The 118,643-nt window shown below is 40.5% G+C and overlaps 1 protein-coding gene across 4 annotated transcripts; it reads left to right on the top strand.

Annotated features, from left to right (window-relative positions):
• The first annotated feature begins 7,426 nt into the window (after positions 1–7,426).
• LOC105475205 (phosphoinositide-3-kinase regulatory subunit 1) lies at positions 7,427–93,733 on the top strand. Of its 4 annotated transcripts, XM_011730287.3 has the most exons (16): positions 7,427–7,615; positions 17,798–18,517; positions 65,395–65,487; positions 65,935–66,009; positions 71,862–71,993; positions 72,803–73,004; positions 73,201–73,280; positions 84,573–84,675; positions 85,379–85,477; positions 85,581–85,761; positions 85,987–86,112; positions 86,810–86,952; positions 87,188–87,364; positions 87,460–87,528; positions 88,208–88,378; positions 89,485–93,733. In XM_011730287.3, exons 2-16 carry the CDS (start codon positions 18,184–18,186, stop codon positions 89,672–89,674), a joined length of 2,175 nt encoding a protein of 724 aa, XP_011728589.2. In that variant the 5' UTR covers positions 7,427–7,615; positions 17,798–18,183; the 3' UTR covers positions 89,675–93,733. The 4 variants fall into 4 exon arrangements, with proteins under 4 accessions (XP_011728589.2, XP_011728591.1, XP_011728593.1 ...); XM_011730289.3 differs by lacking the exons at positions 7,427–7,615; positions 17,798–18,517 and adding an exon at positions 30,396–31,034; XM_011730291.3 differs by lacking the exons at positions 7,427–7,615; positions 17,798–18,517; positions 65,395–65,487; ... (2 more) ...; positions 72,803–73,004; positions 73,201–73,280 and adding an exon at positions 80,915–81,047.
• Positions 93,734–118,643: the final 24,910 nt, after the last annotated feature.

Below are 118,643 nucleotides of genomic sequence, written 5' to 3'. Positions count from 1 at the left end.
TTTTTATTGAGGTAAAATATATAAGATAAAATTTGCCATTTTAACCATTTTAAGTGTACAATGTAGTGATGTTAATTACATTCACAACGCTGTTCAAATATCACCACTATCTATTCCAAAATTGTTCATCATCTCAAACAGAAACTGTATCCATTAGGCAATAAGTTCCCATTCCCACCCATCCAATCCCATACTCTCTATTTTCTGTCTCTATGAATTCATCTATTCTAGATATTTCACATAGAAGAATCATACAATATCTGTCCTTTTATGACTGGTTTATTTCATTTAGCACAATATTTTCAAAGTGTATCCATGTTGTAGCATGTGAAACAACTTTCTTCCTTTTTATGACTGAATAATATTCCTTTGTATGTATATACCACACTTTATTTATCCATTCATGTTAATAAACACTTGGGTTGTTTCCAGCTTTTGTCTATTGTTGAATACTGCTGCTGTGAACATTGGCTTACAAGTATCTATTTGAGTCCCCTCTCATTATGATTTTAATTTGCATTTCCCTAATGACTAAAGATGTTGAGCTTCCATTCATGAACTTGGTTGCCATTCATATATCTTTTTTTTCTGTTTTCAGAGACAGGGTCTCAGTCTACGGCCTACATTGTAGTGCGGTGGCTGAATCCTAGCTCACTGCAGTCTTGAACTCCTGGGCTGAAGCAATCCTCCCACCTCAGCCTCCCAAGTAGCTAGGACTACAGGTGCATACTACCACACTCAGCTAATTCTTAAAATTTTTTCTTATTTTTTTGAGACACAGGATCTTGCTATATTGCCTAGACTGGTGTTGAACTCCTGGCCTTAAGCAATTATCCAGACTCTGCCTCCCAAAGCTCTAGGATTATAGGCTTGAGACACTGTTTTTGTTTGATTATTTGTTTTGTTTTGGTCCCCTGGCACTGGAGTGCAGTGGCAAGATCTCAGCTCCTCTGCCTCCTTCAAGTGGTCCTCTTACCTCAGGCTTCTAAGTAGTGGGGACCACAGCCACATGCCACCACTCCCAGCTAATTGTTGTACTTTTTGTAGACACAGGGTTTTGCCACGTTGGCCAGGCTGGTCCTAAACTCCCAGGCTCAAGCAATCTGCCCACCTTATGTTCCCAAAGTGCTGGGATTATAGACATGAGCCACCATACCCAGCGCCATATATCTTCTTTCGTAAAGTGTTGTTCAAGTATTTTGCCCATTTAAAAAAACTGAAGTATTTTTTTTTAAATTAAGCTGTAAGAGTTCCTAATGTATTATAAATACAAGTTCTTTGTTGCATATGTATTTTGAAAATGTTTTCTCCTGCCAGGCATGGTAGCTCAAGCCTGTAATCCCAGCACTTTGGGAGGCTGAAGCAGGCAGATCATGAGGTCAAGAGTTTGATACCAGCCTGGCCAACATGGTGAAACCTTGTCTCTACTAAAAATACAAAAATTAGCCAGGCATGGTGGTGCATGCCTGTAGTCCCAGCTACTTGGGAGGCTGAGGCAGGAAGAATGCTTGAACTTGGCAGGCAGAGGTTGCAGTGAGCTGAAATCGTGCTACTGCATTCCAGCCTGGGTGACAGAGAAAGACTCTGTCTCAAAAAAAGAAAATATTTTATCCTAAGATAGGGCTTTTCATTGTCATTGTCTTTTGAAGATCAAAATTTTCAATTTTAATGAAAGGCCAACAATTCACTGATTTTGTTTTTTTCTTAAGTTCAAGTTTTTTTGGTCCTGATATTTAAGAAATCTTTTCCAAACCTTTTTTTTTTTTTTTTAAAGTTTTTTGAAGTATTGTGTTAGCTCTTAAATTTAGGTCTATGATCCATTTTAAGTTAATTTTTTATATGGTAGGATATAAGGTTCATTTTGCCTTGCATATGGTTCTCCAGTTGTTTCATGCTCACAGATGTTTTAGCACCACTTGCAGATTGCCATAATGGGTGGTCCTGTTGATCTGTTTCCAGATCTGGCTCTGACTTACCAGACCCTCAGAAGGATAATCTAGACAGCATTTGCATTCTATTGTTTCCACTGCCACAAATGTAAGAAACTGGTGTCAAGTTTCCGTTCACCCTTCAGACCTTTCTCCCTCACTGAGTGCCCATGATGTACCAGGAAGTCTGTTAGCTGCTGGAGTCATACAAAAATAAAAATTTGCCCTTGCTTTCAAGAAAATAGCACAGAAATCTGCTCAACTCAACTGGGATAATTGTATTTTAATTTTTTTTAAGGCGAATTTTTTTTTGCAGGTGATTTTGGGATCAGATATTGAGCAAAATTGAACTGAAACTATAACTCAGGTGGCTCATTTACTTCCATTCTATACTGATTGACTATTTTCAGAGTCTTATTCCTCAAGTATGAGGACTGAAGAACTAAAAGAGACAAGAATCCCTAGAGCATGCATTGTTATCAGAGACCTTTGAGTATAGGTGATTATTATCTGACTTGCTCTCTGGGATACATTAAAGTTTCCTCTCCTTCTAATGCTTCAACATGAATAACAGCTTGTAAAAGCTCAGAAACAACAGAATGGGAATTATAGTACTGTTGGCCTTCTGAATTCTTACTCTGGTAGTATATTAGTCCATTTTAATGCCGCTAATAAAGATGTATCCAACACTGGGTGATTTATAAAGGAAAAGAGTTTTAATGGTCTCAGAATTCCACATGGTTGGGGAGGCCTCACAATCACGGCAGAAGGTGAAAGGCACATGGTGGCAGGTAAAGGGAGAATAAGAGCCAAGTGAAAGGGGAAACCCCTTATAAAACCATCAAATCTTGTGAGACTTATTCACTGCCATGAGGACAATATGGGGGAAACCACCACTATGATGCAATTATTTCCCACCAGGTCCCTCCCACAACACGTGGGAATTATGGGAGCTATAATTCAAGATGAGATTTGGGTGGGGACACAGACAAACCATATCATTTCACCCCTGGCCCTTCCCAAATCTTATGTCCTCACATTTCAAAACCAACAGCGCCTTCCCAACAGTCCCCCAAAGTCTTAACTCTTTTCAGTATTAGCTGAAAAGTCCACAGTCCAAAGACTAATCTGAGAGAAGGCAAGTCTCTTCTGCCTATAAGCCTGTAAAATTGCAAGTAAGTGAGTTACTTCCTAGATTACAATGGAAGTACAGGCATTGGATAAATACACCCATACCAAATGGGAGAAATTGGTCAAAGCAAAGAAGCTAAAGGCCCCATGCAAGGCTGAAATTCACCAGGGCAGTCAAATCTTAAAGCTCCAAAATGATCTCCTTTGACTCCATGTCTCACATACAGGTCACACTGATACAAGAGGTGGGCTTCCATGGTCTTGGGTAGCTCCACCCTTGTGGCTTTGCAGGGTACAGCCTCCCTCCCAGCTGATTTCACAGGCTGGCATTGAGTGTCTGTGGCTTTTCCAGGGGCACGGTGCAAGCTGTCAGTGGATCTACATTCTGGGGTCTGGAGGACAGTGGTCCTCTTCTCCCAGCTCCACTAGGTGGTGCCCCAGTAGGAACTCTGTGTGAGGGCTCTAACCCCACATTTCCCTTCTGCACTGCCTTAGCAGAGGTTCTTCATCATGGCTCCACCTCTGCAGCAAACTTCTGCCTTGACATCCAGGTATTTCCATACATCCTCTGAAACCTGGGCAGAGATTTCCAAACCTCAGTTCTTGACTTCTGTGCACCCACAGTCCCAACCATGTGGAAGTTGCTATGGCTTGGAGCTTGCACCCTCTGAAGCCACAGCCCAAGCTGATTTAGGTGCAGATTTTAAGCTAAGTAATGCAAAGATTCATTCCACTTTCCCACCCACAACACATCAGTTAGCAGGCAGGAGAAAGAGAAAATAAAAATATTGCACAGAAGACCATAGTGTTTTGCCCCAGGGTTGCAAGCATTGATATCTCACCCATTACCAGTTCCCAGTCATTGAATGCCTACAGTGTTTGGTTCTGTTACAGAACAGAACATTTAAAATACTTGACTCTTTAGATTATCAGGCTGACATTCCAACAAGCCAGTACTCTTCTTGAGTGACCTTTTTTTTTTTTTTGGCCACTTTATTTTATGATGTGCAGCATCATAACATCACACTAACCTAACCCACATTTCAAAAAATCACACGAATGTGGCCTAACCCATATTTCAAAAAATGTTGAATTCATTACCAGCATTCAATAATTGGAAAATTGCCCATAAAAATCTGGATTTCCAGCTTCTCTAGGAAAATTGGAAAATCTGGGTTCACATTCCTGTGTGTTAACAATTAGCTAAACTCTAGTTCAGCTGCTCTCTTTAAGACCAGCCATTTGTACTCTACTGTACCCAGAGGGCTTTCCTAATGGCGCCTTTCTTAAATGGCTCCTCCAAGGCAGTGGTTCCTAAAACCTGGCTTCACATTGGAATAATGTGAGCTCTAAAAGTTACTAATACCTGCATTTCACCCCGGAGATTTTGATATAATCCATCTGGGGTACAGACCAGGTATTGAGATTTTTATAGGCTCCTCAGGTATTTGCAATGTGTAGAGAAAATTGAGAACCCCTGTCTAAGATAGAGCTTCTCTAAGTTTAACTTGCACAGGAATCACCTGAAAATCTTGTTAAAATGCAGATTGTGATTAAGTATGCCTGGGATAGGGCCTGGGATTCTGTCATTCGAACAAGCTCTTACATGGTTCCAAAACTGCTGGTCTATGGGCCTCACTTGAGAAGGGTCTAAGCCATTTGTAATTCATGTTGGTTTTGAACCCTAAGATACATTCTTAGGTTTCAAGTCTAATGAAAGCTAATTCTAGCACTCACAATATTGATGTAGCTGGAATGATGATGCCAAATGAGAGTATCCTACCATACTTTGGGGAGAATTCTTTCTCAGCCTGTGGCCACTCAAAGCCTTTCTTGACATTTGGGGGTCCTTGACTTCCTACGGCTGACTTCCAAAAGACCTTCACCCTTATGCCTTGTGACACCCCTGTATCACCCCTTTTGTTGCAAGTTGTACATCTGCTATTTCCAGTTCCTTGCTGGTGTCACTACCTGCCAGCCAACAGTTTGGCCATTACTGATTGAACCGTGGTGTTTGGGTACTTATGTGAGTATTTTATTGCAGAGGTTTTCAATCAGTGTTTCCAGAAGCCCTAGAGTAATAGTTCTGAAACCATAGCATGCATCAGATCACTTGGAAAGCTTATTAAAACACAGATTGCTAGGTTCCACCCTCAGCATTCCTGATTCAGTAAGGACAATTTGAATTTCCAACAAATTTTCAGGAGATGCAGATGTTTCTAGTCCAAGGACCTAGAGGTTCTAGACAGAAGGAAGGGAGGTGGTGCAATGGGCCTCTTGGCCTTGTTACATGACTTGTTACCTTCTAGCAGTTGTATTTGGGGATTCTAGACTAGATATTTTTAAATAAAAAGATTATTTTTAAAAAAGCTTGAATATTGCTGTTTTGTTGCCTTTGCTTCTGTTTCATAGAAATCGATTGAAGGTGAAAATAAAAATGCTAATACTAGTGATATGGGGGGAATATCATCAGTTTAAAACAAATGAAATACTGAATTTATTCAGTATATGAAAAGAGAGCCTTATTTTCTTCCCTTGGGACACTCTTCATACTTATATGTTCAAATATGATGAAAAAACGTAAAGGAAATACAACGTACGCTGGAAATAAATTACTAAAGACTGTGTCTAAATGAGGAGGTGCATTTGGGAATTTTATTGATTTTAGGTTTGCGGGTGAACAGAACCCCACTGTAATAGTGCATAAGGCTCTTTCCAGCTATCTCCAAAAAAAGGAGATAACTAGCAAGGTTTTCACTGTTAGAGTTTGTTCAGAGTGGAACCTAAAGGAAATACTGTGAAGGTCACAGCAGTTTCATCTCAGCTTATTGGATTGGATCAAAGTAATTCTACTGCAAGGCAAGTTACATCATTTCATTTACAGACAGAGAATGCATGAGGTCCTTCATTTCACACAGTAGGTGTGAAGGAGGTACCTTGGTAAATTTCCTATTTGCTTTTAGATAAAGTGTATTCTTAAACCTGATGTGGGTAGCTGCCTGTTTTCGTGTCGCCTCTTCAAGAGACAACTTGGAATAATAGAAACACCAGTGTCTGAATAGCCTAAAGTGGAGCTTACTTTTCTGTTAGGCGAGTCACCTTTAAAAATGATATTTTTTTAAGGATAAGCGATGAATTTTAGGACGTTCTTCCCTCTACTTCCAACGCCCACAGGAATAAACCACCAAATTCAACGTTTTACAGAGGCCAAGTGCTTAGGTTTTGTTTGTTTTTAAAAGAGTTTTCTTGCAAGGAAACTGGGAGGGAACTATAAAAGGGCTTTAGGCACGCAGGGTGGGCAGGTGCAGGGCTTTAAGTTGCAGAAAGGAGAATCTGGAAAGAGCTTTTAGGAAGCAGATTCTCACATGTTTTAATATGAAAGAGTGGCACACACGGGGTGCTGGCATTCCATCTTATCATCAGTGGAAGGTTTGAACCAACATCAATTTTTTCTGGAGCAATTTAGGTAATTATTACTTGAAGAATCTGCATTTCAAAACTAACACCTTTAAGAGACAATGTAATTCACCCGAGCTTCCCTCCGAACCCCTCCTGCCCGCCGCCACCGGCCCCGCGAACGCCGAGGGGCCCGTGGTCTGCCTGAGTGACCTCCATTTGCTCTGTCATCTCAGGACTGGAAGGCATCAGCGTACACCCTCAGAAAACTCTCTTCCCTTCTCGTGGGTCCGCCTGGCTCCCGGAGGTGGCGGTGCCAGACTGCCGGAGTCAGCCAGCGGCAGGCTGCGGGCGCCCGTCCCTCCGGTTCACCCTTTCACCCCTCCTTCACCCCCGGAGCGCCAAGCGGGTGGCGCGGGTTTTCCGCCCACTGGGGAGGCTGTGCTGGCGAGGCCAGGAATTGCAAGGCCTCCCCGCTTTGGCGAGCTCCGGAATCCGAGTTCTCCCCACCCCAGCCACTCTGCTGGGGCGCTAGGGGCTCGAAAAAGCCTGGGGTTGGCTGCAAGACACTCGGATTAGAGACACAGCCAGCCTCCCGGGAGGTCTGAACTTCTCTTCGACCTCCCCGAACCCCTCCGCCTCTGCGCTGGGAGACGCCCAGCAGCCGGGCCGGCCCGGGACGCGCAGAGCCAGAGCACTCCGCAGCAGAGGCAGCGCGCAGCACGGCCGCCCGGGGCATCCCCGCGGCTGGGGGCGGAAGGCGAGGGCGGTGGCAGGAAAGGTCCGCCAGGCCGGAGCTCGCTCCCCCACCGCCGGCCGCCGGCTCGGAGGCCGGAGCTGTGCGGGCGGAAAGGGGCGGAGCCGCGGACTCTGGTTGGTGTGGGCTCGGGGGCGGGGCGCGCGGGGCCGGGCCGGAGGCGGGGCCAGCGCCGGGCGCTGGAGCTGCGGGCACACGGAGAGGAGTCGCGAGCAGCTGGAGCGGAGTTGGAGGAAGCAGTGGCCGCGGCGAGGGCGGCAGGCTAGCGGTCGGAGACGGCGAGCACAGATCGGGCACGGCCGGCGGGTCGCAGCCGGGCTGGAGGCGCGTCGGAACCGAGCGGGCAGGAGGCCGCCGCTGCAGCGCGGGCCCCGCAGAGGAAGGAAGCCGGCAGGCGGGGGAGGTAGGCAGCGGTGGCCCCGGGTGTGTGTGCTCGGGCGGGGGAGGCGGTGAATGTGTGCGCGGCTGCCGCGGCTCTCTTCCTGTCACTGGCAGCCGCTTCTCCTTCTGCAGAGCCCCGCCGCGGGGAAGCTGGCCGGCCACTGGCCCTCCCCGCCTCCGGCATCTCCTGGCCACCGGACAGCGCTCCCCCCTCGCGCTGCCGGCGTCCTGCGAGATCCCGGCCATCCTGGCTCCCGTTTCCCCTGTCCTCCTGTGAGCTGGTCCTGCACGCCGCCGGTCGCATTTGCCCCCGGAGTTGCCGGCGAGCTCGGGCTTCCCCCCACCCTCCATCATCGCACACTTCCGAGGGTCCCTGCTGTCGCCTTGCTGCAGTTTTCCGCGGCCCCTCACCGGAGGAGAGCGCCCTGGCCGCTGCCTTCGTGTTGCGGGAAGGAACGCTCCCTTCGCCCGTGGTCCTCCAGCTGCAGCCAGGGTCGCTGCCCCGGCCCTTCCCGGGGCGGGAGAGGCGGCGGTGGTCCGCAGAGCTAGTCCCCTAACCCCCGCCTTCCGAAGTTTGCCGCCCTCCTCTTCCGGGGTGGGGGAAGTGCGCCTCGGGGCGGTTGGTCGCTGGGGCCCTAACTCGGCGTCTAGTGCCAGCCAAGCTTGGGCAGGTTGTTGGAGGCATATTTAGTGGGGTCTTGGAACAGCCCGGAAATCCAGCTTTTTGGAACGTGGGGCGAGACGGGAGGGACCTGCCCAGCAATATGGAGCCGGCTGGGGAAAGCCAGGGAGCGTGGAACCCGGAGCTAAAATATCGTGGGCAATTCTCTGGAAACCACAGCTCTTACACTAGTGAACTCTAACCACAGCTCTAACCTAAGCTCAGAAACTGCCCCCCAGATCACAAGACAAAGAGAACAGAAAACCTCTGGCCAGGCACTCCTGTACAGAAATACACTTTGGGAACCAGAATTGGAGCCTGAACTGCAAGGGTATACGCAGAATGGCTGTTACATGTTGAATGCAGAATGTATGTCAACTGGATTTGGGGGAATTCTTCTGTTTCCCGGGGCGCTATTAATACCGGAAAGGTCTCACTTCCACCGTTAATCCCTTGAGCTGCAGCGCTGTTGGTGTCTGCTCTTTATTTGGGGGCTTCATGATTTTAGGTTTTTTTTCTGTTCTTTTCCTCTTTGTCAGCCAGTGCAAAGTACCAGTGGATAAAGCAGTTCCGGGTTTTGAATGCAACATAAGATTGTCATTTTGGTGTGATGAGGCTCAAGATTTAGTAATCAGGCGGGATATTCACAGAGCTTATTGGTCAAGGCTTGATGTGGAGTTATATTTTAATACTTCATTAGTTCTGTTACGTTTTGGCAATCTTAAAGATGGTTAGATATTAGGTAGGAAGGGTTGGAATAGGCAGATAGGTTCATTTCTTAAGCAGGCTATTAGAGTATTAGATCGTCACAGTTTGAATTACTAGGAATTTGGTGACTTCTGCACAGAAGGCCACAAGTATCTTTTAACATTGAAAAGGAAGAAAAAGCAACTCACTAGCTATAACTTTTTGACAGATTACACTGTTCTTGAAAAACAGTTTAGAAGCAAGCAGATAATAGTTTTCTTAGGTGCAAAAGTTGAGTAAACTTTGGGAAGCAAATGTTTCTGACCAGTATAAAGAAAATAAGAGTAATGTGGTGTGTGTGTGTGTGCGTGCATGCGTGCGTGCATGCGTGCGTGCGCGCGCGCGCACGGCTAAAGTTTGGGAAGAAATGTTGGTTCAGAGTAAAGGTTTAAGTTGGAAAGGCCAGAGGATGAGGCTCCCTGCCTTGCACAACTGCTGGGTAATGTCACTGCTTGCCTCTTCAGCTTTTATATGCAGGTCATACTGCTTTTTCCAGAGAAGTGTATATAGATTTTTATGATTGGAAGAAAGTTTAATGTATCTGATACTGGCTTGCAAAGTGTAATGTGCATTTACTTTTAACTTTCATCTTGACTTGGGACCTGTTCTTAGTTGCATAACAGAACTCTGCAGTGTACACACTACTATCTGATGTTTTATCTGCTTTTTTTAATCTGCTTTTTAAAAATGAGTCTTTTCATATCCATGATGCTGTATAGTCAGTGTAAAAAGCATTTTATTTCCCACTTATTAAATGTTTTTTCTTTAGCAATTTTTTGAGTTTAAATGTACTAAGCGCAGGAAATCCTCACAGAATAAAGTTAGTTTTGGGAAACAGAAGTGGAACAATAAGTCATGGGAATACATATTTTGATTATTGACAGTGATGATGGTGATATGCGTTTATCTTCTGGTAATGTCAGTTTCACCTAAAATGATTTTTGAAGGACTTTGAATTGTAAATGCAAACCTACTCAAACTAACCAAAATTTTGTACCGTTAAAAGTGTTGGCCATTTCGTTACATTTTTCCATGAATGTCATGTAATTTTTAGGTTGATATGTTGATTGAAATTTCCTTTTTTCTCTTAGGTCATTCAGGGGAGTATTGTAAAAAGGCATCCAGTCTGAAAGATTATTCACATGATCATTAAAATAGGAACAATTCTAGTTCAGCTTTTATTGTGTGTGCATTTTGTGATTTGCAAAATGCTTGTTTTATTGAATAAAGAGATGGTGAATGAGCAGGCTGAAAAAAAATTGATTTTTATGCTCAAGTAGAATATAGCCAGTTGAGATAATGTTTGTGTTGGGTTTTAGAATTCTGTCACGTCAAGGCATACACAATGCACATGATATTGTATGTTTCATATGGGCTCCTCCAGCTCTCCCTCTTGAAGGGCACAGGATTTGCAAGTGAAGGTAAGAGAATGAAGCATTTTAATGAAGCCCTGGAAGCCTAGAAAGTTAGTTATCAGTGGAAGGAATTATCAAGTTAGTTTTTACTTTAGAAAGCAGAATATAAATTATATCACAGCTTTTTATCAAAAACCTAGGTTGTAATTAATTTTCAAAGTATTCATGTCATTTACTGCATTTTCCCATGCCTCCTTTACATACACCCTAATGTGATTACTTGCCATGATTCTACCAATACTTGTATGGAGTTACTTGCCTAAAAGACTAGCAATTAATGACCATTTCATGTACATTAAGCCACATGAGCTGAAAAAATAGACTATATAATTACTTATAAACTTGTCTGTTTGGCATTTATTTATTTAGGTGTTAGGTGTTTGTTTATTTGAAAGACTGGAGTGATTGTAGTATAGCATTACTAGAAAAAAAAGTCTACTGTAGAAACATCTTTGGAGATTTTATTCTGCTCACATTGTTTTCCTTAAAGTAAATCAAATACATATCCACAGGCACCTGTAGTCAAAATAGTTGTCAGGTTAATGATCATCCAACAGAGTACTGAAGTCACAGGAGTCTGGCCAAAGTGTGAGGAGACTCCACCAGTGGGTGCAGTGAGCTAATAAAGCCAAGGCATCTGGGCCAGCCATTCCTTGCCTGTTGTCTTCCTCTCTGGATGTCCCAGTGTCCCAGCCTGGGGTTCTGCCCCAGGATCAAGGGCTGTACCATGAGCTACTTATCTCTACATCCTGGGGATGCGCACACATGGACACATCCCTTGGCCTCTCCCAGGCCTCCTTTGTCCTGACCTCTGCGGAGCCGTCCTCTATCCCAGGTAAGGAGAGAACTACATGGGCAAAGTCCACACTTAGCCTTTATCTATTTACTCCAAAAGGGGTTTAAGACAGCAGGGAGTTTTATTTTAGTTACATTCAGGATTCATTTAGAACTGTTTGCGAGTTAAGAGGCAATGCAGAAGAAAATTCCTCACAAATGTTTGTTCCTCTGTTAAATCTGAATTGTATAAATAACAGTAGGTGACATTCAATACTAATAGAAGTAACAGTAATATCATAGTTGCAGTTTACTAGCTATGTAACTTTAGGCAAAGTATTTAACTTTTATCTGCTTGTTTTCTCATCTGTAAAATGGGGATAATAGTTGTACTTAGAGTGGTTGTAATGATTAAATGAGTTGATATATGTACAACTCTGAGAACTTCGTGCCTGGCACATAGTAAGTACTATGTTGGCATTAATTATCCTAAGCTCCTATTATCAAGTATGGAGCTAAGTGTCATTTTGTTAATCCTCATAGTGACTCTGTGAGGTGTAGGTTTGCTTGATAAAACTGTGCCACAGAGAGGTTTAAGTAACTTTCCTGAGGTTACATATTTAGGTACTGATTGGGGCAGCTGCTTGAATCTGAAGCTCAGTGTTCATACTAACCTTGCCAAGAAGTTTACAGAATAGCATCTTTTTTTTTCAAAAAAAGAAAGACTTAAAATCATCCCCTTCAGTCTTCTCATTCCTGCCCCCTCAGGTCCTCTCCATTGTGAGGATGCAGAGAACCGGAATGGTCAGCCTCATGGCCTTTTCTGGGTGATAGGTTCTGTCCCTCAGGTCCCAGAAGCTATGTCACCCTTTCTCCCAGCCTCCGCGTAATGGCTACTGCGTTCCAAAGCGTTGCCATCACCTGGGCCAGGGTCATTCCTCTGTGTCTCCTGCAGTGCCTTCCCATCATGTTGGCTGCTTTCTGAAGAGCCCTGTCTCCTTGTTGTGTTACCTGGGCTTGTGCTACCTGTTCTCCTCTCCCTCGCCCCATAAACACAACACCAAAAGGGCTTGTAGGTGAGAATTACAGCCTATACACCCTATTTACCCACACCACACACCCAGCCCTGAGCATGGCAGCATGCAACACATTCTGTTTAGTTGGTTGGTTTGGAAATGAATTTGATGTCTATTATTTGGGGTTAATCTAAGCCCATTATTTTCATTTTATTTTAATTGATATAAAATCCACATACCATAAAATTCACCCAAGTTCATCATTTCAAATTGAAGGCAATTTATTATGTTTACTAGGTGCTATGGGTTGAATGTGTCCTCCAAAACTTACATGTTGGAAATGTAATCCCTAATGCAATGGTGTTGGGAGGTGGGGCCTAATAGGAGGCTGTGCTCTCATGAATGGATTAATGTCATTATGGCAAGAGTAGCTTAGTTATCTTGGGAATGGGCTTGTTATAAACTCGAGTTTGGCCCCATCTTGCTGTCTTGCCCTTGCAAGAGGAGGGAGGACGAAGGCCTTCACCAGATGCCAGTGCCGTGCTCTTGGACTTTCCAGCCTCCAGAACCAAATATACTTCTGTTGTTTATAAATTATCCAGTCTCAGGAATTCCATTATAACAACACAAAATGGACTAGGATATTTTAATTTTGTTCAGCTTGATTTTCATGATTTCTGGGACACCATGATTTGGAAGGTAAAACATTTTTAAATAATGATTTTTTAAAAGACTGTATGCATTTAGGTGAGGAACTTGACCTAGACTCTGAGCTAGCACACTGAAGTTAGAAAGACGGAATGTAGAGAGATATGGGCTGTGGGCCCAGAAATCCTTCCATACTCTCCTGCCTTGGTTGAAGACCCATTTTGCTCTGCCATCCAATGCCAAACTTTTAATTTCATTGGGAGATAGAATCACATGACTTGGATATATTCTTGATCAATTTAATGTGATTTAGAAATATCCTGTATTCCTGCCTCTCCATCACGTTTTCCAGATTCTTGCCATTTCTAAAGGGGGAATGGAGTAACTCAACAAAGTCAGAGAGGGTTTTTTGTTTGGCTCTTTGCCAAAATGCCTATAGGTTAGAGGGTTACACACAAAATCTACTTTACAGCAGTTGTACTTTAAGTAGCTTTGGATTGCTACTTGTCAAACATCAGAAACAATTTCATTTTGGGGAATAGAAAGAGAATTGCTCTCTATCTTGGCAGGGACAGAAAATATGCTTCTGATTAATGGGATTGCAGGCAGTCATTAGAAGGATTGAAAGACTGGAGAAAAATTCCTTAAAATTTTGAACTGTTGCATATGATATTGTATAAGAGTAAGTTAGTTTACTTGTTCGTAGGATTCCTTTATACCCTTTGTTACAATAACTTATGCATGCACTAGCTTGGAGCCTATATCAAAAAACTGCCTTGGTTATTTGAAAATATTACATTGTAGATAATGTTATCTACATATAAAAAACCTTTGCTATGTGAATAATCATGTCACAACTGGGTGAAAATCGTTCAGTGGACAGGTATATGTAGCGAAAGAGAATGGAGGCATACTAGAGTGAATCTGAGGAAAAATCCTGTTGATCTGGATAGTTTAGGCTCCAGGTCCATCTCGGTGCAGGGGGTTGGTTACACAGGTATTGCCAAATACCTCAAGCTGCTGGGTGCAGTACTGTGAAGAATTTGAGGATGAGAGAAAAGAGGACTTCCCAGTCCTCTAAATGTAACAGTCCTTGTGGCAGTGCCATATCCCCCCAGGTAGGAGCTGAGTTGTTGGAAATTTTTCAGTGGAGGGGCCTGGGATAGTGGCAGGAGGCAGAGGTGCTAAGAAGGATACAGGTGGCAGAAGCTAAACTCATAGAGCAGAAATAGGCAGGATTCCAGAAGTGGGCAGCCTTCCAGAAGTGGTGTGCCCAGTATTCTTTTATTCACTAGTTTATGGACTTCTTTGGCAGGGACACATTTTAATGAAGTCTCTTTGGAAGAAAATTTGCATGGCTGAGATGCTGGGTTTTGGAGTTGATGGAACTGCTGCCGAGTTAAAATAGCTTTTTTGTGTGTGCAGGTAGTGTGAAAGAGCCACATACACTATCAGTAAAGCCGCTGTCTGAGAGAGTTGAAGAGGCACACAGACAGTTAAGGTTAATCGGAGTGATCAGCCTGTGTAGGCCAGGAATCTGCATCATTGACACCAAAGCAAGTTGAGTTCAGGCAGTAGATGCTAGAGGTGTTAAAAATGGGACTTACAGAGTCAGACTGCCTGGATCTGAATTCTAGTTCCTCTTCACAATTGCTGAGTATTATCATGACAGAGATACTCTCTGTCCTATGTTAAGTGAGACTACTGATAGTACCTGTTTTTATATAGTTATCTACACACACACACATATATGACTATATATAGTCAGCATCATCATATCATCTAATACTAATTGGAGCTATATGTGTACAAACTCAATCATCATCGTCATCACCCAATGCTTAACTGGAGCTTTATGTGTATTAACCCATTCAATCCTCAAGAATGACAGACATCAAAATGGACATGGCAGTCAGGAGAAAGTGTACAGTGTGCAAAAGAGTAGGGGTGGCTGCCTTCTCTATCTAGCTAAGGGCTCTCTACACCTTATCACCTTGTGGTCCTGTCCCCACCCCAATGACTTGTCTGCTCTCTTTTTTTTTTTTTTTTTTTTTTTTTTTTTAAAAACAACATTGCCCTCAGACCACTTAATTGACACTGACTAATGGCTGGCCTTGAATTAATGTCTGCATCAATGGGTGGATGCCCTGTTTGTATCCGTCTTCCTGGCCTTGCTTTGGGATCTCAGAAGACAGAAATGGTGTGTTCTATTTACAATCCTAGAGTCATAGAAGATTTGTGGTTCTTTTTATCAGATGAGGACCCAGAGTTCTGCACAGGGTTCTTCTTACACACAAAGTAAGGTTCTTCTTACAGGTGGCAAGGGAGGGAGAGTTTGTAGAGACCTTTAGTTCTCTGTCACTTCTGACAGGGATTGCCTCTCTAGTGTCTAGCCTCTAAAAAGTCATCATGTTCCTTAGGTTTCTATTTCCCTTTGCACAAATTTAGCCTCAGGCAGAGTCAAGCACAGCTTTTAGGTTTGTAAAACCTTGACAAGACCTGGAGCCTTTTTTTAATACAGAGCCCCCTGGCAAGGCACAGCTTCAGAGGTAAGCTGTGGGCAGGGGCTTGCTTGATGGTTCCTGGGGGATTGAAGATGGCGGAGAGTTTGTTCATTATACTTCCCATTCTATTAGGAATCCCACCAAACTGGCCCACTGGGTGGCTGGAATAAAGGAAGTGCTAGGAAGCAGCTGGCATAAAGATCTACCCAGCCTACTGGTTGAGGATTTTTTTTTTTTCCCCTAAAAGACATACATTGCCAGGAAAAGCTAACAAAAATTTCAAGGCAGATTTGGAGGAATTAAATTATTCTTAGGCATATTGCCTGGTTTCTAAGCATTTAGGGATATGTAAATGTTCGTGTTCTTTAGAGGTCCGTGTCTCTTTTGTACAGAGTACATTAGTACTAAAAATGAGATTTGCTAGTTCTACATTTTCATGTGAATTTATGCAGTGAATATTCAATTTGATTCTGGATCTTTCAAAAGGAAAGGCTTTCTTTAAACAAATAATATGGCTTATTTTTCTGATATGCTCTACTGGTTTCTTTAATTCTTTTCTCCGACAACTGAAATGCAGAGTAGAGTACTGTCCCCAATTAATATTCTTGTTCCACAAAGACTTCCAGTGTTTGTTTTTGCTTCTTTTAATATGTAACTCTCCTAAGTGTGTTATTGTATTACAGCTAAGAGGCTTTAACCATGTAAAGTTGAATACTTTACACTTCTGAATGCCAACATAACAATTAATCTGTGATTAGATTTTGCTTCTTAAGATGCCTCCACTGACGAGTGCCTATAATATTAAACTTCTAAAGTGTTCCACTCTTTAAAACTTATAAAAGCTCTCTTTGATATAGCCCACTGAAATTGTGTGGCTATTGTTTTTATTGCTTTATTGTGCAGCCAGCTTAACTGAAACCTTTGGGTGACTTTTACTCTTTATAATAAAGATAACATTGAGAAATGCCTGGAGTACAAAGTGTATATGTGTACATGCCGTTCTCAGCCATCTACTCTGACTTAGTAACTCTCTAATTCCCTTGCCTCCACTATGTTTAAGAACAAAAAAGAAAAACACTTCCATTTCCCATTTCCTCCATCAAGCTCTCTTTATAGAGTGATCTGCAGCAGCCGTTGCTACTTCCTCTCTGATATTTTTGAACTCCTTAAGACGTTCTTACTGTCCTCACTACTGGACTGGAATCTGTGTGATGATTCCATCATGGGCGAAGCCCCAAATTATTTCGCCTTGACTCAGTCTCTCCTGTCTGGATGCCTTTGTAGGATTTAGTCTTAGGGATCACATTTTCCTACGTGAACTCTTCTTCCTTGTTTTTGGGACGTTGTCTGTAAACCCTGACTTTCCCTCCTCAGTTACATACATTGAACTTCACTATTTGGCCCTTGGATCATTTTTTTTCTTTTTAACTTTTAATTTGTCCTTGTGAGCGCTTCCATTCCATTGAGTTCAGCCTTGCCTAATTGTGGCTGATTGCCAAGTCCCTAGTGTGTTTCCTCTTCTGAATCACAGACCAGGGTTTTATCAGCCGCTAGCACACTTGCACAGGGGCGCCCAGAATCACCGTCAGCACATCAGGTCACCTGGCTTCTCTTTGCCTGATAGTGCTACAAACTCTCATTCACGCGGGATCAGGCGTCCTTTGCTCCTCTCGTTCTCGCCCCACATTTAAGCATTTGCCACATCCCACATGTTCTTTCTCTGCAGTGTTTATTTCACTCCTCCCCTTTCCACACCTGCTGCCACCTCGGTTTGTGTCCTCACTGCCTCTTGGCCAGACCTCTGCAACATACCTTTCTCACACATTGTGGTTAGACTGATATTCCTCAAGTGCACCTCTGATCCTATTGCTCACTTTTCACCAAGCCCTTTCAGTGTTCCACATGGTGGACTGAATCACTCACAAACTCAGCATGGGCGTGCATGATGTCCTACAGCCCCTACCTAAATCTCTAACCCCAATCCCACTGCTCCCTCTTTGGCTTCAGACTGCCTGTTCTAGCTCTTCTCAGAATATGACATTTTCTTAGTCACTTCTGTAACTAGCATCTCACCACACATTCCGTTCTGTCTTCAGATTCCTGCAGTTAGTGTGCTTTCTCCCTCGTTTGAACCCTGTAGTGTTTAGTTTCTGCCTCTCTTATGACATGTACTAGTGTTGTGGCTCTTTGTGTACTAGTCTTATCGCTGAGACATTGCCTCATGCCGACACTCCTCCCCTCTGCCCCCGCCCAGTGTTCTTAGAAGGCAGCGACTGCCTTACTAATCTTTGTTGTGTATATTGTGTCAAGCAATAGCACACTGGCCTGTGTCTGTCTGCCAAATCGATTAAGTACTTGTTGAATGGAAGTAGAAATTCCAAGTAATACAGATGGCAAAGTGTGGTGTTCATTCTTAAGTCTCGTTTTTTTCATTCCTAGGTGAAGCTCGTGTGTGGAGTGCCACGGTACAATCAGACGACAGATGGACAGTGTGACAAAAGTGTCAGAAAGGATTGGGCCTCGCTGTGAGAGTCAGCCTGGATTCAAAGTGTTGACAAGTTGCTGAAAAGGAAGCCAGTGGGAGGACTGTGGCACGCAGAGGAAGTGGAGCCCTGTCTTCGGTCACACCATTGATGGAGGACAGATGGACAGCCGTATGGCCAGTCACCTCTCCTCTTAAACCTTTGGAGAGTGGTCCTTTGTCCTCTGCTGGACACATAATAGGAATTCTAACACACTGTCTGAATTCACTTTTCATAAAAACGTAAAATCAGACTGCTCTGTACAGCCAGGCTCAACTGTTGTATGGTAGCAGATTTGCAAACATGAGTGCTGAGGGGTACCAGTACAGAGCGCTGTATGATTATAAAAAAGAAAGAGAAGAAGATATTGACTTGCACTTGGGTGACATATTGACTGTGAATAAAGGGTCCTTAGTAGCTCTTGGATTCAGTGATGGACAGGAAGCCAGGCCTGAAGAAATTGGCTGGTTAAATGGCTATAATGAAACCACAGGGGAAAGGGGGGACTTTCCGGGAACTTATGTAGAATATATTGGAAGGAAAAAAATCTCGCCTCCCACGCCAAAGCCCCGGCCGCCTCGGCCTCTTCCTGTTGCACCAGGTTCTTCGAAAACTGAAGCAGATGTTGAACAACAAGGTCAGTATTGATAAGTGGTTGCTTAATGACTCCCTTTCTTTTTCTTTTTAAGGAAAAGTCTTAAGTTTGGGTTGAGTTGTTATGTTCTGGGCAGAAGTTATCTTGGCAACTGCACCTGAATTGATGTGTGGTGCAAAAAAGCTTGGTCAGTCATTACACAACTAGAAATTTGTGTTTTTGACACCCAAAGGAAATTCTCATTAGAGCATTTCAGAATTCAGATTTTCAGATTAAGAGTGTAGTCCCAGCTACTCCGGAGGCTGAGGCAGGAGAATGGCGTAAACCCGGGAGGCGGAGTTTGCAGTGAGCTGAGATCCGGCCACTGCACTCCAGCCTGGGCTACAGAGCAAGACTCCGTCTCAAAAAAAAAAAAAAAAAAAAAAAAGAGTGGTCAAGGGGTATAATGCAAATATTCCAAAATCCAGAACAACATGAAATCTACAACACTTCTGGTTCAAGGCATTTCAGATAAGGAATACTCAACCTGTGTATATCTAATAATAATTTTGGGAAAGTGGAGGGTAAGTCTAATGTAAGTATGTTTAACATGATTTGTATGGAAAAATAGAGAGAGTAATAGAATGACCACAGAACTCAGCTGAGAAGAAACCATTGTTTTTGTAACCCGGTATCTACCTCTTGGTTTCCTCTCCAGGATCGCTGTGGGCAAAGCTGAAACCCAATCCTATAGTTAGTATAAAAGTAAAGGGATTTCACTTCCTTTGTGGGTAGTGTCATTTGTAGCATTAATGCCTATAGTCTGGTTCACCTTCATGAGGGGAAAAAACACTCACTGAATACTTTTCTTAAATGGAAACCACCTTCATTCAAAAACCACTTATTGCTTATTGGAGATGGTCCATACTTGCGCTTCGGGCACAACTGTGTCTTTAAGGTTTATCTTCTGTTTGGTTTCACACAGAGACAAGCCTTATGCTCAGCTTTAGTGTTATCAGCTTTGTCAAATACCGGTTTCCTCACTAGTAAATCACATGCATTTTTCTTTTTTCTCTTGTAGTCTTTTTTCTTAGGATCTAAGAAGGGAATGGGAAGGAATGTTTAAGATGGGTGGGCCTAACTGCAGTAGTTATATATTGAGGAGACCTGACTGGCATCACAGGATATTTCTGGAAGAGATTCTGGTACCATTAATAAGGTGTTATGCCTTCTTTAATGTTGCCTTTTTCTAACACAAGTGAATAAGACAATGAGAACCGAGAAACAGAATGCAAGGGTAAGAGCTGCCTTTCAGTACTGAGTAATAATAGATTGGGAATATTGTGTTAAAGTCAAGGAATTTATTAATGATACCTGAAGGGAAGCCCTTTTCTTTCCCACACCCAGCCCAGAAGGGATACTTATTTCATAAATCTTACACTTTATAATGTTCAAATAATATCTTTTATTATATTGTTCAAAAGCCAAAGTTAATTTTGCTTTGCAGATGAATCAAAAAACCATGACTCTCCACACATACATAAGTGATTTTGTCAACCATTGCAGCACTTAGCAGATTGAAGATACATATGTATAATCGTTTTTCTCCACCAAGTTATATATTTTTCACCTTTTATTTTTTTAAGTTAAAAACATGTTCTTCAGTAGGCTAATTCAAAAGAAAAAGTGATTTAATTTTTCCCAGAATACAGAGCTTTACAGAATCATAAAAATATCTCAGTTGAATTAGAGAAGATTATTTACAAGGTGGAATAAGGGCACCTTGTCAAGAATAGTTACAAAACAATTTTGTAAAAGCAGTCTTTCAGCAAAATTGCATTTGATAATTGCTATCAGGTGTAAGTTTCTTTGGATATGGTGTACAGAAAAGCAAGTCTTTCCTTATAGAAAAAATCATTTTCTCTTTTTATATCCTAAACTATTTTATAATGCTTCCTTTCTCATGTAATGTGATGACAATTGAGATTTTTAGGAGCTTTTCCATTTTTCTTTAATACATGGAAAGGTGGAGTGAAATGAAAATTTTTAGCAGAATTCAAGAAAGAGACCCATGATAATGGCATAAAAGTATTAGAGCCTGAATATAAATGAGAAATTAGGAATAACTGAAAGGTTGAAAAGAGAGTGGGCGGGGGGGCCATGTGGGGAGTATAATACTAAACATTCAATTTTCTAGAAATGTTGGTCTTGTATTCTCATTTAAATATTCCTACGAAGTGCGAATTCAATAGCTCCTATGAGTTGCATGTTGAATTGATATGGAAAGTAGTTATAAGGATAAATGGTATATGTTGGAACGTATGAGACTGGTTTCTTTTGCCTCCGTTTGTATTTCTTTGAAAAGCTTTTGCAGTGACAAATTGTATGAAGGCAAGAAATGATAGTTCTGTTCTGTTCTTACTGTAATTGAATTCTTTAGTTCTTTTTTTTTTTTTCCTTTTAACACCCTCCACCTCCACCTGACTTAGCCAGTTTTTCATGTTATGCTGTGTTTATTGCTTTTAGAAGGTTATTCCTCACCAATCCCCCGCCCCAGGTCTAGGATTTGTTTTGTGGACTTGGCACACCTCATTAATGGGCAGCAGGGTAGATAGACGGTGTGAGGACAGCCTGCATGCCAATCGTGTGTCTGTGTCCTGCTGAGCCTTGCTATCCTCTCTGTTTTTGAAAGGAAGTTGTCATTAGACTCTGGCCAAAAGTACATTCTGTGAGAGATTCCTCCCTGTACGATAGAGTCTTACTTTTCTACTTTGCTTGTATGTTCTTGGAAATAAAGCTGTGACGTTTTACTTTTTGAGAGAAAGAGTCAGAAACCCTTAGGAAATCTTATATACGGCGCTGTACTTTCTTCCAATACATTTTGCATGCAGTTTTTTAGGAAGCCCTGGCATATAGATTGAATGAATTGTTCTAATTGGATAATCTTGGATGTTTTGGGACTTAAATACATTTAGTAAGCATGGCCCAAGTCCTTATTTTGCGCTAGAAAGCAAAGATAAAAGATGAAATTAAGACTCAAGAGCCAGCGTGCCCTGAGATGCTCTCTCATGTCTCTCTTCCACCTTAGAGCTGTGCTTTGTCCCCTCTGCTTGGACAGCTCTTCCCCTAGACATCTGAGACTGACCCACTCTCACTTCTCTGCTCAAATCTTTCTTCTCATGGAGTCTGACTCTACTCACGATATTCCATGCTGGGACCTACCTCTCTGCTTTTGCAAATCATTGATTATTTAACCCATGATATCATTTACCTATTATGTTTATTGTTCATTGGCTGTTCCCTCTGTTAGATTTTTAAGCTCCATAAGGGGAGGGATCTTTGTGGTCATCCATTATCCTAAGTATCTAGGACAGTGTGGTAGGTTCCCAGTATGCTGGTAAACATGGGCTGCTGCAGCTCATCATCTAACTATTTCACTTTCTGCATTGCTTTTGAAATTGACCACGTGCTCTGAATGTCATGTGCAATCATACAAAGCTTAATGGCCCATCTTGTTTTAGAAAATAACAGCTTATTTGTTATCCACATCCTCCACATCTGAGGCATTCTGCCTTGGCCTTCACCATTGCCTGCTATGTCTCCAGAACTCTTCATTTTCTTCCCAGGGCCTGGGACAGGTAATTCTGCTGGTGGGAAAGTGGGTTAAGCTGATAGTGCCTTCAGTCACTTAAGTCAAGTGGGTAGAGGGTCTGTCATGGCCAGCGAGTATCCTCAGGGCAAATTCTGTGCCCTTTCTCCCATCCTTTTATCTCCTTCCCTTTGCATGGGGGCTAAAATTGCCAATATGATGATGACATTTCATTTTTCTAGAAACCAGTAGAGCCCTATGTTACGTTCTTTGGAGAGAACCTCTTCCATGTTTTGTTTGGATAAAGAGTGTGCTGGGTGTACAAGGTGGGTGTTACATGCTCTTGGGTGAGGCAGCTATTGAAAGGCAATCTTCTGGCTTAGGCTGCTCAGATCCTGGCATCCCGTCGCGCTACACACAACCCCATTCAGCCAGGGTCCTATATTTTCTCTTGTACACAAGGAAATGAGTTGATGGAAAGTGGGGATCTAGGGATATGGGAATAAAAATATATTCCTCTGTCATATGTAAGCCATACCAGTGAGGCTATTTCTCAGGACAGTGGTTTTAACTCATACTTTGAGATCCTTTAATTAAAATCATGCTAATGCAGAATATTTAGACGAGTGAGTCTGTGCCCATGTTAGTTTGTGGAGTGTACTGAAACCTGCTAGCATAAGAGATTACTTACTGCATCTCCACCTCCATCCTGACCTACACAACCCTCCCTGGCTCCTCCTGCAGACTCTGACAGTGGATTTCAGCTGGTTTCAAACGTAAGACATAAAGCGTGCATTTGGCATGGCTTATGTTAAATTTTGATCGAAATCGCTTCTAAACAGAAAAAAAAGGCCGCCATTGGCGTTGGTTTTCATGGTTTCCCGAGGCATGTTATTGTTACATTTTTCACATTCAGCATTCAAGTGTCCCTTCATGGTTGTTGTTCCCTGTCCAGAAAGCAGGGCTGCAATAAATCACAGACGTTGATACACTGTACAGAGGTCACAGAAAATAGTGACCTGATCCAAAATTACACACCTCTGCTGAGCCCGTTGGTCATAACCTACTGCTGTCTCCTTGAGGCAAATAGTGCTTGTGCAAGTTATTTGCTTTGCTTTACAAATTCCTGCCTTTATGAATTCTGTTTTCTTTCAGAATATACTTTCTCATAACATTCTTCACCTTCCTTCCTCCTTAAATAAGCCTTTGCTGTGAACTTGGAGGTTTGTCTTGTTAACCCCGAGTGATGGGGAAAATCACCCAATTTATGGTGCTGACTGCTCGTTCTGCATCTATCAACCACTTTGTTTTTGCAAGAAAGTTGTGTCAGTTACAGGATCTTAGAAGATAAGGGCCTTTGAGCTCTGTCTCTAACTTCTGACCAACCAGAAAAGTTCATCAGGACATTATGGAGATTTCTACCCAGGCATAAAAATTTAAGTGTTGGCCCTCTGTGTTTCAATAGGAAATGAAATATATTTCTAAAAGACGTAATGAATATAATTGATTAAAGAGTGTGTCTGGAAAAAACAAATGTGCTAATTATTTTGAATAAAATCAAATTAGCCTAACCACTTATCTTAGGGTCAGAGAATATGTCATTTGCATATTAAATTACGTATTGCAACACGGTTCACCCTCTCATGAGCGTTTATTTATATTCTCATTACATTTTTGATTTTTTAAAAACATGTTTTCTGTTAATTTTAGTTATTTTGTTTCCCTAAAAATGTATGAGTGAAAGGAAAGTAGCTCTAATTAACAATTTGTGTATCCATGGTTTTTTTGAAAATGAAATTGACAAAAAGAGGATTCTCACCTTTATTGCTTTTTAGCAGGAGGGTTCTGATCCTGAGCTGGCCTGACCACTTCAGGAATTCACAGGCACACTCTGAGGGGCCCGAGAGTAGGGAGGCTCTCTCGCCCAGAGAGGAGAGGAAGGCATTTCTCCCTCCTTCCCCCAGTCTGTTATTTGAAGGGAATTACTAGAACTTCTCTCCTAGAGCTGTGGTGACAGTTAAGTCCAAGCTTGCAGAATAAGACATTATTTGAGGGGAAGCTTTCTGCCAGGTGTCCGTTTCTGCCTCCGTCCTTTAAAATGTTTGTTCAGATGCTTTTGTTAAGGCTTCTAACTCTATATACTTCTTTCTTCCTGTGTTCTTTTTTCAAAAACGGGAAAAGGGTCCAGTGTCCTTATATGTACATCCTAAGTGAAGCCCTCACACACCTCTGATTCAAATAGGAGTTATTTAACTAGAGGGAGCATATTTTGTTTTGTGGCAACTAAGTTAATGTTGATATTCGAATACAATTTTCTTTGTTATAAATATGGAACTCTCTATTTAACTTGTCAATAGATCTTTGATAAATTTGATGTCAGTCTTCTCTGGTTTCTAGATGAATGCATCTTTGTCTGCAAGAAGAGATGTTCTGATTAGTAAGAATTTCTTCTCTGAGTTAGAAAAAAAAATTAGAAATTCTGAAATTCAACAACAAATGGTGACTTACATCTGCTAAGTAGCACCCAAAAAGGGGAGAATTTTTCACCTATGGCAAATAAGAGTGCCAAATATGACATTATTTGCATATCTGTGTTTTGATTAGTAAAAACCAAACAGATGTTAGTACAGCTGGCTCTTGCCTATATGTGTATCTTTGTTGCTAACAAATTTCCATGGGGAAGGATGTAACATTGGTCTGAAGGCTCAGATAGGAGAAAATAACGTGGTGTGATAGCTTGAAATGAGAAGCATAATTGCATGATGGATTATATCTGAATGTTTTGAGGTCTTGAGTTTATACCATTCAATATCAAAGCAGTCCTTAGGCTTTCAATAGAGGAGGACACGTGGAGGGGGATGAAGCGAACTAGAAATGGGCTTTATTTCAATTACTTGGGTGTAGTGTACCTAAAATGTCAAGCTGTTTAACAAAATATCAGACTACTTTATAAATGTGTTATTCCTTCTTACCAATTTATGTAAAGGACCACGATATTTTATTTTTACTATGAAAATTCCATGCAGTATACAGTGAGTAGAATTATTGTAGTAGAAACATTGTTAAAATATAACTTTGAATTAAAAACAAAACATGGTATACATTGTTATATAATGGATAACGTAGTGTATACATTGTTAAAATATATCCTTGTAGTTAAAAACAACACAAATTAGCTGCAAATCTTTGTTTAATTAAATTATGTATGCAGAACTTTCTCCCAAAGACTTTATACCACCTAAAGCATGGCTGTGATTTTCAGGAATACCCTCTCTGGACTGTTTCTTGCATGGAGGTGTTGGCAATGTATTTGTATTCATCTATCTCTCTATTCTCAGTTGGTAGATTATGTAATGCCTATAGATTATTCTGTCCTGTCACAGTTTGATTGATATTGAAGTTATAACTGTGAATTTATTATAGTGTATTGCAGGAGCCGTAATTTGATGATCAAATCTGATATCCAAGAGAGTAAAGAATATAGACATAAGTGAAATATAAATCTGTGACATATTATTTGAATCAGAAATTCCACATTGCTTTGCTTTCTATAAATTCCTTAACCTTCTAGTTCCAGTGTTCTCTAATTATAAGATGAAAAGCTAAATGCTGTCTCTTTCGAGTTTTGGCAGAGTTTTTGTTTCAATCCTTCTCTTCCTAATCAGAAGAATTGTCGGAGAAATAAGACCCAGAAAAATTGATTCTCACTAGTAGTGTTTCCCCAATAATGCAACCCAGAAGCCCTGTATATGAGAATAAGGGAATGCAGTGAGAGGATTTATGCAGAGAAGCAGCCTATGATGGTTGGAAAGATATACTTACATGACCTCATTGCACGATCTGATTGGAGACTGATCCATGGATTGTATGGGATTATTGCTTATGAAAGTGCCTACCTGGTATCAAGTTTTTGCAAATGCACGTGGTGTATGGTTTTAAGATATGTTTCACCAGTGTGAATATTTAGGTTCTACCTCTGTTGGTGGGCAGTTAGCAATTGCTGGTATCTAAACTGGTTTGAAACTTACTGCCTCCTTTGAACGGCATCTGTGCAGTAGAGCTAAACTCGTTGACATGATCTGTGCTCAGAGTTCCTACAGATTTGTTTCATACATATTTGTTAAATTTTGCAAGGTAAGTAGAGAATGATGGTTATAACATTTTGTTTATTCAGACCCCTCTAAATCTACCTAAGAGGTAACACATTAGCATAGACATTAGACAAGGCTGCATTGTGAAGTCAGAGTGACTGTCTGGGGTTGTCATTGTCATCTTCCAAGCTTTCTCCTAAAGAAGAAAATTGACATAATGCTGTTAGACTCGGCACATGAGACCAGTGCCACAGCAAGCACTGGTTCCAGCCTGCTACTGGTTTTTTGGTAAAATGCAGTTTTCAGAATTACTCAAGGGCATTAATAAGATTAATTTTTATGATATTAGAAATAGTATGTTAACTTTTTAGCTATTGTTAAACACTGATGGTTTTATTTTTATTCTATTTAAAAGAATAATTTTTGAGGCCAGTTGCAGTGGCTCACACCTGTAACCCCAGCATTTTGGGAGGCCAAGGTGGGCGGATCACTTGAGGTCAGGAGATCAAAACCAGCTTGGCCAATATGGTGAAACCCCATCTCTACTAAAAATACAAAAATTAGCTGGGTGTGATGGTGCATGCCTGTAATCCCAGCTACTAGGGAGGCTGAGGCAGGAGAATCACTTGAATCTGGGAGGCGGAGGTTGCAGTGAGCCGAGGTTGTGCCACTACACTTCAGCCTGGGTGACAGAGTGAGACTATCTCTAAATAAATACATAAATAAATAATAAAAATAATTTTCAATGCTTAAGAATTTTTTTATCAGTAAACAGTGCATTTGAAATTTTTTTTTTTTTGCATTCTTGTGTCCCAACTATAGAAATATAGCTGAATATTTGTGGCATCATTAATGCATAATTTCAAAGCATTTTACACATTGTTAACTTAAATCTTACCATGTTCTTTCAGGTAGCAAAAAGTAAGTTTGTTTATTATTTATTCAGAAGTATTTGAAGAAGTTAGAACAAAATGATTTTATTGCTAAATAATAAGGAATATCTGTGGAGTACCAAGGAATGAGATATAATGAATTTGGTTAGAGTATATCAAAGTGCATATTATAGTTTTGGTCTCACACTTCCCTGTGGGTCTGTTTAACTGTTGAAAATGTCTTCTTCAAAATGAACCTTAAACATTTGCAAATTTAGTCTTTGCTAATTATTCTGCCAGGCTTTTTTTTTTTTTTTTTTTTTTGAGAGTCTTGCTCTGTCGCACAGGCTGGAGTGCAGTGGCTCAGTCTCAGCTGACTGCAACCTCTGCCTCCTGGGTTCAAGCAGTTCACCAGCCTCAGCCTCCTGAGTAGCTGGGACTACAGGCGCCCGCCACCACACCTGGCTAATTTTTGTATTTTTAGTAGAGACAGAGTTTCACCATATTGGTCAGGCTGGTCTCGAACTCCTAACCTCGGGAGATCCACCCGCCTCGGCCTCCCAGAGTGCTGGGATTAGCAGTGCAAGCCACCACGCTGGCCCTGCCAGACATTTTATAGATTTCATCTGACCCTCACAACCACCCTGCAAAGATGGCATATTATGACCATTTTTGAGATTTAAAAACTGAAGGTCATGTGATTGTGTAAATATTTCAAAAGAAAAGGGACTTCTTAGTGATGGTGCATTCACAAGATTCAAGAACATTTTGGGCAAGTCAGGCAGTCGTGGGGATTGCCTTAAGCAGTCCCTTGTGAAGTTATCGGTAATTGAATTCTGCTTTTTGGGTGGTCTTCAATTATGCCTGCTCTATCTGTTAAGTTTCACTAGCTATTACATTCATACAACTCCAGAAATTTACCTCCAATTTATATGTGACTTACAACATTTTCTTATGTCTGGTAAGTATTTGAAAGGATTGAATTACAAAGAGACGGATAAGGCCATGAAGCTAAGACAAAGTTTTGGGTATATGCATGTAAATGCAATTTTTCTCAGGAAGAAATACACCATGATCAGATAACTCAAAAGTTTTATAACCTTGATAAATAGATTTACCTTCATTTCTGTTGTTTTTGAAGAAGTTAAATGTCTGCTTTAAATGTTTCCCTGCACTTCAGGTTTTCTTATTTCAGACTCATTATATCATTTTGATTAAAATGGAGCACAGATTGGAGTTATACTTGCTTAAAAGCCAAAAACTTGAGGGTATCCAGCATAAGAATTGTGTGTTTTGGCTTGTGGATAGCAGCTGCTTGAAATCCATAAAAACAAGAAACTTGAAGTTGACTCAGATAAATCTGAAGTCTTGTACCTGAATTATGTCAAGGTTAGCAGTAAAAGCCATTTTAAAAGACTGAGTACAAATTGCCAAATTCCTTTGAATGCCAAACCGTATTTCTCAGGAAAGTCGGCCACTGCCAAATTTATAACATTTGTGTTTCTGTTACTTGAATTCCAAGGGCAGAGGGGTGGATGAGGGGGTAAGTGAAAGGCACAGGTGAATTTTATTTTCAGGTGTCTAATAGGACAGTGTGACATTGCCCAGAGATCGTCTCTCAAAGGTAGTGAGTGCCAGCAGAACTTCCTGAATGCATTTATTTTTGCTTATTTACTTATTTTCTCATTGAATTAAAAAAACCTTTAAAAAATGTTCTCTGAGTTAAAAAGGCCTCTGGCTGGTAGTCCTGAGACAGCTTCTTGAGAGTCTCCAAGAGAGCCTCTTCTCACTACAGTCCCGAAGAAGACAGGAAGAAAAAAAAATTATTCTGAATACATAAAACTAGAATTAGTGGGGAGAAATGCATACTGTAAACTCAACAGAACCAGGGTTAAAAAATATAGGATAAGTTTTGACTACCTAAAAATAGCAGGGCAGACCCATCTCCTCCCTAATTCTGTCCATAATTCAGAAAGGGCACAGGGAACTATCCTCAGGAATGCTCTTACCCCCTCTTCCTTGTCCTCTCCGACAAAGCCTTTCTAATCAGTAGGAGGTTACAACTCAGAAAATAACCAGAGAGAGCTGGAATGGTAAGTTAGGGGCTATTACTGTTGTATCCTGAGAATCCTGATCCGTGAAAATAAAGTGCTGAAGGTGGGGTAGAGTTAGAAAGACCTGTGTTCATGGAGGGTTTTGAGTATTACAGGCTCTCCATCCCTCAGAGCATCAGAAAGCCAGGCGGCGAACGCAGGAGATTTTTCTCTCAGGCTAATCAAACTCATGTTGAAATGAAAACCACTTTGGAATTGGCCTGTTCATCTCAACCTGCCAACTAACTGTAGGCCTGATACCAGCACCCAAGTGGATCCCTTGGCTCACAGCAGTCACCAGGCATGGGTAGATCTTTCCTTATTTAGTGATAAACAGGAAAAACCTAACCAAGCCTACTGAAGCATGTCCATCTAGAAAAGAAAAAGGGAGATCGTATTGGAGATTTGGAAGAACAGTAGACCTCCAGAACTGATTTATTACAATTTACTTCTGTTATAATATTTCAGCTTATTATTATGATTTATTTCTGTCCCTCATGAAAGGGACAGAAAGTAGTCAGACGGTTATGAGCTGAAAAGACAGTAGGATGGGATGAAATCAGAGTGAAACAATAAAAAAAAGACTAAGTTAAAAATGTAATAGCATATTAAAATTCATGTTTTGAGGGGGTAATGAGCTGAAAATAAAGTCTGTGTTGTGAAGGAGAAACAAGATAAGGCTCTTTCAGAATGCAAAGGATAAAAACATAAAAGGGAGAAGATATATGGAGAGAATATCTAACAGGAGAGAATTACAAGTGTTGATAAACGGGAAACCACATCAAGTGAAATAGAACAACATCATTGTAATAAGTTTTCACGCATGCGTGCAGATTTGAAAGTGTTCCCCATATTTTTCATGTGAAATCAATGAAAAATATGTTTGGGCATTTCTTTTTAAGAATAATGTTAAAGTACCTTGCCAAAATATCTGGCAAGATATTTGCTACCAGGGAACAAAGATGTTTTTCTTCTCCTGTCTGGCAATAAATGCCAAAAAAATAGTGCATTGATTTCAGTCGAGTTTTGAGGAGAAAAGATGGTGACTTAAGAACTTACTGAGCTTCCTCCTTGTATTTTATGTGGAAAGGCAATTGAGAGGCATTCGCTGATCAGCGGGAGCTCAGGAAAGATACACTGAACCTCTTGTTCACGTGGGAGGACCTAAAGGTTGCCTTTTTATTGTTAAGCTTTATAATTTAAAAAGGTATAAATTTAAAAGTAATTCATTTTGGTTACCTTAAAAAGTAATTATCAAAATAAAACTATAAAGTATATATCTTCTAAACACGTAGAAATATATATTCCAAAAGACAGGCAACAAAGAATAAAAATATTACAGGGAAAATGTTTACTGTATATGAATAAGAAATACAGACTTAAACATATGTATGTTCGTATATACACATATATACACATAAAATTGGCCATATACATGTATTTATGTGTTCAACACACACATTATTTTTCAGGTACTGCACTAACCTTTTATTCCATTGACTTGTTACTTTTCCTAAGAACTCTATGACACTGGCCTTATTATACCTGTTTTAAAGATAAACAAGTGTACTTAGATGATGGCCCAAGGTCACACAGCTAGTGGAGGAGCTGAGATTTGACCCCAAACAGTCCGACTGTTGACCCAATGCTCTTAAGCAACTGTGCAATACAGCGAAAGGGCCGGCGGGGGTTAATGTTCACACTGCTTCATGCTGCTGACTTCTGACCAGCCACAGGGCACCCTGGAGCCAAAGGCAGATGACTCCCTGGCTTGCCAGTGACGTATGATGCGGTCTGATATGACAAAGTGAGTTAAGCAAGCAGATTTTTCCTCTCGGGAAACACACCCAAGAACAACTAAAAAGAATAAAGCAGATGTGTGAGTTACTGTCCTTACAGCAAAAGAACCTCATCAGAACCACAGGCTGGAAAGAGGTGATTACTTTTAAAGGGCAGTTCATTCCTTCTGCATGTTGGAACCTGTGGCTCTTAACTGGCTAAAATTTTAACCTTCAGTTGGCCCTCACTTGGCTTGTACTTCTTAATGTTGTAGATAACATTACAGATTTATATAATATTCAACTTTTATATATATTATGTATAAATGTTTATGTATAAATATGTATTTGTATTTGTATATGATATATAGTAAGTGTTATATTTAAACCATCATATAGAAAAGCCATTATTGGGTACACTGTACAAATCTGCCTTTATAATTGAGCGTGCTGTTTCACTAAAAGCAGCTTTAGAGAAAGGACTGAAAGCTAGCTCTAACTTGCTACTTCACTAGCCTTCATTGTTTGGATTGGCGTTACATGCACAGTTATATTGTAACTGTCACTTGTGGTCTAATCTTCCCCTTAGGGGAAACTTGAGAAACCTGGTCAGCTTTAACATTTAGAGGAAGTTTAAACATATTGGACCATAACATTCACAGTTGTTTAACCGAAACTCCAGTTCTTGTCAGACCACATCTCTGCAGCCCTTCTGTGATTGGAATCATCTAACTTTGGCCCTCACTAAGGAAAAATTTGACAAGATGCAAAAAAATGTTTACTCTTGTTTTCTTTGCCAGGAACCTGAGTCTGCGCAGCAGACTCTGAGACCTCTTTGCCTACCCCAAATAAGTGAATTGTCAGATTCAACTAAGTGAATTGCCACTGTAACTGTTTTTTATTCCCATAACTGCTTTCGGTGAATTCCAACCTAGTTGTTACATCCCTTTAATATTTTGGGTAATTATGTTCTTTAAGAATGAAAATATTTTTTCCTTCCTTCCTTTCTTCTTTCCTTCCTCGTTTTGTTATAGTCTAGCTGTGAGACCAGTTGCCCTTCATATATTCTAGAAGAGAATGATGGGGTGAGTTTCACAGTGATCTTTTTCCAAAATGCAAAACCACTGTCACTCCACCTCCCAGGCAACCCCACTCATTCTATTTTCTAGAACACATTTAAAATATAGTTGAGGGTTTTGCTTAGATGATGACGAGTCCCTTGATTCAGTGGACTCCTAAGGGACCATCTTTCACCAGCACTAAATGCTGTTTAGTTCACATATTGAAATGTTTTAAATTATAACTTAGCAATTGTAAGTAGTAATCTTCAGATTATATTGTCTCACATTTAATGTATAATTTCCTAAGAGAAGGAAATGGTCCTGGTGGGGGTTAATAGTTATAGTAACTATTAATAATACTGATGACTACTAGTTAATAGTAATTAAAGCCTCCTAAAATGAGAGGGAAAAAAATCTTTTGTTTATAAGGGTTAAAAAGAAGAGTTGATACTTAATATTTTTAGTAAAATCCCAGTGCATGTTTGATTAATTTTGTTACTTTATTCCGGGCATATAGTTGAATAATTACCTGAATTTTTGATTTGCTGAAAAGGTGGTAGTTGCAATTTTTTTTTTTTTTTACATTACTGTTTTTAGTTCATTACATCTAGATGCTACATTTTCCTTTTCTTAAATATAAGCAAGATAAAATGTTTTACCTCTGAGATGAAAAATTTGAAATTTCTTCAATGTGACTCCTTACTAACACAATTGCAAGCACGCATTGAACGTTTGCTTTGTGCCAGGCACCGCGTGCTGTGTGCTCTACCTACCTAATCTCACTTAGTCCACTTAGTCCTATTTGCAGGTTGAGGCTTAGAAAGAAAAAGAAACTTGCCCAGAGTCCAACACTAGTAGCTGGTAAAGAGCGGGTCTTTGCATTAGCCTTTCTCACTTCAGGGTGGGTTCTTCCCAGCACCACACTGTACCACGCTCAAGACGAGTTGCAGGAGGAAAGGAACCTCTGGCAGTATTAACTAAATCTTAGCAAGTAGTTGCCTGTAAATTGTAGACTTTTAAATACAATCTCACATTTCTATGATCTTTATCCAGATACCAGTTACCTTCAAACTAATTTAAGAATCTTATAGATATTAAAAATGCTTGATTGGCCAATCTCATTTCTGTGAAAATCAGGTACTAGAAGCATGTATCAAATCAGAGACTTATTTGTGACAATTTGCACACACATTTGCACAAAATGCATCAACTTCTTTCAAAGTTTACTTGAAATAAAAAGGGAAGAATATGAAGTATCATAGGTTAAAGCAATGTCCTCATTCCATTTAGGCAAAAGTATTGTGATATTTGAATATTGTTAGTTTGAGAATATGGAATTGTACTCCTTATAGCAATTCCAACCTAGAAAAAGATTTATGTTTTAATTGATGGGTTAGGCAAAAAATTAATCTTGGCATAGAGGAAAGAAACAGCTCTGACTTAGAGGACTTGAGGCTAGAACATGGATCAAGTGTCTGAAGTTTTTCATGTGGCCTCAAGTTGAATCTTGCTCAGAGAATACACAGTGGTCAAACTTCACATCATAGTCATGATGTATGAAGCCAAAAGAAAAGTCCTAGTTTAGTTGCTGGGTGGTTCCATTAAATCATGAACGTAGGTTTAATGATTTTATTGGAAGCATGACTTCCAGTGAGGCAAGGCAGCCGGCCCCAGAAGAGAGGTCTTCCATGGGTAGATAGGAACTCAAATGCTTTCCCAGACTGGACCCAGGAGACCATGTCAGGGACTTTGATACGGCTTGCCACCAGGACAGATCATTCTACCCATCTAAGGAGTTAGGGTATCCCCAGGAGCTGTGATGGGAGCTGGAAATTCACACCTGTGAAATGGGAGGTATGCTGGGTTGAACAGAATAGCCCAAGGCCTGTCCATGAGCTGAGCCATGGCCAAGGATTTCTTAATTCTAGAGGCCTCCTTCTTGAGCTTGCCTTCTTTTGAACTTGGCCCTCAGTGTCTGGGTAAGTTGGAGCGTGACTATCCAGGGAAAGCCCCTGGTTTGTATTTAGTCAAGTTGGCCAGAGAAAACTGGATCTAAGCGGGAATAAAATTTGCTGACCCCCATCTCAGAGGTTAACATTTTCATTTGTGTTTTGCATGACTCATTTTAAATTACAGTGCTCTACAAGTATAGAAAGAAGCCTTCCTCTTCCCACCCTCCCCCAGACACCACATAATGGAAAAAGCAAGAATTTTCTGCATAAGCAAGTCCTTAAAAAAAAAAAAACACACACACACACACAAAGGTCAGCCTCTGATGGGACTTCTTTCCTGCCAGAAATCCCACTGGTCCACTGTCGCAATTTTTACAAAAGGCCACGATGAAAGAGTAAAGCCCATTTTGAGCCCTTTGCTTCTGTATTATGTGAAACATAACTTGTATTTCTGTTCTTGGTATCAGAAGAATTGTTAGTTTTTGAACATGTAAAATCTACGAGGCTCTCTGACTGTTGAAGTATAATTTTGATTAAGAAAAGATTTGTTCCACCGCTTTGATTAGACACATAAAACTTTGAAAAGTTTTGATGTTCTGTTTCCTGTTTTAAAAAAGTATGTCCTCTCCTGTGAACTCTAACTAGATGAGAGGATTTTCCTCAGAGAAAATTCAGCCCTGGGAAGAACCATCCATGGAGGTCATAACCTAGAAAATTCTTCAAGGGAAGTTGCAATGAATTAAAAGAGGTTGGAGTTAGAAAGTTCTGTTCTACCAAATTTGTGCTAATAGTCGCACCTTTCTTTCCCAGAGTGGTCACTGGAGAAAATGTGTAAACCAACTGCAAACAAGTATATCTGTTGTAGCTTTTCTTTTCCTTTAGTGACAGTTCAATTAGTTAACCAAAAGAAGCTACTGTACCATCAAGACTAGCTCCCAGCCCAGGGCTTCAGCATAAAGCAGCTGCTCAATTAATTTTGGTGGATCAGGGGCAGAAACAAGTTACCTTTGGGATGCAGATTCTGAAGAGTCTGCCATGAAACGATTAAATGAATGAGAGTGATGAGGGGCTACTTAATTGGAACTATGTAAAATGGCTCCTTAAGCTTCATGGACAATTGAGTAACTTCAGTTTCTTCTCCACTCTTGTTTACTTCCTGCTCTTCTAGAATCAAGTGTTAGGTATTCTGGTCTTTTACAGTGAGAAGATTAAACAGCCGTAGTTTAAAGCATTAATCTGGAGTGTTCTGTGGCCGCATTAATTATATTTTCTACTAAGATTAAATTGCAGATGGATATAAGCAGCAATATACGTTCATCCAGGGCAAACCAAAATTCTGTAACCCGCCATCCTTGGTGACTTTTTATTTGTATATAAAGACCTTTTTAAATTGAAATAGTTTAACTTGATTTTTTCCCCCAGTTAGGTAGAAGAAAAATGAATTGGATGCAGAAAACAGTTGTATGGAGTGTATTTTCATAGGTACAGGGCTTGAGTGACAGAACATTCTTTTTCTTTTTTCCCCGGTGGGATTTAGCAAAAAGCATGTGTTGAAAGTCTCTTGACAAAATGGGTCATAATTAAAGACTTTGGGATTTATTTATGGGTATTTTAATTAGAAACATTAAGGTCACTCAGTGGTCCTTGTGAAAACTTTTCTCTCACTGCCTATTTTATATCAAGTAATAAAATTTTTGTGAGTATGAAGATGAGTTTTAGGGCTGTTCATTTCTCCGGGACCCCCATCTGCTTCAGAGAGCTTTTCTCTTTCTTTCGCCTATTAAACTTATGCTCCGAACCTCAAAAAAAAAAAAAAAAAAAAAAGAGTTTTAGCTGTAACCACATTGTAATTCGTGCTGAATATATGAATGCTGCTGTTCACTGAATAGTTAACTGGTCATATCCCTTGTTAATTTGAAGTTTTCTTCCTTTGTTTTGGAATAATAGTTATAAGGCAACAAGTATTTTAGAAAAAATGCACTTGTTTGAACTTGTCAGATGTAATGTGACTCTGTGGGACTAGACGTTAAGAAACTATATGTTTAACTGAACATCATCTATGATATTCCATCTCATAACATGTTCCATGAGTTTCATGGACAATTTCTAAGAAAGTAGCATGCAGTTTTATCAACCTCTCTGCATCCCTTGGCACAAGGAATAATTTTTCTGTCATCAAGGGGGCAAAACAGAGGGGTAAAGGGACTCATACAGTTAGTTGCCACATTAAGTCAGGCATCCAAGTCACTCTGCTTTGGGTTGATTCTCTGAGACTCAGCTGCTGACTTCAAAGGGAAGAAATAGATTTCAACATTGGAAAAGAATACAGTGTGGAATATATGATGGGTCTTATTAGCTGTCTCTTATTTTCTAATCCAAAGAGCCTCCTAGTTGGAGGAAAAGCTTGAACTACATACGTATATCAGCAAATCTTCATTATATTTTATAATTCTTTATTGCATTATACGTGAATATATTTAGCAGTGGTTATACATCTTGGAAAGTTTAAGAATTTAGACAAATATACTTTTTTTAAAACGAAGCTGGTTGAGTTTTGAATATGCTGTTTTGGTCCTTATGAGCGTGTGGGAGATACATAGGAGAAAGAGTTTGTTACTGATGTTATAGAATCACCAATGCAGCATTGCACTTTTGTTCTTTTCCATTCATTGTTCTTGCTTACGTGGAGCACTTGCAAACAGGCTGGACATCTCAGAGTTCTGAACAATGCCCTTGGCTAACCGTTAGTCCTAATTGCTGTGACTAATGTGCTGTGTGACCTAAAGACGGTAGCATACTTAACCTTGGTTTTCTCATCTGTAAAATAGAATTGATGACCTCTACCAAGCCAAGGATTTCAGTGAGGCCCTCAAAAATAAAAACAAAAATACATTTGGGACAAACATGAAAAAAATTACTTTTTAGACTGAAGCGATGCGTTTAAACCTGAAGAAAATGAAAGGAATTGAAATTGTTTAGCCACAGAAAATAAAGACCAAGGACCAATTTAAACAGTCGAAGATTATATGAAGTAGTGTTTTATGGAGAGTAGTGATGAACTCTTCTTCACCTTCTTTGAAGCTGTCCAAAGAAGAAATAAAGTTAAATTATTGCAGAATTACATAAGTTAGTGAGCATGAACTGACCAGTTCTTTCGAAGACACCTAATTGAGTATTCTTTTCAGTTGCAATGAAGGTGACAGTGAATTTGCTGAACACCTGTGTACATGTTTCCCCGAAGAGACCACTGGAATAAAGTTTTGTTTTGAGACAGAGTTTCCATTGCATTTATAAGTCTTGTCCCTTGAAGGATGTTTTCTGGTAAACACCTTTTTCTTTTTCCATTATATATCTTCATTACCTGTACAAGTTGGTTGTGAACCATTCCAGAGTCTTTAGTGTGCTGTATGGGTGTATTCTATACTTTATGCCTTATTTGGAAGTCATAATAATGTCAAAACCATGCCTAGCCATCCCCTCCCCTGCAAAGTCTCTTTTGCTTTGTCCACTTGGTGTGTGTATATATATATATATAGAGAGAGAGAGACAGAGTTTTACTCCTCGCCCAGGCCGGAGTGCAGTGGCGCGATCTTGGCTCACTGCAACTTCTGCCTCCTGGGCTCAGGCGATTCTCCTGCCTCAGGTCCCCAAGTAGCTGAGATTAAAGGTGCCCGCCACCATGCCCAGCTAATTTAGAGAAAGGGTTTCACCACGTTGGCCCTCCTGGTCTGGAACGCCTGACCTCAAATGATCCATCTGCTTCGGCCTCCCAAAGTGCTGGGATTACAGGCGTGAGCTACCGCGCCTGGCCATGTATGTCTTTTTAAAAAGAGTTCCGGGACTTCTTTTTCCTTTATAAATCCAGAATTGCATTAGCTTAATAAATAACAAGTATCTTGGTTATATGCTTACTAACTGTCAAATAGCTCATTAGTAAGAGAAAAAATGCTAAGCCTTAAGAGGGGAGAGGAAAGGCAGTCTTTCTGAAACTGAAGCCTTTGCCTAAATCCTTAGCAATAAAGATTGCCACCTATTGGTAAAAAGAAGAACTGAAACTCAAAGGTGTTTGCCGTTCTGACAGGTAGTTTTAGTGTGATCGAAATAGAATTCTTTCAGTGGTGCTCTTGAATAAGGGACTTGGAAATCTGGGATTTGATAAGGAACTTTTCCCTCTGTTTTGAATTTGTCATGGCTCATCTCTTAACCTTGTCATAATAGTTTTTTGAGTAGAGGAGGTATGCTGCTCTCATGGTCTGTCTCAAAATTATATTTTTGAGATAGAATTCCATTTTAATGGATAAGTGGATTTTAATTGGACACATTTTAGAGGCTTGATGATTGATTTTGAAAACATTTCTCCTTTTTCTTTCTTTCTGTCTTTCTGCCTTTCTTTCGACCACAGCTCACTGCAGTCTGAACCTCCTGGGCTCAGTTGATCCTCCCGCCTCCGCCTCTTGAGTAGCTGGAACTATAGGCGTGCACCACCATGCCTGGCTGATTTTTCTGTAGAGATGGGGTTTCACCATGTTGCCCAGGCTGGTCTCAAGTGATCTGTCCGCCTCAGCTTCCTAAAGTGCTAAGATTATGTGTGTGAGCCACTACATATGGCCTTATTTTTTCTTGAGACAGGGTCTTGCTCTGTCACCCAGGCTGGAGTATAGTGGCATGAACATGGCTCACTGTAGCCTTGACATCCTGGGGTCAAGTGATCCTCCTACCTCAGCCTCTGGTGTAGCTGGGACTATAGGCTGAAAACATTTTTCTAACTCTGTTGTTTGTTTGGGCTTTCCTTCATTCCAGCCTCTGAAATCCATTATTTCCTGCCCAACTGAAACGGGACAGGCCAGTGGTGACATTGGCCTTTGGTCCCAGGACCTGTTTTTCCAGATCATGGGCACCATGCAAAGACGACTGCCCTAAATGGCATCATTTCCCCAGAGTCATTGAATGTCCTTAAGGTGCATTTGATAAAACAAAATTCTCAAGGATTTCCATACTGGGAAAATGTTCTTTTTTTTTTCTTTCTTTTTTTTTTTTTTTTTTTTTGACAGGGTCTGGCTCTGTTGCCCAGGCTGGAGTGCAGTGGCAGGATCTCAATACACTATGACCTCTGCCTCCTGGGTTCAAGCAATTCTCCTTCCTCAGCTGGGACCACTGGCATGTGCCACTAAGCCTGGCTAATTTTTGAATTTTTAGTAGAGATGGGGTTTGCCATGTTGGCCAGATTGCTCTTGAACTCTTGACCTCAAGAGTGACCCGCCTGCCTTGGCCTCCAGAGCGCTGGGATTACAGGCATGAGCCACCACACATGGCCAAAAATGTTCTTTTTAATGGTGTTTTCCCCACTATTTGGATGGATATATAAATTCAGTTACTAAGATGACTTAGATTTAAATATAAAACACCAGCGTAGCAGATTTTGATTCTTAAATCCACCTCCCCTCATTGTCCCCTGTATCTAAACACCCTTCAATTCTTGAGAAAATTACGATTTCCAAAGATTAGTATTCTATTTGTGATAGTGTGTGTTGGTACACACCCTAACAAATTTATGAATAAAGCCAATACCCTTTTGTATAGTGCCCTTATTTTTTCTTTACGTCTGTTCATATTTGGAATCTAAGCTTTTTTATATGAGGCACTACCCAAATAATCATTTGATACCCTTTGTTGGCATTACATGTTTGGTCAATTATTTTGGCAACAATTATTTATCCGCCACTGGGAACTAAGCACTGTAACAGCTAAAGAAAGAGGTCATACGAGGGAAATTGGAAGACCCATATGTTATTTGTTTCAGTTTTTATGTAGTATACCTATATATGTGTGCAAAAAAATGTAAACTGTTACAAAGCAACATATTGATGAATTTAAATGAGTAGAGCATAATAAAAGCAAAAACTGAACAGAAGAGTGGTTGGAGTGAGGCCATAATAAACCAAGAGATATTTTCTGAAGGAAATGAACATGTGTGTATTTTCCAGCATACTGCTATGGATGTCAGCATTAGGCTCATACATAGTATTGCAGCATGATTCCAAAAGGTGAGATAGAGGGGAAATAAGATAGCTTCATAAATATTACCAAGGAATTTAAGACATGAGCATTTTATGTAGGGAGGTTGAAATGCATTGTTATAATCAGGCTGTGTAATTTCCTTCTGTCAAGACCTGCCCATTTACCAGTAATGATACCTTCTTTCTCTTCTATTTTTGTCTCTTCCTTTAGGAAAAGGAATATATGCTTACTCATTATTTAAAATTCAGAGTCATTTTCCTGTTGCAGTTGGTTTTGTTCCTAGAACCACCAAAGAAGAGTAGAATTAGGTGCATGTGAAACTTTTATTTCTGCTTTTTCTACTCAATCAACTTTTATCTCTTTTTAATTTTTACTCTCTCAACCATCAGTTCTGTATCATGGTATCTCTCCTTGGTCTTTGTGTATTGTATTTCCATAAAACCCAAGGTACGGGGTTGTTAAAATACTGCTTGGATATATTATCTACCCTGGCACTAAGTGGTCCTGTCACAAAATCCAGTTAAACACTCACTGAAGTATTTAAATTGTTTCATTTTTAAATAACATCATATTGGGCATTGGACTTCTTAACTAAACTATTTCTTTCCTTAAATGACATTGGTTAATTCAACAAGCCATTGTAGGAATTCTGTTAACCCAGTAGCTTCTACTACTATGCTACTATGGTAATGACTTAGCTTCCCATAAAGCTGCATTTTAATAGGTGTTTATAGTCACCAATTACCAAGTATTTCAATGACCAGGTACTCTTTGAAAGGAGACTGCTTGTGGTGGGGTGGGGGGCGTTAACACAGATACTTTCTCAGTCAAGTAGCTATTGAATTTTTTCATGTAGAAGACAGTTCATAGACTATTTGGTGGGCAAATGAATAACTGGATGAATACCCATCTGGGAACCCCTAAAGAACTGAAGATAATTCCCTGGCCACCACTGTTCACAGTCATCTATTATGTGCTTACTCTATGCCAAGTGTTGGGCTGGATTCTGGGGTCACCAAAGGGAAGAGAAAATCTTCACTGCCTTGAGGGTAGCTAAAAACTTAATGGAGGGAAGCTGAGAGCATGAGTGAGTGTGCCACCCAGCTGGGAGAGCAGCACAACTTGGGAACAGCTGGGAGACACCCAGCAGTGTGTGTCTTCCTTCGCCCTTAGCACTTGCTCCTCTCCAGTTCACTATGTTTCTCTTCTCTCTGGGATCTAAGGAGCTTAGGCTTCACTGCCTGCTCCTCAGATTGTTGGAGCAGAAGCAGGGAGTGGGTGCCTGCCACAGGACATGGGGTCCTAGAGACAGGCCCCAGCATGGGAAGTCAGTGGAAACCCATGCATTGCTCTCAGGCATTGCCACACCTCTTCTGCCACCTGCCTCCCAGCCCTTTGCTTTTCCCTAGCTCTGTCAGCTCCTTGCCTCTGACATCAATGATGAAAGTCAGGGGTGGGGGGATTAGATTATTTCCATTGGCCTTGATAGACTTAGACATATAATAGAAGCTATAATAAGTGAGTTAGGTTTCCATGTTTGTTTGCTGAAGTTTATATCACCTTTTATGTCACCAAAACTTGCCCATTTGCAGTCATCGCCATTATAGTCATGCAAAATCACTTGAGTGAAACAGACTTCAGGGGTCTAATCTGGGGACCTAATCACCGTTTATAATGTTTTTTTGGGGAAAATGTGTTCTGGATTTTGCACAGCCAACTTACAAATGAGCTTTGGGAACACACTCCATATGTAAGTTGGAGACTTCCTATTATTAGCATTCAGCCCTATGAGGAGAGCCCTTGCTTTGTTAGCAGGCCTGTGTGTCCTCAGCCCTAAGTTCCTAAAACCACCGCTACTTGAGGAGCTTGAATTGGTGCTCTTGGAGTTCTTTAGATTAGTTATAAGACTTCAGAACCTGCTTACCATCAGTACTGAGCTCAAGGAGACCTAATTCATATCCTTAAGAAGATTCTTTTAAATCAAGAGAGTGTGTGTGTTTTCCTTTTGTGAACATAGGAAAGTTACTCTGGTGCTCGGTGCCTGTTTTGTGACTCCCCAAGGGAGAAGGGAAGGGAGGACAATGATTGATTTCCAGACAGGATAAAAACAAGTCAGCACACAATGGGTTACTGCCACCGCTTTCTGATAAGGATCCTGCTTCAACTATCTGAAGAGATTCTTCAAGGTGGAGGATACAGTGGTTACATTACTCTCACCCTTGTTATTATGGAAGGTAAAATTCCTGGATCCTAGATTTAATTTTAAAATAGTAATTTAATAATGTCTGGTGGAAACCTCTTAAAAAAACACTTGGCAACGCATCTCTGGTAGCCCTGTGCTTGAGATGACTTTTTTTTTTTTTTTGAGACGGAGTCTCGCTCTGTCGCCCAGGCTGGAGTGCAGTGGCGCGATCTCGGCTCACTGCAAGCTCCGCCTCCCGGGTTCACGCCATTCTCCTGCCTCAGCCTCCCGAGTAGCTGGGACTACAGGCGCCCACAACCGCGCCCGGCTAATTTTTTGTATTTTTAGTAGAGACGGGGTTTCACCGTGGTCTCGATCTCCTGACCTTGTGATCCGCCCGTCTCGGCCTCCCAAAGTGCTGGGATTACAGGCGTGAGCCACCGCGCCCGGCCCTGAGATGACTTTTAGGCTGTCAGTTCAGAAGGTGGAAGATATAAACTGTGTTGATGAGTTGGTTTTTCAGCGTACCCTGTTAGGTTCCTTCTTTAAAAAGATAATAATTTTTATAATGAGTATGTCTTTGTGAGCCCTCACAGCCCTTGAAGTTTTTACTTGTTTGGCAGAACTAAGGGCACTGGACGTTTGCAAGCCGCTCACTAACACAGGAAGGGCATAAAAGGGTGCTCAAGTCAGTCTGTAGGTGGTGGGGGCAGGGTGGAAAGAGGGCATTCCTGTAGACCTGGATGAATCAGCCACTGATTTCTGATGGTAACCCCAGCTGCAAAAAAGTAGGAAGCATTTTTTATGGACAGAACTGCAACTCCTTTCTTTCAGGTTTTTCAGCCTTTTCACACTTTTCCATTCTTCAGACTTTGGAAGTTTTTAAACAAAATATTTGTATTTCCTCAAAGGAAAGCACACAGTGGACTGCATTGTGAGAGGGAAAGGAGCAAACTCTGTCTCATCTGAGGAGGGGCTCAGATCAGGAGTTGTGTAGGACCCTCGCCTGATTGGGGGTGGTGGAGCCTTGGCTGTGTGCAGGAGTGACTGTTCTTGGAGATGTTCTGGTTGGATCATGAGTTTGGGCTTGGTTGGAAAGCACTGCCTCAAGTTCATCAGCAGGAATGAGGCAGAATTCACTACTTGCTGTCTTAAGACCTTTCTGTCTGCCAAGTGTTTGAGCAATCCCTCACATCTCCCCCTTGAACTAAAGAGCAACGACTGGTCAAGAGCCCAGCAGGGATGAAAAAGGTTGGCCCCTTGCATCCTTCATCTGCTGTTTAGACTAAGGGCCACATTCTAGACCACTCTCAGTCACGCTGTCCTGAACCCGAGGATCAGCAGAATTACAGGCCCAATTTCAGGCAGACGTGAGCTTGCATCTGATGACAGGCAAGTACCTACATGTGTCTTTCATTATTCCATAGCCTTAGGAGATGCTGTTTAAGTTGGCAGATATACTTATTGAAAGCAAAGCTTGTTGCTGGTGAGATTACTGAATTTACAAAAAAAAAAAAAAAAAAAAAGGGATCAGATGCCAAGGGAGAGGGAGGGAAGTGTGTAGCTTTTAAAAGTGTGGTGAAGCCATCAAGTTAACAAGAAAAAGTAGAATAAAATATGGTTTCAATTTGTTGTACTGGGCTCAAGATGATAATATTGCAATAGTAAACTGGAGGGATGTGTGCATGCAAATGTGAGCACATGTGTGCTTGCTTTCTGAATTCAAAATCCTAGAAGTTATTAGAAGTTCTAATTTTAGTTCCCAATTTAATGTACTCTGATAGTAAATTAGTAATTTTCAAAGGATTTACTGATAATCAGAACAAAGGTTTGCAATTTCTAGGACAGATCCCCAATTTGGGGGGCGGGAAGGAGCACTTTGTATTTCCCTGAAACCTTGAGTTATTGGGGCCGAACATGTAGGACAGATACTGAATGACCAATCCTAATGCTTTTAGCAACTTTGCTAAGTAAAACCCCGCTGCCATCCAGTGGCAATTGGCTATACGGCATGGTAGCTGTAAAATATGCCCTTTTCTGCCTTTTCTCCCTCAGATTCCACCTTTCTCAGATGCTCCCAGTTTTGTTTTTTTTCCCAGATGGCACCTGACACAGTACTTGACAGGAAAAATCAAGTTTATGTCTGGCTTAAGTAATTCAGGGCAAATGTGCATTTATTTACCTTGTCTTTTCTAGCAATACTAATTTTTATCTGCATTGCATTTTTATTTTCTCCCCTGATTTGTCATAAAACACATACTTTTTCCTTGAATATTTTTGTTACCTTAGCTAAAGAATTAATGCTTGGTGGTATTTCTGCTCATCATAGTTTTACTTTAGAGTAGATTTCGCTTGTATCTTTGTATTTATGCTTTGAGCTGTGGTTTACCAATTTCCTAGCATGTTTCATGACACTTATCCTACATTTCAGACAAGGATTTATGTGTCCCATAGGATTCAAGCTGGACTTGGAGAAAGAGCCAGCTAGCAAATGGAATTATTCTGACTTGTGAAAGGTTCCAGCCTTTTTAAACTAGGCTCTGAGAAATAAAAAAACAAATATTCTTGGGAAGAAACTGGGTTTGTGAGTACTTGGCTAGAAATTTTAGGAAAGGAAAGAACATTTCCTCTGGCCTCAGGAGCACATTCAATGTGAAATATTGCTGCCTTTAAAAGAGCCAAACTTAAATTTCTATTTGGGTCATTTATTTGACTTGAAAATAAAGGGATCTATCTATATATATATATTTTAAGGTTCAGAACCCTATTTTAAATAAAATGACATTCTAGTAAGTCAGGCACAGGCAAGATGCCACCAACATGAGCTATTAATTAAAAACAGCCGGAACTTCTGGAGGTGTTTGCAAGTATCTACCATGAGCTTGGGGACTGGCGAAATCTGGTACAAGTTAGTTCCGGCTGCACACATTTGCCTTATTACAGTTCTTTATAATAAATTAAATGCATGCTTCATACATCCTTTGGTGTAGTCATATTCTCTCAGCACTTGACTAAGCAGGTGGAAAGTTTATTTAGTCAGAGGATGACTGAAAACAATGAACCATAAATGCATCTATATCCACTCCAAGAAAGAGCTAATAAATGTCATGTTTTTTATTTTCCCATGGACCCCATTTTTTTTTTTTTTTTTTTTTTTTATGACCTTTCCACCTTTCCAGAATCTGGAGTGATTTTTAAATGTTTGCCCTTTGGTCATAAATGCAGCAAGTAAATGTGAGTCTGCACACTCGAATGTTATATAAATCAGTTGACCAGTCAGTGTTGGAGCAAACTTCTCAGGATTGCTCTGTGAACTCCCTGTTCTCTGGCACAGTCGCCAAATACAAAGATAAACCAGGAGAGACTTATTCCCAAGAAAAGAATTATTCTGCATCCTTAACTTACATATCAACTGTTGAGATGTTTCATTTTTTTGTATGGTCAAGCCCCTTCTCTTGTTCTCTCTCTTCATCAATTAGTATGGAAATTGGAAGTTTACTGAAAAGAGTTTCGAATCGTGGGATTTTAGATTTAAAAAGATCAGAGGGATCATCTACTACAAACTTGCCAAAAAATACAAAATGAAACCCCCCAAAGAATGAATGATCCATTGCTGGGACACTGGAATCTCTCTATAAAGGAGAAATCTTATTAAGGTATTTTCATCTTAGGCCTCTAACCCCAAGGGTATCTTTATAAAGACTTTATTTTAGTGAAGCCTTCAATAAAAAGTGACCTCATGTCAAGAATTCTAAAGAGAGGGTTACGGAATATTGGTTTGATATTTAAGTCATTGTTATCTTGGAGCTGGCCTGAATGGACTGATAAGTGGCCCGTCACCAGTTGTAACTTACTTTTACAATTTTAATGTGATTTAAGGGAAGACACTCTTGGAAATGCTTAGTTATGGTTCATACCCATAATCGTGTTTCTTTTAGGTCTTAAAATTTTATGTAATACAGGGGAGTAGATTGCATCAGTGCAGTCTTTTTCTTTTCTTTCTTCTTCTTTTTTTTTTTTTTTTTTATGATGCAAACAAAGCAGTATCTTAAATTAAATCAAGGTTTCTTAAGGTTCCAGATTCTCATTCCTAAATTTTCCACTGAGTAACCTCCAAATTCTTCTCCTGCCTTTGTCCCTAGTTGACACAAGTCAGGCCACAATTTTTTTTTCCTGCAAATGGACGAGCTGCTGCTCAGAGGCTGCACTTACTGGTGAGAGATCCTTCAAGGGAAATGAATCTAGAATAGCCTGGAACATTTGTCGTTGGGTTGCTCCAGAGCTTTATTAGAGCCTCTGAGATTTCTAAGTAGGTGATGAAATTTAACAGCATCTGATTTTCTGAAATGACCAAAGGAGAATTGTTTCAGTCCCTGATTTGCAAAGTACTCACTTTTTGGTCCTCTCAGAATTTTTGTCAGATAAGATTTTTCCATGCCATGAATGTAAGAAATAACCTACTCTTACTGACAAAGGGAAGTTAGTGTTGTAAAGGAATAAGTGGTGATTCGGGGCTCTTGGGAGTCTTTGGAGGTATTCATGCTCGATTAAGCTGTATCCCAATACCATCATTATCTGGGTCAGCCTCCGATTCAGCCTCATCCTGTGCTTCAGCAGTGGGGTAAAACAAATGTCACTTGTTAGCTGCTTCTTCATGACCTTTATAGACTTTGCATTAACTTGAAGCCCTGCCCCCAAAAATAGTGCTTGGGGGGAAATGAGTTAGTGATTTTATGAAGATAATGGGAGTTGAGGAAAACACTTAAGTTTGCTTTTCTGAGCTCTAGCTTCATATTACTTCTCAGCCTATTTCATTGTCTCCACTGCTTTTTCTAACTTGGAAGGAAATCAGATGGCGAAAGTGAAACATACTGGCTGTCAGTGTGAAAAAGCTGCTCCCTATAGCACTGGAATTCTCTTGTCATTAATAGCTCTTGTAATCAACAGATTCTAATGTACAGAGTCATAAATGCTCTTGTTGTCATTTGGAAAATTACAAACTCCCAAAAAGTGGTGATTATTTGGGGCTTTGGGTCTGCAAGACAGTTCACATTAAAATGCTGATAATATCTTCAAAAACCACAGAGCCATGGGCCTTGCAGGCTTGGTAACTGACTGCCTTTGTGGTGTGGTTTTATTCTTTCTACTGAAGCACCTGGTTGAAAGGAGTGGGATGCTGAATTCATAGGGGCGTGTTCACAAAAATCTTTAACACCAAGTATCTGTTTATTCAAGATAGTGCATAGTTCAAAGCAACCCTGATTCCTTAAACTAGATGTTTGTATGTTCTTTAATGAAAACAGCCTGAACATGGTTATTAATCTGGGTCTTTCTCCATTCTGACCACCCCACTCTGCTTTTCTCTTTGAGTATCAAAGAAAAGTATAAAAACATTTTGTAATTATTTATTTATTTATTTATTTTGAGATGGAGTCTAGGTCTGTCGCCCAGGCTGGAGTGCAGTGGCCGGATCTCAGCTCACTGCAAGCTCCGCCTCCCGGGTTCACGCCATTCTCCTGCCCTAGCCTCCCGAGTAGTTGGGACTACAGGCGCACGCCACCTCGCCCGCCTAGATTTTTTTTGTATTTTTAGTAGAGACGGGGTTTCACCATGTTAGCCAGGATGGTCTCGATCTCCTGACCTTGTGATCCACCCGTCTCGGCCTCCCAAAGTGCTGGGATTACAGGCTTGAGCCACCGCGCCCGGCCTCTTTTTGTATTTTTAGTAGAGACAGGGTTTCACCGTGTTAGCCAGTATGGTCGCGATCTCCTGACCTCATGATCCACCCACCTTGGCCTCCCAAAGTGCTAGGATTACAGGCGTGAGCTACCGCACCCAGCAACATTTTGTAATTTTTTAAAGTGCCACATAAATTCAAGGTATTATTGCTATACTTCTTTTCTGTTACCTTACGAAGTTGATTTTTGTTGAAGCACCAACAGTATGCATGCATGGATATTCAGAATGACCATCTAGTCTCAGCTGTGCAAAATCCACTATTCATGCTGGGCACAGCGGCTCATGCCTGTAATCCCAGCACTTTGGGAGGCTGAGGCGGGCAGATCACTTGAGCTCAGGAGTTTGAGACCAGCCTGGACAACATGGTGAAATTCCGTCTCTACAAAAATTAGCTGGGTATGGTGGCATGTGCCTGTAGTCTCAGCTACTTGGGAGGTTGAGGTGGGAGGATCACTTGAGCACAGGAAGTCGAGGCTACGGTGAGCCATGATCTCACCACTGCACTCCAGCCTGCGTGACAGATCAAGACCCTGTCTCAAAAAAATAAAAACAACAGCAAAAACAACAAAATCCACTATTGAGGGGAGCATTTTAATGATCTTAATTAGACCTATTCCAGTGATTTATTCACAGCAAAGTACTAAAGAGCTATGTTTTCAAGAAAGATTGTGCCTGAAATTCTACAATTAGAATTTGGCTTGAGGCCCTGTTAAAATCAGCAACATCTCTGTAATATAACACATCAAGCTTCATTGGTCATTTTTCCATTTCATTTTTGGTTTTTCATTTCCGTGTGATTGAGTTTAATAGACTCTTCTCTAAGAGGCTAGCTTTTGAGTGGCGCAAGACTAGAGAAGACCATAAGGCACTATGCAGTCTCATGGATTGGGAGGCGTGATTAGCAAGAGTGTGAGATAATGGAGAACGAAAAAGAATGCCAAGCTGGGTTAAAAAAAAAAAAAAAGTTTGGGAAAGAAAAAACAGGTGCTCAAGACAAGCCTCCTATTTTTCAGTTTGGCCTAGCCCTAGCCCTATTGAAGAAGGTTAGTACATTCACCTGGCCAGTTGTAGCTAACTTGGTTACCTGGCAAGTGGCAGGGACACAGTACATTAGTACTTGTCCTATGGTACAGGGCATGCTTCTCAGGGTGTGGCCACTCCAGGGAGAGGGAAGACGTGCTTTATGGGGCCTACTCAGCCATCACTGTGATATGCGCCACCAGGATCCCAGGACGTTTCGTGGTCCAGTCTGAGGTGGGAGCACCACAGAAGCAAGAGCTGCCCGGCCCAGCCAAGCCCAGATTACCCTAAAATCTTACCGCTTTTTTCCCTTCAGCATTTTAAATTATAGGAGCAAGTAAAAGTATACATAACACAAGGCAATCTGAACATGTGGCTGATAGCTGCTCCATCCAGAGGAAGAGCCATGAAGTTCCCCCTCCCCACACATTTCACCCCGTCTTGTCTACCAGAAATCCTGTGGAAATGCAGACATAGCCATGGAGGAGTAACCCATGAACAAAGGGCTGGTAATTATAATTTAATGTTGTTCTTTTTACCCCTTTGGCTGGCTGGCTGTGCAAAGACAGGCCCCGCAGGGAAGTAATGTATTTGTGACAGCCAATTGGGGTGGGGAGAGATGGGCTGTACTACACTTTGAATTTATTATGTTCTGCTAATACTTTTACTCCTATGCTGGAAAGTTATGTTTTCCTTCCTTTGTTAGACAATTTTTGCAGAGCAGTTTAACATTTTCAAACATTCACTATATATAGCACTTTTAAAATCCAGGAACTGTCATTTCCAAAGAAGACTCCGTGTCTATAATATTAATTTCCTGTCCTCGCCTCATGGCCTTTTTCAGACATCCACTGTAGATAGCCTCTGTTCCCCAGGAACTACCATTTCCAAAGGAAACTCCCTCGCCTATAATTCCCTGTTCTCTTCTTGTTGCCTCTCCTGAATAATAATTTTTGATTCAGTACCTTTTAGCTATTTATAATGTTATCATATAATCTGAGTTTGGGAACTGCTTGCCACTTCCAGTTTCTGACACCCAAAACACATTTGCTGCTTAGGGAAAACAGTAGCATCCTGAATTTTTAGAAGACATAGTTTTCTCTTGGGGATCCAAACTGGAAGCAGATATTTGAGCTGTGAAGCCCATTTTTTCTTAGAAGAGTCAATTAGGAGCTGGGTTGAAACTTCACAGTCTATGCACTTAGAGTCAGGTTTTAGGACTAGAGCAAGCACTGTGGGCACCTGTTGTAAGAAAACATCTGACAGCGCGAGGTGCTAAATTGCTTCAAAATCCTCCACAGCTCGCTGGGATGCTACCTTTTTAGCAGGAGTTTGAAGCCCAGGATGCACTTAACATTGTAACCAACACAGTTGAAAAATAGGTTCTGGCCGGGCGCGGTGGCTCAAGCCTGTAATCCCAGCACTTTGGGAGGCCGAGACGGGCGGATCACGAGGTCAGGAGATCGAGACCATCCTGGCTAACACGGTGAAACCCCGTCTCTACTAAAAAATACAAAAAAGTAGCCGGGTGAGGTGGCGGGCGCCTGTAGTCCCAGCTACTCGGGAGGCTGAGGCAGGAGAATGGCGTAAACCTGGGAGGCGGAGCTTGCAGTGAGCTGAGATCCGGCCACTGCACCCCAGCCTGGGCGGCAGAGCAAGACTCCGTCTCAAAAAAAAAAAAAAAAAAAAAAAAAAAAGAAAAATAGGTTCTATGTTCTATAGGGATGGATTCATTAAACTGCATGTTCTGGAAAAAGGATGTATTAGAGACTGTGAATTTGAGGCTCCTGTGTTATATACATCTCTGAGCCATCTTAGGAAGAAAAGCAGCTCCTTAAGGTGCCTGCCTCTGCCTCTAATACTAGGTACATATTTCGACCTCTGCCCTCTTTAAGTTTTCATTTGTCTTGTCGCCAGTGTCGGACATGTTAATGACCACTAACTTTATAAATGAAATTATTGCAGCTCATAATGTCAAGATGTGAACCTAAGCAAGCCTTCGATTTTCTGACTTAATAGCTGAACCATACCAGTCTTTCCCTGATCGTGGAACCTTCTGTCTTCTGCAGTCAGCAGACTGTCTCTAATGAGAGGTGCACAGATACTTTTGATGCTTATTTTAAGGGAAGCCAGTGGCAGATGGAGAGCCATCAGATGAAACTGTTATTAATCACGCCATTTCTGAAGATGTTCTGACTCCACACCCTGCATTGTGACAAACGCCAGGATGCCAAGTTCCTAGTATTCCAGCAGGTTCTTAGTATATAACAAACACTATCAGTGCCCCCAGCTCCCCTGTCAACTTTGACTAAATGCCTTCCAATAGAGTTAAGCTGTTTTTATCTAATACATGCTAACAGTAAAACGACACAGAACCCGGTTTTTTTTTTTTTTTTTTTTTTGAGATGGAGTCTTGCTCTGTGGCCCAGGCTCACTGCAAGCTCCGCCTCCCGGGTTTACATCATTCTCCTGCCTCAGCCTCCCGAGTAGCTGGGACTACGGGTGCCCGCCACCTTGCCTGGCTAGTTTTTTTTTTTTGTATTTTTTAGTAGAGACGGGGTTTCACCGTGTTAGCCAGGATGGTCTTGATCTCCTGACCTCGTGATCCGCCCGTCTCAGCCTCCCAAAGTGCTGGGATTACAGGCTTGAGCCACCGCGCCTGGCCGACACAGAACTCTTATTTGACCCTCTTAGCATCTAAGGAATATGGTACTTTTTTTCTTTATACTTATCTTTGAATTCAAAGCTAACACATTCTTCAAGTAACCAAGTTCACACTAAAGAAAAATTGAAGGCCATACTCTAGAGCCATGCTGCTCAGTGTGGGAGCCACCAGCCACATGTCAAAGCCACACTGAGCCACTGAAAGTTGGTTGCTATAAATTGAGATGTGCTGTGAGTGGAAAACAAGAGAGAAATGAAGACTAACATATCTGCTTAATAATTTTTATATTGATTGTATGTTGAAATGATTATATTTTGGATATATGGGGCTAAATAAGAGATTAAATTTCACCTGTTGTTTTTGCTTGTGATGTGGCTACTAGAAAATGTAAAATTACATGTGTGGCTTACAGTGAGACCCTACTATTTACAGAGCACTGAAAGTCATTCTTCCCCTTAATTCCTTATCTAAACTCGACTCATTGGCTATTTTGTGTTTCTGCACCTTTTCTTCCAAAATGAAGTTGCTAGAAGGCATGACTATGGAAACACTTTATCTCCTACTGTGATTTTTCAAGAGTGAGGAAATTTGGTTGTCACCATGAGGGGGAGGGGTTCTGTTCTCATTTGGTAAACATAGACCAGATACGCTAAACATCCCATAGAATATCTTAGAAAAAGAAAATTACAGTAAGTAGAGTAATGGATCAAAGAGTGGCTATTCTTGAACTCTCTGCTTTCCAGGTCTTTTTGGCTAGAGAACTCTTTTTCTAACTTTGTTGCCTGGCTTTTGGCTTAACGTCCAAAGTAGTGCACTGAGCTGCCCCCCAAAAGGGGTACAGTTTGTAAGGAAACCATATGCCCTGTGGGACCTCATGGGATGACATTGAGTACATAAGGATCTCTTGGAAGGGAGCTGCCTTTATGTCCTCTAAACCAGGTCATCTCTTATCAGTTAAATCCTGGTGCTGACTAGTACAGCTGTGTGAGCCTGGACAAATCACTTCTGAGCCTGTTTTTCTTCTCTGTGCAATGAAAATGATGATAGAACCTTTCTTATAATGTTGTGAAAGATTATATTTTCTGAGATAATTTTAGTAAAGCAACTTAGCATAGAGCCTGATACATACTAAGTATGTTGTGTATGTTGGCCATGATTATTATTGGCTTCTTGGTAATGAGAGCCTCAGATACTAAGGGCAGTTTTTAGTGTATTATTTCTGACCTTGTGTAATCAGAAATACCACATTTTTGAGAATGTATTCTTTTCCAAAGAGTTAAATGACTCTCAGAGGGGAATGAACAAACCCACAGAGGTTTTGGAAATGGAGCTGTTTCCTCTAAGTTTCATGACTTCTAATTAAGCCCCTTTATCTGTTTTATCCCTGACATTTGTACTCACTGTGTAGATCATGAGCTAATTTTGCATGGACTCTCCCCTCCCATCATCTCTTAGAGCTCAGCAGTGCTGTGCATGCATTGGTTAAAAATCTCAAACTGTCCAACTGAATTGCATTTATTAGCAATTTAATGCTGAAACTCAAAGAGGGAGAAGAGGAGAAAAAAAATAATCAAAGATGAAGTGGAAAGAGAAGGGCCCTTGGATACAGCCAGACAGGGGTTGTAATATCTGCTCTGCCAAACACTAGTTAAGTGATCTTGGTGTAGTCACCAAACCTCTGAGTCTCTTTCCCACATACAAAATGAGGTTGATGTATTTCACAAGGCAGTTATCATGACTCAAGGAAATAACCTAAATGACTAGGGCAGTGACAGTTCACCTCTCTCTCTTCATGTTGCTCTCAGTTTCATGATCTCCTCCTCCCCGCAACCCCATGATTTATAGAAGCCAAGTTACATTCTCTGATTTATAGCTGCTGTAACTTTGGAATACATTTAAGAACATGGAATTGGTTGTCTTTTGTTAGATCCACATACAGAAGTCACAGAAACGTTTTCATCATTTTGAATTTTACTGTTCATTCTGGCAAAGTGAAAATTTATACCAAAACACTATTTTAAACCACCTATCCTCTGGGTTAGAAATTATAAGTTAGTGTAGCCCAGTGAAGTATAATTAAATGTTGCCATTCTCCCATTTATTTAACTTCCTTCCCTCCATATTTGAAGTAATTTTCGCTTGGTGCCAACTCCAGTCATTCTCCAGATGCCTGTGATCTCTTCCAGATTTTCAACACATAGTGGCTAAAGGTAATATAGAATTATTTTTTAAGTAATTTGCGATTAAATGTAAATTTAGTAATTTTATGTTGGGACATGTGATCTCCTTGACATTTTCTCTAAAACACAGAATTTAAGAACTATAAATGATTTTAGAACATCTAGTTAAACCTCTACCACTTCACTGTTATGACAGTGAGTCCCGGAGATATTAAATGTTTTGCCCAAAGTTACCAACATGTTGTTGGCAGAAAAATCTGGAACATATGGCCTCATCCATTGTCTGATTTTTTTCTACTAGCACAGTGCCTTTTCAATTGCTTTTTATATGATATAGTGACAATCATAAATAGGTAGGGGATTTAATCAATACTCTTTAAAAAGTCACAGAAAGAAAGCAATTGTATTGAAAACCCCTTTCTAGTTTTTCCAGTAGGTTACATTAAATGGCCCCAAAAAGTAATTTATGGGCTAAAATGAATGTCTTCAGAAGGCTAACATAAAAGATGACCAACAAGGGGAAACCTGAAACAGCCTTTTAGATAATTTGCTTAACTTCTAGCCCTTTTAAAAAAATTACTCAAGCTCCTATTAGAGCCAACAAAGAACATCTGTTGTTTTATTTATAGCCACAATTTCTAAGAAGCATATTCTATAGCAGATGAAAAAGTAGTTGACAGCTTATAATTCATAAAGTTACTGAGGCCTAATCTAATAGAACAAAATGTACAAACTCCCTCCTGTGGTTCAGGCCCTATCACTTCCCTTTCAGCTGAAGACAGAAATGGCGCAACAGAGAAGTGGAGCATAGGTTGTTATGGTTGTTAAGGAAGAGGCGACTCTGAGATGATAATGCAGAAAGGAATACCCCGCAGTGATAAATGATTGCTTTCACCTCTGGGCCGTCCACCAGCCTGAGTCACTGCTACTTTTTCATTAACAACGTTGTACGGATTTTCATTATAGGAGGCCGACATTTTGCTGTGTTCAATCTACAGATTGTTAACATTGTATTTCCATCAGGAATCTAAAGTGTTAATTAAAATGACCGATTGAATAGTTCCCTCTCTGAGTGAAGCTTTTAGTTGACCCCTTTCACCAGTTAGCTCTAGTCTATATTGACATAACTTTCTCCCTGCTGACTCTTGAGCAATTATTAGAATTCACTCACTACTCAAATATCACCTCTCTGTATCTGTTGGCTTATTTCTGAGAATCTTTCTGAGAACATGACCAGGCTTCTTTCTATAATCGATATATATATATATATATTCTATATTTTGGTTCTACTATATCTACAGGGTCTTCTGTATATCAGTTTGGTATGTTTTTTCTTAAGTGCATTGGTTTGGCACTAGTAACTGTAGTACTATTTATTACCCTGAGCTTTTTTGAGAATGTAGTGATAGGGTCCAACATCTGCCCAAATTGACCCATTTCAAGTTATAATTCTAAAACCGTAACCAGAAGAAGCCCAATAATTTCTTTAGCAGGTGAATAGCCTCTTGTTCATTTCACTGCTGATCACGGTCTGTTTTTGTCTGAGGTAGTGAAAGTATATTGCTTCATTTTATTAAACTCTGATTCCTTACACAATTAAGGATTGTGTTTACTTTTATCTCAAAATTGTTACTTTTTAATATATATAGTCTTATATCAGTGATCTTTTCAAACTTCTAAAATGAAGTCTGAATAAATATTATCTTATGCATTTCTTCTGCACCAGCTGATAGGGAATTTTCTGTACAATGTTTCCAGGCCTCTTGCCTTTCTTGCCTTTATTTTTCTTTGCAATTCCACATGCAGGTCATTGCTTTCCCTTTCTTTCCCTTTTTGATCATGGGTGCTTCAACTCCCTTCATATATTTGTTAAGCGTATTTTACTAAGATTTCATTTTGGGGTGCTTGCAAATATATATTACAAAATATGTATTTTAAAAAAGTTATTTGCGGGGCCCTCTGTCCACCTGATGATTAACTAGAAGAGTCTTTTGTACCTTGCTAAAAGTGATAAGTTAGCCAGCTATATTTAGCTGTATAAAACCCATTACATCCTTGGGGAAGAATGTGCTTTGTTTAGCTTTATGAGAAAATATTTAATAAATGCTGTCTTGAAAATATTTAGCCTGGCTGAGTGGGCTGGCAAGGCTTCAATACTGATAAAGAGAGGTGATGGTGAGAAGCTGGCCTTCCAGTCCAAGCTCAAGTTGAAAAACGCACCTCTTGTCACTAAGGGTTGCAACTGTCGCCAAGTGCTTGTCCATCAGTGTCATGTAAAGATTTTTTAACCTCACATATGGCATCACGCAGCGTGTCTGCCTAAAAAGGCAACCTAGATTCACAGAGAGGTTACAATTGGCTTTGAAGTCCCATCTGTTCTTTAAAATCCTAGCTTTATTTCTTACTACTGGTATGACTTCAGGCAACTTGTTTAACTTTTCTTAATCTCAGTTTTCTCACCTGTAAAATGGGGACAATGATAATTCCTTTGAGCGTTGTACAGATTCAATGAGATAAAACGCTGAGCAGAGTTTCTTACACTAAGTGTTCACTACATGGGAATTATCATCAGTAGTAGTAATTTGTCATCAGCCTAACATTTTCTGTCTCTCCCTAACTCCTCCCACCCCACAGGAAATACAAAGAACAAAGTCCTCTTGAATGTGGTGAGGTGGGAAAGGCTCTGGCATGGGCATCAGGAGGCCTCGGTCCTCGGCTGGAACTTCCTGTGGGACCTTGGGCAAGTTGTGGCTTACATAATCCCTCCCCTCTCATCAGTACACAATGCACAGGGCAGCAGAGCTCCCGGCTGCTAGTCTCTCTTTTGATACCTAATTCATTGTGATATCAGACCGAATTTGATATGATAGCTAGACCCTCCAGTCCATAAGCATCAACGGGGGTCTGGTGTAAGATCAGCCTGTAAAATTCAGGCATGTAGGCAACAAGTTATCAGTAAGAAGGTCAATCATTGGGATTCTGTCTCCCACAGTGGTCTGGATTTCCTCTTTGTGGCAGGTGGGGTCAGCCTCAATCCTTGCTACTCAGAGTGTGGTTGTGGTGCGAGGACTGACAGTGTGGGCATCACCTGGGAGCCTGCTGGAAATGCAGAATCCCAGACCCCACCCCGACCTGAATCAGGCTGTTAATATGTACATTAAAGTTGGGAAACCACTGCCTCAAACCACTGCTCTTGGTAATATTCTGACACATAGAGGGTATTTACTAAACACTTACAGAATTTGTGTTTGACATTGACATTTTCTAAACAGGGTTCCATTCCTTTCTTTGGGTGTAGTGTACTGATGTGTTAGGTCAGGGTTACCATAACAAAACACCACAGACTGGTGTTTATGTCTGTACCACCATAGACATTTAGAAATCTATTTCTCACAGGGTGCCAGTGTGGTTGGGCTCTGGTGAGGGCCCTCTCCCTAGCCTCCAGGCTGCTGCCTTTTCACTGTGATCTCACATGGGAAGGGTGGGAAGAAAGGTCTCTGGTGCTGCTGCTTATAAAGGCACTAATCCCATCGTGAGAGCACTTGTCCTCAGGACTTCCTCTAAACTCAGCTGCCTCCCAAAGTCCCTGTCTCCAAATACTATCACATTGAGGGTCAGGGCATTAACATGAATCTGGGGGAAAGGGACACAATTCAGTCTGTAGCGGCTGACTTCACATCTGACTTTAAAATGCATCTTTTTTTTTTTTTTTTTTTCTGAGACAGAGTCTCGATCTGTCGCCCAGGCTGGAGTGCAGTGGCCCGATCTCAGCTCACTGCAAGCTCCGCCTCCCGGGTTTACACCATTCTCCTGCCTCAGCCTCCCGAGTAGCTGGGACTACAGGCGCCCGCCACCCCGCCCGGCTAATTTTTTGTATTTTTTAGTAGAGACGGGGTTTCACCGTGTTAGCCAGGATGGTCTCGATCTCCTGACCTTGTGATCCACCCGTCTCGGCCTCCCAAAGTGCTGGGATTACAGGCTTGAGCCACCGCGCCCGGCCCAAAATGCATCTTTAAAAAAAAAAAGATCTGCTGGCAGATAAACATGTAAATAAAGCCAATATGATAAAATGTTAATCGTAGAATCTAGGTGAAAGATAATGTGGGCGTTCACTAACCAATTCTTTCAACTTTTCAGGATATTTAAAAATGTCAGAGAAAAAAACCCCTACTCTCTGTAGTTATTTGAAAGGAATCTGGTGCTTGCTTTTTTCTCCTCGTTTCCATCCAGGCTTTCTTAAGAGTGCTTGTTCGGTCTGGCTGGACAAACTTGCCTTTTTGGCAGTTCCTCTCTCTCTCCCCATTCACTTTCTCCTTGGTCAGCCAGTGGCCTGCTTCTGCACTGTCAGTGAGGTCCCAGCCTGTATCCAAAGCTTCTTTCTGGTCTCTAGTCTGCCAGTAGCATCTTTCTGTCCAGTTCCTCTCCATCCCCTGCCCTGTCCTAATACTAATCAGGGGATCTTTCAGTTGCTTGTGACATCGCAGCTTCTCAAGTTACATTTTAAGACTGCTTTATTATTTTTAAGCATTTCTAACATGACATTGTATAAGTTTGACTCTGAAATTTATCATCACATGTAAGTAGGAGAGAAGTGTCTCCACAAGTTTGCCCTCAGCCAGAGATAGTGTGGTTCGTCTGGAATGCCCCTGCCTTTCTCTGGTTATTAATAGGGGCTCCTATTGCTTTTCCATTTACAGTGTTAATTATCTGCATTTCAAAGTAGTTCATAACGAGAGAGAATATATTAACTTGTTATTTGGGGAGGAAGTACAAAAACTGCTATTATCAAGATCATTTAACTTGAACATAATCAGAAAGTATTAAGGTTATTCCCTTGTGGGGTTGACCATCAGATATCTGTGTGTTTCGTAATACCCTTATTGCAGATACCTTTTAAAGAAGGGAGGCTTGCGGGAAGTGTTGGGAAACTTACTATAAGCTTCTTTCCTTGACTGGCACTTGTATACTCTGGCGCAGGGAAGACAAGCCCAAACTAAATACATAGGCACTACTTAAGAACTTTGCGACATTGGCCAAATAGTTTCCTTGCCTTTAAATTGGGGATAATAGAGACTATATACCTTTGAACTGCTATGAAAAATAAATGAAAATATTTTTGTAAAATACTTACTGTGGGAATGTGGCTCCTAGTTGATGTTCAGTACTAATCATTCATTCAGCAAACAGCCTACCGCCCATTGCATGGTATGGCCTATGACTTGTCTTTTTTCTTTTTGGGGGCTTCTGGGTCACACATCGTATGAAATGTTTCTTAGCACACCGAAAGACCAACTTTCCTTATAAATCATTGGCTTCAAAAATCCTGTGGACTCAAGTATAAATTATTTTTCTGGTGAGGAGAGGAGGAAGCCCCTTCTTCCCCATTTATATCCTGCCTAGCATTTTAATTTGCTACACACTGTAAATTGTAATCTTAGAATCAAACTCCAATTTAGGTGATAAGGATCACAATTAATTAGGCTAGCCTGTCAAAGATTAAATGTAATCTTGCATTTCAGTTACCTCTTAACTCTGAGGCTTTAGCTAAGGCCGTCAGAAACAAAGCTGTTAGGTCTGCTTATGTTTAATAAGATCTTTGCCTGCTGTTTGTTTTCTATACCAGTCTGTTGTCTAGAAATAAAACGAATGGACAGAGGATCTCAAATCCCTTTCATTTGTTTTTAGCTGTGCGGCAAGAGAGATAAATGGGAGAAGATAAACTTAACGATATTAAAGACTAATTAGGGTATCTGAGGAGATTTGCAAACTTCTAGTTTAAATCTGTTGGCAACTCTTTTAATTCCCTCCTGCTAGTTATCTCTGAAAATAATATAGTTATGGCTGAAGATTTATTTCCACATCTACTCTTTGTACTCTCATTTTCAGTTGCCCATACTTTTTTTCTCCTCCTTCCTCCAAAAAAGAAAAAAAAGTTCTTGTTTCCACCATGCTCAATATTAATTTAGTACACAGTCGTTCCAACTTCATTTTTTCTTCACATTCAGTGTTCAGTGTTCAGTATTCTGAATGTGAAGAAGTCTAGTGACTCAAATATATTAGTATTGTGGTCCTTTTGGGGAAAAGTGTGATAAATTGAAAATATTTTGGTTTTGACTTCTGAGGATTTTGAGTATTATGTATATATACAAAGGCAAAATGCAAGTGTTTACCAAATATGCTTCCAGCTTACTTCCTTAGAACAGTATTGAGAAGAGTCTAAGTATGATAATTTCTGGTCTTAAAACCTGCAGTCGCAATCAGTGGATTTCCATAATCTAAACAATAATAAAGATTACATGACTAATTCTAACAATAATAACTACCTATTAGTTTGTGCTTTCTACATACTGGGCATGAGGCTTGTCATGTTTTTATATATATATTATTCATTTAATCCTTATTATTGCACATAAGTATTCCCATTTTACAGATGAATAAATGGGATTCAAGTTAATTAACTCACCCAAGATTGCTGAATTCAGTACGTGGCGAAGCAAGGATTAAAACCTAAGCCTCTTTGGCTTTAAAGCTCTGCTTCTAATCACTTTTTTACTACTGATTAAACAGATGTGTCCCAAAATTAAGGAACTCGTCGCTGGATTTTTTGCTTTGTTTTTGCTTAAAGAGCACAGGCCATCATTTGCTGTAGTGTCACCCATAAAGCTTAATAAGTTTAAAGTTCAGGATGTTAATCATTACAAGCATAAAGTATGAATATGCTTAAAAGGTTTATTTAAGAAAAGAATTGGGATTAGATTTGCCCACCAGAATATACATTTTTCACTTGAAGTCCTGAGAGAGATTCAGACAGAAATAGCTTTGACTCAGTAGCAGTTAGCAGACAGACAAACATCTTGATATAATATTGATCCACACTTTGCATATACACTTTCTTTTCTTTGTATTACATTTTTAGAGGTAAGTGGCAGTTTTTCACACACTTCCAACCTGCTTCCATCAGTAATGAAATATTTGGCTTGGGCAGCCTCTGGAGTCCCAGTGTTTCAGCTTAAACTTTCCACTCGGCCCTGCCAGGCACTAACTTGAAAATATCTTTTTTTATGGAGAATGCCTCCCGAAGGTGCAGCTGTGTGCTGGTTTCATTTTGCACTTCATAACGGTGTTGGCACCACTTAATGCAAAGAATGCCACTGTCTCCCACACACCGCTGGTGCCCAAGGACTGTCGAGGCCTGTCCATGTCAGTGGTTTGGGAAGGGCTGAAGTTTGGAGAGAAGGCTCTTTTTCTATTCCATGTGATTGGCTGTCACCAGGGCAAAGGGGGAAAACCAGAACTAGTGGAAAATGCAGCATCGGATGTGTCATCAAATATTCTTCCTGCAACCTGGAACACCTAGTTCATTGGTGTTCTGGTCAACATTGAAGGCTGAATCCTCCTTTCTTTTGAAATAATGCATGTCTTGGATTCACTACTTTTAAACATTTCTGCTGATATTTATCCTTTTCTTTCTAAGCAATACTGATTTCTCAATGAAAAATGATTCAGCTAGTGAAAAACTGGGATTGGGTTGTAGTAAAGGAATCAACAAATTTGCCCTGATTCTGAAGAGCGGAGTTGGTTCTCCAGACGTTTACACTGTGCTACAGCAAGCTTCACAACCAAAACCCATTACTTATTCAGGTATAAAAATCAAAAACTGAACTGTAGTGAGAATTTATATGTAAACTGTTGGAGGATGGTGCTCTGTTAATCTGTGTTTGTTCCATACAACCCCTCCCATATAATTGATAATATTTGCATCTTTTTGTTCTTAGTCCTATTATTTTTTGGTTCATCAAACTTTGTAACGTGGTGCTTTATCGTGGACTTTTCAAAGAACAACTTGCCAAATTTGGTGATTCCTAGCAATTGTCATTTCCTGTTGGAATTTCTTAAAATTGAATCTAATGGAAAAGTGATTCTTGACCTTGTGTATTTAGTAAAATTAAAGGCATAGTTGATTTTAGGATTGTCATAAAAATTAATATTTTGTTTTAAAATGCTTTTTAGACTTTCAATGGTAATTGATCCTATTGTTGGAAGTAGATGATATAAACTTTAAAGCTTTTTGGATAGAACTTTCACATTCCCCAAGTCTAAATATTTTAAAGAGGAAATGGATTGACTCACAGACATTTTGTCCTAAGGAATAGAAAATCTTTGAATTGCTATTTTAAAAAAACATCCTTGTAAAATTTACTATTTTCAAACTCCAGTTGCAAAATCCTGACCAGCTATGATGATTCATACATTTGAGCGATAAAGCTTTTTTCAATATTAAAAATTCAGTGGGGAGTCACTCAATACGTTACAAAAAGAGTACTTATACTTCCTAGTACCTATGTGTATTTTTTTTTTTCTTTTTAAAGCAGTCTGGTGTGCATTTTGAGAAAAGTTCCAGTGTTTCTCACAGACACCTGACTTGGTGTAGCACGGTGCTTTTCAGAAACTTCATCCAACACCTGAATGAGTAATGCATAAAACATACGATGTTTTGTAGCGCAGGATACTGCAGGTAAATTAACACTTTTTGCCAAAAGAACATTGAAAAGACAAAGGAAAGCAAGGAGGTTTTGCTTTTTAAAAAATTTTTTTCAAGCTTAATGAAGACAGAGAGAGCTGGAAACCCTTCTGTATGAGCATTTGCCAGCCCAGCAATATAACAACTTTTGGGTGCATATTTCAATCACAATTAGATGAAATCTTTAATTATCATTTAATTTAACTTTCATATTTGCCTGCAGAAATGATTGTGTTGATAAGACTGGATTGAGACAAACCTTTATTAAGTAATTCTATTTTCAGAGCCAACATTAAAGTTTTTTTTAATTAAAAAAAAAGCCTGTGTAATTTATGAGAAAAGGGGAAGAGGAATTGGCATGTTGGCTGCATGAGAGTTGCATGGATATGTATTTACTATTTGATCTTTAGCTTTTTGAGATCTGGGGTGTGCTAAGTCTTGTTAGTTTGAGAGGCCTAAGGAATGACACAATGATGGATCTTAATAACACTTTTCTACATCATTTCTCTACCTGTATATTTCCTTTCTATTATATGTGCTGATAGGATGATATTTCATTGTGTTCAGTGTAGAAGGTGTTTGTGAGAGAGGATACTTTTGTGAGTTGATATTAAGGCAAAGGGAAGTGGTTTATAATTTATCAGAGGAAATGAAATGGTGTGCCCTTTCATTTTATAATACTTCTTTTAAAATTTTATAATGATTTTAATTAGACTATGAAATCTTTAAGACATTTGTATTTTAAGTGCTTTTCAGATATATTTACGTTTTAACATACAGAGATTTGAGAGGTGTCATTGCTGAACTTTTTCATAGGATCACCCACATGAATTTTCTTATCAAAAGAGTATGTCCTAATGCTTATTTCTAACCCCAAACAGATTACTAGCCCATTCCTGGATGTTCTGATCCTGAAGATTTAGGATGGTACCTGGGAATCAGTATTTCTAGCACGTTCTCCAGGTGGTGCTTAGCTCTGGCAGGTGTGGGAGACGCTGGAGAATGGTGAAGTTCCCACCCAGCCTTCTGCAGAGTGACTGGAAAGTTAATGGCTGGTCGTTCGTGCTTTTATGAAACCTAAGATGTGTTACAGTGATGTTGCAGTAGGACAGAGTCACTCAAGAAATCGAATGGTAAACATTGCAGGGCTTTGAGTTCAAATATTGATTAGCTGTATGTTAAGATGCCTTGTCTTCAGGGATCGCTTTAGAGTGGGGTCTCTAACACAAAGCTGACTCGGGAATCTTTCATCTGCCATTGACAAAATTTGCCCTTGTGCAGGCAGATAAGACTATACTCTCTAATACCGTGGGCACTAGCTACATATGGTTGTTTCCATTTACATCAGTTAAAATAAAAAATTCAGTTCTTCAGTTGGAATGGCTGCATTTTACTCAATAGCCACCATGGCTAGGCATTGCTTTTTTGGAGGGCACAGCTGTAGAACATTTCCATCATCACAGAAAGCTCTAATAGACAGTGCTGCTATAGGATTTTCCTTCATAATGTAGCTCTTTTCTTTTTATCCTGGGTAGTTGCAATGCTAAATAGAATTAGGTGGAAAGATCATGTGACAGTCTATGTACTGCACATTGCGTACTGCAGTCTGAGTGTTTTTGCAAAACGACTTAATCATACTTCATTCTCTGAGATCAAAATTTAGTAACACTACTTTGGTAGCATGAATGTGTTCTATGTTGACTTTTAGTACTTGAAATACAGGCTTAATGAAAAATTTGTTGGTCAGGTGCAGTGGCCCACACCTGTAATCCCAACTTTTTGAGAGATTGAGGTGGGCAGATTGCTTGAGTCCAGGAGTTCGAGACCAGCCTGGGTAATATGACAAAACACCATCTCTACTAAAAATATACAAAGAATTAGCTGCGAGTGGTGCTGTACACTGTAGTCGCAGCTACTCTGGAGGCTGGGGTGGGAGGATCACATGAGCCCAGGAAGTTGAGGCTGCAGCGAGCCATGATCATGCCACTACACTCTAGCCTGGGTGACAGAGCGAGACCCTGTCTCAAAAAAAAAAAAAAAAAAGAAAAGAAATTTGTTTACCATAGTATATGGTTTATAATAAAGAGCTATACTGGTAAAATCTCACAGAAACAAAACTGCAAATATTTAGTCTTTCTCAGATTATATAAATTGTTCCTAGAAAAGACTGCAAGTGATGAGGCTAATAAACAGGTTGTACATATATTTTCATAATGACTTTAATTTACCTTTATTTTGCAGTTTCACAAATTTAAGATGAATATATTTAGCTCCCTCTTCTGGCATAATTTGAGAATTTTTTTGCTTACAATGGTTTTATTTTTTTGGACTGAGAATAAGGTTATCAATGTAATGTTGAAGAATGTTATTTATGAGTGTCATCCAGTTAGATTTTTTGGTATCATTACAAATGGTTAAAACGCACGGAAAAAGTTTATGAAAACACCACATTTTAAAAACTACTAACTGACCAAAAAATATATAAACAAAGGCTTTGACAAAGTTACACAGAAATTTAATTTGATATCAAGTGGGCAGTATTCATTCATATTGGCTTCTGGATCTGAGACTCAGCCCATACTTGGCATTTGTGAGGCTTGGGGGCAAGAATGCAAAAAAGGGGCCCAAGTAACCTGTGCCTAAATCAATAAAATCTGTCCAATAAAATTTTATTATCTGTTCAATAAAATCTGTCCCGTCCTTTCTGGGCAGTTATTTCTTCCTAATAACCAGGAGGAGAGATTTGAATTCAGGTTCTTGGGCTCCTGAGAGTTCTGCCCTAGAGTGTGGTAATGCGGAGAGCTGGATCCTGGTTCATCCCTGGCTTCTCCCTGCACATCCAAACTCCCATCCATCCTGCCACTCCCCTCAACTTTGGGGCCCAGGGGTGTACCTAGACAGGGGGGTTTGCCCTGGGGAGGGTGGACCTGGGGGAAAGGCCATAAGAGGCCATTCAGCAGGAAATTCTGGGGCATTACTCTGAGCAGACTCTAGGTGAGAAGCAGTGGGCATATCACTTTGGCCTGGACAGTGCAAAAGCCCAGAGCAGGGGTTCTTCTTGCTCGGGCCTGGGTTTGTTAAGATCAGATGTAATTAAATTATTTTGTAGGTCCTTCATTGTGGTCTAATGCATTCAACTATCCAAATTAAATACAATGGTGGGATTTTGTTGTTTGCAGCTTTGACTCTCCCGGATCTTGCAGAGCAGTTTGCCCCTCCTGACGTTGCCCCACCTCTTCTTATCAAGCTCGTGGAAGCCATTGAAAAGAAAGGTAACCAGACTGCCAGAGGGCATCAGTTCACCCTTATTTCATGGCTGTTATTATTTGTCTCTTGTGCATTCATTAAGTAAATTTCCTGCTACCAGCTATGTCCAGATACTCTGCTGGACACTCAAACTGTTTAGGGCTAAGTACTGGGGAAAATGTCTTGGTCTATAATTTCTAACTCTAGATTAACATGTAGTTTCCATATGGAAACTATTAAATTCTTCATAATTTAATAAATATGATTAACTATCTTCTTAGAGGCCAGATGGTTTTGCCAAAATTATCGACATGCCAGATAAGATTAATAGTAGGAGTTGACTTCCAAGAATATTTGGTACGCATCTAGAACAGATACTGGATGGAAACTGGAATGTCTCTGGCAGCGGGCTCACAGGTTCTCCAGAGAGCTGTGTTTTGCATACATAGTCTGTGGTCTGTTTTGTGTCCTAGGTCTGGAATGTTCAACTCTATACAGAACACAGAGCTCTGGCAACCTGGCGGAATTACGACAGCTTCTTGATTGTGGTAAGTGTCACAGAGCTAGAAATACAAATGGGAAAGACAGGTCTTGGCTTTCTGTTTCAGGTAAAGCACACACAAAAAATGGAATTTAATCTATGCAATGTTCTAAATGTAAAGGGAACTCAAATCATGCACAGCTCCCCCTGCCCTGTTACGGTAACAGTGCAGACCTTTGACATTTTTCTCCTGAGTTGGGCTGCAAGTGTGTGCATGCCTCCCTTCAGGCATGTTGGCCATCATCATAGCCAGCAGGCCGTGGGTCCTGCGGAGGAGAGAAACCACCTCTTGATGTTTCTCTCGCTCTGTATATCTACCATCTTTCCTTGATCCTGAATTTGGCTACATCTATTTCATCTGAAGCAGTTAAAAAATATTTTTAAGCCTATGTCACTTAAGAAATGTCTCTTCTGACACCCTTTTTCTTTTATTACCTTTCCCTTCCATTTTCCTTTTCCCTTTCCCTTTCTTTCTGGCTTGCCTTCTTTCTTGCTTTTTCTTGTGTTGAGTACATTAAGTAACATCATGAGATTGTTATGTTCAGTGGTGTGCTGATAAACCAACTCTCTAGGAAGAAAAAGGCCCTGGTTGGTAGCGTCTGCCCATTTTTGTGGCATGAATATTCCCACCGAGGCTTATTTCAAGCTAACCAACATGTCACTGGATGTGGAATTGGGAAGAATTGAGGACAGTTTGGTTAAATGACACTAATTAATTTAGCCAAGAGGACTTTAGTACCCCACACACCCACTTCCTCCTTTGGCATAGAGAAAAAACTACACATCAATTTACTTGCCAGCATTCCAGCAAGTCATCTTCTTATATTGACTTCTTTTTTTTTTTTTTTTTTTTTTGAGTCGGAGTCTCGCTCTGTCACCCAGGCTGGAGTGCAGTGGCCGGATCTCAGCTCACTGCAAGCTCCGCCTCCCGGGTTCACGCCATTCTCCTGCCTCAGCCTCCCGAGTAGCTGGGACTACAGGCGCCTGCCACCTCGCCCGGCTAAGTTTTTGTATTTTTAGTAGAGACGGGGTTTCACTGTGTTACCCAGGATGGTCTCGATCTCCTGACCTCGTGATCCGCCCGTCTCGGCCTCCCAAAGTGCTGGGATTACAGGCTTGAGCCACCGCACCCGGCCCTTATATTGACTTCTAAAATCTCTCAAGATCCTTCATTCCCTCATAACACTATAAAAGAATTATATACTGCCTCACATCATTTTAACTGAACTTAGGTGTTTAAACCAAAAAGAGTGAAACCCAGTTTTGCACTCCTTCAGAGGTATAATTGTACAAAGAATGCCCACATGATAGTAAATGAGAATTTGAAGCGTGAGGCAGTTTCAAAATGAGGCAGCTTCTGAGACTTTCTAGAAAAGAGGTCTTTTTGGAGAAAAGGAGGAGACTAGACCTTTATCAGTATCAGTAAATTCTTACACTTGAAATGTTCTGACCAAATGTTTTAAAAAAATGTTTTAAAAAAATATTTAACTTCATTTTTTCTTTGTACATGGAAATCAGTTGCATGCGAATAGGGCATATCCTCTTTGCTGCTCTGCCTCCTGCACGTCCCACAGAGCAGATCATTAGAAGTTAACATGCAGAACACTCAAGGTGAAAAGGCTTGTTTTTTGGTATTCTGACAGCTTTATCAGAGTATTAAGGAAACGCTGAATTTTGTCCTTAGCCAATTGAAATAAAGACACATGTTTGGGTCAGAAAATTGGTCAAATTATGAACATGTTTAGTCACAGGAAAAGTTTAGACATCAGAGCCTGATGAAGTGGAAGTTATTTGAGAAATAGTGGTTAGGTTTGTAATGTGATCAACACAGAATGATGCAGTTTAGTTGTTAAAAAAAAAAAAAAAAAAAAAAAAAACTCTTCACACCACTCGCAAGATAGAGTCAACAACCAAGACTCACGTCAATGGTACATTTTGACCGACAGCTTTCCTTCCCCAGTGAGATCAAAACACATAGAAAAGTGGTTTCATTTGGAGTCTGTGCTAAAAAAGTGAATTTTGTGCCCCCCCACCAAATATAAATAAATATTGTCCAAACTTGGGAGTGGATCTGCCAGGTCTGTTTCCAACTCAAAGATTTTTCAATACATAAAAATATTGTATAATATCCTGGAGGAGGCTCCAAAATAGTCACTTACACCTAAAAAAAAAATTATGGCTTTTAACTAACCTTATGAATTACCAGTGTTTGAAAAGGACAGACATGGCAGACAATAGCCCACTTTTATTAGCACCTGCTAAGCTATTTCATCCACACACTAACCTTGTGATGTACATCCTAGTAACTTTAACTCACCAGAAAAGAAAGCTGACCCTCAGGTAAATAATTTCTTTCACATTTTTCAGTGGCTGAGTGGCTAATTTTTCTGACTCCAAAAGTCCTTGATTTTTTTCTCTTTTAAAATTTTGCCCTAAAATAAATTGTTTCTTTGTCTCATGCAAGTTTTAATGATTTCAGATCTTCACCTGACAGTTTTTGGTTTCTTTTAACTTGACTCGGGCTTTCTTAGCCTTGGTACTATTGACATTTTACGCTGGATAATTCTTTGCTGGAAGAGTGGCAGCCTGTCCCGTGCATTGTGGGATGCTTAGCCACATCCCTAACCTCTACCCACGAGGTGCCAGCAGCATTCTCCCCCAGTTGTGACAATCAGAAATGTCTCCAGACATCTAGGGAGAGACCTGAAGAAGAGGGGACTCCATTCCAGGGGGAGGGAGGGAGGAGTGAAGGATTGGAGAGTTTACGGGGTACCTGTCGTGAGTAGACTCAGTGAAAAGTGACGTAGGAGAGAATGCAAACTCCTCCAATCAAGACCTAAAGATTATGTAGCTCTTCAAAAGTCATCACATGACAGGTGTGAATAGCTAGTGGGAGAGCACGTTAGGCCAGTTTCAGTGCAGAAAAGGGTTCTTAGAGAGCAGAAGTCAGAGAAATAAAACAGACTTTGTCACTAACTCTAGTAGAATTTGACATAAGGTAACATTACCCAAAGACCTGCATAAGATAATTTTATTCATACACTATAGAAGTTCTTTTGATATACCTCGTGTTAGAGAAGGGCTTTGACAAATTAACTTCACTCTAAGAGCCTTCTAGTTCAGTCCACAAACATTTAACACATTGTATGTGCTAGACACTGAGGGATGCGAGAAGAGCAGGTGACAGCCACAGTCCTTGCCCTTGACATACCTTGGTCTAGTAGGGGGAAACATAATCCCATATGATGATTATACTCTTTGGGAAGTGTCTTGATAGAGGGATGGCTCATTAGCACTGCAAAAGCACAGAGGGAGACCCTGCCTGAGGGAGGGATGTGTGTATATTTATTATCTTAACATTTATATTGCATCACCAAATGTTTTATCACATATTTTAGGATAAGCAAATTCAGTAATACTAATTTTCCGGGCAAAGAGACATTAGATGAAACGCACAGGGGCAAAGTGTACGGGAGACCAGAAGCACAGCCAAGAGTGGTGACCATAGAGAATTCCTATAGCGACACACACACACGATTTTATTTGACGGTATTTAATTATGCTCACAATTGCATTACCTTCAACATAGATCCTTTAGGCAAAGACCTGCAATGGTATTGCCCCTCCCACATTTGTTAGACATGTGATAGGTCTCTGGTTAGTTGCTTGTAGGACATTTAAGTGATTTAACACTTTGTCTCTCACCTTTTAAATTTAGTAATTCTTTTCCTCAAGTTGACCTGTCCATATCCTATTCCAGTCTGACTTTTCTTAGAGCTCTGTGGTTGGGTGACTCACTTTTGGAACATCGGCCTACTTAGTGGGGCAGGTTTGGTTTATGATAACGATATGTCCAAGGAATTTTTGTAGTCTTAGGCTCAACCTCGAATGATTTGTACTATCATACTTCATTGAAGGGTATCTAGGATACTACCTTCTCCCACTCACTTATACTCAAACACTTTGCAGTAAACTTTCATACTTCCTCATTCTCTCCTAGGCCACAGCCCAATGCAGTCAATCACTGAGTTATATGAGGTCTTGATAATATCTTGCACATTTCTAACTGCATTAGAATTCAGACCCCCATCACCTTGATTCAGAGAACTAAAACTGGTAGTTTTACTTCTAGCAGCACTCCTTTCCAATTTATTCTTAACACTGTCATTAGTAAAGCTGTTACAAATGTAGTATCTTGCCCATCAGCCCATCTTTTCTCCACTGAGTACACAAGTCCCCAGATCACTTTCCTCAAATTACCCTTCACATTGCTAGTGTACATCCTTCAGCAGCAGCCAAAGACCTCTTCTTTTCTGGAGGCCCATGGTCAGCCCTGCCCCCAGATCTTTGTTTCTAGCATCCCTTTTTTCTGCTGGGCATTGTGTCTTTTTCCAACCCAAGTGCTCAGAGTGCCATGCATAGTGAGTGCCTGGTGAGTGGTTTTGATTAGTATCACCCCCGTTATTGGATCGCTTGCCCTGTTTCCCAGCTGAGGCATTTACTGGACAGGTATGCTCATTTTATTTTCTGAAATAGTCTGATGTCCACAGGTTAGATTAGTAATACTCAGCCAGAATTAGGGAGAAATATTCTAAAAATGTTGAAATTATTTTCATGGATATTGTTGAGCTTGGTTGCTAAAAGTCTGTAGTATCTTACTGTTGAATCCGCCACTCTGTTGGTGACATTTACATGAATTCTGAAATGTATCAACTCAAGTCTTAGGAAATCTGGGAATATGCATTTTTCAAATTTTCCAGTTGAGGTTTTAGGAAACATTTACTATATGACTAACCATTCCTAGTTAGAACCCTTCTCAGTCAGGGCAGAACCACCCTCAGAGGGTGTTAGAAAATGTTTGGATTCTATATTCGTTTGCTCAGGCAGTTATAACAAGTTACCACTGACTGCTTGGCTTAAAACGCAGAAACTTGGCCGGGCACAGTGGCTCACGCCTGTAATCCCTGCACTTTGGGAGGCTGAGGTGGGTGGATCATAAGGTCAGGAGTTTGAGACCAGCCTGACCAACATGGTAAAACCCCTCTCTAGTAAAAATACAAAAATTAGCCAGGCGTGGTGGTATGCACTTGTAATCCCAGCTACTTAGGAGGCTGAGGCAGGGGAAATCTCTTGAACCTGGGAGGTGGAGGTTGCAGTGAGCTGAGATCACACCAGAGACGCACTTCGGCCTGGGCGACAGAACGAGACTCCGTCTCAAAAAGCAGAAACTTACTTCTTGTGGTTCTGGAGGCTGGAAGTCTGAGATGAAGGCATGTTTGGTTTCTCCTGAGGCTTCTGTCCTTGACTTGCAGGTGGTTGCCTGCTCACGGTGTCCACAGCGTTTTTTCCTCTGTGCCTGTGCATCCCTAGTGTGTCTCTCTCTGTCCTCATTTCCCCTCCTAGAAGGATATCAATTAGATTGGATTGGAGTCCACTCTAATGGCCTCATTTTAACTTAAATGCAGTCACTTTCAGAGGCATTAGGGGTTTGGGCTTAGAGGGGTGGGATAGAGGATGGGGTAGGTAACCACTGAAGATGCAGCCCAATTCGGCCCATAACAAAAGTATTATTTTTTGTTGCCCCAAAGTCCAGAGGTCTGCTACTAGCATCATGGGCAGGGGGTCAGGCATCCCAAATGCTTGCAATTTGTCGGACAGACCTCCACAGGAAAAACTGTTCTACCCCAAATGCCAGGATCAACCCCTACAAGAAGTACAGCTAATGAATACTTTGTGTCTTATATTTATCCTCATATTGCTTCCTTTTTTTTGTCACATGAGTCAGATGTTCAGAAAATTAGCCCAACTGATGTATTCTTTAAAATAAATGTCTGAAATATTTCTTAAAATGTTTCCTAGATACAGCCTCTGTGGACTTGGAAATGATCGATGTGCACATTTTGGCCGATGCTTTCAAACGCTATCTCCTGGACTTACCAAATCCTGTCATTCCAGCAGCCGTTTACAGTGAAATGATTTCTTTAGCTCAAGGTTTGTTTTTTCTCTTCTGAGGACCTCATTGGACTTACATGGAGATGTAGATATGCTTGTATATGTGTTGCATATATAGAGATAGTGGTTAGAAAATAGTGGTAGTAGCCACCTGTTCCTCCTCCAACAATACCATCTCAAATTTCCTCCTCTACCCAGGCATCCAAGAGAAGACCTAGATTCTCATTTGCTTGGGAAGCCCGTCTGCATGTCAGAATCAGAAATGGCTCATTGTTAACCTACTGGTCTTAACAAAGTTTGTATGTCAATGAAGGACACGGTCTTCCAAGTACTGGTGTCAGATTCAAGGAACCGGGACTAGGATCCAGTGATGGGGGATGTTCTTGTCACCTTCCCTGAGTGGCCATAACAGAATGTGTTGAGGGAAGAGGGCTCTCAGTTTTAGGAGCTAAGGTTCAGTTAAGTGCTCTGGGGACAGGAAACTGTGGTTCTTAACCTTCAAAGTTAAAACCTGTGATACTTATCTGATGCTCCTCTGAGTTAGCCAATCACACATGAAGCTGCTCAATGCTGGGTAAGTTGCTGCCAGCACACCCTAAACAGCTTGTGGTTTTTTTTTTTTACACACTGAGCTTCTTGCTTTTCCATTTGACCTGAGATTTCTTCTTTCTCATAATGCATTTTTTTAATGAGAAGTACAAATGTACTGTGTGCTTCTCCCAACAACTTTTTAAATGACTCCTATAGCTTGAAGAAAGAACAGAGCTTTTCTAGGTGTTTATTCACCGATACCTGGAAATAGTCTCTTACTCATTTCCCTTTTCTTTTTTTTTTTTTTAAACTTGTAGAAGTACAAAGCTCCGAAGAATATATTCAGCTACTGAAGAAGCTTATTAGGTCGCCTAGCATACCTCATCAGTATTGGCTTACGCTTCAGTATTTGTTAAAACATTTCTTCAAGCTCTCTCAAACGTCCAGCAAAAATCTGTTGAATGCAAGAGTACTCTCTGAAATTTTCAGCCCTATGCTTTTCAGATTCTCAGCAGCCAGGTAAGTGAAAAGAGACAAACATGTATTTTGGAGTGATGAGGGTGGTCCTAAGTGGATTGGTCAAGACAATGTATTCTAAATATACTACTCCAGAGATGCATGCCCAAATGCTATCACACACGTTCACTTGAGTGTATATAATGAAAATGAGTTTGCTTTTAGGGAAAAGGTTTCTAATAAACTCTCTTTCTTACAGCTCTGATAATACTGAAAACCTCATAAAAGTTATAGAAATTTTAATCTCAACTGAATGGAATGAACGACAGCCTGCACCAGGTAATGCTTTTTGAACATTTAACATTCTCTCATTGTTCCTTTTTTTAGAGCCTTAAAAAATGGTGACTGTAAACCTCCTTTGAAGTAATACAGCTTCTTATGGAATTACGATTGGTAGTAATATGTTACCTTGTGATTTAAAGAAAAAAAATAGCTGAGTGATAGTGTATATGTTAATTATTATCTGAGTTTCAACATTTGCGGATTTTAAATTAAACTTGGTTTTAGGTGAGAGTTTGGAGAGTTCCCTGTACCCTTCAACATTTATGCTTCAGGTTGTTGAAGAAATTTATGGAGTTCATTTTAGTTGTTGACATTTTTGTTTTTCTTTCTAATACTTATAAAGTAGGGGATTTATAATTGCTATATAATTTAAAGTATTTTAGAATGTGTGTTTTGGAAGTGGGTATGCTGAGAAATGCCTGTCAAAATAAACATTTTCAATAATGCGAGCAGTATGAAACCAGAGTGTTCACTGCAGCAAGTTTGAGCAAGCCAGACACTTCTTTGAAAGCAGGCTGCTGTTCAGTTAGCCATTTAACAAAGCAGGAAATGTAGACCATGTTAGCAATGCATTTAATTTAAACTGATGTATTTTTCTTCTTCTGTGGAAAGTCTAAACAACCTCATTTTGCTATATACCAGTTAAAAGTTAGCTAATCGACAGTGGTGATTTAGAATAGTGATTAGGGTCCTATACGTGAAGTTTCAGGACCAGTAAAAGGTGTTGCTTGTAGTCTTAATTTATTCCTGGAACTTAAATGAAACTCCATGAATATATTTATTATAGGTAATACATGCAGATTACCACATTTATCTCGGTATGAACAGGCATGGGGACTCAGTTTCATCATCATGCAATGGAGAGTTAAGTTGTGCTTTTTCTTAATTGGGTATTGCACAGCCAGGCTTGGTTACTTGCATCTGGATGGGGCAGCCTAAGAGAGGCCAGGGCCTAGACTCAAAAGCCACCTGCAAGGGGGTAGGATAGAGGATGGGGTAGGTAAACACTGAAGATGTGGGTACTGGGAAAGGTTTATGTGGACAGGCCCAAAATGGTACCTGTGGTACCAGAGGTGAGAGGCATCAGGTATAGTAGATAAGGCAAGCATGGGATGTTCCAAATCACAGCAAGCAGAATGTTTAACAGGGGTGCCCAGAATTCTAGGTAAACTATGTCAAAGAAGACTGTCAACAGGTAGGGCCTAGGACTTCAGTCCGGGGGTGGCCGAAAGGCTTCATCTCGTGTGAGTACACAGGTCACTGTGAATGGATTTGACAGCTCTGTGCTGATGTTCGGAGGCTGCCTTTGGACTTAGTGGAAAAGAATGGGCATAGGGATGTGGCATGTGGCACTTAAGTTGAGGCTTATGTTAGAGACTAGGGAGAGCTGGACCCTGCTTTCAGTGAAGGGCTAGTGGGGGTAGTCCTGATCTTTTCAGTGGCCACCCCTCTAGAGAGAAGAGACACATGGAAGCCAACGCCAGACAGGGTTTGACAGATACCCACAAATGAATTTATCACATGAAATTTTGGAAAATTTCTACTACACAAGGTATAGTAGAATCAGTGGTAGAGTTTGATTAGCCTGACTTGTGTCAACTGGTTAAATGTCTTTGTTAGTTGCATCCTAATTCCACCAAAGTAAAAATGGGTATCCGCACTATTTTCATAATGCCACCCAGAAAGCTGTTTGATGTGTCAAAGGACCCTATGTTTCTCTACTGAGCAATTGGTGCGCCTGTTTCAAAGGAGGATTAGTTCCATCAGCTCTGCTAAAGAATGACAAAGCCTTGAACATTTGCTGGATCATCCCAGTATTTATGTGGCCTCTTTAAAAAATTAAATCCAAGTAGGTTTTAAATTCTAGTTTGAGCCGTTTTCCCAGGAACTTTGTGTGATTTGTATAGGACCTTTGGAATTAAATGGCTGTTGTAGTATCTTCTCATATGTGCATACATTGTACGGCCCACTCCAGGAACAAAACATCCCCATCCAGAACATCTTTGTATTCAGGAATGGCTCCAGTGCAAATGACTAGTATGGCAACCTGGGTTGAAGAAATGATTCTTAGGCCTGGTTTAAAAAATGCAATAATTTCTTGGAGTCCTTCAGCATTGCCACAGCATGTGCTAGTACCAGACAGAACTTTGAAAGCATAGCACCTTACATCTCCAGTGAATGGCCATTTACAGTAACATTGTTGTGAACACAAATGAGTACCTGAATGATATTTAAGGGAGACAAAAGCAAGACTCTGTTATAGGGCAGATAGACAGCATTTCTAATTATTACCAGATAGACTTGAAATGACAAAGCTTATGATGTTTGAGGCAAAGTATCAGTTCAAATAAGACCAATTAGCACATAGTATCTAATTAAATGGTAGGTGGGAGTGCACAAACTCTAAGTACAAAAAGAACTTCAGAGATGCAGCTGGTGACTATCTAGGGTAATGGAGTAGACAGAAAAGGCTCATAGAAGAAATAGGGCTTGAAATGTGTCTTGAAGAATAGGTACAATTTGAATAGGCAAAGGAGAAATAGCATTTTGATGCATGGAGTTTAAAGACTTATTCAAAATAAATTACACAGTACAAAATAATGGCTTGGTATTTTACCAAAGCAGTACATATTTTAAGTGATAGTATCACAAAAGAAGCATCATTTTAGAGTTGAAAGCATTGTCCAGCTTTACCAATTTAGACATGAGGAAACCAAGACCCACAGAGAGAGAGATTTGCTGTGTGCTACCCAGCCAGTGGGGGCCCAAACCGGGTCTGCCCAGGAGCCGCCGCCTCCACTCCAGCCCGTTCTATCTGCCATGCCCTGCTGCCTGGGTTTTTGGAATCTTCATGAGCAATGAGGCTGCTTTTAGTGTCCAATCAAAAACTCCTCTGAAGTTTCCGGCATGTAATAAACTAAAAATATGTGAAATTAGCCCCCATGGGTCACACATAGTAAACAATGTCAGGGCAGTGTTAATACTTTTCAGGATAAGGCTCCAAATCACTCCATGAGCCATGCGGTGGAAAAAACAGTGGGCTTCTGACTCAAATAGATCTGGATTGGAATCTCAACTCTTTCCAGTAACTCAGCTTTTCCAAATTGTTTTCCAGACTGTGGAACTGGGTTAATGCCTCTCTCCTGGGGTTGGTATGAGATTTAATGAACTGATCATTTCTCTACTATCTATCGCATCAACTCTAGCTTTTGAGGCCTTATGGGAGCTGTCCTCATTCAGCAGGTCTGATTCCTTCAGTCCACCTATTCCTCATTAATTGTGTGAATTCTGTCAGGCCTTTTTCCTTACACCATGTTCCCAGCCAGCAGAGCTACGGCCTCTAGGAGCCTGTAGGGGCAAAAAGAGACACTCTGGGAAGTTGCCTCCCTGATGTGGGTATGTTGCTTGGAGGGAGGAAGGTGCCTTTGTATGAAGCCCTTCTCTGTATGTGGCTTGGTGAATGGAGCAGCCTAGATTTCATCACCACTCCTCCATCTTGCCTAGGTGCCTTTGCACAGTGCACAAAATATGCAACTATACGTAGCTGCCCCAAGCAGTGCCATCTACTTTATCTCCACTCAAGTAGGTCCTTCCCCTGTTTTATATGCAAGTTAAGTCGACCCATTCAGTATGTTTATGCCTTTAAGCTTTCTGTCATCTTATATTTAACTGTCTATAGTTTTTCCTATTAATCTACATAATTACATTTCTAAAGGGCAGGGATAAAGGCTTTTTCTCCTTTTGAGCTCTTCCTAGCAGATAACTAGATACAGCATAATAATTATCCAAATTTATTCTTTGATAAACTTCCAACTTTCAAAGAATAGTCACACATCAACACATCCAATGCATCCAGCAATCCTGTGAAATAAGGATTCTCCTCATTTACGGAGGGAAGCTAAGATTTGGAAAAGGTAGGGCACAGAGTAAGGTCTCTGAACTTTGTTGATAATTTGCTGTTCTATTTTGTTACTAAAAAGTCTTAAAAATATTTAAAGCCAAACGACAAGTTTTCTTGAATCATTGTGTTCTCTTTACCCAATTAATACTTAGGTAGGTAAAGTAGATTTCTGTAGGCAAACCAAGGTAAAAATAAGTCTATTTAACACAGGGTGCCTTTGAATGAAACCCATTATAACTGTATTTACATATTTCAGATTTCATGGATATATTCAGAAATATTAATGTAGTATAATTGAAGTCTAATATTGCACCCTCAAGCCCAGAGTAGAAAATAAATGACTCTTTCTCCCCCTTGCCCTTCTACACCTGTCAAAGTTAATTTTTAACCACTGGCACATTGCAAAACATTCATCCTAAAGAGCCTGATTCATAAATCTTGTTTTAAATGCTCTGGGCTTGGTTCTCAACCCAGACTAAAGGCAAGCACTAAGGTAGAGGGAAATGACATTCAAAGAGTTTTACTTTTCTCTGATTTAATTTTTATTGGGTTTAAAATGTGGTCTGACATTAGAGGGTTGCTTCAAAGGGGAGAAATGCAACTTTGAAAAATTACATGTTTTTAGATGTGTAGAACTAAACAGGAAAGCCACACTAAGGTTTTGTCAAACAATAGTTTTATTTGTGCCCTGAAAGAGAGACACAGGTATTTTGGTATGTATGTGTTTAGGAGGGGTATATAGTCAGTTTTACTTTTGTTTTCACAGTGCAGACTTCTCTTTATCTCAAGGGACAGGATCTGAGGGAGAATTGCAGAGGAGGAGTTCTTTATTCTGCTAAGCAGGGGGGATGCCTTTTCAGAAATCTGGTAGAATGTGTCAGATTTTATACATATGTAAACCTGGGCTTATTTAGATACTTAAATGGATGTTTTCCTTAGCACAACATCAATTAAGACCAGTGGATATGGAGCAAATAATTTGAATTACCCTAAAAGGCCCTCTGTTCTACACTGTCTTAAAGTTATGAAGGGAGGTATTCATTTTACCCTTAGATGGAAGATTTTGGTTAATTTTTGTTGTCTATTCTTTTTTTCATGGTCTTTGTTCATACATGATGTCCCACAAAAAGAAGCATTCTAGGTTGAAAGCTGCTTGTGCAACATTTGCCACTTGATGGTGATTTGCACGTATGAAATATAGTATTCAGTTTGTAACTTTTGAACAGTTTAAGGATCAAGAGACATTTTCCTGACTATATCTGCTGAGATGTGAAATAATGGCCTCTGAAATGAGTTTTCTGAAACTTGGGGGAGAGGGAAAATGATCCATATTGTTTTAAAGTATCCAGAAGGTAAAGTTAGTTTTCCAGTGTGTCTAGGCCTTTGAGGTCCCAGAGAAATGCTGACATTAAAATACAAGTTTTCCTCAAAGACTGTCAGCTTTCGTGAAAAGTGTACTTTTTACTGATTATTTGTTAGTGAGTCATATAGATCAAGTGACAGTAATACAACTAGGTGCATTAGTTTGTGTCAAATTTGGACATACAAAATATACAGAAAGTTGATGGTTTTCTCCCAAAGTAGGAGTTACCGATTCATTTCTACCAGCAGAGGGCTCCCTTTTTTAAGCTAATAAAGAACATGTGTCTTGCAGATCACTTTTTAAACACTAAAATTCAACGGGAAAAAGATTCAGCTCACACTTTCGTAATATAATAGGACTTCTCTGGTAGATGATTGTACATATTGTGAGAACTTGTTTAAGGCAAAGTTTTTCCAACCTATTTCAAGACTTACTTTCTATGCGTTGAGAGAGTACTGCTTTCCAGTGGCTCATTTTCTTCTGAAACAGAAAATATACTGTTGGACTTAACAGAGCATTTTAATCTTAGAAGGTTTTGACATGAAACATCATGTGAATCCAGACAGGTATGCTTAGGAGACTGATGTTTCCAATGTTTCTAGCTTTAGAAAGGCTATTTTTAAAAGTAGGGCAAGATTATGCAGCTCAGGATGCAAGGGTATTCTCTGAACTAACCATATGTCCCTGTGATCAGATGGCAGATTCACTTATAGACTGTTATTTCCATTGGGAAAGTTTTTCAATATTTTATCAGTTGCACGAAAGGAAAGTTTGTAAAATCACTTTCATCGTGAGTTTAACAGCACTTGCCAGATATTTCAAGTAACCTTGAAGCTGGTTCCTACTGTTGGCCTGTGTGGACTTTATGTGACCACTGGATCACTTTCCCTTGCAGAGTATGAGGGTATTATTGAAAGAACCTATGTCTTCAAAGGGAATGAAATGTTTTGAAGCAAGCTAAAAATAGAAAACAGAAAGTTTTGTTGGGGGTGTGAAATTTTTTGCATGTGGCTTAAAAGATTAACTTCAGTTTTGTCCATTATTTTATTTTCTCTAGCAAAGAAAGAGAAGTGAGGAGCAGGAACAGTGGGTAGAAAAGGGCATTTGAAACCATCAGAAGATGGGGTTCTAGTCTTAGGGCTATAATCTTCTGCAAACCACTTCACCTCCCTGGGTCAGATTTTGTTTTCCCCCCCTATGGCATGAAGGAATTGATTGATCTCTAAATTACTTTCTGGTGTAAAGTTTGGTGATTTCCCTGGATAACCTTAAAGCTATCTATGCTGATGCAACTGAAAATTTTCTTAGATCAAATTTTAATTATTTAAATAGTAGTCAATAATCCCAAGTCTTGTCTATTGCCCACTTTCTCAAATAAAGGGCAAACATCCACTAGAAAGGTATGTCCTTCTCTGCTCTTCTATCCTTTACCCCATTAGCTGGCACATAAACCTAATGCAGAGACACCTTTTAATTAGCAGGTCATATGGCCATTTAAATGCGAGTTGCAATCGACCTCATAAAAATAGCCGCAGTGTTTTTTTTTTTTTTTTCTGAATCGTCACATGATCATGGAGTATAGTATGCATGTGGTGTGGGGTTTAATATTCGTCCGAGGATGCCCTCCTACTACTTACTATTGAACACTTTTGTAATCTGCTCCCTGCCCGAGCTGCTCACAAGGGCTTTCCTGTTACACCTGCGGGGCTGTCTGTGCTGGTGTGTGGGAGGAGGTGCAAGAGGTAGACACGAGCGAGGCACTGTGTTCTGGGTTGTTCCAAGAGGTTCAGGCCTTTACAAGTGAGGCTTTGATTCTATTTTTTGCTGAACTAGCTCAGCCACTTCCTGTGTTTGGCGGTGCATAGTGCCTCGCTTCACTGTCGGCTACTTGAGCCTCGCAAGCCAGCCAGCGCGCTCAGCAGCCAGTGAGACTATTTTAGGTCCTCTCACAATGGCCTTCTCATTTCCTAGGCGAAAATGATCAAGTTGGTCTTGCATTGGCCACTTGTCAGCCGATGACAACTTTGACTTGGGCTCCCCTCCCCCTCCCGAAATCCCTAGCTCAGCAAATATTTGAACCTGCCCAAGTTAATCATGAAGCTGCGATCTTTATCTAAGGGAGACGTGCGAGCGCCTGGGCTCCTTTCCTCCCCAGTACAGTAGCGAAATCCAGTTGGCTTCTCAATGAGGAGCCGGCGGTGAGCGGCGGTGGCCCGGACGCCCGGACGTACTGCCGGGCGGGGCGTGGGGCGGAGGGACGAGCCGAGCCGAGCCGAGCGGAGCTGTTCCACTGTGCGTGCCCGGAGGGTCCTGGCGGCGCCCCCGCTCCTGCGCGCACTCTCGGCGCCGGGCACGAGCACTGCCCGCCGGGAACAGGCTGGGGGGAGGTGCGGGGGCTTGGCCCACTTGGTGGAAGAACAGCTTTGGGGATTTTTTTTTTTTTTTCATTGTCGGATACAGGCATTTCAAAGGGAAACCGTTGAAATGCATAACCTGCAAAGTAAGTTGCCTTGAATTTGTGCACTTCTCTGTTCCTTCCCTGTGGTTTATCTAAGCGGTGCCTCTCTGTAGTTTGTCTTGGAGTACGTGTGTGTGCGTGCGCCCCTGTAAGCGCTGCCTGGGGAGGACAGATGGGAGATTAGGGGAGACACTCCCCCTGTCCTCGAGGGGGACAGTGGCTGGGAAAGATAGGGTTTAGGTTGGAAGTTCAGGAAGAAGGTACTAATTACAACGTGTTTGGCTGGAAGTTGGTGCCAGGCCAGGGCTTGGAGAGACCATGTAAAATCACCTGTCTCCCTGCCTTCTCCCTGGGTTAGTTTGCCACAGCAGATCCAACAGCCAGACTGGTTTGCACCGACGGTTCCCAAATGCACGGACTGGCACTCTGGGCTGTTACACCGGCCACAGCTGCTCGGAGAACTTGTCTCCTTGCTTTGGGGGAGGGTCGACATTTTAATTAAACTAAAAAAGAATGTTTCTCTGAATCTTATCTGAGGGCACAACGCCACTTTTACCATTTTTATTTGAATTTGAGTTCAGGTTTATCTAAACTTAGGCAAATAGAAAAGTGGGAGAGGGTGGGAAGGAACAAGGTGAGCCTGCTTTTCCCAATAATGGGAAAATGAATTAAACTAGACGGGGGACGTCAGAGAACAGAATGCCTTGCCTTTGGTCTGCTTTTTCATATATTTTATGATCCCAAATTTTACAGAAAGTCTCAAGGGTTTCTGTGTTTTTTAAATGGTCACACAAATATGTGACATACGTGTGTACATAGATCACAGAGCCCACTATAGTTTTTTAAATGAGCCACATTTACGTGGGGGAAGAGCCCCCCCCCCCGCCATCGTAATATTGTGAATGTAAAGAGATTGGTTCACAATGAGAATGTACAGTGGGCTCCTATAAGGGTGACAGGATTATATGCAGAATGACTTTGAAGAACTAAAATTGATTTATTTATATTAAGTAGTGCTAAGAAAGAATAATTGTCCTGGAGTGAAGCATTTGAGATAGAGGGGAAAAAGAAAAAAAAAAAAGTGATTACATCATCTTCCCGTTCAAGCAGTATTAGTAGTGAAGATGGGTTCATCAGTGAAACATTTTGCAAAGATAAATATACCTCTACTCTGCATTCTGATCTATAGCCTCTTTCTTTTTGGAAGAAGCATTTTCTTTGCCCAGTTTTTTTAGGCAGTCACATTAAAATTCTCAATAATGTTGACAATTACGTTTAATATTTCTGCTAATAGGCATCTGCATTCCTATTCAGAATTTTCATTGTTCGTCTATAAAGTCTAGTTTTAACTTTGGAATGTTTGGTAGAGGAGGACATTTTATCTGTACATTTTCTTTTAACTGTCCTTTCTAGTATGGTACATTTGTGACAGTGTTTAAATTCTGGGTTTTCAGTGAATTACGGAGGACTGAAATTAAATACCAGGAGTAGTCCGTTCTGCTTCTCTTATACATGAGAGATATCTAAGGACTATAAAATATAGCTTCAGTATACCCTTTTAATGCCTTTGTAAGATTTTTAAACCAAGGAATGACTGGGCTATCTATAAACCCAGATGCACTAAGTGGGGAGAAAAGCTCGGAGCTGCAGCATATAAGCTTTTGTCAACCTGCCAACAGCAGAGCGTACCATGCTGCAAGGAGTAATAAACAAGGAATTAGAAAACTCGCTGCTGGAGGAGAACAGTCAAATTAAACACCTTTTTGAAAGGATGAGCGTGTATATACTGCAATTCTATTAAATGTAGCTTCTCAGTGAGGTTGGCATTATATTAAGGCTGGTATAGAAGAGAACTGATGAAGCAGGAGTGGTCTGGTGACATTTTTCTGACTTGATTGGCTGGGGCGTGTGATGTAATAGGTTTCAGTGCAGCCCCTTATAGGTTTTAAAATGAATTCCAAGACACCATTACAAAGAAAGCCGGACTCTTTTCTTATAACTGAGCTCAGCCAAGGAAACTCTTGCACAAATGTACAATACTGTTTGGAATATGGAAGACCTGGATTTAGAATATGCCAAGACAGATATAAATTGTGGCACAGACTTGATGTTTTATATAGAAATGGACCCACCAGGTAATACTGCGGTATTAGAATTAGTTAATTTCGTGGCTTTTTAATTTGTTGAAAGCTACTGTAAAAAAGATCCTTTTTAGATTTCTGTTTTTATTAATTTGTTTCATTGATAAAAATTAGTTTGCTCATGGCTTAAAAATTAAACAGATTGTTTGACTGTCTGGAAGCAAGCAGCTCAGGCTGTGTGTGGTAAATGCTTATTCTTACTTGAATGGATATGAATTGAACTCCAGTTTTTCACTGGTGTCTTTTGTTAATCGAGATCCTTCCCTGGGTGAGTTATGTTGTGGGATATTGTCCCTGTAATTAAAATGATGCATCCTTTGTGCTGCTTTACTCTGTTGCCAGTGGATGAGAACAGTGTGGCACTTTGCAGTGATAACAGTACTTTAGAAAGCATGTAAAATGTTGCAGTGATTACAACTCAGTTCTAGATGTTGAGACTTTGCTTGTCCTCTCTTGTATTAAGGTATTATAATGAAAAAGGAAGTTGACGTTCCATTATTGTTAGTCTGTAAAATATTCTTGGTAGATAACTGAAATCATTTTTTGCATAAGTTAAAATAGTAACAGTGCTTTAAAAACTTATGACAGAATTTACCTAAAAATCCTAGATTTATTTTGTTTCCTAAGTTGTTTTGTTCCAGTGTTAGCTCCCCTGCCCCCATTTCAGATATTCAGGAATATTGCAGTCTTTTATTTGTCACCAATTGGTATATATGAATACTGATTTGACATTGAGGAAGGGGGATATGGTTTTTAATCATACCTGGCATATAGAGCACAATTTATCCAACAGAATATTAACATAAATACTAAAGAGATTTAGGGCACAGATGAGAGTTTCTTAAAGTGGCTTTTTGCAGAACAGTGCCTGAAATACTAAGATTAGAGAAGCCCAATTCCTCCTCTTAAAACATACTGCTGTGGAAAACGTACTGCTGTAGATGAGCCTTTTTATTACTGCAACAGCGTTTGTGGAGGACAGAGACCAAATTTGTCTTTCATAATTAAATAAGAGGAGGAAATTAAAGCCAACTCATGTTATTTCTGCTACTCATATGTTCATAGTTTCTTACTTTAGATGGATTTGACCAGGCATGAAACTTTAATATAACTAGAATCTAGAAGTGTAGAATGTCATGACTCTGGATTTACTTTGAAATTTATTCACATGGCCAGCCCAATTTATTTGTCAGTTTCTAAGGCTCTCTCTCTTTTCTCCTTTTCAGTTTCATTTCTTTTTGAGCCATGCTCTGAAATTGTTTTTTTTTAAGAAAATTATCTTCCATATTGCATGGAATTGTGAACTAATGCTGTATATTTCAGTTACTCTAATTTTTTGATTTTTTAAAAGTCAAAGTACTTATCTAAAGAAATTTAGTGCTAATGTAGTTGGGATTGCGAACAACTTTTTCTTTTTCATCTGCAGCACTGCCTCCTAAACCACCAAAACCCACTACTGTAGCCAACAACGGTATGAATAACAATATGTCCTTACAAGATGCTGAATGGTACTGGGGAGATATCTCGAGGTAAGGCTACAGAAACTTCGTTTTCACTAGATACAGAGAGTTTTAGATTAAGAGAAAGAAAAGCACCAGCTTGCTAAGTTCCATTTTTAGGATATCATCCAACATAAGCATGAAGCATAGTTGGTTCTCTTCCAAAGACGACCAGAAAAAGTCACTGAGCGCTGGAGAACTGTGGGTGCTGGATGCCACAGGAAATTAAATACCTGGGAAGTTTCATTATTGACAAGAGTGTGAAGGCACTCTATCTGTTAAGCACAACTCTAAGAATTCTTGTCTTAAACACAGTAAGAAAACAATGCCATTTTATGTTAGCTTTGGGAAGGGGGAGTAAGGTTGGAGAAACCTTTTTGAGATCATGAGTTTCTGTGCTCATTTGTCAGAGAGATTGTAATGTTTACTTGAAACAATAAAAACTTAGTACCACAGATACACCAGTAGTGAAAGTGATATGCACCTGTTTGTGATGAGACTGCAATTGCTGACATTTCTATTTAAACAAATTATTAGTAAGCTTTTATTAGTAAGCTCTGAAAATGCAATTCATTTAAATCTATGTGGGCAGGAGGAATATGGGCACTCACTGTACTTTTCACTTGATTTTGCTGTGAACCTAAAACTGCTCTAAAAAATAGTCTATTTGAAAAAATATAAATCTGTGGTCACTGAACCTTAAGATGAGCATGGTTTTGTGTTTTCATTTCAGGGAAGAAGTGAATGAAAAACTTCGAGATACAGCAGATGGGACCTTTTTGGTACGAGATGCGTCTACTAAAATGCATGGTGATTATACTCTTACACTAAGGTAAGCTGAGGAATATAGCTGAAATTAGGGTTTTGGGCTGATATTAAAACATATTTCTTTATTTGAAAATGTTAATACCTTTATTTTTGTATTGTTTTTACAGGAAAGGGGGAAATAACAAATTAATCAAAATATTTCATCGAGATGGGAAATATGGCTTCTCTGACCCATTAACCTTCAATTCTGTGGTTGAATTAATAAACCACTACCGGAATGAATCTCTAGCTCAGTATAATCCCAAGCTGGATGTGAAATTACTTTATCCAGTATCCAAATACCAACAGGTAATAAAAACTGAATGAATTATCCAGTTACGATGTTTAGACAAGATACTTCTAATACTTAGAAAACATTTGAAACAGATGAATTACATGTAATCAAGTCTAAAAAACTTTACATTTGTAATTACATAATTGCAATTTTAAAGATGTTTCCATGTCAGCTATTTTGTTAAACAGTTGTTATTTGATTAAATACCTCATCCATTGAATTTATATTAATCTTTCTAGGATCAAGTTGTCAAAGAAGATAATATTGAAGCTGTAGGGAAAAAATTACATGAATATAACACTCAGTTTCAAGAAAAAAGTAGAGAATATGATAGATTATATGAAGAATATACCCGTACATCCCAGGTGAGTTTTCTATGAAAATCAGATTAAAAGTTTAGAACTCTTAGTTTTTGAAGACTAACATGGAAAAAAGAATTTAAAGGGTTTTTATGAATGAAGTGGGGGTGAGATCATTTATTTGTGAATCATTGTTGATTATTCTAGCATATCTCTAAACCTTTAAACCAAAAATTTTAAGTATCAGAATAATAAATTAAGTTCACGTGATACCTGAAGCAGTCACTGAGTTTCAAGTTGATTTAATTCCTGATAGAAGGATCCTGTTTAGATTGGAAGTTAGTAATAACTGGAAGTTTCACAGACGTGTCTAATCCCTGAAACGGAGATTTAGGCATTAATATATATCCTGCAACCAAAAGGAAGGGCTACATTTACTGCTGTGTTTTTCTAGACCCTTACTCTTCACTGGTCACTCATGTATCTGGGAATGCCAGAGGGAAGAGAAAACAACAGAGATGGTATAGAAACTACAATAGCTTTTAGGAAGATAAAAACTATGGGAAATTGCCAAGCAATCATTTTTCATAGATTGAGAAAATTCTCCAGAGGAAATATTTGTTTCTGGGATACTATTTTAATGGATTTTATGAATTCGAGTCCCACTCTGCTAATAGTACAGATCAAATGTCCTGGTAGTGTCTTGCAGTAAGAAATTGTTCTATGAAAGGTATGACATTATCTTTTTAAAATTATGTTGCAGGAAATCCAAATGAAAAGGACAGCTATTGAAGCATTTAATGAAACCATAAAAATATTTGAAGAACAGTGCCAGACCCAGGAGCGCTACAGCAAAGAATACATAGAAAAGTTTAAACGTGAGGGCAATGAGAAAGAAATACAAAGGTTGGTGAACAAAGGTTGTTTCCCTTGTTCTTGTGCTAGAGATAACCAAAATCCTCTAAAACCGTTTAAAAGTGATCTCGCTTTCTGTGCTTTGAATGATTTAAAAATGACAGGAAGAGAAGCCACGCTTTACCTGAGGAAAACTGCTGGGAAACCATAGTGAAACTTTTCATAAACTTTGGGGACTGTTCATGATGTACCCAGATAATGACAAATGCATTTCTTTTGCCTGCAGGATTATGCATAATTATGATAAGTTGAAGTCTCGAATCAGTGAAATTATTGACAGTAGAAGAAGATTGGAAGAAGACTTGAAGAAGCAGGCAGCTGAGTATCGAGAAATTGACAAACGTATGAACAGCATTAAACCAGACCTTATCCAGCTGAGAAAGACGAGAGACCAATACTTGATGTAAGTATTTGAAATGGAATCCTATACATGAATAACTGGTGATTGCTACAATTCAGGATGAGTTAATGCGTTCTTTTTTCAAAACTGTTTTTCAGGTGGTTGACTCAAAAAGGTGTTCGGCAAAAGAAGTTGAACGAGTGGTTGGGCAATGAAAACACTGAAGAGTAAGTAGTTACTAAAGATGGTGACAGCAGAAGATTTTTCTCATTTTAGGAAAATGCATGCTTGCTTTGTTTTTAGAACAAGTGAGGAATTTTACTGAGTTTGGAACATCTTGTAGGAGAAAATGTATAAACTCAGTGCCATTATCCAGAATTTTAAAAAAAGAAAGCTTAGCTAAGGAGGACTAGGATTTATTTTTACTCATAATGCTGTGAAACAACTCTGTGTCCATAATGATGTCCCCGAACATCTGAAAAATCCCAAAATATTTTTGGAACAGCCAGAGAGAAAATAATTATGCTTAATATATTTTAAAGCTTAAGTATATACTTTGTTTGAATTATTCAAAAACTGGCAATCTTCCTAGTCAATTTCCTGATCTAAACTGGATAAACAAGATTGTTTTAATACCTTCCAGTCTGCCCAGGTACCTCAGTGTGGTTGCCTGAAAACAGAAATAGTACAATTGATTGCTAACTCTTTGTCCTGGGAGGTTGCACTGGAGGCTGAATACCAGGAGAGGAAAACTCAGGTCAGGCAGAGGCAGGCATGTGATGGCCAGTCTGACTGGCTTGGTAGGGGCCAAGAGGGAAGTGAGGGGGGTATGCCTAGGGAAGACAGCAAGGCAGGCTGATGGCTCCGGCACTCTTCATTTAGAAACTTTCTGTCCTGCCTGCCTAGCCAATATTCGCTGGTGGAAGATGATGAAGATTTACCCCATCATGATGAGAAGACGTGGAATGTTGGAAGCAGCAACCGAAACAAAGCTGAAAACCTGTTGCGAGGGAAGCGAGATGGCACTTTTCTTGTCCGGGAGAGCAGTAAACAGGGCTGCTACGCCTGCTCTGTAGTGTATGTATCTCCAGCAAACTATTTACAACATCTCATGAAGAGATGTTTCATTCATTCATTCACTGAGTTTTGAAATAGTCTTGAATAAGCTTATAGTGCAGTAATGTAGAAGAGAAACCAAAGCAGACGTAATACCATTTTAAAGTCTAGCCAGAAGCATATGTTAATACAATCTAATAGAAACATACATATATGTTAATACAGTCTAATAGATACCTACTGTTTAGCTGGAAGACTAGGGTTTGGATTCCCATTCAGTGCTAGTTAATCACGAGACGTCGCTAAACCTTTTTTTCTCGTCTTTAAAATGGAAGCAGCAATGCCTGCCCTTTTTGCCTCTCAAGGCTACTATAGTTAGAATCTGAGGTAATTTATGTGAGAACATCACCCATAGGAAAAACACTCATCAGGAACAGGTCAAAAAAGAGAAAGGATTCTGATCATTATCCTTGAGACAGGTATACCCACATGGGATCACTGACATCACCATTTCAGAGAAATTCATGTCCTCTAGTAGGGAATGGTTCTAAAAGTTTGTTATACTCCATGATCACCTTTCATTTAATGAGGGAAATATTCCTACAGCAAAGAAGGGTCCTTTTGTCCTTACCTTGTCTAAGGGCACATGCAGAGATGGAGAGTTGTGCAGACACCTCAAGGACAGCCAGAAAGAAGGAATCCTATGAATAATCGTCCTGGGAGTAATAGTAACACCGCTAGTCATGGAGCACTACTGATAGTTGTCCTCATCATGGTTGGAAGCTACCATTTGTTGCATGCTTACCGCATGTCAGGCATTTTATCAAGCATATTGCATGCATGATCTCCTTTCATTCCTCAAAGTAACTGTATTACATACATTTTACTATTGTCTTCCCTTTAAACCATTTTAAAGATGAAAATAAAGTAGGTCAGTGAAGCTGGGTTACCTACCCAAGGCACTCAGCCAAGTGTCTACCATGTGACAGGGCCAAGAGTCTACTGTAACCTAGGACCCTTTCCCCAAGTTGAGACTGCACAATGATGCTTTTTATTAAACATGCTCTGTAGAGTTGTGACTTGGCTTGGGCAAGCTCAAAAGACAGTTTTTCTTCTCTCCTCTCTAGGGTGGACGGCGAAGTAAAGCATTGTGTCATAAACAAAACAGCGACTGGCTATGGCTTTGCCGAGCCCTATAACTTGTACAGCTCTCTGAAAGAACTGGTGCTACATTACCAACACACCTCCCTCGTGCAGCACAACGACTCCCTCAATGTCACACTAGCCTACCCAGTATATGCACAGCAGAGGCGATGAAGCGCTTACTCTCTGATCCTTCTCCTGAAGTTCAGCCACCCTGAGGCCTCTGGAAAGCAAAGGGCTCCTCTCCAGTCTGATCTGTGAATTGAGCTGCAGAAACGAAGCCATCTGTCTTCTGATGGGACTAGAGCTTTCTTTCACAAAAAAAGAAGTAGGGGAAGATATGCAGCCTAGGGCTGTATGATGACCACACGTTTCTAAGCTGGAGTGCTTATCCTTTCTTTCTTTTTCTTTTTTTCTTTGGTTTAATTTAAAGCCACAACCACATACAACACAAAGAGAAAAAGAAATGCAAAAATCTCTGCGTGCAGGGACAAAGAGGCCTTTAACCATGGTGCTTGTTAATGCTTTCTGAAGCTTTACCAGCTGAAAGTTGGGACTGTGGAGAGCGGAGGAGAGAGAGGCAGAAGAACCCTGGCCTGAGAAGGTTCGGTCCAGCCTGGTTTAGCCTGGATGTTGCTGTGCACGGTGGACCCAGACACATCGCACTGTGGATTATTTCATTTTCTAACAAATGAACGATATGTAGCAGAAAGGCACTTCCACTCACAAGGGACGCTTTGGGAGAATGTCAGTTCATATATGTTCAGAAGAAATTCTGTCATAGAAAGTGCCAGAAAGTGTTTAAACTTGTCAAAAAAACAAAAACCCAGCAACAGAAAAATGGAGTTTGGAAAACAGGACTTAAAATGACTTTCAGTATATAAAATATGTACATAATATTGGATGACTAACTATCAAATAGATGGATTTGTATCAATACCAAATAGCTTCTGTTTTGTTTTGCTGAAGGCTAAATTCACAGCGCTATGCAATTCTTAATTTTCATTAAGTTGTTATTTCAGTTTTAAATGTACCTTCAGAATAAGCTTCCCCACCCCAGTTTTTGTTGCTTGAAAATATTGTTGTCCCGGATTTTTGTTAATATTCATTTTTGTTATCCTTTTTTAAAAGAAATGTACAGGATGCCAGTAAAAAAAATGGCTTCAGAATTAAAACTATGAAATATTTTACAGTTTTTCTTGTACAGAGTACTTGGCTGTTAGCCCAAGGATAAAAAGTTCGTAACAGATTTTTTTTGGACTGTTTTGTTGGGCAGTGCCTGATAAGCTTCAAAGCTGCTTTATTCAATAAAAAAAAGAAAAAGATATATGAATATGACAAAGTATTGCTGAGTCCAACAATGTTGTTTTAAGACTCTTAAAATACGGTACCTGGCAATGTTTATTTCATAAAGAATTGTGAACTTCTTGAATCTAGGGAGGGGGGAATGTAGTGAAGGGATGTATCAGGTCGGGTGGTGGGAGGGGGAGGCAAGGTTATATGCACTTTGTCTTTCTCATGATTTACAGAGAAGTGAATAACTGCAAAGTGAAGTTGCTTCTACTTCAGTCTTTTCTCACTTTGATTTGCTAGTTATCAATTAATGACAATTACAAACCTACTGTAACTAACACAGTGTGACTGGTCAGGTATTTCAATTCTTAGGAAGGAAGTGCCAAGTTTGTTTTTGGGTTCCTAGAACAGTGCTCACCTTTGTTTAGAACACTGGTTTAAAGGGATGATCTCTGTCACATTGGACTATCCATCACGACCAGCAAATACTCACTCATTTTAGGAAAAAAAAAAGCATGATCTGAAAAAATACTTTTGGTGGGATGTTGATTACTCCTAGCTTTCCATTTGGTTTAGAACATAAAGCAAATGGACACAATCGTACTGTCTCTGCTCTGGATTGTGGAGCTCGCTAAGGTCATGGCCATTGCAGGAATCCAAGTGGCAGTCCTTCTCATTCATCCTAATCATTGTATGTGCTTCACTACGGGGGAAAAGGAAGCATAGTTAGCATAATGTTTCCCATTTAGGGCAGGAGTGAGAGATCTCTCTCCCTGATTTAGATCTGCAAAAGCTGGTATGTTCAGTAGGAACTGTACATGTGTTAGGAGGAATAAAGACTAATTAGCAACCATAATATGGTCACTACCCTAATAGACTTAAATGACATCTTGCAATTTCAAATTTCCCTTTCTCCATATTAGATTTACCCACAGCTCTATTTCTGTTTAAGTACTAGGGTGAGGGTTTTCTGTTCCTTTGTTTTTTAATGTTGTTCCTTTTGAAAGAATCAGTCTTGCAGCTGAGTGAATCATCTGTAGAATGTATTTTTCCTCTTTACATAAAGCTACTCATACTTAAGCAAAAGTCAGTCTTACAGCAAGACTGTTAGCCCTCAAACTTGACTTCACTGATCTGACCATCTCCCTCTCATTGCCAGACAACTGATGATTTCCCTGGTTTAGTCTGTGTCTCTGCTTTAAAGTTATTGTGATATCCTTCTAGATCACACACAAGTCTAACAGTTAATTGGTTAATAGTTTTTAAACTAGGTTTGTGGGTTTTCTTTGGTAGCACATGTATGCTATGATGTACAAATTTTTATTTCTAAAATATAAGATCTGAGATTGAATATTTTTATTAAAAGCTACAGTTTTGTGAATTTTGGCTTCAACAGTCTTTGCAAGATGACATGGTATTTAGGCAGTTGCCTTATTTTTGCATCTCACAAACATAAGTGCAGTAGATCTTTTCACTGAACAGCAAAGTAGGATTCATCATTCCATATGACTGAGTTACACCAGACCTATTCTGCCCGATGCCTTTTGGATTGCGGTGTAGCTTGCTCACTGCATTTGTCTTTTTAGATATTTTGCTAGTCGGGCACTTTGAGTTTCATCAGACAGTCCTCCTAACAATAGTCTGAACGGCTGAGTATGACTAGATACAGCAGAGGCACTCCTGATATGTGATTTTATCCATGCATCAGTTTTTCCCACCCAGTGTAGCATCCTAAAGATAAAGCCAGAAGCTAAGCTGCAGTGAGGCTGTGATAGGGCATAGAAGTGGGAGCACTGGGACCTCACGTTACACACACGAGATCATAACCACATGAAAAAGCAAAAAGCATGTGTTTGCAACATCTGATAACTTCACGGCCTTTTGATATATGTATATATGTATATGTGCATGGACTGTGTTTCCGGTACACCTTTCAGCCAAAACAGATCCACAGTAGTTGAGTTCAAGTACATAACAAGCAAACGTCTAGTACAATTCTTATATATGTGTATGGGATTTTTCCCATTGAGGTTGCTTTGTTTTGTCTTACAAAGGTGAAAATTGTTTGCAAGTGAAGTGAGAAGTTCATATTTCTTTGGCTTTTTTTGTGTTTTTAAAAGTTACTCCTTTTAGGGAGCTGGTCAGATGACTTGCTTAGCTTGGAAATCCTTGTTTTCAGTGTGTCGAGTCAAAATGTGTTTATGTGAGCTGTCACTGTGGGGAACCAATTGCTTTGTCATGTAGCTGGTTATGAACTAGTAACATGTTTGGGAAGTCCTACTGATGTTCCTTTGGAAGAAAAATTCTGCTGGTTTTAACAACTGTGCTTTTGCTATGCATGGTATCCAAGTTAGTTGAATCGCAGACCCTGAGATCTGTTTGAGTTTAGGGTCATTTTTAGAAAGGGGCAGTTTAAAGCACAATGTCTCACATGGGACAAAGTTCCAAAATGCCAAATTCTTATTTTTTAAAAAACTAGTTCTAGAAAATACTGGTGGGGAAGAAATAGAATTGAGTCAATTGGAAAGACTATCCAACTTAACATGAAACTTGTCACCATGAGATAGCATTAACTGCCCAGGATGCTGCTAATATATATATATATATATAAATATATATATATATATTTAAAAAAAAAAGCAAAACAAAAAAAAACTCATTTATACCTGTGTATTTTTTAAAGCTACAATCAGTTCAATGTTTTTACAAATCTGTTTATATGACATTGTTAAAATAAAGTTGGTCTTTTGACGAGAGGGAGGATGTCACGGTCAGTTGTAATTTTGCCTTCACAAGGCAACTGGGGTGGGGGGTGGGGGTAGTGTGCCTCCTTGACATTTCGTTCAAGTTATAGATTCAGTGGAGCTATGTCCTGTTTTAAGTTGCTTTAATGCATTGTATTAGATCTTCAAACAGAATAAAGGTTGTTTTGAAACTTAAGTTTTGGGTTGAAATTTCACTTACCACCTAAGAAATCTTTCTAAAACAGCTGTCTTTTGGCTTATAAATATTGCTGCTATTTCTGTTTCTCCCACCCACCCGCTTTGATCGTTATCACAGTATCTCATTTTTGTAAAGTTGCGAAGGACATTGAGTGTTCACATGTAAGTAATACTGAGCTGTTAATATATTTCACCATTTTTTTTTTTTTTTCTGAGACAGAGTCTTGCTCTGTCACCCAGGCTGGAGTGCAGTGGTGTGATCTTGGCTCACTGCAAGCTCCGCCTCCTGGGTTCACACCATTCTCCTGCCTCAGCCTCCTGAGTAGCTGGGACTACATGCGCCCGCCACCATGCCCCGCTAATTGTATTTTTAGCAGAGACGGGGTTTCACCTAGCCGGGATGGTCTCGATCTCCTGACCTCGTGATCCGCTCCACCTCAGCCTCCCAAAGTACTGGGATTACAGGCATGAGCCACTGCGCTCGGCCAATTTCACCATCTTAAATGAGGAAATACCTCTAGGTGATGTCCTTTCAAGGCATGTTCTTGCTATAGGAAAACTAGAATGTCCATCATCCCTCAATTCTTCTCGCCTCCTCTGCATTCATCCCCAAACCTTGAGAATCATCCTTAAGAACCAAGTGTCTAGTTTTGTCTCTGTTGTATAGTCTGCATATTTTGAACACTCACAGTGCAGGGATGACATGGGGCTGCAGACAGCAGCTAAGCTATACCGCAAATGCAGATTTTACTTTGTATCACCTAGTCAAGATGCACAAGTCTTACTGTAGATAACTTTCCCATTTGTTTTTATTGCTAAGTGGACGTAAGGCAATACCACTTTGCATGTATATGGTGTTTACTTTACATGTAGGCACATGTGAAGGTGAGGGTCTAGACCTGAAGACATAGTCCAGTAGTAGAGGGGAGAGGGACATACAAATAATTACTCTCAGGGCAACAACGATAAATATTTTTTGAGTATGGCAGTAGCTCCAAGACTGATTTTCTGCTTTCCCCCTGCTCTGTTTGGTATCACAGAGAACTATATTCCCTGGATCTCTTGCCCTCCAACTTCTAGGTGTCTCTTCCCTGACTCTAGCTCCTGCCAGATAGACCCTCACTTTCAGGTCTGAGCAAACCCCCTCTGCTCTAGCTCTCAGGAGAAGGCTCTGGAAACATTACCTCCTCCCATTTTTACTCTAGCCCAAGAAGTGGTTGCAGCTTTATGCTGTTGCTAAATGTCTGGTTTCCCTCACCACCCCTATTTGGTTTCCAAGCCCTTCCCTCACCCAAGTAATTATCATCATTCAATTCTTCCAGTAAAAGCTAGGGTAATTCCCACCCCCACCCCCCACTGGTCTCTGACATATCAAGTGATCATCATCTATTAAACTCTTTGTCTTCCTCTTTCCACAATTATGTGGGTAAGATGATTATATTCCCATTTTTTAGATGAGAAAACAGGCATAGATGTGAAACGACTTGCTCAAGATCATGCAGCATCTGAGAGCAGAGTTGAATGCATAGACTTCTCAAGCCAGAGCTCTTTACCCCTATGCTGTAATGTAATAGCCTTTCAATGGAAAATGCACAAGAGAATGCAAAAAAAAAAAAAAAAAAAAAAAAAAACTCACTGGTAACATTTTGCTGGGGAGGTAACCATGTGGCTTTCAATTAGTAGACAGTGCACAGGTGGCCAATGATGAATGGCAGGAAATAGCCTGGGCTTGCTTTAAACCAGTGGTTCCCAAAGTTTGGTTCCCAGATTAACAGCATTCACATCAGCTTCACTTGGAAACCTATTAGAAGTACAAATTCACAGGCCCTACCCCTGACCTACTAACTGACACTGGAGCCTAGCAATCTGTTTCAACAAGCTGAGTGATTTTAATGTATACTAAAGTTTGAAGATCACGACTTTAGATCACCTGCTTACTGAAATAGTACTTCTAGTATGTTAACTAAAAACCATTGCCATTAATGAGTGATATGTTACTTTATAATTTATGTTCATAGTATAGGCCATAGAAAAAAGAAAATAGATTGATTTGCAGTTTAGGAGACCCAGCCTGGTCTTTTTATCTGTCTTTAACCAGCTGTGGGAAGCGGGCCAATTCAAGGCACCTTCCAGGCCTCCAACTCCTTATCTGTGAGATAAAGGTTTGGGCCTCTGGGACTCCTTCTAGAGCATATGCTGTGATTAAATGAGCTGAATGAAGCTTCTCAGTCCCCCAGTTGTCCATTTACAATCTGACCACCAATTTTAACCCACAACTGGTGGTCTTTTATGTTGCCAGTGACTATGGCCAAGTGAAAGCATGCCTAGAATTGGGGTATACTTTTCTTGCTGACATCTTAAACGTGACACTTGAGGTGAATCTAAATTGGCAGCCAAGTTCTTGACAGTGTGGAGTGGAGTGTATTTGGAAATGACACTCTGCCCATCTACCTAAAGCATGAAGTGCTAAGAGAATGTGGCCTACCAAACCCTCTGGGGCATGGTGGGAGGCAGGGAAGTAGAGTCTGTTAAGACCTGATACAGTGTCAGTCAATTTAAGACACCTTTGTTTCCCTGAACTTGTCCCTTAAGAAGTCTATTTAAAAATAAAAATCAATTGCAATATCTTAAATAGATAGAATTGATTACTCACTATCCAAACTTCAGATTATCTTCTCAAAAGATAGCACTTTGTAACCTCCAGTTTGGTATTGCTGTCATAAATCAACTCAACAGAAAACCGCTGAGATGCTTTGGGGGAGGGAGGGTGTGGAGGATAAGTGAGTAATCACCAACATGCTAATCTGCATTTTGCTTTCCAGAAGGAAATGAGAAATTCCCTTCTCTCTGTAGCACTCAATCATAACAGTCTGAAGCATAACCTCAGGCTTAACTTGTTAAATAAAATATTCTAAATCTATACCTGTCTTGACAGGTGTAAAGGTTTGGCCTACAATATGAGAACAGGACAGTCAACCTCTAACTACCACCACTAATCACATTAGGAAGAAAGTTACAAGGGAAGTCTATTCATCAACACGACTGCTCATTAGAATTATAGTTTTGACTGTGAAATATACCATACGTTGTAAGACTAACTCACTGGAACCAATTTATTTATGGAGCTCTCATTTCAGAGCTCAGTGATTTATAGTCCAAGCCCTCAGAAACCAGAAAATATAGATAACTTCATCACAATGGAGACAATGTGCTAGTCACTTTGTGCCATATTTACTGTCCTCTAAAAGAGGCCCAGTGCCATCTTCAAACCTATTTAAAATAGTTTTGTTGACAGTGGTGATGATCTGTTTCTTTGGACGTGCGAGGATAAGACATCCGATGAGATGTCTAATGTACTGATTCATTCAAAGCTTTATTGAGCACCTACTATTTGCTTGACACTGTATTTCCCTCTGAAGATCCAGTGACAAGACAGGTGAAATCAAAGATTACAGTCTGCTGGTGAAAGCAAACTCAAACAACTGCCCTCTATCATAAGAGATACAGAGAGGAATGAACATTAAGTCTCAAGTAGGCCTGCATGAGGAACTAGGCCAAGCTTCAGAGAGGAGTTGACATTTCAAATGTTTCCTACTCTAGTAAAACAGGCCCATGTACTCCTGGTGGTTGCTCCTCCCACCAGCCTTCATGGAAGCTGTTTCTATTGAGCCTAGACCATTGCACTTCTTTAATATAATCACTTTTCAGGTGACATGTTTGGTTTTTCAATACTGTCAAAGGCATCATCTCCATTATAAGTTCTCTAGAGTTGAATGTTCCTATCTAAAGTTCCCATGCTGCAGGTGGTTCAGACTGCTGACATCACACACCTCAGCTTCAGGCAAGCCACTTTTCTCCCTGTCCAGGGGCAGATGCCAGGGCCTCAGTTGGCTCTTTACCTTGGCACATTAGATGTGATCTGCATGCAACTGTACTTTTTCCTTTTATTTTAGATGAGAAATTCTCAACCCTAGTTGAACATTAGGATCACCTGGGTAGGCATTTAATAGAAAACCTAACTTTTGGAGTCTCTAGGAGTGAGCATTAAATAAGATGTACGGAATGCACCTGCAACATGGCTGGCATTTAATCAATGGAAAGCAATACGTATGGTTGTTAGTAAGTCATAAGTCTTGCCTATCAAGATTACATTCCCCAAAACTATCACTTTTGATTTCCTGTCATTTGTAGGATAGGGCTGGCTGATCACATGGTAAACCACCCAAAATGTATAACTTTTAAGATATTTTATATAAGATATTTATGTTTATTCATATCTGTACCTACTTCCAGGAAGTATTTACCTTTTATTGGCTCTTAGGTACACGGCATTGATTTACTCATCATCCAATGGATTAAAAATCACCGATTTATATGTGATTGGCTGTTCTATTATTCTGAAATATTGTATAACATTAAATACATTAAATGTATTTACAACATTAAATACATTAAATGGATTTACAACATTAAATACATTAAATGTATTTATAACATTAAATACATTAAATGTATTTATAACATTAAATACATTGTATACATTAATATATATTGTATAACATTAAACACAAGTATGACAAAAAAGTAAAGCCACGAAATAGACACAAAACAAGTAGGGAAGGAAGAAAGGAAGGGAGATGTTATTGAAAATAAAAACTAATTGTCTCTAAGGAAAATTTAATAATTGAAGGAAAACAAAGCTTCCTATTAGCCAGGCAAAAAAAAGGGGCACACAATGCTTTCATAGTTCCAGTGCTCTGGGAGGAGGAACTTGTCAGTTCAGTGTGAACTGAATGATCCTCTTGCCCTGGACACTTGAGAGGAATCTGTCAAAGAGATCTCTGCAAGCGGTAGCGCCTCTTACACAATGTTTGATTAGAAATGGTTCTTCAGATATATTCTCCATATAGTGCTTTCTTATTCAGTCTGTGGCAGAAGCAGAATATTGTCCTAGAAAGGAGGTTCTGTGACATTGGCTCTAGAACTCTGCTCGAGGTGCATCTTTCCTGTTTCCTAGTACTGTTTGGGCTGCGCCCACTTCAACATGCCTGAGAAAGCTGCCCTGCAAGTTCTACAGAAAGAAAGGCCAACAAAATCAGGGCCGCTGTTTATTTGCTAGACTATTCCAGGCCAGCAGCTCAGTGGTGAATCTCTCTTCGGGAAGTCCTTGTGACATCTCAGGCAGTGCCAAATCTCAGAGCTGTGGGGGACTGGCCACTCCACTCTCTTATCCAGACATCAGCTTCATCTGGTCTGGAGCCCAGCTTCATGTGGCACTATGTTTCATTCATCATTTTCCCCACAGAATATCCTAGTTTCAAGTTCATTTTACTACTTTAAAAATTTTGTCTCTCAAAGATACATTCCAATGATACATTTTAATGACACCCCGTGAAACTGGAAGTTCAAGTTTTCTGGCTTTTTCCCAAGGAGAAAGGTTGTCATCAATATATGGAACTTGAGGAATTTCTGCAAAAGTCGGTAATCACAGTAGAATGAAGGAAGTTTTAACTAGCCTATAACATAAAAGGGAAAGTGTCTCTGGTAAGTGGCTGTAAATCCTTAGCAGAACTGCACAGTATATTCTCCCACATCTCCCTAATTTAGAGAAATTGAGGCTAGGGCTTAGGGTGAACCAGCAAGGGTGCACCGGAAAATGTTCAATCATTAGCTCTTCCGCATGTCACTGAACACAGTTGGGAGGAGGTGCACAGTAGCACACCAATATATAGTATTGCCACCATCCAGAAGCAATCGATGAAAAGTAATCTCAGGAGTATTGATAACAAAGTGAAACAATTAGGAAGTGGTGAGTTTTTAGTATTTGATTGTAAGTTTATGATTTAATTTTTAATGATGCCTGTAATTATAATTTATGTGATATTAAGCTTACATCATTTAATGTTTAATAACAGCTGTGTATCACAACCAGCTCACAAAATGCCCGAAAAATGTAGCCATTGGCTCTCAGGGTTTGGTTTGAGTTGGCCCCAGCACACCCTGGCAGTTGGTAGGGGCAAAATCTTAAGTTTAAGGATGCTTTGGGAGATGCATTAGATGCCAACGTCCACCAGTTGGCTGTGGACCTCACATCCAGCTTCTGCTTGGAAAGATGTTTGCTAAGAAAAGCAGAAGCAGCTCCATATCAGGTTCCTAACAAAATCAGTTAGGAGGAACAGACTATGTCCTAGCATTGCGGTCTATCACAATAAACATACAAAAAAATTTAGTGCAAGTTCTCCCTTATTCCCTTCACAGAAAAATGTTTCCTATCTAGTCTGGAAAAATCAAACCTTTTAGAGTTTAAATATTTTTAAATTAAAAACTTCAAATTATTAAAAACATACATATAATTCCTCACCCCTCTCCAATATCTGGGGTTAAAGGATTTGAACAAAGACTCATATAATCTCAGGCAAAATTCATATGGATTCTCATTACTCAGTCACACAGTAACCTCCTTCCTGCTGCAGAAGCTTTACAGCCAATCACAAGGCATATGAAATGTTTCAGTAATTAAAATGAAGGGTTGGAGCAAATGTCTCCCATACAAAACAAATTGGCTCTAGGAAAAGGGGGAAAAATCAAATCAATGTCTCTGAAACTTGAGAAACTTGTACTTATTAATAGGAAAAAGTTTTGAGCTCAGTTCTAATTGCTATCACATGAAACACTATTAGCACATTTAAAAATGGAGGGTTATCAGTAAAAGACAAATTGGATGCTACAGAGACAAATTAGTAAAATAGAATTTACAATTCAAGATATCCTCTCAGAATACAGACACAAGAGAAAAGAGATGACCATGATAAGTAAAGAGACAACCTAGAGAATAGATTGAAAAGATCTAATACATGCACAGTAGGAATTCAGGAGACAACAGAGCAGGTCGAGAAGTACTAATCAAAGAACTGATAGAAGAAAATTTTCTTGAGCTAAATAAGGATTCAGCCTACACATATCAAGGACCCACTGAGTAGCATAAAATAATAAGACCCAAATTGCTTGGTAACTTTTCTTAGGGTTCAAGGAAAAAATTTATAAGTAACCAAACAAAAACAGGCTACTATTACAAAAAAAATTTTTAAGCCAAGTGCAGTGTGGCACATGCCTATAGTCCCAACTACTTGGGAGGCTGAGGTGAGTGGATCACTTGAGCCCAGGATTTCAAGTCTAGCCTGGGCAACAGAGCAAGACCCCATTTCTTAAATTTAAAACTTTTAAAAAGGGTTAATAATGACTTTCATTCATAGCACTTAATGACAGAAAAAGGATTGTGACAACAGCTATATAAGCCAAATAATTGTTTATGTTTGGAGGCAACAAAAATTTAAGACATAACGCTAAAGAGCGACCACTTTTACCTTTTCAGAGAAAAAAAAACCTAAAAATCTTCCAGCCAAATGAAAAGCAAACAAAAAGAACACAAGTAGAAGGAAGTTGTCTTCTAAAAATGGTAGAGAACAATGATAGCAGTAACGGAACCAATATCCAAATAATAGTTAACATATTTATGAAAAATAATGAAAGTATTGAATGAGAATATATGTAAAGATAAATTAAGATTTAAAAAACTAAGATGGATGTAAAAGTTCACATTATTCTAATAATCCTGAGAGCTGGGAGAGAGATTAGGCAAGTGTGTCAATATCAAGGAGCAATGATGCTGATTGGTACATTCCTTTTAATACTGAAATTAATCTAAATGACTTATTGAATAAATAATGGTATAGTATAAGTCAGAAGGATACCATCAGCAATTAAAAAGTTATACATTCATATCCTGTTTATTGGCATGTAAATAAATCTATGTTTATGTATTCAAAATATGTTTTTAAACAATGAAAAAGTATTCCATTTTATTCAACATATGTGTATACATTTATATCTTATAGAGTATGTTTATGACAATTCTGGAAGTCTATTGGGTTTAGTTAATACAATTACATGGTTGATTTTTTTGAATGTATGTTTTTCCTCAGCAAGCATGGAACACTCACAGAATTTGAAAAGTTAAAAGCAAATGTCTAAGAAAGCACAGGAGTGGCAAACTTTAATTGGGAGTGTCAGAAAGTCTTTGATGAGATACCGTAAATAAGTGAGGGAAAAGATTTTGAAAGGCAACCGGACTGCAGCAGGAAGAAAGGTGTGGAGGGGTAGGAATGTGTGTGTATGTGCGCATGTGTGTGTGTGTGTGCTCGCGTGTGCGCATGCACAATTATAGCCTCAGATCCAATCACATACCTGAAGAACCAGTAACTGAGTTACTGTGAGGGAATTTATGAGATCAAGAGCACATTCAGATGGTACCTTCCAGGTTTCTTCCTGACACTATCTTTGTCCTACCTCAACCTTCCCTTCTAGCCCCCATCCTTTGCGGATGGTAGAGACAGCACATAACAAAATGGTCTTACCAGAAAAGAGTTTCCTGCCCTTGAGTTTTCCACAGTGTGCCTTGAAGTCCAAACTTCTTTAGAACTTGCCAAAGTCCAAGCCAGTTTACTCCATACAATGGCAACCCTGAACCCTTCACTGAATCTAAAGGTCATTGTTTAAAGTTTTCATCTTCTTGCCTTACATAATTCTTGTATCTTCTGCTGGGGGTGGGGGGATGGGGGAGATCATAGTGATTTTTAGCTCAAAAATCTGCTGAAAGGGCTTAAAAATAACAAAATACTGTAAGTTATTTACGCACTCCAGGCAAACTTGTTTCGAGGAATCTTTCTTAAGGATCCTCCTTAACAGGTAATGCAGCTTTGAGAGATGACATTCCCATCTGATAGATGTAACGATTGGATTCTAGAGTTAAGCAGGCATCTCTATGGTGCCATGTAAAGATGGATATAATATCTGATCACTATAATGATGATAGTAGTAATTACCACTCAGGCTAGTAAATGCTTACTATACACTAAGCACTTTGCATATGTTACCTTGTTTAATTTTTATTGCCCTCAACTGAAAGATGAGGAAGCTGAAGCTTAAGTAGGTTATGCAGCAGGCTCAAAGTTATGTAGCTGGTCTGTGGCAGAGCTGGGACTCAAACATAGGTCTATCTAGTCCAAGAGCCCTCGATGTGACACATCATGTTGTGCTGCCCCTAATTATACAAAATGGCCCAGCCATGTGTCACATCTTAGGGATCAGGGACCTGTGACAACCTTGTCTTTAGAGATATGGATTCAGTGATAAATTCTTGGTATGTCCACTCTGGAATGCTATTCTTCATCCCATCTGCTACATTTCCATCTATTCAAGCACTCCCCATTGACCCCAATTCCACCAATCAAGCCCTTCCACACCTCTCCAGCTCTTGCTGAATTGACCTCACTGATCTTTCAGTGCATTTACTCTCTAACAGTCTCATTTGGCCTTAGTCTTCAACAGGAATAATCAGTAAATACGAGAAAAGCCACCTAAAAATGGCTTAAATGACTACTACTAAAAGTCTGGAGGTAGACAGTTGCTGGAATTGGTTTGGTAGTACAACAAGGCCATCCAAGACTGTGGTTCCTTTTATGTTTTGCTCTGTGTCGGGGATTTTCAGCCAAATGTTAATTGTTTCATGAGCACAAGGTGACTGCCCCACTTCAGCCATCACATTTATATTCAGGCAGGAGGGAAAAGGAGCAGTGCCAGTGAGCTCTCCTTTCACACCTTTCCCTTTTATAAGGAAAAGGAAACTTTCTGAACTGCTTCCAGGTGACTGTACACCTCATTGACCAGGACTGGGTTATGTAGTCACCTCTAGCTTCCAGTGAGGCCAGGAAAGCAAATAGCTCACTTCTTCTGCGTCTATACTGGGAAGTGGGCGGGGAGAAGGTACTGAATGCCTCTGGGCCAGACTGTCAATAGTATCTGCCATTGTTGTATTTTTCAGCTTTTTCTTTAACACTTTATTACCCCTAATAGACTCTTCATTGTGCCTCTCTGCTTCTCACCATTACCTCAGAGTTCTGGGGCACATTGTTGGTATTGTATAAATATCTGCAAAATTTAATTAAGTACAAAATACACATCCTAGAAATATAAGGAGCATTCTTTTGATGCTTTATTTGATAAAGTTTTGACTGAGACACAACCTTTGAGTTGTGAAAATACATTGAGAAAACCTGTGAGAGATTGCATCATGACTTCATTGTATTTTCCCACTGAGGAAAAAAAAATACAATGAATGGTGCCAAAAGGAGGTTGCTGGGCCCAACACCTTTTGTTTTGGCCACCTTTTCTATCCATTTCTGTGATGGCTGACCCCTTACAGAGGCTGAGCAGGAAAAGGCACAGGAAATTAGGCTTACATTTGCTTTTCATTGGCAAGACTGATTACAGGTCTGCTGGGGTGGAAATTTTAAACTATTGACTTTATTTCTGTCTTGTAACAAGCACAGTGAGGGTTGGCCATGAAGCTGCTGCCTTAGTGCACCTGAAGCTTTTCTGAGCTTCTTTGCTAAATCTTAACTCATTGTTTACAGCATTTCCTTGCCTCCTCACACCTATTACCCGTGCTCATCCTGCTCTTCCAAATGGCCTTTGGAAAGATGCATTTTGACATCCTATATTCAGAGAACAGAATGAGATACTGGGCTGCGAAACAGACTGAATGTTAGCCAAAGTATTTTCCTAAGATAGTACTTCCAACTTACAGCAACATTCTCAGAACAATAAATCTAATGACACCTGCAGTAGCAGCTTATCAAATGGCCTCTAAGATGGCTCCTGATATTCTGATTTCTGGTATTCATGTTCCTGTGTACTGTAAAGGGCCAACTTACATGGCCAAGGGAAGGCCTGCTGAGGGAAGCCTGCTATAAAGTCATGAGAACACCAAAACAGCTCTATGGAGAGGTCCACATGGTAAAGGACTGAGACCTTTTGCCAAAAGCTAGCATCTACCTGCCACCACAAGAGTGTACCATCTTATAAGTGGGCCTTCCAGCCACAGTCAAGCCTTCAGATGACGGCCCTGGAAATCATCTTGACTGCAATCTCATGAGAGTTCTCAAACTAAAGCTCTCAGCTAAACTGTCCTCAAATTTCTGACCTAATGAACCTGTGTGAGATAACATATTTGTTATTTTAAGCCACTAATATGCTTACCATCTCAGTATTCATTATGTCAGTTGATCCTCATCACTGCCTAATATGAAGTAGAAAGAATCAGTATAACAATCTACACTCCACTGATGAGAGCACACTGGCTGATTTCTAATTGGAACATTTTCTACTATGGCCCTCTGCTATACCAGTGAGGTATAAGGAAAATGACAGAGTCCTCATTTAATTCCCTGCCCCAGAGCAATGGATCACTAGCTTAATAGAATGAGTTTTATTCAAGTTGACACCAGCTTGGATCTCTAGGCCCTTACTGGGATCAAAGATATAGTCTTCCTCTGATCATCTTTTTCTCCAAAGAAGGATTTGAAGTAACGAGGGGAAGACAACTACTGTAGATGCTTGGTCTCAGGCCATGGTTACATTTGTGGTATGTCACTCTCCCATGGTTCAAGACCTTCCCAGGTATTTGGAGTGAAGTTTTGGATAGAAAAGAAACTCCCATACTTTCCATAACTCCTCTTCCTATCTTTTCCCCATCATAGCTTTTTTTGAATACCACCTTCCACTTCTAGAAGATCTCTGGTTTCAGGAGATTAAAAATATTATGTGGCCACTAAATTATGTTCACACTTCAAACTCTCTTAGAGGGAAGCTCTCCAGGCTTTAAATGTTAACCATGTTTTCTCAGCACAGACCACATCAAGGAAAGGACCATAGACATAAGAGCTTTAAGCAACCCCTTTCTTCAGGACAATAAAACAGGAATTAAGTTGGGCATATAGGTGATAGCAAACTATTCTGGCCACTTTTCTGCAGTTGAGATCTGCCATTGTGGTAGGGAATGTCCAGCCAAATCCTCCTGGCCAATACCAAGTCAAATCCCCCACTGGCCCACTTTTCCAACAGGCAGGCTTCGTTTCATATTCACACACAGGAGTGGAGCAAATACCTAGGGTCAAATGGGGCTTCAACTTTTCTAATGCACATTGCCTTTGGATAATTACAAGCTGTCACAGTTGGAAAAGTTCTTAGCAGTATAGCTCAACCATTGCATTTTACAGATTAAGAAACCCAGGACTAAAGAGTAAAAAGAAGCACCTAGGGTTGATGACAGAGCAGGACTATAGCTTCCACACATCACATGGCCTCACCTGTAGCCTACTCACCTTGCTAACACACAACTCAGAACACTTCCTCTTCTGCCATCCCTCTGCCTAAAGCTCAGTTTGAAGATTGACTGCATCAGGGGTTTGGAGTAACCTGCCCTTGGTCTCTCCTTAATGGAAATCAGTGTATGGCAGATGCATCTGACCAATAACTTAACGTAAGCCTACCTCAAGAATGACCCTATAGTCAAGAAGAATGTGCCCTTGGAGTTCTAAGCCTAAGGAATCTAGGAGTGGCCAACCCAGGGATTCGTTTCTTGTCTAGGAAGAACATCTGAACCTCCGGCCCATCCCATGGAATGCAGGTCATACAGGGGATTGAGGCTCTTTGTTTCAGGTCCAGTGAAGGTTATCAGGTGGAGTTTGCTAGGGTGAGGGTGCTAAGTGAAAAGCTATATAAACCGCATGCTTTTTACAAAGGGTAGTGGTTCTCCTGTCCAGCCCACTGCTGCTGCACCACCCTGTACATCAGTCCCCCCAACTTATATCTTGTTCACTGGCTCCAGGTCTCTTTTTCAGCCTCTTGAACATGATGCCATCCCTATTGAAGTCAATAAAGGTCTGGCACGAAGATCAGCTACAGTATTCTGGAGTAACACATACTAAACATTTTTACGTAACCCCTCCATGACTCAGTTTCTTCATCTATAAAATGGGTACAATAGTGTGTTGAGGTATTAGAAGGATTAAATGAGAAAAAAATATGTGAAGAGCCTGACGCCAGAAAACTCCCAGTAAATGTTAGCCATCGATAAGAATAGTCACAAAGAACTTCCTAGAGAGTAGCAAATATTTACCATGAGGGAAGGTGGTCTTTTAAGAGGGCATTAGTCTTTCAGGGGGAACAGCAGTTCTCAAACTTTGGCCAAGCATCAGAATCACCCAGATGGCTTGCTATAGACTGATGAGTCCCACCCTCAGAGTTGAAGGTTTGGTAGATCTCAGAGTCCAAGAATCTGACTTTCTAATAAGTTCCCAGGAAACTACACGTTGAGAACCTCTGGTGTAGAACATTAGGAAACAGGAGAGAGGTGTTTTTTGTTTTGAGACAAAATTTCACTCTTTTTGCCCAGGCTCAAATACAATGGCGCGATCTCAGTTCACTGCAACCTCCGCCTCCTGGGATCAAGCGATTCTCCTCAGTCTCCCGAGTAGCTGGGATTACAGGCACCTGCCAATTTTTGTATTTTTAGTAGAGACAGGGTTTCACCGTGTTGGCCAGGCTGGTCTTGAACCCCTGACCTCAAGTGATCCGCCCACCTTGGCCTCCCAAAGTGCTGGTTATAGGTGTAAGCCACTGTGCCCAGCCCATGAGACAATTTTGAAGACATATCAGTATCAGTTCTTTCAGAGCAAACCATACCATACTGCCTTACAAGGGCTTCTGTCACTCAAAAATGAAGCCCTCATCAAAAGTTGAGCTGGCCATGTGATATTACCAGATGGCTGGATCAGGCCAAGGTGAGAAGAGCCAAAGCCATTTTTAGGAGAGGATAGGAGGAAACAGCCAACAAGTGGGAGAAGGTGGGTGGACAGAATGAGCAAGATGAAAAAAGGAAAAGGAGAACTAGACCAACGTGTTACATTGAATTCTCCTGCACAGCTGGTAAAAAGGCTTTACCTTCCCAAGTCTCCAGAGAAAGCAGCCCTAGGTCAGCTCTTTGATAACAAGGTAGACATGAAGGAAACAGATTGCAGCGTCAGTGAGCTCTTTGGGCTACCCACCTATCACCAGCACTCCCTTCAAAGCAGGCACAGGGCTGGGGCAGGCCCTTAGGCCTTGGATTTCCCCATCGCTGTCTTTCAGCCTTAGCTCTTCCACAGGCCTGCTGGACTGCCTCCAGGTACGGCTGTGGGCACCTGCCTAGAAGAAAGGATGCGGGAACCTCCATTATTCCCCTGTCCCCAACTGCAAGCCCCACCCCAGGCTTGCCCACCTCGACTTACCTCAGTAGCATTTTCTCCCAGGAGGATAGCTGAAGCAAGCCGGCCTGAACCCATGACTTTTTGTTGAAAAGCCCCAGGGGCATTTGTGGGTAGTGACCACGTCTTAGCACCAACTGGCTAAGTAACTGTGGCAGGCAAGCTAGCCTCAGATGCCACATCCATAACGTGACGTGAATAAAACCCTCCCCTGCTGTTATCCCAGGGAGGGAGTATGAAGCAGTGAATGGTTCAAAGAAATTGCCTCAGGATAACAGGTGTGAGTTAAATGCCAACCATGAGTGATTCATCCTGGACTCTCCAAGAGAAGTGAAAGAGAGGGAGAGGGGAAGAGAAAAAAACAAGAGAAGGAGAAAGAAATAAATTTTTAAAAATCTAACTCCACCTATACGTGAACATCATTCCCACTCACTCCAGCCTCAAAAATAAGTCTTTGGCTTGCTGTGTGGCAGACACACCTGACAGGAATCACTTAAGCATACCCCGAGAATGACCCTGCACAGCAGACACATCTGAATGTGTGTTTGGAATCCCAAGCTAAGGAATACAGGAGTGGCCAACTCAAAAAGTCATTCCTTATCTTTGAGGAACATCTGAACCATCTTGTCCCATGGCACGTGGGCCTCACAGAGGATTGGGGCCCCGTGTTTTGGGTTAAATGAAGACGGTCAGGTGAAAGTTGTTAAGGGAGGGTGCTAAGTGAAAATGAAATATAAACGGAATGCGGCCGGGCGCGGTGGCTCAAGCCTGTAATCCCAGCACTTTGGGAGGCCGAGACGGGCGGATCACGAGGTCAGGAGATCGAGACCATCCTGGCTAACACGGTGAAACCCCGTCTCTACTAAAAAATACAAAAACCTAGCCGGGCGAGGTGGCAGGCGCCTGTAGTCCCAGCTACTTGGGAGGCTGAGGCAGGAGAATGGCGGAAACCCGGGAGGCGGAGCTTGCAGTGAGCTGAGATCCGGCCACTGCACTCCAGCCCGGGCGACAGAGCGAGACTCCGTCTCAAAAAAAAAAAAAAAAAAATATATATATATATATATATATATATATAAACGGAATGCTTTCTTTTTAAAAATTATTTATTTTAGAGATAGTCTCTCAAGACTGAAAGGGGCAAAAATGATGAGTGGAGTCTGGGATCGCAGGCTGGGTTATCTGTTTTTCAATGAAACCACGGCTCTGTAAATTGTAATGATAGTGATGCAAACTATTTTGTTCATAAAAATGTGAATTGTGTGATGGGACAATTAGTGTCCCATATTGACCAATGTACATCCATCTGCAAATTCTTTCAGCATTCCTGAAGGTCTTTAGGAAGGTCTTTAGCCTGCTCTGTCACCCAGGCTGGAGTGTACTGGCATGATCCGAGCTAACTGTAGCCTCAAATTCCTGGGCTCAGGCAATCCTCTTGCCTCAGCGTTTGAGTAGCTGAAACTACAGGTGTGTGCCATCACACATGGCTTTTTTTTTTTTTTTTTAGTTTTTAGATATGAGGTTTTGCTACATTGCCCAGGGTGGTCTCGTACTCCTGGCCTCAATCAATCTTCCCGCCTTGACCTCCTAAAATGCTGGGGCTACAGGCACGAGCCACTGTGCCCAGCCTCTACGGCATGCTTTCTGCAGGAGGCGGTGGTTCTCCTATCCAGCCCACCACCACTGGATTGCTCTGTAAGTAAGTTCCCCTCCATAAACCCTATGTCTTGCTCGCTGGGTCCAACTCTCTTCTTCAGCCTCTTGCACCTGGTGCCATCCCTAATGAACTTAATAGGGGTCTGGCCCAACCCTTTTGCTCCCAGGAAAGCCTTCCAAAGAGTGAGGGATCCTGAGGGATTTTAGAGGGACAGCCAACTTGATTCTGCCCGAGATGCACTGCACATTCTTGCTCTCAAGACAATCTCCCTGTCTGGCTAAAAGCAACTATTTTTAGGATGGTGCTGAAGAGTTTTGGGTGTGTCAGTCCAGTTATTTTCTTAGAGGACCAACCAGCTCAGTGGAATGGATAAGCCAGCAGTATGGTGTAGTTAGCCCCGAAAGAACTGACGCTTTCTCAAAATTCTCTCACTCTCTAATGTTCTACACCAGTGATTCTCAAAGTGTGGTTTCCTGGGAACTTGTAAGAAAGTCAAATTCTTGGAGGCTACTGAGGCATACTGAATCTGAAATTCTAACAAGCCATCCAGGTGATTCTGATGCTCAGTCAAAGTTTGAGAAGCACTGTTCCACCTGAAAGCCTAGTGCCTTCCAGAAGACCACCCAAAAGGCCCAGTGCTCCTCGAACTTTCACATGTATACAAAGCACCTCAGATCTTGTTAATCTTCAAGATTCAATTCAGAAAGTCTAGGTGGGTCCTGGGACCTGATAGCGCTATCAAGCTGCAGGTGTTGTGCATGTTCCAGTCTCTTGACCTCGTTCTCAGGAGCAAGGGCCACAGCCGTGATTTGCATAAGAATTCACGTGAGACTTATCTGGGGAGACCTTCAGAAGTGATCTAGAATTGCATCTCCGCATTGGCAGGTTCCAAAAAGTTCCCAGGTGATTCTAAGGGGAGTGAAAATTGCCGCCTACACGTTCAGCTTTATCGCACTCAGTTTACAAAGCTTTGATTCCTGCTTTTACAGCCACCCAGGAGTATATGCATTTTAAGTTGCTACCTGATCATTGTAAATGAATATCAATGAAGTAGTTACCTAGTGATGTAGGGGTGGAGAGAACGCAGGTGGTTAAGAAGGGTGGAAACTGTTCTGAGGTGGAAGGCTACAAAGGAGGGGCTCTGAGGATCCAAGGGAATTTTTTCATTGTAGAAGGTATCAGGAAACATTTCAAAAGACTGAAAGGGGCAAATACAATGACTGGAGTCTGTGATCGCAGGCTGGGTTATCTGCTGTTCAATGAAACCATGGCTCTGTAAATTGTAGAGTACTGATGATAGTGACGCAAACTATTTTGTTCAGAAAAATGTGAATTGTGTGATGTACTCAATTAGTGTCCCATATTGACCAATGTACATCCATGTGCAAATTCTTTCAGCATTCCTGAAGGTCTTTAGAAGTGTGGGAATTTTCAGTTTTCCTTTGAAACAGTGGTATCATTTAACTGTTCCTTAATGAGTTAAACTAAATCTGTGATACGTTTATTTTATATTTATATGCAGGTCATGGCTTTAGCACTAAAACAAAGCCCTTAACAAAGAGCATGAAGTTCATTGGGTAGTTGTAGCAGGCTGCATAATGACCCCCCCCCAAAAAAAAAAGATGTCCATGGTCATAATCCCTAGAACCTCTGAATATGGTACTTTTTTTACTAAGAGAGTTTTTTGGATGTAATTAAATTAAGGATCTTTAAATGGAAAGAATATCCTGGCTATTTGGTGGGGGAGGGGGGAGCAGAACGTAATCACAAGAGACTATGTAAGAAACAGGAGGATCATAGTCAGGAGATATGAGGACAAAAGCAGAGGGTAGAGTGATGAGCAGTGGGGCCACAAGCCAAGGGGTACAGGAGGCCTTGAGGAGCTTGAAAAAGCAAGGACACATTCTCCCTGAGAGCCCCCCAGAGGAATGCTGCTCTATTAACACCTTGCATTTAGCTCATAAGAACCATCTTAGACTTCCGACCTTCAGATGTTAAGGTGATAAACTTGTATGGTTGTAACTGGTTGCAGCAGAAACAAAACTATAAGAGTAATCAGAAAGCTGCTTTCCATGCCCCCTGAAGGTGTTGAGTTTGCATGGGCATGTTTGCCATTGTCTTTGACATGGAACGATGCCTCAAGCTGTGCTCCTGCCTCTGGCTTTTGATGGCTGACATAAGTTTTGACTTATCTACTCTCTGACTTTCCCTCTGACTTGGTGTTCCAGGTTCCAGACTGAACCAATAAACGCCAACACACCTCTGATGACCTTAAAGTTAATAACCTCTTCTTTCCCCTCTCAGTCACGCTTACCAAAGTGACACTACAGTACTGAGGTTTAAACTCTCAATTCTTGGAGGCTCTCTGAAGCATTCCTCAGTCTTCTCTCACCTTGTAAAACTATTATTCTTGTCATTTTAAAATAGGGAAATCAAAAGACTACAGTAGAAGTGACTCACCAAAGGTCAGCAAGTGAACCTCACTCATCCTCCCAAGGAGTTCAGCAGCCTTGGACTCCTTATTTAATGACTCTCCACACAGATTTCAATCTTTGAAGGAATGAACTGCAAAATGCTGCTTGGTCCCTGAACTTGACCTTCTTATTCTCATGTCCAAATCCAGAGATTTCTTTTATTTTTCCAAACACTATCGGAGCTTTAGAACCCTTCACTTCTTCCTCACTTATGAAAGCAGCACAGAAACGCCTACATGTTTGTCTTAGTTTCTTAGGGCTGCTATAACAAAACACCTAGATCAGGTAACTTATAAACAGGATACATTTATTACTCACTGTTCTGGAAACTGGAAAGTCCAAGAATGAGACACCAGCAGAGTCAGTGTCCGGTGATGTATCCCTCTTTCTTTGTGTCCTCACTTGACAGAAGTGGGAAACGGGCTTCCTCAAGCCTCTTTTATAAAGTCACTAATCCCATTCACAAGTGTGGACCCTATGACCTAATCACCTCCTAAAAGCCCCACCTCTTAATACTACCACAGTGGGGATTGGGTTTCAACGTGAATTTTGGAAATACATAAACATTCAAAACATAGTATTGCCATAGCAAACACTGCAACAAGAGAATTGCAAAGAAACGTAACCCTTAACCCTTGGGCGTTCACAATTTAAAACATGGACAAGATAGGTCACTGAGCCTAAAATAAACATTCAATGGTGAATAGACACAAAAGAATTTACCCATTTAGGTCATGGATAAGTGCACAAAGGGCAGGGAGCCAGGCTAAGTGAATAGCTGGGGTGGGGAAGGAGGGAGGAGGACCTCAAAGTCCCAAGTCCAGATAAGAACAAGTAAGGAACTAATCTCTGGTGGTCAGTGCTGGGTGCAGTTTTGTGGAGGGAGTGGCATTTCAGGGACATCAATGAACACCTTCTGAGGGGGCAGTAAGTAAGAGAAGCTCTACTCTAGACACCTGGAATTCAGTGGGTCCATAGGAGGACAGCCTAGAGTAGAGAAGTGCTGGCCTGAAAAGCTTCAGAGCAGAACGAGTCAGCAGATGCTGTGTGCTGCTAATAGGAGCCCCACAGACAGCCCTCTCCAGGAGAAACACAATCAAGTTCCAGCTGTATCAGCTATTACGGCTGTTTTTCAGCCAATTGCACCTAGAGTGAGCTGGAAAAGGTACCAATTAGCTATTTTGATTTAGCAACACTCACGAAAGCAACCTGAGTGAGCTCCATGTATCTCCAATCCCAACTTGTGGTTTTCCTCATCTAGATGAATAGAGAGATGACAGGGCTGCAGGAAACCCCATCATCCTCAGGCCTGTAAATCCACACACTCTCACCACAAAGACGCTAAGAGGACCATGCCAAGGCCTGAACAATTCATCAGGAGAAATCCACAGGTTGTCCTCTTGCCCACCTTCAAAGAAACAGGGCTAGAAGGGGGACTATTTTTGCATATCTGAACAAAGGAAAGCCAATGACAGTATAATCGAAACAAACCTATTTTTAATAGCAACATTAACAGGAAGCTTCATTCTCTCTCTCTCGCTCTCTTTCTCTTTCTCTCTCTCTCTCTCTCACACACACACACACATCCTTGTTGCCTTCCTCTTACTTCACAGGAAACACAACTCATTTAGTGTCTTTTTCTAGGCATGGTGAACTGGAATGCAGCTTCAGGGTTGGTGTAGTTAGAAAGCCTCCCGAAAGCTCCCTTGTCAGGGATCTCTCTTTGCCCTACCTGCTTGCTCGCCCTTCCTTCCTTCCTTCCTTCCTTCCTTCCTTCCTTCCTTCCTTCCTTCCTTCCTTCCTTCCTTCCTTCCTTCCTTCCTTCCTTCCTTCCTTCCTTCCTTCCTTCCTTCCTTCCTCCCTGTCTCTTTCTTTTCGTTCCTCCCCTCCCTTCCTTTCCTTCCCTTTCTTTCTTTTTTTGAGACAGGGTCTTTACTCTGTTGCCCAGGCTGGAGTGCAGTGGTGTGATCATGGCTTACTGAAGTCTTGATTGACCCCCTGGCTCAAGTGATCCTTCTGCCTCAGCCTCCTAAGTAGCTGGGATTGCAGGCATGTACCACCATGCTTGACTATGTTTTTACTTTTTTGTAGAGATGGGGTCTTCCTATGTTGCCCAGGCTGGTCTCAAACTCCTAGGTTCAAGTGATCCTTCTACCTTGGCCTCCTAAAGTGCTGGGATTACAGGCATGAGCCACTGCTCCCGGCCCTGCTTTCTTTTAAATTACATTTTTTTCTTATCAAAGTAATACATGAACATAATTTAAAAAGTGAAATGATAATGGATAAGATGCATCAAACGCATCCTATGTGCCAGACACCAAACTAAATGTTTTACAAGGATAGTCTCAGTTAATTCTCAGCACACCCTATGAGTTGAGTACTATCTGTGTCATCCCCACTATATTGATGTTAAAACTGACTGAGGCACACAGAGAGCATCAGTAACTTTCTTAAGGTCACAAGTTACTAAGTTGGTAAGTAGTGGCATTAGAATTTCAACTCTAGCAGTTTTGCTTGGGTGTGGCAGCACACACGTGTGGTTCTAGCTACTCAAGAGGCTGAGGTGGGAGGATCATTTGAGCCCAGGAGTTCTAGGTTGTAGTACACTAAGATCACACCTGTGAAAAGCCACTGCACTCTAGCCTGGACAAAAAATGCTACCAAGTCTCTTCCAAAAAAAAAAAAAAAAAAGACATGGTATTATGATATTCTCCTTCAAGAAACTTTATAATAAAACTATAGATTCCAAGGGCACACACACATACACGACACACACACACACCCTTCACTGTCCTACTCTTCAGAGGCAGCTACTTTCAATTTTCTGAGGTGTATCTTTGGTATGTACTACTCTACTTGTAAACAATATTTGTATACTAACATATCTTGGTTTATAACTTTGGCATAAGCTATTTAATTTTTATTATGGTAAATGAGCATTTTAGCTCTCATATCCTTCTCTATAATTATCACCACAACTTTTTCTTAAATTCATAATCAGTGTTTTTATTATTTTTGATGATGGTTCATTTCTGAGTTAAGTGATGTACACTGTCTACATTTCCCATCTTATATAAGTTTTTGTTTTTCCTGGACTTTTGTTACTTAATTTTGGTTTGCTTAGGTTATTATTTTTTAGTCTACAGCATGTCTTCCTATCGCTATGTACAATGGCTTTCAATAGAACTTTTTACATCTTCAAACTCCTCAGACAACTGTGTTTGAATATCTTTTTCTGAGGATGTTCCTCCCAGGACCCTCTGTTCTGCTCCACTTGAGGCTGACAGGTCCTTTTCTTTTTGGGACAGGGTCTCATTCTGTTGCCCAGGCTGCAGTGTAGTGGCATGATCTTGGCTCACTGCAGCCTTGACCTCCAGGCTCAAGTGGTTCTCTGATTGTTCTTTATTCTTGTTGCACAGCTGTTGTTTGGGGACTTCCCTTTGCCATCATCCTGGGATTTCCCTCTTACCTCCTTCCTGTGTGGTCTCCGGTTTCCTAAAATCCCTGTCTTCCTCTCTGTTAGGTTAGTCCCTGTTTTGGTCAGTACATCATCCAAGAGTTTCCTGACAAAAGAGATGGGAAGGTAACTTGTTTCTCTAGAAGTATATTTTTCTAACTGCAGGATGAGGGTGGAACTCAGGGTGTTTAAGTAGTTTTTATGTAGCTTTTAACCACACCCCCTTCCATTTTTTTTTTCATATCCCCTGCCCCCAGTCTCCTCCTATATTTTACAATACTTGATGTTACCAATTTTGATGCCTTTCTACAGTCCCACAGATGAATTGATTTAATTCAGTTCTTCCTCTATAGATTCCTAGTTTTTTCTTGTACTATTTAGCTAAGTCATTTAGCAATCTTCCATTTGCTTTTTGTCACCATATCTGGTGTTTCAGGGTTTTATTTGGCTTCTAGTATCATGAGAAAGAAAGTGATGCTGATTTTTGTAATTCTTGTTATTAAGGGAGCGAGTTTTGAGATGAAAGTGGGCTTTGCCATCGTTACTCTGCTGCTGGTAAACCCTATGCCCTTTGATCACCAGGTGTTCTACAGAGTTGATATCAGGCAAGGTTGATCCTAAAATGACAAATGTTCTTTACTCAATTTAAATGTCGTATAAAGCCAGCTCATTATTATCTCTCTGGTCAATTGATGTCCTGAAGGCCTAGGAATTGGGATTGTCTTATCAAACCTCAACATGCAGGCCTGCTTTTGTCCAGCTGCAAGTCCACTTTGACCCTAGTGGGATGCTCTTTCTCAGTCCTTGGATAGATGCAAATCAAACTCTCAAGTGCTTAACAGTCACTTAGTGTACTTATTCAAGAAGAAAGCAAGGAAGGAAGGAAGGATGGAAGAGGAAGAGGAAGAAGAAGGAGAGGGAGAGAAAGAGGAAGAGGAAGTAGAAGCAGCAGCAGCAGAAGCAGCAGAAATGGATGATAGAAGAGGAAGAAGAAGAGGAGGAGGAAGAGCAGGAGGAGGAAGAGGAGGAGGAGGAGGAGGAGGAGGAAGAAGAAGAAGAAGAAGAAGAAGAAGAAGAAGAAGAAGAAGAAGAAGAAGAAGAAGAAGAAGAAGGAAAGAAAGAAAGAAAGAAAGAGAGAGAGAAAGAGAGAGAGAGAAAGAAAGAGAGAAAGAAAGAAAGAAAGAAAGAAAGAAAGAAAGAAAGAAAGAAAGAAAGAAAGAAAGAAAGAAAGAAAGAAAGAAAGAAAGAAAGAAAGAAAAAAGAAAAAGAAGAAATCAATTCCCAGGGCTTCTGAATCAGTAGGATTCAGGTATTTACATATTTTAAAGTGCCCAGGCAAGTGGTCCTCAGACTGCACTTTGATCAACACTTCTGACAGCTTTACTCACATGCAAATAATGGGGTGCTGCGCTCTCTCTCTGCAACCCTGTCAGTCCTCCCTTTTGCTTTACTTCCTATTTGATTAAAAAAACTAAAGTTATTGCTTAATGATAACATGGTAGTATGTTTGTAAAATAGTCACTTGCCAGGTGTGGCGGCTCATGCCTGTAATCCCAGCACTTTGGGAGGCTGAGGCAGGAGGATCACTTGAGGTCAGGAGTTTGAGACCAGCCTGACTAACATGGTGAAACCCCATCTCCACTAAAAATACAAAAATTAGCTTGGTGTGGTGGTGCATGTCTGTAATCCCAGCTAGTTAGGAGGCTGAGGCACGAGAATCGCTTGAACTTGGCTACAAGTTCAAGCAGCAGTGAGCTGAGATTGTACCACTGCACTGCAGTCTGGGAGACAGGGTGAGACTGTCTCCAAAAAAAAAAAAAAAAAAAAAAAAAATCACTTGTCGGTCTTGTTCTATAACCATGTTACAATTTCTTCTTATATATAATTATTATTTTTAAGTTGTGGCTTGACTCTAGGGCCCAATATTTCCAACGAACACTTGAGAAGTTCTGGAAACAATAATAAATAAACATCGATTGAGCACTTACTATACGCGCCAGGCATTATTCTAAATGCTTTAACATTACTCACTTAATTTCTCAGCCCTACAAGGTAGGTACTATTATTATTCTGATTTTATAGGTAAGGAAATTGATGATTAGAGGGTTAAACAACTTATCCAGATCACACAGCTAGTAAGATGAAGTGCTGGAAGTGACTGAGTTATAAAGAGCTGCAGAACCTTTTGACAATGATCTAGGAGTGGAGGAAGGCACCAGATCAAAGCAGAAATGCCTCATCAACTTCTTTTTTTTTTTTTTTTTTTTTTTTTTTTGAGGCGGAGTCTCGCTCTGTCGCCCAGGCTGGAGTGCAGTGGCCGGATCTCAGCTCACTGCAAGCTCCGCCTCCCGGTTTCCGCCATTCTCCTGCCTCAGCCTCCCGTGTAGCTGGGACTACAGGTGCCGCCACCACGCCTGGCTAATTTTTTGTATTTTTAGTAGAGACGGGGTTTCACTGTGTTAGCCAGGATGGTCTCTATCTCCTGATTTCGTGATCCGCCGGTCTCGGCCTCCCAAAGTGCTGGGATTACAGGCTTGAGCCACCGCGCCCGGCCATCAACTTCTATAGGCAGTCGGCTTCCTGACCACCACACAGGTGTTCCCTGGCAAAACAGGTGGCCAGGACTGAGGGTAATGGAGGAAGTGCTAGCAGCAGTGGCTGATAGAAATGCTCAAACAATACACGTAGATCAAATCTGGGACAATTACGATGGTGTGAGACACCCAGTACTGAATCTGCGCTGAGTGCCTCTGAACTCCCTCTCAATGGGAGTGTAAGGATCCCAGCAGTCAAAGCTACCTAAACATAAGGCTATCAGTCTCAAAAGGGGGGTGGAAACGGCAACAAAATAAAAGAAATGACAGGTCAGAGTCTAGTCATGGGACAGTAATAATGCTTCCAGCAAAGCCAATCTTTTGAGAAATGAAACAGCCTCTTTCCAAGCCCCTCTTCCCCCATTTGTAAAACGAAGATAATAGAGTGTACCTGATTAACAGCTTGTAAGGATTAAATAAGCTGATGTGTAAATAGTGTACCATAGTACCACACACTAAATAAGTGTTCAAGGAATGTTAATTATTATTAAATATCTTTGCACATTCAAGTCTAATGTGCATAAGAGTTAAAAATATAAATAACATTTTTGAATTTTATTTTTGTAATTTGGTCTCCACTTTAAC

This window comes from Macaca nemestrina, chromosome 6 (assembly GCF_043159975.1).
Source record: "Macaca nemestrina isolate mMacNem1 chromosome 6, mMacNem.hap1, whole genome shotgun sequence".
NCBI lineage: Eukaryota > Metazoa > Chordata > Mammalia > Primates > Cercopithecidae > Macaca > Macaca nemestrina.
The sequence above is the reverse complement of the archived record's forward strand: the minus strand, read 5'-3'. Positions and strand labels throughout refer to the sequence as shown.

Excerpts from the sequence above, each read along its gene's own strand:
- LOC105475205 (XM_011730287.3), top strand. The coding sequence starts at position 18,184 with ATGAGTGCTGAGGGGTACCAGTACAGAGCGCTGTATGATTATAAAAAA. Across the intron at positions 65,488-65,934 it reads GGAAGCCATTGAAAAGAAAG|GTCTGGAATGTTCAACTCTA; the intron begins GTAACCAGACTG and ends TTTGTGTCCTAG. Across the intron at positions 84,676-85,378 it reads TACTGGGGAGATATCTCGAG|GGAAGAAGTGAATGAAAAAC; the intron begins GTAAGGCTACAG and ends TTTTCATTTCAG.